The sequence below is a fragment of the Larus michahellis genome, chromosome 3 (genome assembly GCF_964199755.1).
Source record: "Larus michahellis chromosome 3, bLarMic1.1, whole genome shotgun sequence".
Taxonomy (NCBI): Eukaryota; Metazoa; Chordata; class Aves; order Charadriiformes; family Laridae; genus Larus; species Larus michahellis.
The window spans coordinates 57,699,753-57,834,296 of NC_133898.1; the positions used below are offsets into that span (position 1 = coordinate 57,699,753).

General features: G+C 43.6%; 4 protein-coding genes across 5 annotated transcripts; 1 reads left to right on the forward strand and 3 right to left on the reverse strand.

Annotated features, from left to right (window-relative positions):
* The first annotated feature begins 5,944 nt into the window (after positions 1-5,944).
* LOC141740066 (solute carrier family 22 member 2-like) lies at positions 5,945-20,214 on the forward strand. The gene is made up of 11 exons (XM_074578268.1): positions 5,945-6,355; positions 7,891-7,994; positions 11,292-11,446; positions 12,286-12,454; positions 13,285-13,399; positions 13,943-14,049; positions 14,750-14,964; positions 16,832-16,940; positions 17,636-17,748; positions 18,715-18,814; positions 20,148-20,214. The coding sequence occupies exons 1-11, from the start codon at positions 5,945-5,947 to the stop codon at positions 20,212-20,214; spliced, it is 1,665 nt and encodes a 554-aa protein (XP_074434369.1).
* Positions 20,215-24,760: 4,546 nt separating this feature from the next.
* LOC141740874 (solute carrier family 22 member 2-like) lies at positions 24,761-36,431 on the reverse strand. Its single transcript, XM_074580327.1, has 11 exons — positions 35,882-36,431; positions 33,618-33,721; positions 32,347-32,501; positions 29,999-30,167; positions 28,874-28,988; positions 28,662-28,768; positions 28,349-28,563; positions 27,795-27,903; positions 26,610-26,722; positions 25,420-25,519; positions 24,761-24,911 (listed from the first exon to the last, which is right to left on the reverse strand). The coding sequence occupies exons 1-11, from the start codon at positions 36,290-36,292 to the stop codon at positions 24,845-24,847; spliced, it is 1,665 nt and encodes a 554-aa protein (XP_074436428.1). The 5' UTR covers positions 36,293-36,431; the 3' UTR covers positions 24,761-24,844.
* Positions 36,432-38,820: 2,389 nt separating this feature from the next.
* IGF2R (insulin like growth factor 2 receptor) lies at positions 38,821-99,864 on the reverse strand. Of its 2 annotated transcripts, XM_074580325.1 has the most exons (48): positions 99,549-99,864; positions 91,394-91,527; positions 85,217-85,341; positions 83,062-83,160; positions 82,535-82,664; positions 81,367-81,487; positions 79,631-79,745; positions 77,939-78,101; positions 77,615-77,795; positions 76,226-76,329; positions 75,644-75,808; positions 75,217-75,357; positions 74,709-74,855; positions 73,733-73,864; positions 73,176-73,323; positions 71,818-71,995; positions 71,120-71,235; positions 70,551-70,713; positions 68,925-69,104; positions 67,874-67,975; positions 67,068-67,169; positions 66,242-66,416; positions 64,705-64,872; positions 63,509-63,652; positions 62,460-62,638; positions 61,131-61,218; positions 59,522-59,728; positions 59,030-59,160; positions 58,229-58,326; positions 57,234-57,370; positions 56,413-56,603; positions 55,625-55,751; positions 55,128-55,250; positions 53,895-54,157; positions 53,163-53,375; positions 52,112-52,261; positions 50,856-51,017; positions 50,125-50,332; positions 49,581-49,727; positions 48,885-49,119; positions 47,785-47,921; positions 46,635-46,749; positions 45,561-45,707; positions 43,539-43,723; positions 42,853-43,039; positions 41,590-41,754; positions 40,922-40,991; positions 38,821-40,498 (listed from the first exon to the last, which is right to left on the reverse strand). In XM_074580325.1, the coding sequence occupies exons 1-48, from the start codon at positions 99,680-99,682 to the stop codon at positions 40,097-40,099; spliced, it is 7,434 nt and encodes a 2,477-aa protein (XP_074436426.1). In that variant the 5' UTR covers positions 99,683-99,864; the 3' UTR covers positions 38,821-40,096. The 2 variants fall into 2 exon arrangements, with proteins under 2 accessions (XP_074436426.1, XP_074436427.1); XM_074580326.1 differs by lacking the exons at positions 38,821-40,498; positions 40,922-40,991; positions 41,590-41,754; ... (2 more) ...; positions 45,561-45,707; positions 46,635-46,749 and adding an exon at positions 47,332-47,514.
* A 14,865-nt stretch (positions 99,865-114,729) lies between these two features.
* Positions 114,730-115,719, reverse strand: MAS1 (MAS1 proto-oncogene, G protein-coupled receptor). The gene has a single exon (XM_074578269.1). The coding sequence runs from the start codon at positions 115,717-115,719 to the stop codon at positions 114,730-114,732; it is 990 nt and encodes a 329-aa protein (XP_074434370.1).
* Between the last annotated feature and the right edge of the window lie 18,825 nt (positions 115,720-134,544).

Below are 134,544 nucleotides of genomic sequence, written 5' to 3' on the forward strand. Positions count from 1 at the left end.
AGCTGCGATACCCTGTCTCAGCACAGCAGTAAGTATGTGGTTAATATGTGCAATCCATAAGCAATCACATCTCCAAGACCTTACTGCAAAATTAAATGCTTGCAATTAACCATGTATTAAAGTCTTGCTGAACAGGGCCAGTTCTCAGCCTTTGTAGAAACGTCAGTGTCTTTTGGCTGTCCTTGCAAAATCACAGGCTTCCTTATAGCACAGGCTTCCTTGAAGCACAGGCTGTGCTTCACCTGCAGCCTACTTAACTCGCCTCTTCCATCTTATTGAAGATACTGACCTGCTCCCACTCATGCAGGGCTGACAGTGAGAGAGAAAGGGAGAGGACGAGTCAATGTGTTTAAACCACCCCAGAAGTGACTATGTCCAGGCTAAGAACAGTGAAATAGATACTGCCTCAGCCCTGGCCAGGTAACTATGGGTGCAGTTACCCAGTATGTTGTCTCTGACAGCAAAACCTACCTTCACCACCAGCAGAAACATATGTTATGCTGCAGCCTCAGTCCCCAGGTTCACTCCATCCTCAGTTGTTTATCAAGTCCCTTGTGTAGGATATAGCCTTGTAATACCTGTACTGTTTGCACTGATCATCTCATGTCGAGTCCTGCTACCCTTAGAACAGGTGTCAGCAGTTCACCTATGTAAATCTAGGACTGCAAGTCTTGGGGATGGGGCTTGCTCTTTCCAGCTATACATGACCACTCACCAGGAAGCTGAAGCCCTGGGACCCACGTGCTTCCCAGTCACATCGGTGGCTGTGAGGGCAGGCTGGGTTGAGGCACGAGGATAACTGTGGATGGCCTGTCCTGTACCGCCCCAGAGCTGGAAAGGCTGGTCTGGCCAGGTCCAGTCTCAGTTCTGCTGATGGATGTAGTCCCCCCCTCCAGGCAGCTCTGGGAGGAGTTTTGTGAACTGGATGGGTGGGTGGGCTCTGGAAAAAGCTCTGATCAGCATTTAACAAAACCTGTGTTTTTCCTGAAGTGCCTAACACAAGCTCCAGGCTCTGTGCCAGTGGTTCCAGGGCTGTCTGGACTCCTTTGCTCCCCTTGGTAACCTGTTATCGCTGCCCCCTTTGATAAGAGCGGCTGTGCAAACCCCACGCACATTGCGGGGTGACCTTGCCGTCTCCTTGGGAAGTCAGAGCAACGCAGCAGGACCATGGGGACCATGGCACAGGTTCTCAACAAGCCAAGCTGCTCCAGGGCCAATTCCCTTTCCCCATGCAGCTCCAGCATCCCTCACCCCAGCCTAAGCAGCTCCTCACGCAGCGCTCAGGCAGCTCAAGGACCCAAATACTGGTGGCACAGTGGCTCAGCAGCACTCCCACCCTTGGCAAAAGCCATGCCACCTCACGACTGCAAAAGTGAAACATTCAGAGAACAAACTCCAGCAACACGTCATGTTCCATGCCACAGCAAAAGCCGAGGAGTAAGGGTTGTGCACCAAACTGTCGTTGTCATCGAGGGAGATATTTGTAGGTTGCACAATACTAAGTGGTAATTAGAGTTCAATGAGGAAATGAGCTCAAGCTGTGGCTTTCGGATCTAGACGCAAATAATCAAAAGCTGGAGGCTTTTTGCCAAACATAGTGTGATTAACATTTAAGAAAAATGTGTTAGTAGTATGTGAGCCAACCATAAAGTACACTTTGTTTCTCTCAGTTATAAAATACGTTCTCATGGTGCAAACAAATACCAAGTGCAAACACATGTTGTTTGAAATAACTTGAGCAGCCTAAAACCAAGGTGTGTAGGCTCCCTCTATAGTCAGCTCTTAGATCTCTAGCTCTCAGAGCTGTCCCATGACAGAAAATACTAGCGTATCACAGACTCTTTGGCTGTCCAAGTTCACTTAAACACTTTTTGGCAGGCATCTTTATTTCCAGCACGATTCATGCGTGGTCAGGTGTTGCCTGGCCACCCACAGTCAGCCCCACTGTGTGCTCAGCACTTTATGCTCTGGTTAATTTGTCAGAAATGTCCCCACGTGTCAACATCTTGTTCAGATTAGCTGTGTACTATGTGGTGCTCCAACCATTATTAACAGCTCTGGGTGCACAGATCTGCTATTTACCAGCACTGTAAGCTCCTGCTATACATCTGGATATATTTCTGGAGATACCTGTCCTTCTCTATTGACTGGACAGGCCTGGACAACAGACGTGGACAACTAGCTCGGTCTAGATGCTCAGCTTTTACATGGCTGACATCATTAGTTCAGGTGAAGCCCTACCAAAAGCTACAAGACAGCTGATCTCCCTGTCACTACAAGGAGGGCATCCTGCTCCTTCCCTCTCCTTTCCAGATTCACTCTCCCAGCATCTCCCAGTCACGTGGTCCTCTCCCTCCTCTTGTGCTGGTGCTTCCTTGTCCCTTCACTAAGCCCCTACGACTGACTACCGCAGGATAAATCTACCTAGACAATTGCTAGGATCAGCCTATGCCTACTTAGTGAGTTGACTTTATTCATGGAGTATAGGACCAAAAGCTGCCAGAATGGGCTGTAGGAAAGGAGATGGAGAGTGGGACCTTCACACCAAGAAACTGGACTGGCTCACCCTGTCTCATGCACCCTAATGCACAGGCAGTGAACCCCAGTGGGAGCATGACTTACTGTCTGGATGTTTCCAGTGATTATCCACTGCATTCCTCTGAACGTAGTATGTCCTGCTCAGGTCCATGGTAACACATTATTATGGCAGAGAGCATTGTGCCCAAAGCTGCCAGTTAAACATCTGTACCCTTGTTGTACTCACAGGAAACAGAGCTGTGATAAGGTCCATACACATAGGTAAGCACCTAGCCAAAATAATTACTGAATGGTGTGCATGAAAGAATGGCTCATTAGAAGGAATTCAATGCAGAAATGTTTACTCATGCAGGAAGGCTTGTAGGAGAACATCTCAGGAAGCACCTGAATAGAAATGTCTGTTTGAGGCACCTCTAGTAAATCATTTTAGCCTAAACTCTCAAAGACATGAAAACCAGTATTTCTGAAGAGCTAGCCCATTCGGTTTCCTTGCCTCAGTTTCTTGGTCTTCAGAAGTGATTTAATTAGAAGAGGCTTCCAGATCTTTGAATCAGGGCTATTGGTTGACCACAAAGAGTTATATATACTATGCATTGTTTTTATGCATGGATTAGACCTGTCTTGTATCTGTAACTTTTTTTCAGCAGTGTTTTAGGCTTCGCTTTGTTCACGTTTCAGCCAACCCTGTGAGCATACATCTAAAGCTCAGCAAGGTCAGAGTACAGGAATGCTTACTCCAGCTTTTGGAAGGCTGACATATTTTAAAGCAAGCGTGGTAATGCTTCACTACTGTAAACTGAAGGGATTATTGATTATATGTAGTAAACCTGTCACAGTTGACGCTGTTTCACAAACTCGCCACTGCAGGTCAACATGGGTCTTCTGTCAGAGGCAGAGATGCCCTCTGCTAACGGAGGTGCTTTGGCTTTGTTTACTTTTGTCCTTACACGTGATACACTGATTGATGTCCTGCTGCATCTGTGCGAATAAATCAAACAGGCAGGACCATTTTTTATTGCTGGAGACATGGGGCATGGCATGACTTATGTCTGTATACACCATTCCCAGTCATAGTGATCTTTCCCCTTTTGCCTACCAGAAACAACCTGTCTGGTGTCACCACCCCAAACCTGCCTGGGCATTGTGAGGACTGTGCTAACGGGAATTGGGCAAAACAGTAGTAGGGAGGGCGGTAAAGATTAAGTAGGCTGGATATGGGACAGTGCTTGAGCCCGTACACAGTCCTGTTCAGTTTCTCAGTATGGATGTCACCCTGGCAAGTTGTCACACTGCCTCCCTTCACATGTGCTCAGATCCACCAGCAGCACCGCACACGTGCTTACTCCCTGCTCTGTCCCCAGTGAAATGGAAAGAGACCCTGCTACAACACATCTTAAAGAGATCACACGAACACACTCAGGTGTGTCCAGGTGACAAAAGTCACCTGCCCTTATGTTGGGTGGGATGGACTGCTCAGTTCCCCAAAGACTGGTGTCGCCATACACAGGAGGGAGTCACGCAATATCTGAAGCTACTCAGTGGTCACTCCCACTGTAGGACAATACTTTGCTTACTGGCAATACAAGAAAATACTCAAGTGTCACTGCATGTTTTCCAAGAGAAAGGGCATCAATCTGCCTCAAAAGCAGAGATACAAACGTCTGTCAGCGTAACTGGCGTATCAACACAATACTTGCATCAGTCTTCCTTCTCGCTCTCCCTAGCATGAAACTACAAAATGCAGAGTCAGGAAAGGGAGTAAAGCAGATTTCCAAGATGCTTTATGCACTTCTTGTTGCATGTAATTTGGGTTTGGCTGACCTAGGTTTTAGCTGTTAACAAATGCATGAAATATGTGCACTGCTGAGCAGTCTGTGTGCAGGTGGGTGCAAGGTTTAAAATCTGCTGGTGCAGTGAGCTCCCAGAGCATTAACGGGGGGAATAGCCCGTTCCCTCCCTCTGATGTAAACCAGACCTGAACAGAGATAGGTAAACAGTGTAGTTGTAAACGGTCAAAGGTCTGGTCTTTTCTTGGCTGTGAAAGATGTTTATTGCAAAGTAGCAGTCCCATTTGTGATTCATGACAGTTCCTAGGTATGCGCAGTTGTAACTCAACAGGCCTTGTTAATAACAGCCCTTTAAAATACTACCTTACTTATCACCTCCATTTTCCTCCAAGGTTCATTGTTTAGTTTTGTGCTTCATAAAACTCAGAAAGGTCACTGAGTGCTCCTCAGGGGGAAATTAACTAAGTGACAGCAGCCTGCTCAGGGACTCTTCAGAAGCACTAAACAAGCTACAAAGTCGTTACAGCCTGGCTCAGAGAGAGGGGTAATAAAACTGATCTATCTGCAGAAAACTTGCAGGCAGAATTCTTGGCCCGTATATGTCTTTTGTGCAAACCCACACTTTTGATGTTCAGCTGTACTGAACTTCTTCCAGTCTTCCGTCATTTCTTGCATTGACACAGGCTAATTGTTCACAGAGCAGACAAACGGGCAACTTGAAAGGACCTTGCGCGACAGTGGCTATGGGAACAGGACATAAATCATCCCCCTCAGTAAAAGAGGCTGAGGGTGTCTCTGTTGCTTAGGCACACATCTACACATTAGCATTGTCTAATAAATTCACATGAAATAGCTGTAAATTGTTCGTGAGACGGGGCTGTGGTTTACGGCAGCCTCTGCCCACCGCCTCCCCAGGGTGCAGGGCAGGAGGCAGAGGGCAGGGTGGGCACGGGAGGGATGGTGATGGGTCTCGGGGCCACTCTCAGCTCCTCAGGTGCAGGGCAGCCATGTGTGAACCCCTTCGAGTTCGGTCTGGGCACCTCGAGTGCCAACTCATACTGCAGTGGCTGGTCTGCTTCCTATTTGGGGCAAAGCACTATTCTTTAGCTATTAGATGCCTGAAAGAAATCTGCCCTGTTGTGTCTTCTTCTACACCCCCAAAGCAGCATGCAAGTGGTCATCTACATCCAGTGTAATTTGGAGTATAAAGTTCTTCAGTTGTACATATATGAGGGAGAGGGCAACATTGCTTTCATAATATTTATGGCCTCTGAAAATACTGGACAAAGGAACTATCACCTACCCCATGCTGTGCACTGGCAGAATCTCGGTGACAGACTGAAAGGGCCATAATCTCAGACATCAGCTCTTGTATTTCAAACCTGTCATATACTAACCAAAATAACAACAGAAGTGGAAACAAGAGAGCCAAAGTTTGTTTAGAAATGGCATTTGAGAAAAAAAGGTTGCGATGCATGGCTTGACAATTGACAAAGTTAATTAATTATTTGTTTGTGAGTTTTAAGCAAACACTTTGGCTGTTATTTAAGCATTCAGTGAAGGGCAAAGCCCTGCAAAGCCTCCAAGTTAGATATTTTAATGAGTTGCAACATACAAAGATGCCATCCCTGGATGACATTTTAGAGCAGATTGGAGAATTTGATTTCTTTCAGAAACAAACACTCTTTGTCTTATGCCTGCTTTCTGCCACCTTCGTTCCCATTTACGTGGGGATTTTTTTCCTGGGATTCACCCCTGAGCACCATTGCCTCAGCCCCGGGGTGGCTGAGCTGAGCCAGCGGTGCGGCTGGAGCCCGGAGGAGCGGCTGAATCACACGGTTCCTGAGTGGAGTGGCCATGGGGCCAGTTTCGGCAGCCGCTGCAGGAGGTACGAGGTGGACTGGAACGCCACGGGCATCAGCTGCACCGACCCCCTCGGCAGCCTGGTGGGCAACCAGAGCGCCGTCCCCCTCGGTCCCTGCCGGGACGGCTGGGTCTACAACTTCCCAGGGACCTCTCTCGTGACGGAGGTAAGATACAGTTTGTCCAGCAAAATCACTCTTGCCTGCACACCTTGAAGCTAGAAGATGTTGGATTGGTAAAGTTTGCTTTTGGTGCACAGCCTGAGCCCGACTGCTGGTAAATACTGAATATCAGGACTTGCTAGGGACCTAGAGCAAAGATTTACATGGATAAGTAATGGGAAATGGTTGCTTTCCCTGGGAGGAAAACATTGCAAGCTTGTCACAAATCAGACAACGGCTATTCTCATAATTCAGTATTTCAGTCCCCGACCTGAGGGTAGCACCCCAAAACCCAAACTGAGGAATTGCTCATTTGGGTGATAATCCAAACATACTCACGTACAATGAACAAGAAGAAAAAGATGGAGCTAAATTTGTCAGATAATGAATTAGCAACAGCACTGGTCTTTTCTTCCAATTTACACGATCTAAACCAGATAGTTTAGAAAGTGAAAAACTGTGCAAACCAGTACTAACAGTCTAAAAGCCATGTAGTGACGCGAAACATAGGAAGGACCTCAAGAGAGATCTCTTATACTTCTCCTCCAGTCCCAACTCTGTATTAAGTATACCTAAACCAGGCCTAGCAGATGTTTCTGTAACCCGTTCTTAAAAAAATGCAATGCTTGTTACTTCACAGCTTCCTTGGGCAGGGCATTCGTATTCCCTTGCTTCACTATCGTCACCATTACAAAGCAACTCCACCTCACTTTCCCTTGGGACAGATGGGTTGGGGCGGAGAAGAGCACTCCCAGCCGAACTCTGCATCAGTCAAGCCAGGGAAACCGATCTCAGCTGCTTGGTATGGCCCCAGCAAACTTGTCCGGGTTAGAAAGAGATTAAATAAGCAGCCAAAGACATTAATGCTTCTCTCTGGACTGAAGTCTAGTTACACCTGAATGAATGTTTCCAGCTATAGTGACGTTAACACCAGTTTGCCCTCCTCCCCTCGCTGGGTGTGGGTTGGTGACCTGTTAATTGTAAATCACAGGCAAGTTACAGAGTACCCGGTCACTGCAGAGAGAAGTCAACCAAATCCTGGGTGTTTTGCCAGCGCTAAGGAGGAGCGGGACAGCCATCTCTTGGCTCCTCCCCGGCAGAGCTCACGGCAGCCCCGCCACCTCTTGCACCTCACACTGCTTTCACGCAGTGAGATAAGGCATGGTTAGAGACAGGCCTTGGCATCTGGGAAAGAAGCGATGCTCCAAGCACCCTCCAAATTTCAAGCAGATGGGTGGGGAGGAGAGGATGAGATTTTTCTGAACTTTCTAATTTGTTTGTTCAAAGTTCCTCTCCCTTTCTCACTCTCCTTGTGTGCCATTGTGCAATTGTTTTCCAGGGTGTAACTTTTACGCAAAGTTTGGGAAAGTCTGGACAAGATGCATTGCAGATGTCAGTTTAAGAGATTTTCTTTGAGAGGGTTTCTTTTCTGGAGCCTGTTTTGTAGTGGCATGTCATTGTTTTCTTTCCGTTATCCCTCCTCAAAAAGCTATGGTTTGTGTTGAATGTTTCTGCTCATCTAACTGTGGTTGCCCTTGCAGTTTAACTTGGTGTGTGAGGACTCCTGGAAGCTGGACCTCTTCCAGTCCTGTGTGAATGCTGGGTTTTTTATTGGCTCCATGAGCATTGGCTACATAGCAGACAGGTAGGTAGTACGTAGACAGGTGTGAGATGAACTCTTTCCTCTGGTTATCTGCTCTCTGCATGTCACTGAACAACATTCATGATTCAAAGAGGAAATTAATGCACTTAAACCTTGATCCAAAAGGCCCATGTAGATGGTGGTTCCTAGGCCCTGGCTTTCAAAGGCTGTTGTGATCCAAGAATCCACTGAAATGCCATGGTGTTGCTCCACTGTTACAGCCTCTCAGCGGCTCCATGGGGAATCTGCCCATTCACAAGTGAAGAGATTTTGTTTTCTTTCACAGTGGCAAATGGTATCGTGAACCCAGAGTTTGAGATAAAATTATAACTCATGTACCAAGAGCTATTTGCCCATCTTCATGATGAATTTGTTTCACATTAATTTTAACAGCATCCAGATGGCCATAAATCAGTTTCAAAATAGAAATGGTTTTCTCAGAAACAGAAATAGAAGTAGTTGCTCCTTCTTAAATTTTCTTTGATTCCCTTTTTGTCAGCTGGCTCTGTATGTAGCCGGATCTAGATCTTATTATCTGTCACCTCCTCTTTTCCACCACAACGTCATTGTGCCATAGATCTGCCCACTGAGGGTTTTTTTTAGAGTAGACTCTAAACAAATTTAATGCTTTGTAGCTAACCTTCCTGCGGGTGTTTACCAAATTTTTCAGTAAAATGGTAAGAGAGGCTAAGACTGGAATTTGAAGAGGTGAAGGTAACATGGCGTAAACAATTCTTCTGTATAGTCAGTCTGTCTTGGAGAAATTTTTTTTTCCTTGCATTCTCAGAACATACAAGAGTGCTGACGGGCAACAGCCTTTTCCTCCCATGCTTATTAGAATCACCTCTGTTGGACAGATGTTGTCCAACTCTGTTCCCTTCTGTTCACTTTCCCCCTCCTCCACGGGGGAAGCTTTACGGGAAGGGGCACAGCCATCCCCCATCGTACTTCTGCAGTGCCACAAAATAAGGATGGGACTGTGTTTGTCTCACTGGTACCCGCTCCCATGTTTCGTTGCAGGCAAACACATCTTTGGTTAGGTTGTGTGCACCACCTTTGTGGGGAAAGTGGCTACCACAATCCCAGCTAACCCCAACCTGTCCCTCCACATGGATAAACATGCTTGTGAAGAAGCTCATCTGTGGACAGATTGGACAGACCACTTTCCACTCCTCAGCTAACCATTATCTTACTGTCAGTGAACGAGACCGTGTTGGAAGCTTTCTGCTCAAAGGGATTTGTCATCAGAAGATAGTGATTTTTAAAGTAATTCTTTCTGGCCACATCTTGTGTGCAGCTACACCTTTGGCAGAAAGCTCTCTCAGGTGAAAGACATCAAATGGCTACAGCAGTAGCAAAGATCCCACATCCACTCTTCAGTCCTGGGCTGGAGTCCCTTCTCTGGTTTGAAGGACAAAGGTTGACACACTTATGCCAATTTTTGCTTTTCTTCATGTGCATCTTGAAAGATCTTGGTTTCTTTTTTGCATCAGAAACTTATGTCAACCCCTCATCCTCTCTTTACCTTAAACCCAAATTCTTGTTTTCTGGCCAGTCTTCTAGGGAATTTGAAAGTATTCCGTCCTTTTTCCCAGAACTGGCACTCGGATGATGATGCACAGCTCATGGGAGCAAAGGAAGGGATGTTTATCAGCTGCTGATCCAGGCAGGACAGGACATGAAACAGCAGTGAGCAGATCCCATGACCATCAGAGGCACCACTCTTCAGATCACCTTTTCAGGAGGGAGATGGATTAAACAATAATGTTCACTAGCAAAGGCATTTCTTGGCAGCAAATGGCTGTGCAAGCCAACAGAAACTGGAGCTCCCAAACCCACAGAAAATTACCTCTGACATGCTGTCTCTCCATGACAAAATACTGAAGGATCTTTTTACCGAGGCTTATTATCAAGCAAAAGTATGAAAAGACATGAGGGAGTAGGCTACCATTGCTGCTAAGATAATGCACACGCCCATCATAACTTAGAGGGGTTTTCTTCTGCTCTGCTCGCTGCCATCCTGCCCCAGTTCACCGTGGTCCTAAAGCACTGCAAGTACCCAAGAGCAAAACAAAATCCCCTTGCCCATAGAGAGCTGTGCTTAAGGCAAAAATAATCCCCAAAGCCTCAAAATTACTATAGGAAATGGGGGAAAAACCCATTAATTTTGTCTTTCCTGGATTTGAGATACCATCATCCTCTTCCTGTCAGACAGCCTGCGTGCAGCTGGAGTGCTGGTTTTCCCCTGCATGAGATTGCTGCGACCTGCTGTATTACGCGGGACAATTCCTGCAAACGTTTCAAGTGCTTCAGGGGAAGTTTCATAAGCTCTTTGCAAATGTGCTTCTCTCTGAGGGATTAGACCTACTCATTTACTTGATCGGTCTCTGGGCACCCACACAGGTGCTGACTTTGGCATTCGAGAGTCATGGGTGTCTTGGAAATGGCACTCCTGCTGCCCGAGACAGCTCCTGAGGTCAGTGCTAACACGTAGGTCTTGCACCTCTGCCATTCAGAGATGGGGCACTGGGAAAGGGCCTTCGCAGAAGAGGGCTCCTCTCATGGTCTGATGAGGGTCTCTTGGGCTGGACTCTTAGGTGAGTCAAAAACGTCTGTATGTGAGGTTCATGACAGGAGGAAAGTTTGAGCAATGGGATCTGCTGATGATATTGTGGAGAACAGAAGACATTTATTTTGGCTGGCATTTATTATCATGCTATTTTTGTTAGTGGACATTGACTAATTTAATGGGGTTTATAAATCATACTTCTAACTGAATATATATCTCTGTCAGCTAGAAAACAAATGCCTTTCCAGTGTTCCATTAAGCTTGTTTCTTTTGGAAACAATCTACTTCTGACTATCAGTGAGTCACAGTGATAGAGGGAATGACAAATAACAGGGATGTACAAATCCCTCTTCAGGAAGAGCTCAATAATCAGTCGAGGTTGATGAGAAAATAGCTAAAGGTCACAGTTATCAAACAAGATCCCCATTAAAAATCTATTGCAGCGTTGAAAGATGGGCTGAAGAGCCACATCAGAGCATTTCTTGAACTGACTAGCTAAGTGATTAACCAGAAGTGAGCAGCGACCTGAAAACACAGGTCAAGGGAGTCCCCTGAGCTCCCATTGAGATGAAAAATGTTGCCAAGGGAAGAGCAGATGCAGACTCCTACTCAAAACAAACAGAGAAGAGGGGGATAGCGACCATCTCCAGCCTCTTCAAACCCTTTGGTTTGCCACCCTACCCTCTCGGCAGCTGAGCCTCTCACATCTCTTTTCTTCTTTCCCTCTGCAGGTTTGGCCGCAAACTCTGCCTCCTGGTCACAGTCTTCATCAATGCCGTCTCGGGGGTTCTCATGGCCTTTGCGCCGAGCTACACCTGGACAGTGATCTTCCGCCTGATTCAGGGGCTGGTCAGCAAGGGGGGCTGGCTGACAGGCTACGTCCTCAGTTACGGCAGCTTGCAACTACACTTTCTGGGCAGGAACCCCCTGTTTAGCAGCAGGCCTGACCCCCGCTGGTGCCATCCAATTTTCAAGGAACCGTGTGTAACAAGAGCGGTGACACTGCTATTTACTGCCAAACTGCACCTCTTTGATTAAATGCAAAGAGGTTTCTGATTATGTTATGTCTATGACCCAAGCTTGCACCAGCTCATAGACATAAATGGAATAATTAGGAGGCAGCTCTGAAAACTAGGGAGCATTCGTACATGGAGAGGCACACACCAAAATGGAGGACAAGGTCTAGAGACAAGAACTAATTGAAAACACTGCAAAGATGTATGATGCTTTTCTGGGAAAGGCAGCAAGTGGTGCTGTGAGAGATAACACTTGTGTTTCACAGCCCTGGTGCCAAAACGGGTTGTGCTGTGCTATTTCACATGCTTGGCGGGAAGGGAGGCTCTGTTCCCAAGCCGTACTGGAGGAGGGAGATGGAGGCAAGCAAAGTGCCAGCTGTCTATTTTATTCTCCCTTTTAGTTCTTAGCTAGAAGGAGTGGGAGGAAGAAAGCAACCTTTCCCCCATGTTGATGGGTGAGAGTCTGACACCCTGGCAGGCAGGGGTGAAATCCCAGCTGACCAGCAGAGGAGGAAAGGTCAGGACTTGCCCTGTGATTTACACCAGGGACCCAGACCTGCTCTGCTTTCCCATTCAAACCCACGCCCATGCAACACGACACAAGAGCACAGCTAAGCACAAGGGCTCCACAAGGCTTTAGCTGGCAGGAGTTACATTCTCCCAGCTCTCCAAACCAATTTATTTTTGCATGTACAACTTGTTTTTGCAGTTGCAGAATTCGTTGGCTCAAAATACCGGAGGTCAGTGGGCATCGTTTACCAGCTTGCCTTCACCGTGGGACTCCTCGTCCTCACCGCCCTGGCTTACGCGCTTACACACTGGAGGTGGCTCCAGCTGGCGGTCACGCTGCCCAATTTCTTCTTCCTGCTCTACTATTGGTAAGTGTCCACTTTTACAACTCCCAGCGACACCGAGCCACACCGATAAAAACAGGGAACTGTACCAGAGAGCTGAAGCATCTCTGTAGGGATCGGCCAGAGCGCTACACGAAGGATTTTCAAGATGATATCGGACGAGATCTGGCATTTTTCTGTCATTTCTCTGCCCAAGGGTTTAGTCTGAATCACCTAAGAGCAAGAGGCTACCTGCAACATGTTGTAATGCTTCTGTGTTTGGAGTCCTTGCCACCCATCACAAAATAGTAAGTCAATATTTCTTGAACAGTACTTGAGCTACTGTGAGAAGTGAGTTTTTCTACTCTTTGATTAAAATTGCTTTTTTTTTTTTAATGCAATCAACAGACATCTGTTGACTATTTGTAAAAAAATTGAGTGAAAATGCTCCTTAGAAAATTCCATAACCAAATCAGGGAACAGATTTGGGATGGTTTTTTTGTTTGGTCTTTTTTTGAAAGGTTATTTTTAACATGGAAGAGCTTAAGGATCAGGTTTACAGCAGTTCTTTTTTATATTAGCAATTCTGAAATGTGTCGAGAGAATTTATCTCATACTAATCTTTCCAAACTATAATAAACTGGTTTTAGCCTTAAAAAAAATAAATTAAAATCAGACTACATTGTTATTCAAGCGCAGTACGACTCAGAGCATAATCACTGACAGCCACAGCTACCACGGCATTCAATACCGCCTGTGGATATCCGACACACTGTAGGATCCTAGCCTGAAAAACTCTGTTCCATTCTCACATTCTGTTTACCAGGAAAGTGCATTTTCCTTCCCCATAGCTGTCATGCTTATATGTGTTGCAGGTGTCTGCCCGAGTCTCCCAGGTGGCTAATAGCTCAAAAGCAAAATGACAAAGCTATGGAAGTTATTAAGCGCATTGCCAAGGGAAATAAGAAGAAGCTACCTCTCTCTTTCCAGGTGACTGCACTGCATTTGCTGAGTGTGTGCAAACCTCGCGGCAAATAATGTTATGAATTTAGGATTGTTATGGGTTTAGAGTAGGGAGCAGCCTGGTGATCAAAAGCACTGTGGTTCCCTAAAGCAAAGGCATATTCTTCTCTCTGACTGCCTAGGACCCTTGCAGAGCATTTTTGGCTTGCAAAAGTAACCAGTAGACAAGAAAAATTCTTCTTTTAAGTAGTATCAATTAAGAGTAAACTCGCCAAACCTCATGACTGAAAATTCCAGAACATCCGTACTTATTATTATGTTTTTAAATGCTGCTTCATGTTATGGAACAGCCTCATACACGTGGCTGTACAAACATAAAGACTGTCTATATAAATTTTCATGTTTCCTTTCCCTAAAACACTGGAGAAGTTAATTTGCCCTCAGTTACTTAACTGGCAAATGAAAACCCTCATCCTCCCATTAATCCAGAGGAAGAGATTCATTGCAACGCTCACCACCCTCTCCCCTGCCCTCTGTAATCTCTTGTCCTTCTGTCACTTGTTCTCCCAGAATCTCAACTCTGAAGATGAAGAGGGAGAAAAGCTGAAACCTTCATTTCTAGACCTGGTCAGGACACCTCAGATCAGAAAACACACGTTCATTTTGATGTACAGTTGGTAAGGGGAGGCTCTTGCAGCCCAAATCATAGAATCATAGAATCGTAGAATCATAGAATCGTAGAATCATAGAATCATAGGGTTGGAAGGGACCTCTGGAGATCATCTAGTCCAACCCCCCTGCCAGACCAGGGTCACCCAGAGCAGGTTGCACAGGAACACATCCAGGCGGGTTTTGAATGTCTCCAGAGTTGGAGACTCCACCACCTCTCTGGGCAGCCTGTTCCAGTGCTCTGCCACCCTCACAGGAAAGAAGTTCCTCCTCATGTTCAGGTAGAACTTCCTATGCTCAAGTTTGTGCCCATTTCCTCTTGTCCTGTCCCCGGGCACCACTGAAAAGAGCCTGGCCCCATCCTCCTGACACCCACCCTTTAAGTATTTATAAGTGTTGATAAGGTCCCCCCTCAGCCGTCTTTTTTCCAGACTGAAGAAACCCAAATCCCTCAGCCTTTCTTCCTAAGAGAGGTGTTCCAGTCCCCTAATCATCTTGGTAGCTCTCTGCTGCACCCTCTCCAGCAGTTCCCTGTCCCTCTTGAACCGGGGAGCCCAGAACTGGACACAGTAGGTGTGTCATTCAGTGCCCTAAATCGTCGTCATTGGTTGAAGCCTGTTTTGCTCCTGACCAGCTGCAAGTCTCAGTTCTTTGCAAGAACTCTCTCCCAAAGGGTTTGGCTTCATTTGCACCCTGTTCTCTGCCCAGGTTCACAAGCTCCGTCCTCTACCAGGGGCTCATCATGCACATGGGAATAGCTGCTGGGAACATGTATCTGGATTTCCTCTATTCTGCTCTCTTCGAGTTCCCAGCTGCCTTCATCCTCATGCTAACACTGGACCGCATTGGCCGTCGCTACCCCTGGGCTGTGGCAAATGTGCTGACAGGTGGTGCTTGCCTCGTCACGGCGTTAGTTCCAGACAGTGAGTCATGTGAACCTCCTCCGTCAATGAATTCTCTCCCTGTCTCTTGATTATTGCCCTGGAAAAATGGAAAACAATCCTTGCTAACCTGGCCCATGTCAGTATTGCGATCCAATGAAGACCAATACCATAAAAGCTGGTGTATGTCCCCGCATCAGCATTTACACCAGCTCATTAAGAGGTTGAAGAAACGGGGTGAATTAAAAATGGCATCAAATCAGATGGCAATTCTGTAGGTGCTAGATCATGAAGCATGCCATGTTAAGTCCACAGTTTTTGTCTGGCCTAAAATTTGGATTTGAGTGCTCAATTCACAGTTTTCATCCAAAAATCCCCATGTTTTCTGCTTCTAAAAAGGAAATGTGTGGGCACATGCACACACTTAAACACCATCTGGGTACAGTAAGTGCTTTCTGCCGTCTACAGTGCTGCTGCCATGAATGTAGGATGTTGAGCAACCACAGTGGCAGGCACTTGGCTTTTATTTAGCTAAGAATTTGCTCCAAGGCCATAGTCTCAAAGCAATATGTCCCTTAGGGGCCACAGAATGAAACATCTTTCCTTTTTCTTTATGGAATACAACTAGACTGAAACCACAGATGTAACAGTGCCAAACAGCTATCAGTTCACGGGGGGACAAGGACAAAATTATAAAATGTTACGGAAAAAAACCCAAAGTGTCCAGACAATGGAAACTCAATTTAACAAGCGCCTGGGGAGTGCAGGGACGATGCAAGGCACCGCCGGGCTTTGCTGGGGGAGCGCAGGGCTGGGAGTCCCGTGGCCCCGCAGCCGCTGCCCGTGCCAGGGTGCGGGGAGTAGCCGTACCAGGGTGAGTGCCTCACACCGGGGACAGACGCGGCCGGCGAAGACGCTGCTGCTGCCAACCCGGCTCAGCCCATGCTTTAAACACCCACCAGCAGAAACCACAGCCCTCCTGGCTCGTCTGTGTTGCCACCACCAGCCCCGAGCTGAGCCACCTTCAGAGCCCATAGCCCAACGCCCAACCCTCCAGAAAAGGGTTGTTTCGCACCCAGGCCAGCTCTGCAGGGGCGACAGGGTGGGCAGAGCCCCAGCAGGGATGGCCCCGGACTCCCGTCGCTGCAGTTGCTACAAGCCATGTGCCGCAGTGGCTGGTGTCTCAGCTCTGGAAAGGCAGCTATGAGTCAGTAAAATACTGTCCGGGGCTTGATGCATCCCTCAGCTGGCTACACGAGGGAGAAACTCAATGCTCCAAGTGTGCTCATAGCTGAAACATCTGAAGCCACGATCCAAGGTCAGTTTGGGATCTAAAAGTCCACGTGGCACACAGAGGTGTCCTGGACTGATTCTACGTGCAGGGCTGGGATATTCGTTTATTTGCAGCAACCGTCTGTAGCTCCAGGTGTGAAAGCAATCGTGGAGCACACACTGAGAGACAGGGAGGCAACACAAGCTTGTCCCAGTCTGAAAGCCATCAGAGGCCTCTGTGCAAAAGCATGGAGTACCTTGCTGACAAGCAGATTTCAACACCAAACAACCCAGCTGCCCTCTGATTAGTTTTATTGCAAGCAAGAAATTATGTCTTGCATAAGCTTCTTGTTAATGCACTGGATAACCCAAACAAACTAGTTTGTATCATTGATTTCTCCTCTCCGTGACAGCAACGTAGCAAATTCTTGTCTTGGCTATTTGCTTGAATCGCAAGACAAGTGCATTATGAATTCTAATTGAGGGAAACGGAACACCAACATGGGTTGTCCTCTTGACTTTTCTTGACAGCAAATACACTGTTTCCTTAAATTAAATCTTTAATGCTGTTTTATGTCAAGAGCAGAAAAAAACGTAGTTTTCTATTCCAACCTTAATGCATGCAATGTCTTTCCAGCTCTTTATTGGCTTAAAATGACTGCAGCTTGCTTGGGCAGGATGGGAATTACCATGTGCTACGAAATTATTTGTGTGGTAAATCCTGAGCTGTATCCAACATTTCTCAGGTGAGCTCACCATCTTCTGTTGGTTGGTAACAGCCCTGGGTGTTTCTCTGGGAGAGACCGCGAGAGGCCGACTCACGGCTGTGGATGCATTTGGGGAGCCTGTGGCTCATGCATTGCCGTGGAGAAGGACCTTGCATGTGTAAAATACACCTTGCAAAGGTGAAGGAGAGCTGCCAGGTGGTGCAGAGGAAACCCACCACCTTCCCTGGCCAAAGCCCCTTCCCCCAGAACTGAGGCAGCAGGTTTCTGAGGGAATGTGTAATAAACCTTCCCAGATGCCTTCCAGTGAACGAGAAGCCAATTGGTCATTAACATCTCTCCTCCAATATAGCGCTAGTCTTAAGGTCTTGCTTTGTATAACTTTCTTCCTCCTCACCCATTTCATCCTGTAGTATTTCTCTGTGGAATTCTCTGTGGAATGCTCTGCCTTGTGCTCTCTTTTGATTATGTTCACGACAGTGCGGGCCGGGCCTTTCTAAGCCCCGGGGTGTTATCTGTCTTGTCCTCTCCGAAGCTCATGGCTCATCCCTCCTTCCATCAGCTGCCGATCCCCTGGACAGGGTGCTGCCCGTCTCATCCCAGCAGCAGGGGTGGGAGAACCCTTGTGGATCCTGCCAGGGCGCTGCGGTGCAGAGCTGGACGGTGCAGAGCTGGTGACACACGTGTGTGCACATGTGCGTGCGTGTACTTTGCAGGAACCTGGGAGTCCTCGTCTGCTCGTCCATGTGCGACCTCGGTGGGATCATAACACCCTTCCTTGTGTACAGACTAGCCGAGCTCTGGCATGAGCTGCCCCTGGTCGTCTTTGGTAAGAGAGCTGACAGATGGATCAGTTGGCCACAGCCTAGATGAATGACTTTGATGATCTATTTCCCACATTTAAAAATGTAGACAGTTGCACATATGCATGTGTACACATGTAAGATACAGCTTGGAAAGTCTGTTTCAGCTGGGTGTTTGCAAGTCATAGCAAAGTCACCCCTTAGCCCCTTCTGCAGTGGAGGGGACCCCATGCTTTTCGGACAGCTCTTTCAAGCTCTGACTTCTTCCTGCTGAGCCCTTCCCAAGCGAGGAACATCTTTGGGTTCTGCCCCTCTCATCTGCAGGGTGGTTATGGGATCTGAGGTCGGAGCAGGATGGCCTCTTGTCTCCCTACACAAAAGTCACACTCCACCTCTTGCTGGCACCTCAGGGGGCCCATTCTTTCTAGGATCCCATGGCAATTTAGGATGGCAAAGCAGCATATCAGCCCTAATGTTAAGGCTGCTATCCTAAAAAAAGGGCTGCCTTGAGTGTCTGCTACTGCGCATATTCAAATCCGTGTGCCTGCATGCACCATCTGCCCTGACTATGGTCATAGAAGGGTCTAAAACTAATCAGAAGGTGAAACTGGCCAGGTGGGCTGGTAGCAACCCTTTGTGAATGTCCTAATCTACCTAAAAAAGGTAGTGTCATCCCAATCTCATGCCAGCTGGAGAACCAAAGCCAAAACCTGTTTCCTTTGCATTCTGTGCACAAAGCAAGGGAGCCAGACCATGTCTGGGTCTATGACCCAGGACAGCTTTCCAGGTCTCACGTGCACCTCAGAAACATCAGCAATTACTCTGAAAAATGAGAATCACATAGATAAAAAGCCAAGTGTTATTATAACTTTGAAGAGTCCTTATTTAATCGTTGGGGCAGCTGTGTCTCAATGAGAATTAATTAGTGACTTGAAATTAAATTTGGGCATGACCATTGCGTTGCCTTTTTGATGCTTCTTCTACGTTTGCAGCTGTGGTTATTTTAATTGATGGTGGCTTGGTTTTGCTCCTGCCTGAGATGAAGGGAAAGACTCTGCCTGAGACCATTGAAGATGCTGAAAATCTGCACAGGTATGGCATTAAGGATCCTCCCATAGAGCAGAGCAACTCTCCTTTACATCTGCAAAACCTGATAAAAAAAATAAAAATTGTACATCTTGCAGGATCTGTTGGGTTTTGTTGCAGACATATAAATACAGTGGATGGCTGGTGACTAACTCATCCACGGTAGCAATATGGGGCTCCTCCTGTATGATCTGACCAGAATCTACTAACACCTTATGCAGGAACCAGACAGTAAGGGAAGGTGTGGAGGGCGGTTTTGCAGGCCATCTGAAAAGCATCAGTCCGGGCTTTAGTCGTTCCTTACGCAGTGTATACAGCTGTTCTGACTTGAGAAGTGTCTGTCAGCATGGGGAAATGCATCCTCCCTGCCAAGGCCAGCCACTGCCAGCATTTTGAGCAGATGAGCACCTTAGCATGGCAGCAGGAGCTTTCAGCAACTCGTTCAGCCATCCTACCTGCCCAGGGAAGGTGAGACAGAGGGGCAAAGGCACAGCTCCTTGGGGAAAGGTGAGCAGGCTGATGGCATGGAAACCCTTCTCAAGCTGTTCACACCATCCTCCTGAGAACTTAGCAGTCCCATCGAAGCATCTGTGGCTGCCAGCTGCACCCTCCATGTGCCCAGGGGTGCTCACCACCCTTGTCTCGCCTCCCACAGGCAGCTGTGCTGAGGGGACCATTGATGCCCCCAGAGATGCTTACATTCAATGCGTACAAAGCCAGCTGAGATCTGGCTTTAAATTTGGGGAGCAATGCAGGGAACATCCTGTGTTTTCAGTGCTTTGTCCTCCTGGCATGGCTTGCAACTGCTGGAGCAGCTCCCAGGGTGAGGGTAGAGCTCCACAGTCACTGAAGGAGCCGCACAGATTTACTGAAGCTGATGCAGAGCCGAAAGATACTTGGCCTGGTAAAAAATTGGGTGTGGGAGGAAAAGGACTCAGCCTGGCCAGAAAGGGATGGCAACATAGCACAGGGTAGAGCATGGAGAGATTGCCTCTAAGAAAAGTTAGGAAGTCCGTACATGCAACTACACCCCTAGACATTACTTTAGAAACCACCTAGAATAACAGTTTTTACAGTAGGAAATGCCAGAGTTAAAGTTACTCATGTTACCATGACAGGACTTCCAGACAGCAGGGCAGCTGCAAAAAGGCCACAGAAAGTCTCCAATTTACTCCTTATTCTGCTGCTCTTCAAAATAATATAACTTCATTTGAAAAATTACCAGTAACAAGACATCCGTTAAACCTAGTTTTCAATGAACGTAAGCATATGGATTATTTGGTGGATCATGCTGCTAGCCACCAGTACATCATCTGCCTTTTCCCCTTTCCTTCCACAGGCAACAGAGAAGCAAAGAAAAAATGATTTATCTCCACGTTCTGGCTTCTGAAGCTGCCCCTAAGTAAGAATTATACAATCGTTTAGATTAGAAAAGACCTTTAAGATCATCGACTCGAATGGTTAACCTAGCACTACCATGTCCCTAACTGCCACATCTACACGTCTTTCAAATACCTTCAGGGATGGTGACTCAACCACTTCCCTGGGCAGCCTGTTCCAATGCTTAATAACTCTTTCAGTGTAAAAATTTTTCCACTCTAAACCTCCACTGGTGCAACGTGAGGCCCTTTCCTCTTGTCCTATCGCCTGTTACTTGGGAGAAGAGACCGACCCCCACCTCTCACCACCCTCCTTTCAGGTCGTTGTAGAGAGCGATAAGGTCTCCCCTCAGCCTCCTTTTCTCCAGGCTGAACCCCAGCTCCCTCAGACGCTCCTAGTAAGATTTGTGCTCTAGACCCTTCACCAGCTTTGTTACCCTTCTTCGGACATGCTCCAGCACCTCAAGGATCCGTTTTACCCCAGATCTACCTTTGTTGGGGCAGGGAGGCAGAAGGGGGCCAGCAGAGCAGCCATAGCGAGCCCAGCTCGGGGGTGGACATGCAGGGGACAAGCCAGGCCAACGTGTTGACCTTTTCCCCACTGCATTCTCCCAGCTGCCAGCAGTCTGTGGCTTGGGGACTTCCCAAGCTAGACATCATCTGCCTGCGTTTCTGCTTCACTCCCTTGTGGACTACCCTTCCACAAATTTTTCTATTTGCCTACTGAACACGTTCATGCTTCTGGCATCCCAGGGTATCTGGCAGCAGGAACTCGTACCGCATGACTGAGAAGTTCGTGAAGGAACACTTTATTCTGCTTGTTATAAAACTAAAAATCTTTTTGGGCTGCTCATTCACAGCTCATTTCTGTAGTGAGCAGGAGTGCACTCGTGAGCCCAACTCACCTCCTCCAGGTTACACCTGATTCTGCATGAAAGCAGGCATGTAGACAGTACCTGATTTACCGTCACTATTTCCCTTACACCCCTTAAAATCTTGGTACTGTCAGTCGGTCTGTGGCTCCTGATGCCCAGCAGGTCAGCTTTGTGAGACAGCTCCTGCTGCCCAGCAGTGAGTACTGCCACTGCAGAGCCTGCTTCAAGAGCCCGGGGCATCCAGCAGCCCCTCTTCCCTCCCAGTTTACTCCTCTTCCAGAGAAATAAATACTAAAATAAGTACTTCTAAACCCAGACTGGCTTTTAAGCTTTGGCATCCCAGAATTTGGCCGGATGTTAGGCAAGCTGGAAAACAAAAAGGAAGGTGAAGAGGAGTTGGAGGCAGCGCAGCCTCATGACATGGGGGGCTGCGTGCAACTACATCATCATTAAGGATCGGTGACAGGGTGGGGGGAGAAAGACACATCACGGAAACCCACCAGGAGTGGCGTCAACAATAACAGGACACAGTGCCCTGTGCAATAAAGCAAATTCATGTTTGTGTTTATGCATGGTTGTCTTCCCAATGCCATGAGTTTGGGTTTTTACATGGCGAAACTCCAAAACAGCTATAGGAGACAAAGACTGAGGCAGGGAAGCCAAAAAAAGGATATGGCTTTCTAAGTAGACCTCCATCAATAACATGCAGGAAAATCGTGGATCTAGTGCTTTTGGAGGTTTAAGGGTCCTCTCCACAGCCCTTGAGAAGCATTTAAAAGGTGATTCACACCTTATTTCTCAACTCGTGTATATTCTCTGGATTTGGGTTTGTTTCCTGACCAGTCCCAGTTCTGGGAAAAGGCCCAAATTCTTCATATTTTAAAACACTTACAGAATGTAGGAGGACACAGTGCCATACAGTAGGGATGGGGTTGGAGCAAGTTGCAAATAAAATCTAGCACATGCATTGTTTTGATCACACAATAAAGAGGGGAGATGGAAAACACACAAGCTTTATACTGGCTGTAGGATATGATTTTCTGCCAATTCATGAACACATGGACACAAGAACACCTTGACAAAACCATGTTAAGACTGCAGCTTGCAGACAATAAGCCTTAATGAGTCTCTGATACTCCACAGAGCCTGTGGCCACATTTGATGGGATAAAATTAGCACTGGAGTCTCCAAATAGCCATTTTGTTGGTGTGGTGGTGTTTAGATGTTGGTGTTGACAGCAATAACAGAGGACATGTCCTTACAAAGTGCTGCCCTGGACCACACCTGCAATCAAGACCATCAGATGGTATGGGGGAGAACACCAGAAACTTTGTAAAAAGTAAAGAGCAATTCTTCCCAAAATCCATTTAGTGAAGGTTGGTGGGTACCCTGAAACACGGAGTTTTTGTGTTTTCTTTTAACAAAGCCCTTTTACTGTGGTTTTAAGTAGTCAGGCAGGGGACAAGGTCTTCTTGAAAGGGCGGTCTCACTTCCACGGACCTGGACACAGCCATGTCAAGGCACTCCCTGGGTTGCCTGAGCCAGCCAAGGGCTGGGCCCTGAAGGGCTCCTTCCCAAGTTCCAGGGATAGCCCTACCACTGAGCTGGTTACACTCCAGCAGCCCCAGGACCAGACAAGCTTCAGCTGCTATTAATGGGAAGAGAAGCTGGAAAACCAGTGTTTTATTTAAGGCAGGATGTGAGACAGCTTGTCTCATAAGCCTGGAGGAGATCTACTCCTACCACACTCCCACCACACAAAAGCTCTCTGCACTTTGAGAGCAGCCAAGTGCAGCTGGACCAGATTTGACCTGTTTCATTGACTTCCCAAATCCAGGAAGCAACACACGAGTTTACAAGGTCTCCAGCAAGGAAATCAATGAAGCACATTTTCCCTTGTGCTCATGAAGGTGCCACCAGAAGCAAATGCTGATATAACTTGTAGGAAACTGTGAAGCAAAGGCACAGAGCCTGCCACATCTGCAGCTCCTGCTGTGGCGGTTGCAGCGCTTATGGAAAAGAATGCCAGTGTGATGGGTAAGGGTTTTGAGAGTCAGCTTTTGTAGTTACTCATTTATTCATCCCTGTAGTTGCTGTGCTTGACTTCTTGCCTCCTCCCCCTTTTTCTTTCTGCACAGAGTTTTCAACAGGTTTTAAATCGATGAACTATAATAAAGGCAGCTGTTCTGCCAGATTTATTTTGTTGCAGAGCAGAGACATCTCTGCAATCACAGCAGGACACCAGCTCCACAGGACACATAATTACATCCCCCATGTCCTTCTCTTGCCCATAATCTCTCCTTACCTTTTCAGAGCAACCTCATCATTGGCCCCACTTTGCTGGACAACATGCTCCTTGCCTTTGAGGCCCTCACAGCAACACTGGACACTAACTGGAGCTCAGGCCAGTTGAAAGCAAGGGCACGATCACCCTCCTGCCGCACTGAGAAGCGATCCTGGGGGAACAGCACACTGCTTGCGAGAGTCCAGCAACACTTTGCTCAGCTGGAAGCTCTGTCCCTGCAGATGATTGTTAAATGTCAGCAGTACCTTGCGCCCCGCACAACATCCTTATTGAAAACCAGCGTTCCCCAACAGCGCTAGGGACCAACATGACAGAAACAGCGAAGGGCAGCCACAGTACCACTGTGCTTGTTTTCTTTTGCAACCACAAGACTGTCACAGCTGCTAAGTGGAAAGGACTAGGAAAATTGTGAAAGGTGCTGGGTATTTCTTGGCAGACCCAGCATTGCCCCAGTGCTCCACAGGGCACAGGACCCCCTGGACAAATCCCATCTCAGAGTCCTGCAGGTCCCTAAGCTTGAGCCCAGCTCACTGCAAAGGGGTGCCTCCGCAGGGCTGGCCCTCCAAACACGAGAGATACAGCTCTGTCCTGGCCCCAGCCCCATCCTAAGCCTCCAGTGGTGCAGGACCGGTGGGCTCTCAGTCCCCTGGCAGCTGTAATGCTTTTCACACCCTGACTGGAGTCTCAAAATAATGGGTTTTTTAATAAAATTCTGCATGTCTGTGCATGCACACGTTTATAATGCTATGGAGGCTTAGGAAAACAGTTTTGTACAAAAAAAAAAAAACAAACACAAGAGATGCAGATTATGCTCGATGAAGATGATATTAAGACAAGAAAACTTAGTGGTTACACATTGAAAACTGAGCAAAGCTATTACTTCATGAAGAACTATGAGTCTTTCTCCCATGCACTCCTTTTCATACTGTGGAGTTGCCACATGCCCAAATTTGTGAGTTTGAGGAAAGCTAATAAAATCCCCAATGAAGGTTACTGTACAGGCACTTGGACTCACATGAACACCATAACACATGAAGACTAGCAAAACAAAAAATCTGTGCAAATATGTTGTAAGTTGTACCAAGACTGTATGAGGTTTGTAGTCATCTCGACTCCATAACAGAAGTAAATATCTGTTTTATTATGCTGTCCCTTCAAAACACCACAGTCAGACTTCATAGAGGCTTATAAAGTTTTGTTGGGATGGACTTACCATCCTCAAGTTAAGATCTGCCCTCATGTTGAGGTCCACACAGCTGGTATGAAGAGTTTCCAGCTCTGAAACGTATTTATATTATAGTGTACAGAGAGGGAAGCAGCTATGCAATTAATAGGGACAATCCAACATTGTAAATAAAGGTTACGCAGCCAAAAAAAAAAAAAAAAAAAGAAGCAAGACAGAAGAAAGTATTTATTCCAATTTGCCTTTCCATGCTAGTGCCTTAAAGCAGGCTACGCAGAGAGAGTTATGCCTTCTTCAGTCATGCGCTGCTTCTGATGTTTGGACATGGAGATAAATCTTTTTGGCCTTTGGAGCACTTTGCCTGCAAGAATAACAAGACATGAGCAGCAAACCAGGAATGAAGGTGTTCAGTGAGCAGCTAACGACAAGTTCTTCACTTGCCCTGCCTCTTCCCAGAGAAAATGAGCAGCTAATCCTCAAATCCTCTAGATTTGCTCTGGCTCCTCAGTAGATACTGGTGCTTCACTCACCACATGAACAGCTGCTATCAAGAATGCCCTCTTCTGTTCCACAAGATCAGTTAGGTTTTTTAAGCACAAATAACATTTATAATAGTGTTGCAGCAGACTTGAGAGACTAGTGCAGCTATTCACAGGCCAGTAAAGGCCTATGCTGCTTGTTTTCAGATGCCTAGGTAGACAACTGGTAAAAAGAAAAACTCTCCAGCTAGAGTCTGGGAATTAACTAGCAAATCCTTGGAAGGGTAAGAGGCAGACAAGTAACCGCTGGTCTTCCCCCCAGGGAGCTCTGGGCAGGGATTTTACACAATTTCAAGTGAAAGCTGCTAAGAGTTCATCATCCTGACTCACCCGTGAAAGTTTTCAACATCTTCAACAGTCTCAGGCAAAACTCTTCCTTTAGTTTCAGGTAGAAGCAACACCAATCCCCCCGCAATCAAGCCAAGAACAGCTTCAAATCGAACAGATGCACAAAGACCTTGTTAGCATATACCAATTTCCAGCATATACACCACTTTCTACTGCCTGGCACAAAAGGACTCATAAATGGCATTTTATTTTGTTCTTCATACAAGATGTGCACGTTAAGGCTCTATATGCAAAACCAGCATGCCACCTCTGGAGGACGTGGCAGCCATGTGGAGACAGCAATGAGCCAAGCTCAGTTATGAGTTATGCACTGAACTACAACATCTCAGGCTGGACAGACAACTGTAAAAGGGAAAGAACCCTCTCCCTTTCTAGTCTGAGCATATGCCAGGAAACGGATTCAATTTTTCTGCCATGTACCTACCAAGATTTAGAAAATACTTACACAATGTGATTAACTTCTCCACTGATATTTTCTTTTACCCACTTTGCATGTGTTTGGTGTCCGTATTTTAAATCTACCAAGCACCCTTCTAAACACGATGTCTGTTAAAAGCTGCATATTGCCATTCAAGACATTTTTCTATAAATAGTGCGCTGATCTAAAGATTCAGAAAAGTTTTGCAGGCCATGACCTGAGAATTCAGGTCACTAGCCAGCAAACTCTCATCTTGCATTTTTTTACCAAACCCTTTCCATATAGCTGGAGAACAGCCATTTAACAGACTGTCAGAAAAGTTGAAGTGTAACAGCCACACTAGTACTCCATTAAACAGGCAATTACGTGAAACTCTAGGTTTTGGCTCCTGGACTGAGACAATATACCTCACAGAAAGAGCAGTAATTGATCAGATTGGAATTCATGAAAATATTAGTCTCATCAAAACTTTAGAACGCTTCTTAGCTCTTTCTTTGCCATCTGTTGAACTTGTGTTCACCTCTAGCTTCCTTTAAAGTGCAAGGAACAACAATAAGGGCAAAGGAGACATGAATGCATAAACAAGCTCCAGGCTGTTATAAACTGAAGACTATGGCCTTTGTAGAGCAGAAGAGGCTTCTGCTGCATTTGAGGCAACTCAAATTGAGCCTCAGTTGCTTTTCCCTCCTTTTGAAACTTGGGCCCTGCCGCTGCACCCCAGGAGCAGCCAGCGAGGAGGTAAGGTGGCACTTACTGAAGACTATCAGCGGCAGATCGTGCCAGACTTCCACTAGTCTGTAGACGATGAACGGGACGATGACTCCTCCAACATCACACAAGGAGGAGCAGACCATCACGCCGAGGTTCCTGGTTCAACAGCAAAGAAATCACGTTAGCGTCACAGCACTGCAGACGGAAGGGCACGGATCACAGTTCTGACCCTTGCACAGGGCATGCAGCTCAGCAGACCACAAAATGGCAAAGCAATTTGCTAAGCCCTAGTTTTCCACTGGTGGGCACATCTAGGAGTCATTTAGACCTAAGTATCACAAGAATAAAAAGCTTAGCAAATAGGAACAGAAGGGTATATCTGTGTTTTCACAGTTGTAACCAAATTGCCAAGGTTAAAGATAGAAGAGAATCGGGCCCAAAGCGTCTGACGGGAGTCTCCGGCTACAGTAAAAATGTAAAACCATTAGCTTCAGTTCATCTTAGGTGATCTAGTGCAAAGTGTGGCAAACGATTCTTCTGTTTGCTAGACACCATTAGTAAAATTTTAAACTCCACTGTACTCATTACGAATAGAGAAATAAGATTAATAGAGTCTCGTGATTTCATCATAAAATCAGTGTGTCCCCAATGAAGAAAGGAGGAGTAAGATTCATCTTGTCAGTGCAAACATCTTCTCTGAAGGCAACAGCATTCAGTCATGGGGTAGAAAGGAAATTTTGAAGAAGAATTAACTCCCAAGCTTCACATTTCTGCAGCACACATCTACTTCTGAGCTATTCACCCTGCAGCACGCTTAGAAATAGGGGGGAAAAAAATCCAGTCCTCAGGTGAAGGGCTTGAGTTAACATGCATTCTCCATAGCAGACTCCACTCTGGACAGATCCATTTAAATGTTATTTTGATTCAAACAAGATACAAACCCAAGCACTATGTGGGACTTCAGAACCCTCATCCACCGCCGTTGTCTCCACTTTTCCCTTTATTTCAGTCTCATGAGTTTTCATCTGCCTTAAAGCACATCTGTTGTCTTCATGACTCTACTTTTTAAAAGCATTTTACCTATGCTCCACCTACTTTATGTTCAGCAGTACCCGTGTAGTTCTGAAGCATTTGAGGGTAACTTATTTTAGCATAAAGTGTAACATACACATTGGCCTCAACTATTTGCTTCCAGGCCAAATGCCAATGGGGAGAAGGATGCACCTACCTGATGTATGTTGGATACAGCTCAGTGTTTACAAAGCAAACCATTTCAAAAGCCATTGTGATTCCCATTCTCCCGATGCAAGCAGCAATCACTTTTAGCCAATGTATGTCTGCAAAGAAAATGCATTCGACGCGTTTAAAAATATCCCAGTGATTCGGCACGAGTCAGTTAATACACCACTGTTATTTCAGGGTCGACCTCTGATCCCATGTCACTTGATGTTTTTAATGGGCCTTCTTTCACCTGTGTGAATGAGGGAATGGGAACAGCCAGCACCACATGAGCTGTGGCACAGGGACCTTCCCAAAGCAGCACAGGGGACCCAGGTGCTTTGAGATTTATTATTAGCAGTGCTACAAATCAACCTCATTTCACTTCTGCAGTGGGAGCACTACCAAGAGTCAGGGAGGCAGCACCCAATGGCAGGCATGGGTTTGTGGACCTTGGGAAAAGGGAAGGAGAGGTGGGTGCTGTTCCCAGGGGGCAATGCTGGAGTGGGAAGCCACCACATGGCCTCATGGAAGCCACCACATGGCCACAGGCAGGTGACTCACCCTCTGGGATCAGGGCTGTGACAAGACAGGCGGCCCCAGCCACCAGGTTTGACGCAGCCCAGGGGTAGCGCCGCCCAACACGGTCAATGGTGACGATGATGATGAAGGCAGCTGGGAACTCAACAAGGGCAGAATAGAGGAAATCCAGATACATGTTCCCAGCAGCTACTCCCATGTGCATGATGAGCCCCTGGTAGAGGACGGAGCTTGTGAACCTGGGCAGAGAAGAGCATCCCGGCTTCATTAGTTGGAGGACCGAGGTCTGTGTCCTGCAGGAGCCTTTTTAACCAGCTCTCCAACATTATCTTCTTACCAGTTGTACATCAAAATTAATGTGTTTTTTCTCATCTGTGGTGTCCTGACAAGGTCGATGAGCGAAGGACTCTGCTTTCCAACATCTTCCTCTTCAAATTTAATATCCTGTGGAAGAGCCAGTACAAAGTACAGTAAGTTTCTACTGGGAGGAACTGATGGAAGGAACTATCACAATGCTTGCTTACATGCATAAGCAAACCCTGAGCTCACCTCAAAATGGGAAGGCATCTTTTTCCGATTTTTTTTAGCCATATCACTGACAATTCTCATAGCTTTGTCATTTTTGCCTTGAGAGATCAACCACCTGGGAGACTCTGGGAGGCACCTACAATGCAAGTGGATGCTATTATATACCAAAACATAAAGCTCATATAGTCCTTCCATGTATGGAGACTGTCACGAGAGGGCTTTGGTTGAATAGAGGCAGGTGAGATTTTTCTTTGTTTGGTTGGGTTTTTTTTTATGTCTCCCCTCTTTTCCCCCCCTCAGGAAAAGTAGGGTATCCCGCTGCTGAAATGGGAAGAGAAGCAGTTGTGTAAATGGCTTTACTCAGAGATGAGTTTCCTAAAGATAAATCAATCAGGGAAGGGCTTTGAGTGAGAGTAGTGCTATCATGTTATTCAGCCTGTTCACCACAAACTGGCTCCACTTAGGCAGTCATTTTCCAGTTGTGCCATCACAGGTTAAGAAGTAGGAAACAAGCTAGAACTGGCTTGCCAATTCACAAATACAGAAAAAGGGAGACAATGAATGTCTTTCATTATTCCGAACCTCTGAACCCATCCAGACAATTTCTCAAATCAAAGCACTCAAACTGAAAAATATCAATCAAAGAGAGAGGAAAGAATCCAAAATAAAGATGAACCCACATGGCCTTCTTTGGTTGCACCACAAAAAGCTGTGACTTTTTTTTTTTTTTCCTTAAAAAAAACCCCAAACATGTAAACAACCTGTTACAGTTATGTTAGCATTCAACAGCCTCTCAATAACCATCTTTTCAGTGTAGGATCCACTAAGTTATGTCAAGGTATTTCTTTTCCTTTATGAAATGCTTAATGAAGATAATAATATGATATTAAACTATCCTCCCCAGTATTTTTCAAAATGGTCTGTCTTTTAAACATGTCAGGTGGGGTGCGCAGGTTAAGATGCAATGAAATCTCAGTTGCTGAGGGGGCCTATTGCCCTCTGCTTTTTTGCTGTGTGCCTCCTCTTTGCATTAAGAGGCGCGCACAGCCGGAAAGCAGTGCCAAATCTCCCTCCATATCAGGCCCTGTGAGGCAGAAGCAGCTGGGTTTTGGGTTGTGGGCAGAGGTACAATGAAAGCCCATTTACCAGTAGTAGAGGAGGAAGAAGCAGCTCGGCAGGGTGACGGTGAGCTGCAGCCACCGCCAGTGAGGGATGGCGTAAGCGATGGCATCGAAGACCAGGAGCCCAACGGAGAAGGCTGTCTGGTAGAGGATGCCCACCGTCCTCCGGTACTTCGGACCGACGACTTCCGTCACTGCAAGCCAGCAGAGAGACAGGTGAATGACAGCTCAGCCATGACCACCCAGCGCAGCAGTAACTTGCTGTGCAGGGAGGCTGGAAGACCAATGCCATGTTAATGACCTGAAGAAACTGTCTTGGTAATACTGGGCTTCCTGGCATAAAGCCTCCAGACAAAAATCCCCCGGTGCTAGCAGAGGAAGGTTTGCTTTTCTGTCACCCAGACTCTCAGCAGAGAAAACACTGCTCCTGCTCTTACACTGGCCTAAGGCATCCAGTAGTGTCCTCTGTCACGGGAGCATCCAAGTAAATCAAACATTCCTCAACACGCACAGATGGATTTTGTTGTAAAAATCTAACACCAACCTACCTGAAGTCTCCAACCCAATACCAAAGCATCATATTTTGTTTTTTAAGTGCGGCCTTTCAGCCTGCATCTCACTCCAAGTATACAGGAAATGCTGGTACCACGGGATGGCGTACAGCTTCCCGGTCAGGACGGCTTCACAACTCACCTGCGCTTTGCAACTGCACATCACAGGATAGCCCCACAGGTTAAGTCTTGTTGATACAAAGCTAAAAGTAACTATTCCAGCAGGCAAGCACAAACACGCTCAAAATTTTCATCCGGTTGTGTGTTTTCAAGAAAATAAACCGTTTAAAAAAAAAAAAAACAGAAAGCAATTATTTAGCAATTGAAGGAAGTGCTGTGTTGTGGAGCCATGGATTAGCTAATACTGCTGGGCCAAATGATGCACAGAGACAAAGACATCTCCCCAGGCTCAGTAGGACTTAGCCAAAAGCCGCTGAATGTCCGAGAAGCATCCCAGGAGAGTGTGACAACAAGGTTGCTCTGTCCTTGTACCCTTCCCTGGGCATTCAGTATTGGCCACCCTCAGGGAGAGGATACAAGTTTGAAGGGGCTTTGGGGCTGATTCTGGGTGACTTCTCTCTCATGAGAGAGTTTCAAGGAGAATACAGAAGCAACAAGTTGTAGCTGAGGGAAAACATCAGGATAGGGCAAGTCGTTGTCCTGACAGGGATTTTATGCTCTAAAATGGCATGAAGTTCCCCAGAAGAGGTGATGAAAATTTCATTTATGCATGAAAAATATTTAAGAGGCCAAGCAGGCATCTAGAATATGCACAGGAAGGAACAATCATGTCTTGGCAGAAGATGGTCTGGACTGTGGGCTAGATGTTTTTATTTTATTTATATCAGACATCTGGATAACTACATTAGCAAGATGTCCCCACTAAGAGACTTAATAGAAGTTTAGGGTCTTGACATTTACCTTTTTTCCACTATCACAGTGAAGCAGATCACTCAGAGCTATTTGGTAGAGCCACCTGACATCCTAATCCAGATAAGGGTCTATTGGGCAGCATTCAAAATATTTAATTTCCTTCTTTGGTGATTGCTTGGTGTTAGGTATTTTTGGCAAGAGCTTAACTCCACACCAGAGAAGTTCCAGGCAGCTCTACCACGCACCAGAAAGCGGTCCTGAGCTGGCCCCAACCCTGCTGCCCCGTAGCCGTGCTTCACCACCAGACCCCATCGGTGCAAAGCGCTGGGAGAGGCATCAGCCCAGCCCGGCTCCTCGCACCGCTCTGCAATCCCCCACGTTGGCTACCACTCAGACAAGTGCACAGATACCCAAACAGCTTGTCTTTTCCTCAGCAAGTACATGCTGTTCTTCAGTTATTTTTAGGCTGTAAAGCCTCTATTTGCCCTTTAATACTCTTTGTGTCATAAAAATACCTCCAATGCTTCCCACCCTCTGCCTGCTTCTTTAATGGCCTCCTCTGTCATCACCCCGTCTGTGACCGGGCTGGAGCGGCTGCGGTCTGCCCCAGGGCTATCACCTTCCCCAGCCAGTGCCCAAGGGGAGGGAGAGGGGCCCCGGCGCCCAGATCTGCAAAGGGGAGCTGCACTATAGGGGAAAGCCTATCTTGAGGTAACAGCCCTAATATACCATCGCTTGCTTGAGCTTTGAAGGCTACTGTTGCTTCTCCCTAATGACAGTGCTTGAAAAAAATCCTGAGAAGTCAAAGAGGGAGAAAACTCCTTGATAAAACACCATGGGAGGCATTTTTTAAATAGCTTTTGTTCGAGGTTTTTGGGTTTGGGTTTTTTTTACCCTCCCCTTCATCTTCTGCAGCCAGTCTTGCTCCTGGGAAAAGGTCTGAACTCACCCAGGATGTAGCCCGCGGTCCAGCAGCCCTTGCTGACCAGCCCTTGCAAGAACCGGAGGATGACTATCCACAGGTAAGTGGGCACGAAGACCAGAAGGATTCCACAGATAACGTTTGCAAGAATTGTATTTAAGAGGCAAAATTTACGACCAAACCTGGATTGGGAGATAATAACGTGTAAAGCAAAACACTAGTCATGAAAACACAGGTGGTGTAAACTAGTAAGAGCTTTGTGCATCTTTAAAAAAAAAAAAAGTAATACAACTTTGATACACAAGGGATAGATACATACTGACTTTTATTCTTAGCCCATTACTCACTTATCTGCTTTTCTATGCCCTGAAAAATTACTGTGCCAATTCCTCTGCAATTCCCAAAGGCTTTCAGGAAAAAGAAAAGTTTCCCAAGTTGAAGAACAATAGTCCTGTATTTACTCATACTTGGATTGGGACTGTTATGCCTGAATTTCAGAACAGGCAGCTTAGTAATTTATTTATTTATGATGGGGGTGAAAAATAAGTATGGGTTAGTATTATGATTCTGATCTGTCTGTGTGCACCAGATTTATATACCACAACCTTAATCTCTAAAAACCTAGTATGTATGGATCTTTTCACAAGTGGGCTGCATTTCGCAGCTGGAGGAACTCAGAGCCTGCTGTACTAACAGCCCTAGGCAGGAGGGGAACAAGGCTGGGGCCAGGGGGGAAAAGGACTTCAAATACTGCCATTTGTTTCTTTTTAACCCCAGCCGCCTGGGCTAGGGCGGCTGTCTCTGAACAGGGAACTGAAGATGCCACGACACAGGGATTTCTGCTTTTTCACAGTGCCTGCTGCCGTACCTATCTGGCAACCTCTGCGTCTACTGTTTCAAAGCTTCTCCAAAGGAGGCAAGATGTTTTCAAGCTGCAGCCACACAGAGTGTGACAGATCAAGTGGGAGCTCCAAACCAGCGTGTCCCAGCTCCAGTTAACACCCCGGGGCTCTGGTGTGGCACGGCAGGGAGTTTGAGGTGTACATACACAGACCGAAAATAGTCCTCGTGGGCTCTGCCGGACTCGCAGCAGGAGATTTGTGCAAACCACCAGGTACGGCCTAAGAGAAAGAGTACTGGCCCATGTCAGCCACGAGGCTGAACCTCGAGGTGATTGACCTTATTTTGAGGAGAGCAGAGATGTTAGCAGTTGCACAACCTTCCTCTGCCTTTATCTAAGCTTAGCTGCTGAACACCGATAAGGGAGGTCAGAGGTAGTACTGTCAGCCCACACGTACCTGTCTGCTATGTAGCCAATGTTTATGGAGCCAATGAAAAACCCAGCATTCACAGCAGACTGAAAGAGATCCAGCTTCCAGGAGTCCTCACACACCAGGTTAAACTAAAGGAGCAACCACAGTTAGATGCAAGAGAGTGAAATGAGGAGCTGGCTCACATCCACAAGTTTCCTTCACTTCAGTTAAAGATTTAAATTTGTTTCTGGGTCAATGACCATTTTATCAGCACCCAGAAACCTTACTGACTTAATTAAGCCTCCAACATTAAAAACAGGATCAAGCCCTTGAGCAGTTTTCTGGTACTTCCCATTCATGTCTCATTTCTTGTTACTGGAAAGAACATAAATGAGTTATTACCTGTCAAGATCGGGACCCTAATTTGTGTTAGGCCTTGTTGATCAAATCCCCATGGACCAAATGACTTTTTTTACAGCTAATGGTGAACATACCCTTGCATGTCACAGTAGTCCCTGCAGACCACTCGGGACTAAGGATGATGCCTTCACTAAAGGTACCCCAGATGCTTGCAGAAGCTTCCCGTGGAGCACCGGCTCCCCGAAGGAGGGTGGGAGGCGGTATCTGCATCTGCCCCTGAGCCCACAGCGTTTTCTCTCTGCTCTGGCCTTTTGCTCAACTAAGTTGTCCTACAGCCTAATGTGTCTGGCGATCAGGTATTTTGTATCCAGGGCCAGGCTTTATACCACATGGCTACACACATATATTTGCCATCTGGCCTTAGTTCCCTTATCTTACTTACGTAGATGTACGTAAGAGCCACTGGAGAATAAGTTATTTCAAAAAGCTGTCCTAACACGACTGAGAATCCCTTCTGGTAAACTGGATTTATTTAAAGCTATGCATCTTTAATCAACATAAAACCAGATACTCTTCCTGATGTTCTGTGGGGCTTCCCATGAGGTTATTCTTCCATTCTTCATTCCTTCGAGCAAAGTAACATGCTTCACTCTGTGCTATTCTTTCCCTTGCTTAGCTGCCAGAGCAAGGGACAACACAACAGAGCCCGAGAGCTTTCACAGACACAGTTCACATCCAGAAGAAAAACCCGTTGCTAAAACGCACACCAAGGCACGTGATGTTTCTGGACATCCTGTGAGGGAAACCGCCCATGGGCCTGGCCTTGCACCCCCTCCGGAAGAAAAGGGAAGGTTACTGGTGTGAGAGCGTGACTGCACAAATCCACACAGACTCTGCAAGTTTTCTGCTTCCCACAGTCTCAAGAGATCATTCATGGCAGGGGCACCTGGAGCACAGCATCTGCTCGAGCCTTTTGCAGCGAGATGTGCCTGCTGCGCTGCTGCTTTGTAGGAGTCCTGGGTCACCCTCCGTTTGAGGCGTCTCACTTCCTCGCCTAAATCTCACACGGGCCATACTTTGCTGGAAGAAGTACACTAACAATACAGCACCCAAAAAATCTAGCTCCAACCTCTTCGAAAACTGTAAGAGCTGAAGTTGCTAGAGCACAGAATTTACCTGCTCCTGTGTTTGTGTTAGATATATGGGAGAAAGAATTCTGATTTCCACCATCTCTAAAAACTTGGTGGAACTCTCTATGACAAAATCAAGTTTGTCATCCCAGATACTGATTTGCTTTTAAAGGGCCTGAAACCCCGAAGTACCTTGAGTAGCTTAAATACCATTTTCAGTTTATTCACACATCTCCTGAGAACACAAACCAGCTGTCAGATTTGCTGCAATTTATTTCCAAATTAAGGAATAAATGAATTAAGGAATCAATGACCCATAGTCATTCCATTGCATTTGAAACAAACTTTAAAGGAGTTTCTTCATAAAAAAAAAAAAGGGGGAGACGGAACCAAGAGGGTCACAGCTGGGCACGGATCCCAGAAAGATGGGGGTGTGTGTGCAGGGTGCCTGCTCGGGGCTGGGCTGGTTTTGTTTGCAGTGCTGCGAGGGGCTGCTCCAACCCCCCCCCCGTCCCAGCACTGTTTGCACACCTCCACCAATCGCACCTCTCCCACGACGGGAGTTTCATTCAGAATTGGACTTTATCTGCCTAGGGGTTTATTTGCCGAAATACGCTTTGCTCCCCCAGCTGGAGATATAAGCCTCCCGAGCAGCCAGGGCAGCGCTCCACAGCAAGGACAGCTCGCAGCAAGAGGATCCCCTCCTCCAGGTAAGCGGGCGTCATTTCAACACAGCCTAGGTTACGTCAACCCTCTCCCACCTCCCTCAGCTGGTCTGTAATGCAGGGGGTAAGGGAAGGGGGGGGTATTTGTTTTTACCTCCGTCACGAGAGAAGTCCCTGGGGAGTCATAGACCCAGCCGTCCCGGCAGGGACCGAGGGGGACAGCACTCCGGTTGCCCACCAGGCTGCTGAGGGGGTCGGTGCAGCTGATGCCCGTGGTGTTCCAGTCCACCTCGTACCTCCTGCAGCGGCTGATGAAACTGGCCCCATGGCCACTCCACTCAGGAACCGTGTGATTCAGCCGCTCCTCCGGGCTCCAGCCGCACCGCTGGCTCAGCTCAGCCACCCCGGGGCTGAGGCAGCGATGCTCGGGGGTGAACCCGAAGAAGACGACACCCACGTACACCGGGGTGAAGGCAGCAGAAAGCAAACACAGGACAAAGAAGGTTTGCTTCTGGAACCTGTCAAATTCTCCAACGTTCTCCAAAATGTCATCTAGGGTTGGCATTTTGGCATCAAAACCACCCCAAAAAACCTCATCTAGGTCTTCTCTGCAGCACTGATATATTTAGTTGGCAGCAAAGCTATTTAAGTAACAAAGACATTTGACCAAAAGTCAAGACTAACTCCATAAATTATTAAACTACATGTTGCAAGCTTTATTTTTTAAGGTTTCGTTTGAAATCAGACCTTAATTCACCCAGGGAGAATTTACATTTAACCCCTAATCAGAGCACATATTTTCCTTTTCTCCAGAAAAGTCACTAACGGCCACAGCACTTCAGGTTGCAGGGGTTTTTTTTGTTAGCCAAACGAGCTCCTCAAAGAAGAGGCATTTTAAGGAGTAGTGTAGATGGAAAATTCTACCAGCGTGCAAACAAGTGAAAAGTTTAGTGTAGCAGTTGCTGGGCACCACACATGAACAAGTCTTATCAACCAGGTTCTATAAAGAACAGGTGAAATTGCATTCTCTACATGGAGCCATGTAATGGTAAAGGAACAGTTTTCCCACAAACTCCAGTATCGTGTATGTCTCACCCCTGCAGCCACCCTCACTCTCCATTTCCAAGGAAAACTCCTCCCACCCACATCGGGGCACAAAATTTTCACTTGACCATAATCTTTGCAGTGATACAAAAAGATAGAAAGCATTCACTAAGGAATTACGCACTGGGAAGAGCTTTGGGAAACCACAATATAAAATACTTATGGCCAAAACAGCTATTTCTTACTACAGAACTGTAAGACCTGTAAGACTTCAGGTAGAATTCATCGTTGGGCACCCCCAAAAAATCCAGTTATATCAGGCTCCAATGATACTTCATGCTGTCTACGGATAGACACTTGCTACTCCAACACCTTTTGCTGACAACAAAACATCAGAAAGAAAAGCATACGCGAAGGTAACATTTTGAAGATACAAAAAAAGCAAAAAGTGGTCTGGAAAAAGTGACTTGCACGGTTTAGGCAACCAGGCAAAAAAACTAAAGACCTCCTCTCAATGCATTGCAAAAAATAAACCAGCTTTGAAGGCCATTCTGGCCCAGGAACAGAAACTGAACCAGTTCTTCACCTGATCTTGCTGCCCATCAGCCCTCAGAGGAACAGTGGCCTAACCAGTTATGAAAGCTGCTTTGTAGAGCATCACTCTAAGACCATTCACTGCATCACACAGACATGCCCCCTCCTCTCCTACCTCCTCTTCTCAGGCAGGAACAGCTGAAGCAAGGTAACAAGAACTCTCCTCCTGTGTTACCCCAAGCCCAGCACACCACCATCCCACGCCTGCAGCAGCTCCACATGGAGCTGGGGGAGGACACACAAGTGCACAGCAGCTGCCATGCTCACAGCCTGTCCCTGCAGCCTCCCTCACCAGGAGGACATCATGCAGTCATCTGAGGTCAAGGAAACCAAAAACTGAAGCCTGGGTAAAGTTTAAAACCATTAGGCCTAAAAAACTTCACGTTGCTTTGTTCCTAGCAGTTTTGTTTAACTGTTTGGTAACAGTGTGCGTAAGTTCCACATGAACTCAAAAAGTTAGATCCAGCCTGGGCCTGTTTTCCTGATTTCCCACCACGCTCTCTGCGGTCCAGGCAGGGGTTGGGTGGCACTGTGCCATGCAGGTGGGTGTCTTAAGCGTCACACTTCCCAGGGAGTCATGCTGTTACCTGTCAGGGTTTCTGCTCCTGGCCCAGCCATTTTTACACACACATCTGGTCCCCACCATTCGCAGAACACTTCCCTCCCTATGGTTAGGCAGAGCATTCTACTGGAAAAATAGTCGGGTGAAGCAAGTCACGCACCCAGCTCTGAACAAGGTAAGATTCAGTCAGCCTACCGACAAATGCCTAGAAAAAACGTGGGCAATAGTTCCAAGACTATTGGAACACACTGAAGTCACGCACCGCTGTCAGCTGCATATTAGAAATAAATCATTGATACTGCAGAAATAAATCATTGACATTGCTCAGATAAGCACCTCCCGGCAGAGTATCTTTGTTCTACCTAAGCCTCGTTATGCACAGTCACAATGAAGAGAGCGTGTGGTGTTACACCTGAACACGCGGGAAGTCATTTCATGCAGCGGTTTGTGGATCAAACAATTCCAAGACGCCAGCCTTGAAGACCTGGGGACAGGAAGCAGCATTCTCCAATATCCACTGAGAGAGCTGGTGCAATGGTTAACCAGCAGTATTAAAAACACACTGTCAAGCCTCTCATTCCCCCAAATTAACCTAATGCTAAATATGAAAAATACTGCTTTTGTTTTAAGTATGAAAAGGAGAAGATACAGCTTTAACCAAACTAATTTACAGCTTCACTGGTAGCAATACAAGAGAAAGAAAACCCAAGTCTGATAAAAGAAAGAATACGCCACTGGGGCTTTACCTATATATTTCAGGTCTTTGTCATCAAACATCAGTTCTTGTTTTGAGTGATGCAATTAAGACGTTAGCTATCACAGCAAAAAAGGGTACCACCAGGCTGATGAGCAGCATTGCAGACTAGTGTAAGAAAGATTCCAGACTTGAGATGTGGGATTTGGAATATCCACTTCATATCTTTTATTGAAATTGCTGAATAGTTTATATTACACTATTTTGATTCAAAATGGAGTTTTTATAAAAAGAAACCATTGTTGAAACTGAGTAAGCCAGCCAAAAGGAACAATGAAAAGTTTCAAAAAATTCTGACCAATGCATGTACTTGTACGATGCTTTGAAACCCTACCATTGCCCATAATTTAATTTAGGAAACACCCGGAGAAGAGCAAGACTGCTAGAGGAAATTTGACTTGTATTCATTGCCAGCAACATTTCAAATCAATGACCATGGCCAGGACCACAGCGTAAGAGCTAGAACTTACGCTACCAGAAAACAACGGCCCAAACTTTTTTTCCTTGTAATTAATACCAGAGAGGGGTACTGTGCCGATTGGAGCTCCTCTAATGGTTGGGCTTTTCTTGGCGGTGACAAACTGGGCAGTGCAGATGTATTACAGGAATTCTGCCTTTATATCCTTGAAAATTCTGGTTCTCTGTGCAGTCAGCCTAGTCCAGCCATAATCGGGGGGGGGGGGGGAAGAAATCTTTGGGTGCTTGTCAGCTGCTTAGGCAAATACTGATGAAGTCAGTCATAGACCAGTACCAAAAAAATATCATGCAAAGAACAGCAACCATTTCAGGCTAAAGCTATACAGTTGTACCTTTCAGTCAATACCTCTGAATCAATGATCTGTTTAAATTAGAACGAATATTCAAATTTACAGGATAAATTAGACCAGTTCCAAAATTTACATCAAATCATCCCAACACACAAAAGTTATATTTTTTCCTTGTCTTACGATGGGTGAACCCATAGAATAATACCCTGCCGGCAGGAAGAACACGTTGCTATTAAGCAAACCTGAGTAGTGAGGATCAATAAATACAAGGAGATAAAATGTTAGTAGTCTGATAACTTGAGTCTCAGGAGCCAGGGGCTTCATTAAGCCTTAATCCTTTCCTTTCAAAGGTTTTTTTTTTTTTTAAGCAGGCATTTCACATCTATGCTGAGGCTTAAAAAAAAAAAAAGTGTCCTGGCTAGAGAGAGTCAACATAACTCAGCCAACTGGATGTTAGAAATCCAGCCTTACTGAACAGATCATTGTAAACAACCAAGAAATCTTTCTCTTCTTCCCTTTTCAATGGTTTCTTGTTAAAGGCAAAATTCAGAAAAACCTTTCAGGCTGAAGTCCTCATATTTGGTTGGAAGTGTTGTCCCGTTATATATAATCTCTCTATATATATTTGATTAGGCACAAGAGGGGTTATTAAACATTCAACAAGTCCTCATCACTATCATCGTGAAATGATACTGTATTTGTAGAGTTCTGTGCCTGCTGTTGGCCTGGCTTGGCTTTTGTTTTCCTTTCTTTTCCCCCATTCAGCAAATAAGCTTTGTCATCACTTCCAAGACTGGGTGGCTTCTTTTGTGGGTGCTTGCTCTTGTCTAGTCCTCTTCCTGTCTGAATCTTTACATCTGGAATGGTTAACACTTCATCCTCACTGTCCAGGTCATCCACGTGGAGAGAGGTAAAGGCTTCAGACGTAACAGACTTGGTAGTAATGTGACCGTTCTCCTGCCCTCCTTTTGCTGTCCTTTGATTTGGTGCTGCCACTTCCTCCATAAGCCACTCTGTTTCATTCTCATTAGCTTCTTCTTCACTGTTTATCTGCAAGAAAAAAATAAATATGCAAGAGAAGACTGCATATACTGCCACATGCTGATCTCCCCCAATTGTCAGACCTCACACCACACACACGGCCTTGGCTTTAACTTAGTCATCAGACAGTGATACCGTAGTAGTATGCTGTTACGATTGCTTTTCACTGTGTCTGAAACAGACTTCTTTCTCTTCCTGTACAGGTATGTGTTATTTGGCTTTTTATGGACATTTCCTTAACTCTATCTTCCTTTCACATTTCACTATAAAAATGTAGATATCTCAGCTATGTGGCTTTCCTGAAGCCAAATGGTATGGTTTCCATATACTGACAGAAATAGGAATTAAGGGGATTTATTTATTCATTAGTGAAAGCTTTATATTAAGAAAATTCAAGAAGAAACAAAGCCTTCGATTTTGCCACTGTATTACCTTTGTGTATTTGTAGGCAACACCGGATGTTCTTCTGCAGCAGTTCGTTATCTTGTTTATTACGATTTCCCTAGAGAAGAGGAAGAATGTTGCATTGTGGAGACTGGTATCCCCCTTATTAGCTCTCACTTCACTGGATTTTTACCATCAACATAAATCATTTCACCAAACAAGCTGCAAGCTATCGCAGAGTGACACTTGACCCTGAACCACTAAAAAAATTCAGTCTATGATGATCTTCCCCCTTAACACACAGCTTCAGAGTGACTGCTCTGAAACACCTCTGGCCTTCACGTCTAAGGGAAAAAAAAAAAAAACCCAAACTTGTCTGGAAAGCAGAGAATCAGCTGGATTCGCACTTGTTCCCCACCACTGTTGCATGGTTCCGGTTTAACACCATAAAAGGAGAGGTATTTGTCACATCGTTTTATCCTCCTTAATTAGCAGCTGTTCACAATAGAGACTAGCCCAATTCAATTGTGTAGTCCAGCCCTCTTTACATGGGCCTTCAGACAGCAATGCGGAATTCATAAAAAAACCCAGCGGTTTAGCAGTTGATGTTGCCAACCGAAAAACAGAACTGAAATCTCTGAAGTTCACTACTTCTCTTTCACTGAGGAAACCAAGTTCTACCAAAGAAACTTCTAAACCCCTCAATCATTTCTTACCTCCTCTCTTTTTTGTAGAACAGCAAGATTATTAGGCATGCAGTGAGAACAACCAGGAGGACGCTCAGCACAGCACCAACAGCCTGACTTCTCCTTGAAAGGCCTTTATGTACTTGGGCCTCCTGATCAGTCTGATGCTCGTGGCTTCCTGGATCAATGGTTGATCTAGTAACATAAGTTGGGGAGAAAAGGATGAGTAAGATTTTTTTGACGAGTTGCACCAAACTGGATTAGAAACAGGGGATTCAAAGAAATTAAACACGCCACACCATCCTCTCAGTCTTACCCAAAAGCTATAAAGAACTGAATTCAGGGGATTTTGTTCTAAGTAAAAATCACTGAAAAAAAAAAAAATGTATGTACTGTGCCTACATACTGGTATGCTTTCCAAGAGTGCATAAAACTGATTACAGTCAAGACTGAAGTGCACAATTAAACACTCTAGAGCTTACACAGAAGCAGCTATCCACACAAAGCTGCTATTTTGGAACCAAATGTGCACCTGAACAAGCTGCAAAAGTGATAGCAATTATTTACCTTCCAGCTTACTATGGAACTACACAGACCTCAATAACTAATTGCCTGTTTAAACCGGAATAAGCAGTTTTCCTGTGTTTTCAAGCTAGCAGCCAGAAAGTGAACAGTACTGGTAGTTGTCACACCATTCTTCGCAGTGAGGCTGCCAGCATGTCAAGAATGCCAGTAAGTACCTAGATCCAGTCACTGCTTTTAACACTGTCACCTCATTACTCCTCTTTGGATCTGTAGATAAGCTGATCATAATTAATTGCAGAAATACCTCATTATTCCTCTAAGATCTATAATGATTTGCACTCCAGCCTAAAGGAGTAGGCAGATAGAGGGGAAGGCAGTCTTTGCCATGGCTTTAAAAAGTTTTCCAGACAGTAAGGCAAGGAGGACAAAAAAACCTTACCCAAATATTGGTTACTTCTCTCAGTAGCATGAAACATCATGTTCCAGTAGCTACAGTAGGTTTTACTCAGAATAATAATATTAATTCCACCATGACTTTCCATTTCCCATGTAAACAAGCAGCCTTAGGTGCAAATCAACTTGGCACGCTTTTATTTAGTGGTCATGTGCCAGACATCACATACACGAACACCAATTCCATCTACCCGTGAGTCTACTGCTATTTTAGCTTTTCATTTTTTCCACAATCACTGTGATGAGCAAATACAAAAAAGGCTTTAGCTGAGAAGTGCCGATAAAAGCTGCTTTCAGAAACGGTTAACTACTCACGTTAACGGACACACAGCAGCTGTGTACCAGGTAAATAAATACTGGCAATCTGCTGTCTCATGAAGGAATTCAGGGATGCCTTCCTTTGCTTGCAGATTGCAGTGGAAGGAAATGGTTGAAGACACAAACTTTGATTTATCTTTACCGCATCTGGAGTCTGATGAAAATGTGACATCCAAGTCATCATCTACAACGAGAAGAAAATCTTATAGTTTACTACTTCCTTGAGAACACTCTGTTCACTAGGCCCTGGAAAGTTAGGTATTTGTTTTGCAGTAACAGCTTTGCGGGTGAGCTTATACTTTCACATAGCTGATCCTATCTGTTGCTATGGAACCATGGGCTAAGCTCTTCGCAAGAAAAAGTAGCTACGTAAAGGAGATGACTGCTTATGCAGCACAAGCGCAGTGGAAAACAGAAGACCAAGTCTTCTATCTTGCGTTTTTTTTACAAAGTCTTTCAACAAGTCTCAAGCCCAAACCCTATTAAGGCCACACTCACCACTGAGCTTACACAATAAGAAGGAAAAAAAAAAAAAAACAAACACCAACCTAAATTCTGCTAGACAGACTCTGGATACCTTCACAGAAATGGATTAGTACAGATGTTGTGAAACAAGAACCATTTTCTGCTGAAGCAATTCACACAGAGTATCAAGCAATTCTGGCTAGTGAGCAAGTACTTACCGTTAACATAGTATTTAGCTTTCCTGGCGGAACCAACTCTCCGAAAGCGATGTTCATTAGTTTTAACCTGGCAGATATTTGCTCCAGAGCATTCTGGGAAACTTGAGTTTCTTATACCAGAAAGTTGAATTTCATATACGTATTTATCGCTGTTTGTCCGTATGTCACCAGAAGCCGTGTACAACCTGAGGAAACAGAGGGCAGGTCTATCCTTAAGTCTAAAGTCACAGATTTAGGTTATTCCCCAGACATAAGACAGGCAACAGTGGTAGCTGCTACCACCGTTTGATTCTAGAGCAAGTTGGAATGACTGATTCAGCAGCCGGTAAAGATGCAGGACTGAGGCTTCCTCCCTGAACATTACAAATGAGGATTATATTTAGCATAAATATAATCTTTCTAAGAAAGCACAAAAAGCAAAACTTTTCTAGTTATATTGCCCTCAATGGGTGTATGAGCATGTAAATACCTCCAAAGGAGTAAGATAAACTGGAGACAAAAGCATGATCCAGCAGCTCATACACAAGCTAGCCTACTGACCATAAGAACCGCACGGTGTGCTCTATAGCTACGATAAATAGCATAGCTTAGCTGTCTTCTCCAGAAGGGTAACTAGTTCTATGCGTGTTACCCGAGTACTATTTACAATTGCATCCTTTCATCCTGCTGGTCAGAGTGAGAATGCTCTGAGGTTCATAGCTATTTGTTCTAGGCACCTGCTCAAAGGCTGAGCTTGCTCAAATATGACCTGCCTTTAATCTCAACATTACACCAAGTTTTATTTTTGCCCTGACTTCCTCCCCTGTTTCATCCAGGCCTGTTTGATTTTTATTTTTTCTCTATACTTGTAACGCTATCAGCACGTTTGTACAGCAGGTTTATTCACAATGCTCTGCTCAGTTACTCCAATCCTGCACACTAATGGTTTGTGCCCTGCAAGGAGAGCTTGTTCTTCCCATAACACTTGTACGGGCAGACTTCCTTCCGTAACACTAGCACTGACATTTTGTAAGAGATTCTGGACCAGAGTTATGTGCAACGTTGTAGTACAGTCAGCGTAACTGCTGGTCTTCCCCTCCCCTCTCCCACGTTCAGTCATGCTTGACCATTCCTCCAGAGCTGTCCTTCCTCACTTTTAAGGCTTCTGAAGCATGGTTTCCTAATTCCCTATGGATCATTTGAGTGGGAGAAAAGGTGCTATGTAAAAAGCCAAGCAGTAGCCTAGGTGAAAACCATCAAGTTCTCTGGCACTGAACTAATGTCTACACACTATGGAAGAGAGCAATAACCCACAGTAAAGAGACCTAACATCAAGGTGAGTATGTGCAGGCTTTAGACTAGTCTTGAGTACATCTGGACATGCTCAAAGCTATAAGCCCAGCTGTGAGCGACACTATTAATCAGGCCTTTAAGTCAGTCATTGGTACGAGGCGAATTCAGTGCTGTTTCCACTTGACAGCTAAGAACCATTAAGGCAACATAGAATATTCAGATAACAGAATAATCAGTCTGGAGAAGAGAAGGCTCCGGGGAGACCTTATAGCAGCCTTCCAGTACCTAAAGGGGGCCTACAGGAGAGATGGGGAGGGACTCTTTATCAGGGAGTGTGGTGTTAGGACGAGGAGTAATGGTTTTAAACTGAAAGAGGGGAGATTTAGATTAGATATTAGCAAGAAATTCTTTACTATGGGAGTGGTGAAACACTGGCACAGGTTGCCCAGGGAAGCTGTGGATGCCCCATCCCTGGAAGTGTTCAAGGCCAGGCTGGATGGGGCTTTGAGCAGCCTGGTCTAATGGGAGGTGTCCCTGCCCATGGCAGGGGGGTTGGAACTAGATGATCTTTAAGGTCCCTTCCAACCCAAACCATTCTATGATTCTGTGATAACAGACACACCAAGCTGTCTTTTCTCGCAGTACAGTTCTAGAGGACTAAAGTGGTATGGTTTGGGAGGGGGTTTTGTTTGGCTGTTGTGGGGACTTTTTTTGGTTGGTGGTTGGGTTTTTTTTTTTGGTTTTACTTACTTGTAATAAACATCTCCTAAAGAGAAGTTCTTCCCAGTTGCAGGATTAATAACTGTTCCGTTCACCACCTCCACCTCCTGCTGCTTCACAGCACAAGCTGCACGTGTGTCCCAAGTGATGTAGTAAGCACAGTTTTCTTCATCAATCCTACCAAATAACAGACAACTCATGATTCCAGGGAAGAGCAATAAATGCTTACTATCTTGAGAAAGGGAAGATGTACAGCTGCTAACCCACGTGTAGGAATGTCCTGCCTAAGCATTATGCCAAGAGTAAGCTAAAACAGTCAAGTAGCACTCAAAAAAAAAGCTACTTGAAGAGTTGCATTGTATTTTTTCTGCAGTTCCAAGACCTAAAAAGACCTGGCTGCACTTCGGCTTCCTACTTCAAAAGTTCCAGAAGTTACCCCGTGTACCAGAGGGTTTTATCAAAATATTTCGGCTAACAAACATGTCAGGCTGCTCTTGGCAGGTTTAATGTGCTGCATGTTATTTAACTAGGACAAGGAGCATAAGCTAGTCAGATTTTGCTGCCTAGTTCTTTGATTCATACAGAGCATCTTGCTCAGTTTTCCAACTCTACAGACAATATACAGTTAACCAAAACCAGACTGAGCAAAAGGCCATCAACCTTTCTTAGTATTTGTGATCTTGCATCTATACCTCACTTTGGACAGCGTACTAGTTAAATAATCTCTATTGAGGCAACAATAACCCATGTTTTATTAGCTCAATCACTTATCTGCAGTAAACAGATGTTGAGCAAAGTTAAGAGTGGTTATACTACAACTGACATTGAAAACCACAGCATCCCTGCCATTGTTCAATCTAATTTTAAAGTACGATGCCTAAATTTTTTGCCCAGAAATTTTAAGATAAATACAGAATACAATTGTTTATGGAAGTGAACAGGTGCAGAAACTGCAGAAGACCCATGTCTTACGAGTACAGACCAAGGATTATTTTAGAGACTGTCCAAAAGAACGGACAGTCACTGTCCTGAGACTTAGAGTTCACTAGAGACGTACAAAGGAATAAACCATGAAGATCAGTGGTATGTTAATTTGTTACTCACCTCTGCAGCATGGGCATGCCAACTGTTTTTGCACACTTCAGTTCTATAATTGTCGTTACTTTTTTGTTTTTCCTACATTCCTGCCCACTGGAATAACTAATGTACACTGTATCACCTACAAGAGAAGAACGGTGACACTCAGGGTTTTTGTAAGCAGCTGTCAGAAATGCCCTTTGCTCATTCTCCAGATTTCATTACTTTAGACTAACTTCTAGGATTTTTTTGTCCCCTGCATAGACCATATACCAATTACAGTACTTGATTAATTTGAGGCCTTCACCTTGATGATAATTTAAAAATCACTCTTCAAACACCTTTGTATTTACATCGTATTGTGTGTTCAGGTCACCAGTATGTTCATAAAAATGTTTGCATTTAACACATCATTTTTTAAACATAAGAGTAGATGAAGATACCCATTTATAAACAAACTCAGGCAATAAACACATGCAATATATCCCATAGTTTTTGTAGCTGGATGGAAAATTTCCCCCAATTTCACAAACTCAACAGCAATTTTAAAAAAATATTCTTTAAACTAAAAGCTTGAGTAGGGTTGAGAATTTTTTTTTATTCCTTAAGAGTGAAGCCAATTAGTCACCTTTCACATGCTGCTTTAATTGAAGAAGTTAATGCACATAGAACAAGTCATCCAAAACAGGATGAACAAAAATAATTCCCCCTCCCACACTTACAGAATCACAAGAGTGGTTGAGGTTGGAAGGGACCTCTAGAGGTCATCTGGTCCAAACCCCTTACTCAAGCAAGGCCACTGGGATCCAGCTGCCCAGGACCGTGTCCAGATGGCATTTGAATATCTTCAAGGTAGGAGACTCGACAACCTCCCTGGGCAACCTGTGCCAGTGGTCTGGCACACTCACTGTAAAAAAGCGTTTCTTGATGTTCAGGTGAACGATTCACTTCTTACAGCTTTAATGACAACACTGTTTATTTGCTTCAGTGTTTTCTCATGGCTTGAACACCACTTTTTAAGTTTGAGGAATAGTTTTACTGTTTTGGTTTTTAAAACAGAAGATTCACTGGTGGAGATATTTCAAAATAAAGGCTTCACCATAATTTAAGAACCACTATAGCTAGCTTGCAAGATTTAACTATCTCTAGCTCTCTACAGGAACAAAAATAACTCTACCTGTCACATTCAGCTTCTGAGTATGAACAAGTCCAAGAACTTGAACGTCTCCATTGTTGCTTTTCCTGCAAATACTGGCTCTTTCAGGGCAGCCTGTGGGTCCCTCATGTACCCTCTGACAGAGATTCACATAGTACCTACAGAGAACGTGGTAGACAAGACTTCTTTAAAATTAATGTAGGCTAAACTGAAAGAATGACATATAAACTTTAGAATCCTCATAGGAACCTAGACAGGTTGAAAGAAATTAGCTGACAGAATAAAGCATGTACTAAGGTTTAGCAGATTACTTCTAACTATCATTTTCAAATAAATGACTCTGTGAGAAAAGCTTGATCGTTTACCAGATTAGTTCACAATTTTGACCAAACTTGAAATTGGAACTGAATCAAGAAATGCCCAAAAGTTTTTCCAGCTATAAAGGTACTGTGCTAAATACAGCGTATCTTTGGAGCTATACCAGTTAAGTTTTATTAGACCAGAGGAGCTAGTATCAAGGCAGTGAATGAAAAAAGTTTTGTCACTCCCCAGCTTATCGTAAGTTTAGAGTTAGATGCTCTCATCGTTGCCAACTCATTTCTATTTGCTAACTGGAGGAGGGGAGGCTGGAGAGGTTGATGACTTCCTGCCATTCATATTTTCCTCTAAGTTTCAACTTAGAGGAATTTGGGGGAAAAAAGCCCTACTTAGACTTCAGACAAAAAGTTACACACTTGATTCAAAAGACAGCAACTAAGTCATTAAGATTTTTGTTCAACGTGATTAAGAATCAAAAAAATTGCATTTAAACTACAAAATGACTTTAAGATAACGGTTTAAATAGAAAGGCTTAAAAAGCTTTCAGATTAGACTTATTCATCCTTTAAAATGGTTACCAATACAGCGAAGGGGTAATGAAGACAGTAATTATTCATCCTCTTCAGATAAAATGGGTTCCTTTCTGTTTTTTTGTCTATATGGAGTATTAAGCATCGAGTTTTAAGACACTGTCTGCGATTTAAACAGACCCTGACCAGGGACCAAACAGAAGTACTATGCTACATTACAACTTCAACTGTATTGATTAGCAAGCTGCTCCCTGGGAGTTTCTCACTACTCACGAATTCCCATTGTGGAAAAAGATCCATGATCCCGTCAGGGAAGAGAGTATTCTCAAATCATATGTTCTGTGTTTTTGGACAAACTTGCACTCCATCTTCTTGGGAGGACATACAGCCTGAGTCTTCCATTCAAACGTCACAGCGCAGCCAAGTGTCTCACTCAGAAGGTGTGGTCTCCCAGCACCAACATTTTCATCACATGTGAAGATAATGGTAGATTCCCTTCTTGCAGTTGCTATAAGGGGAAGGTCGGGCAACAAAAGGGAAAAAAAATACTTTGCAAGAGGCATTCAAGCACGTATGGATTTTAGTGTAGCAATTCTGTGGTAGCAACAAAAATTTTTAATCAGGTATTGTTTCAAATAGAGAGGCACAAATGCTTTTCCTAGCAATTTTTTTCCCTAGGTTAGCTTTCATGCTTTTTTAGAAAGTAGCGTTCCTTCCAAAACGACTGATCTCCAGAGTCCTCTCTTATGACTTGAATACTCATGATCTAAAGGCATGAACTTTTTACTTCAAAACTATTCTGCTTAGTCACTTGAACAAAGTCAGGTTTGTCCCATAGATTCCTTGTCTTGCCCACTCCTATTCCTTCACTTCCACTGTACTGCACCAGAGATCTTTTGCCCGGCCTGATAATAGCTAACTCCCTGTGTTAGCTCAGGTCCTTGTACATGAAGTGTAGGAAGTTCTTACCGTTACCGCAAAATCCCCACTTTCCATCTCCCTGGAAGTTTTCAGTTGTAGCACACCACAGCCTATTCTTTCCTTCTGTAATACATTCCTCATAGGTCTTCCCTTTGTACTTGAAGGGGAACACACAAAGCTCTCCCTTTTCAGTCACTGAGAAGGAAAGGTATATCCTCTTAATAACATGCAGTGGAATAGCAGGCAAATCCATATTCAGAACCGTATCCAAAGCCTGTACTTCAATACTAAAGTAAAGTTACAGGCAGACAACAGAAATACTGAAACATTGAGTCTAAACCCAATTAGAAAACTAGGATGTAGTGTACAGTTAGCTATGATCATCTGCACAGAAGAGTTGCACTCCCTTCTAGGGGATACATCTTGATGTTGCAGATTAGTATAGTGCATGTGATTTAATGGAACTACATGTTTCTATTAATGTATGCAAAAATCCATGTTGCTTCCCACCTATCACAACAAAACCTTGTATTTTAAGGGTAAAAAGAGCTGACAAGTTGTTACACGAGGAATAGGTCTGCTTCAATCTCACCTGGAGGGCACCGATCACCTCCTGTATACTGCAAGATGACAGTTTCATCCTGATGGCTATAGTCCATTTTCATTTCCTTTATGTTTCCAAAAGATGACACACCACTTTCAGATGTCAAACACACTGCCCCATCTTTGCATTTTCCTTGGGGCACATCTCCTGCCTTACTGCATACACCAATATGGTAACTGTTGGATCCAGAAAGTACCTGTAGGGACATCCAGAAGCATCACAAACAAAGCTGCCTCAGAGCCTCCAGTTAATACTCACAAAGAACCACCCAAGCGCTTCAAAAACCAAGTGTCATGCAGTACTTGCATAATGCAGGAGGAAAATAAGATAACTAAATTTTGCAAGTCTGGTCTTCTTTAATATGGCAAAACTGCAGATAAAGTAGGACCAAGGATATGGTCTGTTCAACAGAGTTGTCTTCATGTTCAAGATTCAGGCACAGGTGAAGATTTCTCCTTTCTTTCTCCATCAGTATATCCATTAATTTCCCTCTCCAAAACATTAAAAACCTGATGTTATTCCCCTCTAATATTATTACCTCTGACAGAGGCCAAACAAATATCAATGCTGACCACAGCTGCAGCACATGCTTCAATCTCCTCCCACACCCCAGGATGCTTAAAAGAAAACCCTGCTTCAGTCTTAAAATATTCATAGCAATGAGCAATTAAAAAATAAATTAAAAAAAAAAAATCAATGACACCACCAAAAGGCATTACCTTAAATGGTCTTCCAGAAAGATTGGTTAGGTTAAAAGTATAATGTAGCTGTTCATCAGTCACAGAGCAGCCTAAAGTTTTCACTTTATCAGGACACACAACCGGAGTTTCCCACTCAAACACATAACTGCAGTCAAGTTTCCTTATCATCTTTGGCTTGCCCTGTTACCAAAGAACACAGCAAGATACATTAGGTTTAATTTTTTGAGAGTTTGTTGTTATTTCTGCTTTTTTCCTTCCCTCCAACAATTAGCCTCAGTTACTACTGAGGCTAGATTTTACTGACTGCAGGACAAACACTGTGCCTTCATATTACAACCAGTACCAAAAAAGTTATAAGTGAGGTACATTCTACCTAGCCCCAGGAAAACATTCAAAACAGTAACTGAAGTAAGTACACAAGCTTTCTTATTAATTAGAGATTTTGACGTTCAGCTTAGTTGCAAGCAGCAACAAAATTGTGAAAGAGCTGCGTTTCTCTATGGTAGCGAAAGTTAAGTTCACTGAGTCAAGGTTTAGAAAGAATGCTATTTCTTTTGTCATAATTTAAATAAAAATATAAGTATGGCCTGTGTATTATTCAGAGCTGCCTGGAGTTTCAGCTCATGCCCCATGTGGATGGACAATGGTTCCTCTGAGTATCTTCAACAAGCTCTAGTTTGTCAAACATCATACTTCAGTGCTTCTCTACAGTTTGCTACAGCATTCAAAAAAGTCAAGCGTTAAGATTCACACCAGCATGCAACCTCAATTTAGTGTTCAGGTGTCAACACAAATAAAAACCTAAGTATCTAAATGCAAATTTTTAAAGCTGTGAATGAGTATTGAAAGGGTTACAACCTATGGGAAACATTTCAGAGTAATGGCTTTCCAAACAGTTACACCGATTCTCATGTTAGCTTGTGGTACAAGCACAAGCTTTTGGACCTAGACAACTTGCAATACAGCATTAAGCTTAACGCCAGCAATAAGTTATCGCTACATTACTTCAGTGGAATCTGATCCTTGAAATCATCAGAACCTGCTACTCTCAGGTCTAAAGTTTGTGCAGTCTATGAAGTTTTGCCTGGTTAAGAATATAAGTACTAAGTATTTGTAGCCTTGACTACTTAAATATTTAGTATATTCCTTGTTGAAACAAGTCCATCCTTACATGCTAGAAACAAATCCTTGATTTAGTTTTAAACAAAGCTAACACTGTTTACTACACTTCACATTGCACTCCAATATCAACATAAGTTTAATAGATGTCTTACCAGACTAGTTCCTTGGCTGCAGTGAAACACAATAAGAGAAGTATAGTTCAATTTGTTGTTTATCTGACAAGGAGTAGTACTGTTGTAAGTGATGTAAACTTCATTTACTGCCTCGTTTAACTTGGGAGGTTCAGTAACACGACCAATATCCTACACAAGCAAAAACATGTATTAAGAGACACAGGGGACACACCTAAATTTCAGATCACCCCAGAGATTCAGATCAATTCAGATTCATCTGCTTGGTTTACATGGGAGCACAACTACTGCAATTTTGAAAACTGCATTCTATACTCGAGAACAGTTTTTACATTTCAATCCTAACAAAACACAAGTTGAGCGGCTCAAAACACTCTTTGATGAAGCTTGACAAAAGCCAGGGAGGTTCTGCATCTTACAGGTAGATTCGTCTTTAAGTCATTGGGCCATCACTTAAAAATAGTGTAGCACTACCAATAGAGTACAGTCGTAGATCAACGTGGAAGTTCATGGAAAACAAACTCAAATTTTTATGTGCATCTTCTACTGCTCCCAAACAAGACCTCAAAAGGTAAGAACCACCAATTCTCAAGGTAATAACAGTGAAGTTAACCAATATTCTGTCACAGGATTGCTATTCATGCAGCTGTCAAGTCCTGACATGAAAGTACTAAATGCATTTTGGAGCATGCTTGGACATATTCTGCTTCATATTGCAACAGGCTATCATGGGATCAAGCATGCCATTTATGTGCCACAGAACGGTGGACTAAGAGGCATTCCGCTCCCCAGTCTCTGTATTTGGCACATAGCACTACATGAAAAAAATCTCTGTAGTAATTTTTCATGTTTGTCACAGTATGGAATCTTCTGACACCCAAAAAAGGTGGGGTTCAGGACAGGAAACTACTTCTCCATAGGAAAAAGCAATGAAAGGGAATTTTGCAGGGTAGATTTTGATTTTGTATTCCATTTCTTTAACCCATTGTTCAAATCAGGTTTCTAGGCAGCGATACCATTTTAAACTAGGCAGGGAAACGCACATTTCAGTGATTCCAGGCATAGTACTTACTATTGGTGATTCACTAACAGGAACCATGCAAACAGCTGCTCCAGGTGGGCAATTGACATCTTTAATAGGATTGAGGGGTTCACAAATGTTGATATAGAAGTCTGGAGAAACATCTGTTGTATCTTCATCCACAAATGCCTCATAATACCCAGTGCGATGGATCAGGGGAGACAGGTCAATAATGGAACTGCCATTCAATACTGAGCACGTCACCTATAAGAAAGAGCATTTTATTGCTCTTTTCCCTTTATTACTTGCTTTGATTTACTGACAAACACACTGTCCTTCATCAGGTCAGAAATGCAGCTGCACTTAAGAGTTTCAGATTTGATTTAAGTAAGGCAGCGTTTGTCACTGTTTTTGTCTACAGATAATAAGCACCTACAAGCTGCATACGAAAACCATCTTAACCATCAATTCCCAAGAAGATGCCCTATGGCTTCCATTTGATCTGTACAGAAAAGCAGCTAAGTAGGTTCCACAGAGGAGTTATTCTGAAGCGTTGAAGTTTTAACTTGGCTCACCATGCAAACCAGAAATTTGCCAAGTATTGTTCACCTCTGCTGAAAAAGTTAGTAAGAAAAGTATTTGAGAATTTCTACACAAACTTGGGTTCTGTACTATAGAAAGACACCTTTCCCCCAAGATATTTAACACATACACTGCTATTATGCCTAGCCCCCTTCCCTGAAATTTAGACCTACAAGTGTTTTCTGTAGAAGTAATTCTTACCTCTTCCTCACAAGCCAAGGAAGTATGCCAAGAGAAGTAACTAGTGCATGTCTGCTCGTCAAAAGACAGAAAAACAGGCCGGCTGTCATCTCCAACATCAGACTTGCATACAAAGCTAAAATAGCTTTTATGCTTCAGTTCAGGGTCTGCAGGGCAAGGATCTCCATCTTCATAGACAAGCTTTAACACTTGATCTTCATAAGTTAAAGTTTTACTCAGTTTTCCAGCGTTAATTGGTTTTGGACCACCAGTGATGCAGACAGCTGAAGTAAAAAAAGAAAAATTAACAAAACCATACAAGTCTGATGTAACTGCCCTTCAAAATTGCACAGCAGGAAACTTAAGATTTTAGTCTCACTTTAATCTTCCTACAAAAGATAGGCTTTTTCACACCATCCAGAGTTGCCATTAAACTGAGCTGAACTGCACCAACACAAAGACAGAACATACTGCATTTACATGCAATTACGCAATCAGAGAGCACTGTGTTTGGTTACCACTTTCCTGAAAACTGAGAGATTAAAACAAATTGTCAGACAGATTGTATGTAATTTTATTAAGATACCTCTTAAAAACCAAATCAATCCAGTATATTCTTCTAACTACACAAAAACAATTTTTAATTCACCAGCAATACTCCAGTTTTAGCATTTACAATGCTTAAATACTGTCTCATATTCAGTTTGACAGAAGAGCTAGCAATTCAACCTGCTACTAAGCATCTTAAAATACAAGTGAACTGATGTTTCAGAAGCATCCAAAACAGAACAGAAAGCTAGAACAGGGACTGGCAAGGGTTTGAAGTCCAGACACAGGGCTCAGTGCAGATGCATTACAGCAACACATCACTACAGAGCAATTGTTGTGCTCAGATCATTCTAGCTAGAACCTTGTGACTTCCTTTTGATAACAGACAAGAGGTGCAGTAGAAGCATCTGCACTCCTGCCCTCACATCCAAAAGAACACCCACCCATTTGGACCTAAAGGGATTGGACTGCAAGTGAGCCCATGTAAGTTTAGGAATGGGGTTTGATAGGAATACATCGCTTCATTTCCTAAACCAGTTTTACGATCTTTTCCTAGCCAATTCAGCCACACAGCTGTTCTGCTCATTCCTCCCACATTTGCAGTAAGCCCCGCCCCTCAGATTTTACCGTAAACTTGAGCATAAGTATATCCTTTGGGTACTCTATGGTCAACGATTACAGTATCAGAGAGGATAAGATGCTTACCAGCTCCACTAGCACACGAACTTTTAGCTTCAGCGCAAACATTCAACTCAATTTTTCTGTTGTGTGAATCACTGATGGTATAGCCAGACTCGCGCTTTAGCGACGTCAAATCAAAGAGGTGGCCTGTAGGCAGATGGGGGAATAATTTAATCTTTTCAGATTTAAAAATCAAGACTTTTTTGTATTAAAAGCTTTCAGTAATTTAACATAGTAGGAAGGTCAACCAGCCTCTGCTTGCCTGCTAGCTTAGAGAGGCAAACAGTTACTAACTCATATTAATAGAGGTAAAACTAGTTTCAGAACTAGAGACTATTTATGTTCCAAGGGACATTGCAGTACCTTACAAGGTATTTCTACCCACCAATAAGCTTATTAGTCACTATCCAGAGGATAAATCATACTGCCCTTTTCTAATGGAGTCCCTCAAGAACACAAACACAGTAGCACTGCTTCCAGCAGCCTCTTCCACATACAAAATCCTGAGGCCTCCTCCTTACCTGTTGCAGGATTGGTTACCCGGCAGTCATTTTGCACATTGCTTTTAAGAGGACACGCAGCAGCGGTGAACCATAAGAAGGTATATTCACAATCTTCAATGGCCGTTATAAGTTCTGGCTTCGATTCCTAAACATGAGACAGTGGGGAGAGTAACACCTCTACAGAGTGATACAGTAAGACTTCACCCCATGGCGTTATCCCTGAAGCCTGTAGCTCAGCTCAATTCAAATGCCAGTCCTAGGACTTAACAGACCAGCATGGTCCAATGAATTAACCCAAGGACAGAGTATTTAACTGTGACTATTTCAGATACACAACAGTGCAGAATCATTATCAGGAGCAATAAATTTGACAAGAGGAGAACTAAAGGCCGGGCAACAGAAAATCCAAATGGTGAGGGTAAGACATCTCACCAAATAGAAGATTACTTAATGGCAAGGCATACAGATGGGCAAGAGTTAAGAACTACACCCAAGCCAACAGCATTATTTACTACTTGAAACAGTTCCCAACCTGCAATACATTCATCTTCAAGACACAAACAAACAATTTGAAGCTATTACAGATGACAAAAATCAATGTTATCAGATTGTACAAGAAGTTCTCTTAAAAACTGCTCAGCATCTAAAGTTCAAGTACTTATAAGCCCGTCTGTTTACAGGACTGGCTCCCATCAAACTACAGACAATTAGGGAATGGATAAGAACTACCCATCATTCTCCATACACGTACAGTGGTATGAACAACTCATGAAAACATAAAACCCCGCCAGAAGTCGTACACTTACAATTTTGCTTTCATCACACTTGAGGCGCAGTATCGTTGTTTTCTTGCGAATTTTATCTGGACACTGCTCCCCATTAATATATTTCAGAAGAGAAATACCATTTTCCCACCGGGGACCATCAGCCACTTCCCCAAGACTGGTACATTTTGCACCCTCCATGAGGGAGGCAGCAGCATCAGAAGGACAGGAACCTATAAAAATGAACAAAAACCGTGTTATTACTCCAAATGCTATCAAGGCTTACTTGCCTGGAATAAAGCTACACTACTCTACTTTCAGGTATATTATGGCTGATCTATCTCCAAACCACTGTCCAAACTATACTCATTGGGGTGGGTTTTTTTCCTGCAAAATCACAAGTAGCAGCAACTGCCTCACTTCACTCAAGGTCATGCAGAAAGTAGTGGCAGCTACTACTGGGGAAGCAGACTCCTACACAGAGTGAAAGGCTAGTCTGCTACCTGGTCTTCCACTGCACAAAATGTGGATTCAGTCGGAACATACCACAGAGAAAATTCTGAAGTTAACACATTGTCCCAAAAGATTTTTATTTTTTTTTTTAATCTTGAAGAGCTATAGTAGACTTTGGACGAGGATGGAAAAGCTAGAGTGCTGAAGTCATCAAGAGAAGAGAAAAGCTACTAGTGAATCTCAGCTGCCAAGCAGGTGGAAATCAGGCCCACAATCTACCCTTCCCTCCGGTGCTGAAATTACACCATTGTCTCCACGTAATTTGCTTTGCGATGTTTTGACTCTGCAGTACTGTCCTACCACTTGCCTCCTCTAACTACAGCAAGAATCAATTTTTATTTTGCTCTTACGTGCAGCACCATATGGTACTAAGGGCTTGCAGACATTAATATAGTATTTCTGTGCAGAAGCAGATAGAGCAATTGCCTCCCAATTCTCTCTATGTCGTGTCAGAGATGAGAAGTCATAGAAGTTTCCTTCGTTATCCCTGTAAGAAAGACAAAGGATTCAAATTAAGAGGCATTAAAAAAAAAAATCAAGTAATTGTAAATTCCAATTCTTAAGTTACTACAACAACTCTGAACCTAATAACTCTATAAGCAGATTATCATGCTGGTAAGGAACTCTGCACGAGACTCATTGCTCCCTACAAACCTCAAATTAAGTACAGTGATATATCACTGCACCAGCCACCCCCACAGTAACTGTCTAGGTGCACAAAGCCCTCAGCCAATGCAAGAATAATTCTGACTTTCCATTGAAGCATGTAGGCTTTCAGCGCATGGCAAGCACAAATGCACAGTCAGTTTCAGTGGATTGGTTTACCTTAGGGTAGAAACTTATCATGATGACAGATGTTAAGACTCTGGGCCAATTATTAGCCACATTTGACCCCACTTATCAAGTCTTAATGAGCTAATATTTGGTTGTGACAGAAATACATGACATTTTTCCTGGAGCTTTGTTTTGTGGAAGTTCCAAACAGACAGCAGTTATATTCTTGTTTAAATTAGCTATAGTTAAATAATAACTAGACACTTGTAACAACCTAACACACTCAGAGTTCAATCAGTAACTGCATATCCAACAATTCACCTCAATACTACGCTCATTCCCCAGAAGAAGCTCAAAGAAAGTATTTTTCTTTGGGGAAGTTAGTTTTAAGAAGCACAATTTGCAAGAGTTACTTAAAATACATTGCATTGGCATTGAATGCCACAGTAGCTGATTACTGAAAAAGCCAAAACACAACAGCTAAAATGGCAGTATTGCGCCAAGTTGCAATAAGGCTGTATTTGTTTCTGTCATCATACAGCTCCATTTTAAGTTTGTGGAAACAACTTACCTGTAGGAGCACTCAGTGGATTTAACAGGTGGGCAAGCATACTGAGTATGCCATTCAAACATGTAGGTGCAATCTGGAGTTTCCTTCAAAAATACAGGCTGAAAGAACAAAATATAAAAAGAAAATTACTTTCTCATTTAGAAACACTGAAACTATCAAAATGTTTCAGTTTTGCTTCAAGAAGATCCAGAAACTTGGATTTACATATTATCTTAGAGCCACACTATGCCTCTGACAAGCTGAAAGCGTGGCTTCTCCCAGACCTGAGTTTATCCACATGAACACTTTTGATAAAAGGGCAGCCATTAGGAGCTTCTGCCTCCTCCACAAAATAAGGGGAAGAGCAAAAGTAACTCTAGGCACCATTGTTTAAGAACAGGAAGGAAAGCAAAGTACAGAGAGAGATACTAAAAGTAAGTAACCAGCTTATTTTGGTCTGGCCATGTAATACCCGCTTTCCTGCAGATTCACCCTCCTACCTTTTATTTCTTACAAAGAAATGGCTGTTATTTCTGGAAGAAAAGCTTCAAGACCTTTGCTAATGGCAGGCATCCCTTAAAGGAACAACAAGCCCTGACTTCCCTTGGGCATGAAAAAGGTACCTCCTATAAACAGAAAATCCAAAATATTCCTCATTTTTTATTACCTCACAGGACCTTTCAATCTCCTGCCTAATCTGTAAGCAATTAGGCAGTCCCTGAAGGAAGTTAGTTCATGTTCTTCACCTTACCCTTCCACACATTAAGAAGAGGGCAACTCTGGAAGACAGTACATACAGGAAGGATACGTTTTGAAACTAACCTCAGATGTAGTCTTGTCACAATAGAATAATATGGCAGTTGATCGTTCGTATATTTTATGACATTTTTCTCCACTTGTGTAATTGATCATTATTAAACCATTTTTGAAAGTCAGTTTTTCTGTAAGCAAGCCTAGAAGCAAAGAGTTGAGAAAAGTAAACAGCTAATCCAGTAAATACACGACTGCAGTAATGCCTCTGGGAACAGGGTTGCATGGACAGCAATAACATGCATGATAAAGTACTGACAGGAGGACCTCAACCTTCCCCTAAAACTTGTGACCTAGTTATTGAATGAGTACTACTCCAGTACAGTAGGGCTGAGCTCATTCCTAAATTGTGTGTCAGGATAACGATGTACATGACATTTTATTTGCAAGTGAAGCAAGAGTGGTAGGGCGCTTTATCTCAGAAGACGTACAAGATCAGCAAGAACCCCTCTTGCCCTGGTTAATCTTTCCATTCTTTAAGTTCCTTCCAATCAAGTGTTATACCTGCTACTTTTCTGAAAGTATTGTCCATCTTCTTTACTTGACACGATGACACAGCGTGAGCCTCTGGTTTGCAAGGTTCTGTTATTTCTCCACAAACTCTGAAGTAGTAGTCATACTCATCTGTACTCACTTTTATGTCTTTATTGGAAAGTGGCTTCAGGTTATAAACATGACCATACCTTGGATCTTTCACCTGGCAATCCTCTCCTTTAAAGAAAAGTTAAGAATTTAAAATACAATTTTATATTTATGAGCCATGCCAAATACACTCAGGACAAGTAAGGTTTACTGGCACAAATACCGACACAAATATGAGTAGTGGCACTTCAGGGCAGTCACACTGAAGAACCACTTTAGTCCAGCTGAGCAGCTCTTTTTGGGAAGTCACTGATATCTAGAACTATGAGACTAAGCTACCAATGGAACATTTCTTTTGTAACCACCACTAAAGCAAGATGTAAAAGTCACACTGTAGGTCAAAAACTACCTCAACGTGGCCTCACAGTTTCTTCCTTCAGCCATGCTGAACGTTAAGTACAGAACCAAAGACACTAAGTCCAGGACTTGTTTAATTATCTGGAAAGAACAGCGAGGTCACAAGGCCGAAGCAAAAGTTGTCCTAGATGTCAGTTTTGCATCTTCTTTTAACAGCTATAAGTTTGCAGAGTTAAGAAATAACTGATCATAGGAAACATTAGCCACAGCTTACAGGTCTACCAAGACGTATACAGAAAAGGTCCTGGAAAATTCTAGTTTCATGAGTCTAATCAGCTGATATACATCACTAACTTAGCTGCTGATCAAGTTCTCTGTTTTAAAGTGACCCTTTACTCAATATTCTGAAGCTTTCACGAAAACATTAGATTGTATGACATGATTATTATATTCCCCTCAATCATCCACCAAGTTAGTACCAAGCTAAAGACAAGACCATCAGTTTCTCTCCCTTCAAAACCACAACTCTTGTGACCAGTGGCCTGCACAGTAATTGTGTGCTACGGAGTAGTAACTTGTAAACATTACTCCTGTGCCACATGAGACCACTGGCAGTTTCAATAACATCTAGGAGTGTTGCAACAGAACCTTTACAGGAAATCGGAATGTTTTACGGCATTGTCTGTAAGTTACAAAACAAAGCCTGCAAGGGCAGAGTAGATACCTGCACATTCAACTTCCCATCCAAGATGCAATCAAGTACCAGAACTAGAACCTATGATTCCTTCCTGCACATCCCGGAGTCAACTGTAAACTCAGATACTCCCCCGCTGGTCTCTCCCCAACTGTCTAACAAGGACAAATTTACAGGATAGCTTCCAGTCTTCAGTGAGACGACAGGGAATGACTTGCCAGGCACAGGATCAACTGCGTTCTCATGAAACCCGATGCTTTAAGATTTACAAGACACTACTGTGATTTGTCAGAGACAGCACTATTACTTTATCTTTTTTCCCTAGATGGGGAAGTACAGTTGCCTGTCATTCCAAATTATACTTTTAATGTTACCTTTTACAGAGAGATTCACGTGGCAAGAAACAAACATAGCTTCACTAAGTATTTACTTCTTGTACAGATTTGTTTGATATTTTAAAGCTCAAATAACTACACTTACCTTCTGCTTTGTGAACAGGACATGCTGCCAACGTTTTCCAAACAAACACGAACTCACAATCATCCTTTTGCTCAAACACCGGCGATCCCTACAGAAAAGAGCCATATGAAGGAGGCTTACTAAGAATTACATTGCAAGTCTCAAAACATACGCGCAGAATCCTTTTTTATTGCAGTTGCACAGTATATCATAGAATCATAGGGCTGGAAGGGACCTCTGGAGATCATCTAGTCCAAGCGCCCTGCCAGAGCAGGGTCACCCAGAGCAGGTTGCACAGGAACGCGTCCAGGCGGGTTTTGAATGTCTCCAGAGTTGGAGACTCCACCACCTCTCTGGGCAGCCTGTTCCAGTGCTCTGCCACCCTCACAGGAAAGAAGTTCCTCCTCATGTTCAGGTAGAACTTCCTATGCTCAAGTTTGTGCCCATTTCCTCTTGTCCTGTCCCCGGGCACCACTGAAAAGAGCCTGGCCCCATCCTCCTGACACCCACCCTTTAAGTATTTATAAGTGTTGATAAGGTCCCCCCTCAGCCGTCTTTTTTCCAGACTGAAGAGACCCAAATCCCTCAGCCTTTCTTCATAAGAGAGGTGTTCCAGTCCCCTAATCATCTTGGTAGCTCTCTGCTGCACCCTCTCCAGCAGTTCCCTGTCCCTCTTGAACCGGGGAGCCCAGAACTGGACACAGTAGGTGTGTCATTCAGTGCCCTAAATCGTCGTCATTGATTGAAGCCTGTTTTGCTCCTGACCAGCTGCAAGTCTCAGTTCTTTGCAAGAACTCTCTCCCAAAGGGTTTGGCTTCATTTGCACCCTGTTCTCTGCCCAGGTTCACAAGCTCCGTCCTCTACCAGGGGCTCATCATGCACATGGGAATAGCTGCTGGGAACATGTATCTGGATTTCCTCTATTCTGCTCTCTTCGAGTTCCCAGCTGCCTTCATCCTCATGCTAACACTGGACCGCATTGGCCGTCGCTACCCCTGGGCTGTGGACTCCAGCACCTCTCTGGGCAGCCTGTGCCAGTGCTCTTGCCACCCTCAAAGTAAAGGGGGTACATATTAAAGGGGAAAATACCTATTACCAAATTTCAGTACTCATTTTCAGCAAAGAGCTGCTTTTGGTGACTCACAGAATTCCATGACAGAGTTCAACTGTTGTGTTCTACACAACTCCAGGAAAGCAGTTGTGAGAACAAGCAAGGGAAAAGCCTGTATACAAGATACTGCTTTTCAGAATGAGCCTCTCCACTCCAAAAGGAATAAACACTGTCTGTTTTGTTATAGTAAGTCCAAGCTCTAAAAATCTTCATTAATAGCAATTAGCATAGAAAATTACCATTGTCTGATCGCACTGGAAGATTATACGTGTAGAATAACGTTGCTTATCTTTGCATGTGTCCCCATTCAAGTAAATAATGCTTAATGACCCATCAGTAGCAGCCTGTGGGTTTATCTGAATGACTCCAAGGTTCTCACTTCTGTCAGTGTATTTCACACAAGATCCTATGGCACCACCTACAGGAGAAAGAAAAAGCTTGTATTTTAGTTCAAAGCTTTGACAATTAGAGTTAACTTTATTGTAAAATGACATAATGGAGTAGCTTTAAGGGAGCTTTGAGTGTTAAATCAGACTGTCTCAAACTCCTGAAGCAAAACACAACAGAAGTGTTTTCATAAACAGAGTTAGAGATATCGTGTGCCTAAAGCCTTTGAGGGGTAGAACAAATTACTGTCCTGCATTCACTGAAATCTTTAAAACTGCACTAACTTACCTGCTCCTACAGACTGATAGAAGACTACAGCAACAGGTTAAATAAATCAAACTGGCTAGAAGTGCAGTAAGACATAGTATAAGCTTCTCATTCTGGCCTCATTCAGTTTAGAGGCTTCAACAACATTTAACTTTCCTTTCTTCTTTAAAAATAAAATTAAAAAAAAAAAAAAAAAATAATCGAGGATACTGGCAAATACTACCCCCAATGCATTTTTCCTAAATGCATTCCCACACATCTTAATACAAGAGTCCTGGTGAGCGTTAAGACTGCTCTCAGTTTGAGAAAGTCTGTTTACTCTACCCTTGACATACCTCACCCAGGTTTATGCAAGTTCAGTGACTTAATGGGCAGGATTCAAGAAATCATAGAATGATGTAGGTTGGAAGGGACCTCAAAGATCATCTAGTTCCAACCCCCTGCCATGGGCAGGGACACCTCCCACCAGACCACATTACTCAAAGCCACATCCAAATTGGCCCTGAACACTTCCAGGGATGGGGCATCCACAACTTCCCTGGGCAATTCTACTAAAACAACTAGGGATGTCATTCTGCGTATATGGTTTTGCATCAGAAATCACAAGTTAAGAAATGCTTCCCACTTGGCCTACCAGGGCATCCAGGCACATAGGGCAAAGGCTTGCAGACATTCAAGAAAAATGTTCTCTTCTTTGCATCCTTTGAAGTGTCTATAGCAACCCATGGTTCACCCTCTTTGCTCAAGTCACTTAAGTCATACTCATTGCCAGCAGCATCTGAAAGAGATGCGATACATACAGTAATCTAAAAGATGACTTATTAGATACTTGCAGCAGTATTGGGTTTGAAATGATACAATTTCCACTGATGAATACACATCATTCAAAGTAATTTTCAGAATCACATTAGATATCCATTGAGACAAGGTACTGTTCCCATAAAAAAAATGTCACTACACCAAGCATAGAACAGAGTTCCTGTCAGTTTCAGCTGGGAAAGTTAATTTTGTTTCTAGTGATTGTTGTGAAAGGAATGTCAATAATACATATTATTTTAATTGTTGCTAGGCGATGTTTATACTTTTCAAGGACTCCTTTCAGCTTCCCATAGAAGCTGAGGAGCATAGAGAGAACAATAAAATGGCAATGGAATATTCCGTATCATAGACGTCATGCTCAGCATATAAACGTTGGCCTGGCCAGGGGGGCTGGAATCCACGATCATTGCTCAGGAAGGTACCAGTTCACCAGGTGGTTAGAGTGACTTGTGTCATTATGATTATAGTTGTTATTTTCCTTTTCTGTTGTTCTATTAAACTGTCTTTATCTCAACCCAAGAGGAGTTTTTCCCCCCCCTTTTCTCTTTCCTCTCCTTTTCTCCCTCTTCTCCCTGCCCTTCGCAGGGGAAGGGGGAGAACTGCACAAGTGGCTGTGAGGTCCTAGCTGCCAGCTGGGGTTAAACCACGACAGTTCCCTTAGCAGTTACTTCCCACAAGTAACTATTCCACTATTCACAGGTGCATTTTTCCAGAGGACAATACCAAATTACCCATTTTCTTCAAAGTTCGGCTGAAGCAGCACCCAGCCATGATAAGGATTAAAGGTTTTCAAAGTAATTATCGGTCTCTTGCATATACTGCTAGTGTTCCACATTCGCCTGCTTCAAACAACCTACCTCCTCTCCCACTCTACAACTCCTATGAATACTTCAAGTCTTACAAATGTCTTCACGACAGGTATTCTTAAAGCCCTCCTCTGCAGAAGTTTGCTGTTCAGTTAATCCTTCCAACTTTTGTTGGACGGAGCCCACCCAAATTCCAGGTACTTACCTGTAACCTGGCAGTCTACAGGAGCAGGAGCACAGGCCAGAGCTGTGTGAAACTCAAAAAAAGTATCATGGATGTTCAGCACACTGTTTATCTCTTCACGCACAAACTTAAGCTCTCCAGGATATGAATCATTACAAATGAAAGTCACCGTGAATGTGTCTGATGTTCCTGTAAAACAAACACTTATCTGCTGCTGGTTCACTTGGGAATATTTGAATTTGAGTTCAAGCTAAGACTTGACTTGAAAATTTTCAAACAGTTTCTTATTGCTAACTGCTTCAAGGAAAACACTACCTTATTGTTTATGGGTTTTTTTAACTATAAATACACAAGGCCTTCTTTAAAGACCTGTGCTAAATTGCCTAGCTGCCACAACTGTGTCTCCAAATGGGAGACCAGAATGCCTTGACACATTTCAAGAGCATAATTACCTTCACTGAACTGTGCTTCCTAGGTCTTTGACATGATATATTTGACATGAAGAAACAGAAAACCTATAAAACATCAAGTCAGTTGTACCAGCAACCTCTAAATTACATCACACAACAAAATTTTGGGTTTGGGGGTTTTGTTTGTAAGAAGTTCAGCATAATCAGTGTAGAACAAGTAATACTCATGCTACTTAAGCAGCATATGTTAAGTTCTGTTGAGTCCTCCCTTCCATAGCCTATGAGAAGTGTCAGAATTATGTGGAGGAAGTAGTATTCGTCATCAATGTATCCTAGTATTATCAAAATGGTGGAAACTCTCAAAGCAAAACACACAAGAGCTCAATCACTTGTTGCCTGTTGCATATTAGGTATGAAAACATCATATCTGTGAAAATAAGAGATATCAACATAGCAATTTGTACAGAGGACAAACATTCAGGAGCATGTGAGGCTCCTGAATCCAAAATCCTGTTTTCCTAAAAATCTTTTGTTGCTAAGGTGTCATATGCCTTTCTATGAAAACTCAAGTTTCAGTACTGTTGGAGAGCATGTAAAATCAAAAGCTAGATATACATTTTTCATTAGTCTTACCTATGAAACAAGCTTGAATTCATTAAGTGTACATGAGGTACTAGAACTCTTATTCAAGAAATTCCATTTAAGAGAGTATAAGCTTACCAAAAAATGGCCACTCAGATATGAAACAACTTTAGAGAGTATTATTCATGAAACTGAAGTTTAAAGCAATGTCTCCGCTTGGAAAAAGAGTCAGAGTTCATTTTGCTTGTTTTCCCAATTTGACTGACCATTTCTCCATGCAAGGGGCAATATTTTTCATCTACTCAACAAGGAAAAAAAATCCTGTACTGTATTTGGTCTGTTTCCAGGAGTTTTGAAGTGCACATAGATTACTGGAAAACTGAGCCATTACCATTCTGCATGATTTGATTTGTTCCTAAAATTTTCATATGAACTAGCTTGTTTAAGTGACCGCCAAGCCCAGACGGTTTTAGTGCATGAACAAAGGGAGGAATGAAGACCATTCACAGAAAGTTTGTACAAAAATCAGCATCCATCTCCCACTGCATATTTAGTTCCTAACTCACCCGATTGCAGATGAAGAGGACCTCTGTAGGTAAGAGTTAGAAACCCTTCACCAGACAGATACAGGGTTTTGTCCAATTCCACCAGCCTCACCGATGTCAGATTTTCTGCTTCACATCCAGCAGCTGTTTTGCCATTGATTTTACCACAATCTGGCATGGGTCCACAAATGTTTAGCTAGAAGTTTTGAAAACATGGGTATATACAGTATTAATTGGATCCGAAGAGTCAGGTCTGCATAGCCATTTCTACACCAAAAAAAACTCACCTGTCCAGAACTATTTCAAACAGCATGAAATGTCTGTCGTTTCTAGACTGCAAGACAACTGACTATAGTACAGCAACAATATCCCCAATGCTCAGTTTAGAGGGTCCCCAAATTATCCCCACTAGAAGTACAGAATGTGGTTTAGCAAGATTATTCTTAGATTAAAACACTATAGTAGTACCTGTGGGCAATGTATAAGACTGATATATGCAGATCACATTAAGAATACCAATATGGACATATTAAATCCCTTTCTAGGCTTCCACTTTCCATTTCTTCAGCACCAGCAGATAAACTGGTATTATGCAAGAGTCCATAAGTGGAAAACCATGCATAGCCTCAAAAGCGTGGCTACCTTTAGCTGAGAACCAGAAGCTCAATGCTTTTAAGACCATCCGAGATAACTTGAGTAATCTTCCATTCCTCCTCTCAGTCACAGTACTTTCCTGCCAGCTCAAATTTCATAAGAGGACCAAGTCAAAGCTCCACTTGCTCACTAAGCAAAACTGGAAAACGCAACAACAGCATTCATAACCAGATTGTACAGTCAGAATCCTTACCAAGAACTTCTTCCCAATGCCAGTAGCCATATAGCCTTTTCCAGAAGCTAATGGCTGCAGATTGAACAGAAAGCCAGTGTTTGGATCTCGCACAGAGCAGGACTGGAAAAAAAAATTACAATGGCATTATTTTCTCCTTCTGTTTTTCCTCTGTTTAAGTTTCACCTCTAACTTGTTTAAAGAGCCAAAGTAGTGATTTACACATATTCCTAGCCTGCGTACCAATCAGCAACTTAATTTGGACAACCACAATACAGCTCTGGCAGTAGCAACACTTCATTCAATTCTTTTGCACAGTTGTCCATTGACATCAGCCACATACAAATACATCAAAGGGCAATTTAACAGACAACATCTATCAGGTTAGCTAAGAGCAAGGAAGTTTTAACTGAGGGTTGTTTTCACACTGATGTGTTTATGTTGAGACCTGTAAAGTAGAGGCAACTGAGTAGCTCAGCGTGAAAAAAAAAAAAAGCTTCATTTGATGATCTGTATACAAAGACAACGTGTATCCTTACATATAAACTCAGTTTTACTAGCAACCTTGTAAGAGAATGAAACATTCAGTGCCACAGCAAGTAAGTTGTTCTCACGAGAAAGCACTTGAATACTTTGGTCAGAAGTTACACATTTCAGGAACACTTAAAGAAAAAAGTAATAAAACATCCTAAGACTATCATGATCAACTTCAGACTTCACTGTAGCTAGTTTTCTCCGAGAGTCATTTAAACACAGCAACCAGGAATGCTAGAAAAAAAAAAATAGTATGTTGAGACTATGAATACAATTATGTCCCCCCTTCTCACCTGAGAATCATCTTTTGTTTCCTTGATTGGACAAGCAGCCTCAGTTTCCCATAAGAATGTGGCCACACATTCCTGAATAGCTATAAACCGTGGGCTACTACTCTGGAAACAGATTGCAGAAAGAAGACCAGAATAAGCATAACAGCCAACACCACCTCATGTTTGAGATTCCACTTTATGAGGAACTGTCAGGTTCTTCTAAAAGACTTTGCTACAAATGCACACAATTACCAACCCGCTTCCCTCTCTCCTATTTATTTTGAAGGTCACCACTGAAAACTTTGTCTAGCTAAACACTTCACATGTCATTAAGCTTTAGAAAAGAACTGAATCTGACATCCAATATTCAGATATTCCACTATAAAAAAAAAAATCAAGCAACATAAAAATCTGTTAGCTGAGGTAACAGGGTATCAGGAGTATTCATTATACACACTTCATTTCAGTGTTTTCAGGCAAAAGCAAAGCAGTTCATAACTGCTCCAAGTCACAGATTTTCACCATACCTCTCAGGCTGATGATCATGGGATTGAGGGGAGTGAGAGCTGCAGATTCACAAGCCAGTAAGAACAAGTCCAAACATACTTCAGTCTAACGAACCCCTCAGTCTAAACTTCAGTATGTCGAGTTGTACCAGCAAAAGTTTTACAGATTTAAGAACTCCTCTAGAAGCAACAATCTACAGAGGATGTAGATCCTAAGTCTGAAGATACACTTTACAATATTCTTCCTCTTAAGAGGGTCTGCAATGCTTGCATTCGCAACTCCTCATTCTCAAATCCAGGTGTATTTTTCATGCTAATTAGACTACTCTGAAACATCATTGTCCACTGAGGCTGTTAGTTTTTAACTAGTTCTTACTTATGATAAAATACTCAGTCCGAGATAAATGCTTCTCTAGCATCTAAGTTAGCTTTGTTTTTTATCTCCAAGTCCTCAAGAAGTCTCCCCCTTGTCATGAATCTGCTATACGCAACACATCTTCATGTAGCTTCACATTACACAATAGAAAACCTACAACGATGAAGCCACGTTTGTCATTTGTCCTTACAAGAGTGCCCTTGGAACAGATGAAGTGGATGGTGGTGGTATAAGTAGTCTTCCTTCCATCAGCATCAATGCACACAGAGCCATTTCCATAGGTTAGAAAAATGTGTCCAGGTCTTTCAACTACTAGTTCTTTGCTGGCAACACCAAGATTACTAATAGAGGTAACTTCAGAGTAGGAAACCTAGAAATGAAGAAAAGCGTGTCAGCAATTCTAAACTCAAGTGCAGAGTTATAGATACAGTCAAAAAGAAGAAAATACCTAGCACAATAATCTTTTATACAGAAGGTTACCTTGAGAGTTCTGAAGATCACAAAGGCGTAGAGATCCCCCTACATTTTTCCCCTTTCTGTACTTAAGTTTCATGTATTTAAAAGACAAGCTCCCCAAAAGCAGACGTCATTTTTTTTTGTTGTTTTTATTTTTAGTACAATAAGGTGCTTGTAGTGCCTCACAACAGCCGTCCTCATCTCACCAGTTACACAGCTTAGGAACTCAGGGAAGCCTATGCCTCATGCACAGTACATAGGGTTTAATTTTTACAACTCTTTAAAACACAGTATGGGGAAGCCTCCAGGCATTCTTAGAATTAACCTTAGGATCTGCCATGCTTAGCAAAGCCTAAAAAGCACTAGCAGAAACTGAGCATTAGAACAACAGTAGGTGCTACTACCGAGGTCCAAATTAATCTTCACTTCTGGAATGTAACTATCTTCTATTTTAAGAAACTATTTTAAGTAGTGACAGCAACAAATGGAAGAACACACCTCCAAAGCAGCTCTGTCCACAAAAACAAAAAAGCTCTGCCTTAGTTTTTTGGTGGTGTTGGTTTTTTGGGGTTTTTTTGTTTTTTTGTTTTAACAACTCTGCATTTAGGTTGACCCAATGTGCTCACTTTTTACTTCAGTGTCTTCAGCAATGAAGTAATGAAGCCCTAATGTGTCTCCACATGTAAAGTAAATAGCCTTACACAACAAAAACTAATGCAAGCACAGGGGACTAGTAATATTTAGCTCAAGTGCCATGATGGTGATGTACACATTCAGTCACTCAGACATCCTCTTCAATATGGAAGGAAGGGGTTCTCTCCATTTTACAGAGGGAATTAGGACAGGTTGGTGAGCCTCTAGTTCAGCTTTCCCTACAGCTTTGAGTAGCACTGAGGTCAGGCCTTGGGCAAAAGTGTCCATCCAGCCTGCCAGCACAAACAGTCCCATGATATGTTGTTACACTTCAGGGAAATGCAGAGGTAGAAGCTCATAACAAACCACATTTTCCGCCTTCCCCGGCTTTGCAACTTCTGTCTTGTCTACTCCTCAAAGACAGCTCAGAGAGGGGTGGCAAAGACTCTTTAAACACATTTCTTCCATAGTTCAATCTAAAACAAACCAGAAGCAAGACAGAATATCCAGGAGAACAACCTGTTCTAAAGCAATGCTAGCAATCCCTGTGACTGCAGCCATTTACACAGAAGAGATGCAGTTTGTCTGCCTCTGAAACACAGGACAAAGAATCATGCATGTCTAGGGCAATACCGGTACACTTGTAAAAATTAAAGCTTTGGTCTTTGAGAAGGTGGACAGGAGGTCTACCATTCTGTACCCCAGCTGGGATGGAAAAGCTACTCACATGATCATGCCGATATTCCATCTGACAGACAGATGCTCGCCGGTCACATCCTGGGACAGCAATCAGTGGTCGACAGACATTTATGTAGTACTTCTTGCGTTCACCTGGACTTGAATTATCCATGGCATACCAGTTTTCACCTCTCTTCTCAGATTTTGCTAAGCTGAGCAGGAAGAGAAAGTTCAACACTAAAAACACACATTCTTCATAGATTTTCTCTAGCTTTCTCTGTCAGTCTCAAGAAACAGAACAACCGTAAGGCATTTCAGAATAACTTTTTCCCCTGATTTTTAAGTGCTGCAATTAAAAGGAATACTTCAAGGAAGTTGACAAAGTAGTAAGTTTTTGTTAAGAAAAACCATCCCAAGAAGTCTTACATCTTAGGAGGCACGTCAGTATACTAGAGGGAAATACTGTCTTCATTTCAAGATACGTGCAGTTAAGATTGTCACAACAGATGAAATTCCTAGTGCTGCTCACACAGGAAACCAACTTCACCCAGTGCTAAGCTATCAGCCAGAACACTAAACTAGAATAGCCAAGTTCTGTCGTACACATTACTTTCCTACCTTGACAAGTCATATTGGTCCATGGTGTTGGGATCAGTCACAACACATTCCAGTGGCATTTCAGGACAAGCATATTCAGTGTACCACCTGAAGTTGTAGGTATAGTTATCTTCTATCTAAAAAAGAGCAGTATAGGCCAGTGAGGCTTTCCACACAGAATACCTGGTGACTCACAGCTACTCCTTCATACATTAAGCTTGTTATTTCCCCCTGATTTTGTGATATACCTTCTCAGACTGATTTGTATAGGTCTCTTTTGTTGTAGATCCTGTCATTTGCTATGTCACCAAAAATAGTCTTTCCAAAAATAACAGAACCAGAGCAACTAGAGCAATGTAACTGCTGTCTGCTGTGTTACAGGACACACTACCACTTGTTACTTCTCAGCCAGATGTTGGGGTTTTTTTTCATCTAGAAATAAAAGATGATCAAAAGCACTAGTAATTACACAGCCCAGAGACTAGAGAAGAGTGAAGTAAGAACCTGGATCCAGGTGAACAGCTTACTGTTCAGTGGTGAAGACGAGCTTTGTGGCTGCAACAAGAGGCAGATATACTAAGAGAAAACTATTTCTCTTAATCTGCTTTATAGACAATGGGTATTTCCATCCATGAATCTGTGCTTGCGCTGGCCTAGCAGCAATTATTGTCAGGATTTAGGGATGGAGATCCTTCCCTTCTTCATATAGAACTTCTTACCTGATATTCAGGCTGACCTATTCCAGCCTGACGGTCACATAAGAAAGTTATAAGGGTAGATCGCTGTGTTTTCTTCTCATCATTGTATGCTGTACCGTTTTTGTAGGTCAACTGAATGAGACCATCATAATATGAAAGTTTGGTACTGGGCAGTCCAAGACTCCAAACCTGATCCTTACTAGAAAAGAAAAAGTGGGCTTTGATACTGAACAGAATGCAAAATTGATTCTCTATTTAAGAGAAGTCTTATAAACTTACCTCTGTGCTTACTAATTCTAAGAGATACCATAATAAGACAAAAGAATTAAGTAAGGTTGACTAGATATAAGTGAGCTAGGATGAACAGAATACTGCCACAAGGAAACTTAAAACATGAACAGGTGTCCTCCTTTAGAAAGGAAAGGAAGTTGTACCTTGCTTAGAGATCTGGAAAACTTTAACTTTCCCTTCTCCAGAGGAGTGACAAAAACATCAAGTTCCCATTCTCCAGGGTAGAATTCAAACTGCAGACACCCTAATGCTGGACTCAAACCGGTTCTATGCAAGTACACGTGGACAGTGAAGACTTAGCACTGCACACCAGCAACTCATCTTACTCAGTGGAGAAAATTGCCTTTACGTGCTCTTAGCTTGGGACGAGCTTTAGTTCAGGGGACTTTCTTTACTCTGACTTAATGCTAGCCTGACCACCTTCCCCTGAAGAGTGTTTTTAGTGTCTGCAGTAAACTGTCTTTGGCTGGAGTGTAACTCAGAGCCAATTCAAGTACAGCTCCATGTGTTTGCACTGTAGCACATCTCTGGCAACAGGCTGATCTGGAACCTGAAGTGTATGGATACTGTCTCAGACATAGCTTGTAGAAGATAACAGAATAACAGGCAGACACTGGGACTGCGCCTGTGCAGCACTTTTAGCAAAGGAAATGCAGTGCAACCCCCAAGCTTTGGGTTCCACTTCTGCATAAGGCAGCCACTAGTCATCCCAAGCATAGCAGCGCTTCTTTAGGCCAGCTCTTGGAATCCAGCTGACCCTGAATCCAAATTGAGAGTTAGCTTAATACAGCTGCAGCAGTTAACCTACAATTTACAGTCCCTATGGGAAACATAAGGGGGAGCAACAGACACACCCATTCAATCTCAAAAGTTAGTTTAAGCAAGATTACTTTGCTGTGTGCACTTTGCTTCAAACAGCTGGCAGCATAATTAGCGCTCTACCAAATAATATTTTACATGCAAATTACCTGAATCTATTGCAGGCAATATAGTAATTATTTTACATGCAAATTGTTCACTGTTACACACAGACAAGACATCATGCAACAAGAGATCATCTACTACAGGCAACAGAACTAGTCACTCACCTTTGTGTTACTTGGCATGCTGCTGATTTTGTGTGACATAACTCATCCGGCACACTGCCACAGATGTTTATGTAAAACAAGTATTCAGCAGTATTAACTACATAGTACCCATTTGTCTTTGCCAGAGGTGATAAATCAAAAGAGAAACCTAATAGGGAAGGAATAAACTTTATCAGTTTAACTTTTTCCTGCCATCTCTCACAGGTTTTGATTCTACCAGTCATACAGCTATTTCATTTCCCCCTGAATAAACCTCCTTCCATGTAATTACTGTTCCACAAACAATCTGGACATACTAAATGCATGTTTTCTTTGTACAGAGATATTTACTGCAGTAAAATGCACATTACACCTATTTTCCTCCACACACACTAGGGGAATATTAAGGTTGTGCTGTTCTGATCTTCCATACACATATGCTTAAAACCACTGTGCTCAAACGTGCATGCTTAGACTTAGGCTGAACTTGCTTTGTTCTTGTGCATCAAAAAGACTCAGTGTTGTGACACACGTTCTGTCCCTCATGACCTTTCAATTTGTTGAACATAAATACATACCTGCCTGAGGATCAGAGACTTGACAGTTATCTCCTTCAGTTTTAGACATGACACACGCAGCAGCAGTATACCAATCGAATGCATATGAACATTCACCCTCGGACATCAAGATTGGAGCACTTTCTAGATCACCTGGTATCAACAAGAGCATTATGTTACACATACAGACAGTCAGGCTGCCAAAAGGAACTATGAATTTAAGCCTAAGAACACACATCCCTCCCCAACAGACAATCAGGATTAACTGTTAAAGTACCTCTCCTCTGAAAATGACGACTAAATAGAACCAAACATTCCTTACACAAATTCTTTGCATCCTCCTCCCCAGACCAGAGGTGAAGATGCACTGCTCAGTCTGCTTCTGAGTATTATCACTCTTCCAAGAAACAAAAATGTTTGCTCTGATACACAGAACTGGTGTTTTGCTACAAAGCAACAACTTTATTAGGAAGTAGTGCATAACCTGATCCTAACAGCCAGTGCGCTTGGAGGATTCAGCTTCCTTAAGTCCAGGCAGAGGAATACGGGTTTTGCATTTCCCTGGGAGATGGTTAAACTAGTGGGCTACTATACAGAGATAAACAATGTTAACAACTTCTGCAAATGCTTCTGCTTTTCATGAACTGCAAGCAGTCTTTCCTATCAAGAAAATCTAGGGATAGAAAGTGCTTTGTATAGCTTCCAGGTATTTGTGGAGCTTTAAACACTTAAACATACTTTCATGGTGTTTGGGAGAATCTTAGTACAAGAGACTTACTCAAGGGTCTTTAAAGACTGCTTGTATAAAAGGTGAACAGAACTAGATACCTGCAATTACATGGCTGTCATCCTAGTAAATAAACCACAATGTTTCATCTTTTGCATAGAAGGAAATAAAAGACAAAGGCACATCCTAACATTTAGCACTCATGCCTGGGCATATTAAATGACCTACAGTTTTCAACTGGATCAGAGAACAGGGTGTGGACATTCTCACCTGGTCTGCACATTAGAGTGATGACAGTTTTGATTTTTTTGTTACCACCACAGCTGTCTCCATTGGAATAGGTAAGTTGAATATTTTCTCCAACCTTTTTAGGAGGAGATACAAATCTTCCAAGATTCTTACTCTTGTTTTCTTTATCTGTAAAGACAGTAAACACATCACTTTTGTTTCCCTGGAAAGAAGTGAAGTTTACCCTATTAAGAGAATATTAACTAGCCAAATGAAAAGTCTTAAGAAAGCATATGTTTAGGAGTTTGGTTTTAACCTCATCAAAACCATGCTACAAAGCTGGAGGAGAGTAATACCATTCTTTTGTTAGAAAAGGCTACTTGCATCATTTCTTCTTGGGTCTTTGGGAGCACAAGAGAAATGTGCTCCTAACTTTTTTTTCCCTCCAACAACTGAAGGCACTCAGGGCAGCCAATTCCATTTGCAGAAGTGCCAAGCCTTCACAGAGCCTTTTAAAAAAAAAAAAAAAGAAACAACCAAAAAGACTCACCTACAGAGCAAATAGCAGCATCATCTGGGCAGCTGGAAGCTCCTCCTCTCTTCAGCACTTTATGGCAGACATTGATGTAATAATGCTTCCTCCCTACCTCCAAAAAGCTGCTGTCCACAGCTTCCCAGTTCTGGGCGAGCTCTGAAATACAGAGGGTCGTTAAGGACAAGTCAACCGGCTTAATTGTTCTAGCCTCTCCATGCCAAAATACATTCTATCACAAAAAAGGACTCACATTTAAAACCACTTAGGATGACAGCAACCAAGGCAGTTATGGATATGGCTACTTTCATAAGGCACTCACTCCTTTTGGGATGAGGGAAGTGAATGCCCGTACCCCAGAAATTCAAGCTGATTTATGTTCAGCTAAAGAATTGCATGTCAACTCAGAACAAAAGTAATTGAAAGCTAGTTTTCATTGCCATACCTGAACTGCGGATCAGAGGTGACAAGTCATAGTGTTTTTTCTTATCAGCAACTCTGCAAAGAAGATCTTCTTTCTCTTTAACACATGCATATTTTGTATCCCAAGTAAAAAAATATGTGCAGTCCACTTCACCAGTAAACACCGGAGTTCCTCTACCATCATTGCCTTAACATTGAAGATGGATAAACAGATATTAGGTTTCCAGAGGGGGAAGGGGAGAAAAGCAAGGAGAGTTGAGGACTAGCAATAAGCAAGATTTGCTGCACACGACTTGTGTTTGTGCTTTGGGTTGGGGTTTTTTTTTGTTTGGGCCCTGGGTTTTTTTTTTGTTTGGGGTTTGTTTGTTTTTTTTTTTTTCCTGCTGTCTGAGATACAAGGCTCTTTTACACCTCAATATTTTTGATCAACAGTGCAAATTTAGAATAGTAGTGCTACTACATAGCACAAAACAATCCTGCCAACCATAGAAATTAGTGCTTACTCTAACAATATTTATTCCTTCGCATTCCTTCGACTGTAAGGTCTACTAGCAAGCACAGAAGTCAAACCCTGAGCAGAATCATCACAGCTTGTTAAACTCACCTGCTGTTTCATTGCACTCAAAGTTTATGACAGTCATTCTCTGAAAGCCGGAACTACACGCATCCCCATTCGGATAAATTAAAGTGAGATCCCCATCAGAATACCTGAGTAAAAAGTCAGGTTTAGATAGAAACATGGGATCAGACACAGTCAGGCAGGGTTCTTCACATAACAGAAGCCACACTCTTGTTTATTTAGTAATTGTCTCCCTCAAAGGCAAAACAAATGCTTATTCAACATTAATACTGGCATTTCTACTGCAACAAAGGCTTGCAGCCACTGATTTTTCTGGTTACTTTTCGCGAACTTTTATAAAGTTTAAAGAATGCTCTAAAGCTATTCGAGCTTTGAATAGAACAGAGTATCTGTGCTTTCACTTCGAATAATTATTTCAATTGGAAGGGACCTACAACAATCACCTAATCCAACTGCCTGACCAATTCAGGGCTGATCAAAAGTTAAAGCATGTTATCAAGGGCAGTGTCCAAATGCCTCTTAAACACTGAGAGGCTTGCGGCATCAACCACTTCCCTAGGAAGCCTGTTCCAGTGTTTGACTCCCCTGTTGGTAGAGAAATGCTTCCTAATGTCCAGTCTAAACTTCCCCCAGCACAGCTTTGAACCACTCCCACACGTCCTATCACTGGATATCAGGGAGAAGGGCTCAGCACCTCCCTCTCTACTTCCCGTCCTCAGGAAGCTGTGGAGAGCAATGAGGTTGCCCCTCAGCCTCATTTTCTCCGAAGGTGGAATATCTGTTCCCATTAGTTTATTGCATGGCTGTTTTTGCAGGTGGAAGAAGTCATACTTCCTGAAAGATTGCTCCAACAAATCTTTCACATGCTTATAGACAGAATGGAAGACCACATCTAGGTGAATAATTTCTGCTTCGCAAACTCATGCAAACTATTGTCCTAGTATGCCACTTGGGTATCCTGAAGGTTTTTAAAAATTAAAAAAAAAAAATAAAAAAATCACAAAATCATGGGTTTCAGTAGTCTTGGTTATGATTAATGCATGCTGCTGCAAAGGAAGCAGAGATGCCCTCTTGTTGAGGACAGCTTCTAAAACATCCAATCCTGATGACACTTCACATGTAAAACTCAAGGTGGGAAAGAGGTGACAAGGTGAAAGAGCTCAATCTGCAATTATGACAACAAAGTCGATGAAAGTTTCTTCCCTGTCTAGGCAATGGCCTCTACCAACCGCATCTGCTCCTTCATTCACTAACACTATCCTGGTATACTGTTAATGTTTTTCTATACAAAACCGCGCAAACACACTTGCACTTTTTATCAAATATTGCTTACGTGACAAACAAGGGCATCAAATTAGGAAACAAAGATCAGTCACTCAGAGAAGTTAACAGGGCTGCAGAGCCTTTACACACCTTAGGGTTTGGTTCTGAAATCTTCCTGCCACTTTTTGCTGGTTATTTGAAGATTTTACTTGGCAAGATGAAGTGTATCCTGTACTGTCCTTGCAGTTACCTGCAGTGGTTTTCCCACATACGTTCAAGTAATAATAATACTCCTCTTTGTCATCTTTGGCAAAATATGGTGTGACATAATCTGAATAAGAAAAAGCAAAGTGTTCTAAAACAGAGCAGAACAGCAAAAAACCCAAGTATCTATAGAGGACATTTTTCCTGACTCCAAACATGGAACTGGAAAACTGGCTAGTTACACCACAGGAGAAAAAACAGTGAGCTTACCTGGAAGTTGAGTAAGTGGTTTTAAATCAATGGAGATATCATGTTGCTCATTAGTCAGAAGACAGCTCCTACTCTCCAGGTAATCCCTGTGACAGGCATACTCAGTAACCCACTCAATTTCATACCGGCAATTTGTTTTTGCCGTGAGTTTGGGACCTGCACTCTGATAAAGAAGTGAACAGAATTTAAGTTACAACTACAGAGACTTATTTGAAATATAATCTTTAAAGCAACAGTATCGCATTTGTTTAGGGTCAGTAGTGACTAACTTCACCTGTAAATTGCTTAACAGCTACAAACGTTGCCTCTGGCCTCTCAGAAACAGGTGTTGAGAAGAAACTAAAACAGCACTTAGTAATGATGTGACAAACTAGAAGTCTAAACAGAGGTAAAATATCAGGCATTAGCAGAAGGTCAGCAGCAGTAACAGAACACTAAAAGGCACTTTTCCTTAAGATGTTGGCAAAAACAGAGATACATGAGCCCGAATTGCTAAGCACTCCTTGGATTGTGTTTGCCTCAGAGGAGTCCTCAAAGAAGGGAGCAGAGATCAAGTGTTCTCCAAAGGCAAAGCAGCCTCTTAGACACTGGTGTTTTAGCAACTTTGATTCTCTCAGTCCAAATCAAGACTGAAAGACATCTGAGAATTCCTTAGCCAACACTTCCACTGGGTGCATTTTATGCAGTGAAATATTTTTGCACTCTAGGAGAAGGGGTAGCCTTGTTTTTCCTCGCTTTAAAGTGAAATATTTAGAAGCTCACCTTGTTTCATAAATCTGTATTTCTGCCACCCACTAAAACAGGCAGATATACAGGTAAAGTATCAGGTAAGTTAAAGGCATAAGTAACATTAGCAATAGTATTCATACTATGTGTGTGCACAGCTGTAGTGAGGTTTTACAAAGTGACAGTAGAGAAAGGCCTATGGTTTGTTTCTGTAGTGATGAGGATAAAGCATGGTATCTATCTAGGTCAGACAAGAGACAAGACATTAATCCAAAAGTTAGCCAGACAAGAATTCCTCCTTCACTAACCTGCAACAAAAAGCATCACGCTATGAAATGGCAGAGCATTAGCAACAGCCGCTCTGGCCCAATTTAAGGAGTGTGAGTGGCTGGCATCACGTCAAACTGATCATCATACTACACTGAAGCTAGGCTAAGACTATGTCCTGCAAAAACTGAGCTCCTTAACACTACAGATTTTACTTTAAGGTAACAGAAGTTCATAAGCATGCTTAGTAAGCGATAGTCTTTTGGCATGCAGTCACACTTGATAGCAATTTCCCCCCCAGCCCGCGGAAGGCCAGGTTAATAAAGAAACAAGTTACTGACAATAGTTGTAAGCACGCCAGCCTGACTGATGATGGGAGAGTGCTCATCAGCAAGCAGAGCCAAGAATTGACAGTGCACTAACTCTGCCCTATTCTCAGAGGAAAGTTTTGAACCCAGAAGAGGACAAACAAATTCACCAAAACAAGAAAGAATACATCCCAGGAAAATTTTATTTAAGTTCCTGTTTCTCTCTTATACTCTTCAAAAAGTCTTCTAGAATTTATTTAGATTCCTACATGCTTCACAAGCTGCAAACCAGGAGGATTTCTGTTCCCTTCAGTCTTCAATAAAAATGAAACACAATGCACACAAAAGTTAAAGACCAACTGTTTAACATAAACCAAAACAGCAAAGTTACCTCTTCTCCCCTCTTTGATGGGCACACAAAAGTTATCGTCACTGCTGGGTTATGGCCTAGGCAGAAATCTGGCTTTTCTTCATCACTGTATATTCTCTCATAACTCAATACCAGCCTAGAAACAGAAAATGGCAAGCCAAAAATACAATTAAGATGCTATGCACCGTACAGAAGAAGGAATTTTTGAAAGAGCATCCGCCCTTTGCTAGATACCCAGGCAGGATATACCAAAGTAGATCTGCTCCTGAAAGATATTTTTATGGAGGTCTTCATTCCTTTAATCTTACAGTTAACCAAAATAAAGATTAAGATAGTCCTAGCAAAATTGCTTAATACAGCATCCATTTGCACCTCAGTTGAGACTCTGCTCAATGCCTTGTAACCCATATCGTAGCAGAAACTTGGCTGACAGCCACAAGAACGTTCTAGCTTTGCTCTCAAACTGCTAGAGAACAGATGTGATAGACGCTCTTGCAACTTTTGGAAGTAATAACTACTCATGTTCTACCACATTCCTATACTTTACTACCTCCATATGTATAATCTCTTTCCATTCTGCCCCCAGAAGTTAAAGCCAGATGAACTTCTTATCAAGTTGTCAGAAGCAAGGTACCTGGGACAGAAAACACAAGGCAGGAGCAGGAGAATGAAACATGGTAACTATCTGACAGGGAGAGACAAATGGCAAGATGACTTGGATGAGAAAACAAGGAGACCAGCACAACTCCCCAACTAAGCATCACTGTTCTATACAATCTAACAGGAAGAAAACAACAGCTCACAGAGGGGTGACAGCCTGGCTTCAGGTTAGCCACACCTCTAACTGGCCTGGACAGATACACAATCACCTTACTCTCTTCCCAGGCCACCCTAGTCTGATTGAGCACATACAATGAATTTTCCTCAAGCAATGAAGAGCTCTTCAATCCTAGCAGGGATAAGATAAAGCTTTCCTTTTATAGAGTATTAGTTGCACTTTAATATGAGAACAAGCTTGTGCTTCCTCAGATGTAAGCTTCTGCCTTGGTACAGAACACCAAGGGTTTTGGGGGTTTCGTTTGGTGGGGTTTTTGCCCTTTTTTTTTGTTTTCGTTTGGGTTTTGTGTTTTGTTTTTGTTTGTGGGGTGTTTTTTTTTTAATTATTATTATTATTATTTCGAGCTATACTTCCAGCATCAAAGGCAGCAAACAGAGGCAGCATCAAGGAAACAGTTTCTCCTAGTCCCACCTCTGCCATCACCAGGAACAATAAGCCTTGCATTGCTTATCTATTTCTTCTATTAAGAACTTATTAACGCAAAGGGACAGAAGGGCAACATCCATCAACTTGTAAAGTACTCCTGGGCAGTAAAGTGAGCCAAATACAGCACATAAACACAGAGAGAGCCAAGTGCATTTACCCTGTGGGCCCTCAGACAGTAGGCAGATGGGGTCAAAGAGACCCCATCTGGGACTGCAGAGAGCAGTGATCATCCCTCACTTCTGAGATTTTTTTCAATTCTGTAAAAAGGAGTCTCTCACAATGAAGAGGAAAATTTGATCTGTTATGGCAGTACAACAGGATGCTTTAAAGACTCTGCCCTGCCAGTATTTGAAGAAATTTTTTATGCCAATGCTTCAAAATTGAAGCAGTATTGATGTTAAGCTTTAGAAGATTCATCTGTTACCAAGACTGCTTTTTCCAACCCAGATGACCGAGAAGCGTTCACAGAAGGACCAACACAAAAATTACATACCTGTCTTTGTCATGAAGTTTCAGCTGTTCCTGCGGATGGCCAACATCATATGCCTGACCGTCATGTAGCAAGCAAGCAGCACTGCCAGCTGGGCAGTTTCTGGTCTCTCCACTTGAGCTTCCTGTTATAGAATACAGAAAATAGACTATAGGACTCAGTTTCTAAGCCCTTCTCTACCTAAAGTATCTTGCAGTTTTATCCGTGGGCTCACTTACCATTCATTGATTTACCCTTTTCTAAAGATACCTTTGAAATGGTTACATTAAAATGCCAAATGGCAAGACAAAACCTGAAGTGCTCGTGATACAGGGGCAAATTCATGCTGCCCTGTTTTTAGGGAACAAATTCATCTTTCCTGACAAAGTAGCTGCAGCTAGTTTCCAGTTGCTAGTACAACACAACACCAAGGTGATACCAAGTAACAGGTAACCTCTCCCCACAAGGAAGGGTTTTTTACCCTTCTTTGTTTCTTACAAACTAACTTATTCAAAGCTGACAGCAAAAAGTTTGAGCCTAACAAGATCTTTCAAAGAACAGACCTGCTGTTAAAACTAGAAGTATTAAACCCTTAACAAGTGCACAAAATACATATTTAACTGTAGAGTAAAAAACACAGTGGGAGCATACAGCTAAACGAGCCTTTGCAGCAAGTTTCAAATGAGCTATTTTGCTGGTTTAATTCCTTACATATATAGCTCCCAACTGACATGAAAGTGCTAGCTATGCACCATTACTTACCCAAGCACCTAAACACTATTTCAGGTGCATCTCAGGACATTCACCTGGAACTAAGCAACAGCCTGAACTGGAGCACAGAGTAATAATTTGGAGCACATGAAGTGCCACGAACCATCTCGGTCCTATTTGGCAGCAAACAGAAGCAGCTACAAGACAAGACAAGCTCTTCCACTCAGTCCAGTTTAAGTCAACTTTTCTAGCAGTACTTGCCCATCCAGAAGGGGTATATCTCTGAACACCTCAACAGTTGAAGAGTAAAACTTGGCTTCACAGAAAGCAGCCTTCAAGTCATCAAAAGTAGCTTAGAACAATAATACAAGTACTAAAATACTGATCTTTGGTCATAGGACAACCTCAACTGAGGCACTGGAAAAGAACCACGCAACTAGAAATTTATACACCAACAGGTGACACAAGCAAGAGTTCACACCTAAGTCCCTGCAGATGTTTATGAACAAAGAATCATCATCAGAATCATCCACCAAGTAGTGTCCTGAAACTTGGATGAGAGGATTCAAGTCATGTTTCTTCAAGTCTTCATCAAACACATAGCAAGGGACCTAGAACAACAACAAAAAATTACATGCAATCCACGCTACATAAGTAGGGAGGAGTTATGAACAGTCATATATAAAGCCAAGTTAACATGTGGAAAAGGTTTTTACTTCTGGAAGCTCAAATGCTTAAAGCTAGACATGCTGACTAAAATGAGGCTAAAAGTTAGACTGTTCTGCTCTAGCTTTTAGAAGAGTTTTACTATAAACTACCATAAAGATGACAAAAAACACTGAAGAGTTATTTATCATTCTCAGCTCCACCCACTTCCAACAGATGGTTTATATGCCTATGTTAGGTCTATGGAGGTTGTTAGGATTCATTTAGGGTGGGGGCAGGTGGTTAGAGTAAAATTGCCAGATGTGTGAAGAGTAACTTCTGCAGAGATAGTACACAGATTACCTCTTTCACAGGTTTAAACAAGTCTTTCTTGCAAGCCACAAAGGTTCTCCACTCAAAATAGTGAACACATTCTGTTGCTGTTACAAATTCAGGGGTACCCTATTTAAAGAAGAAAAAAAGTAGTTGTTTGAAAAACCAGACTTCAGCTTTATTTTTTATTTTTTAGACAGCAAGAATTTAATTCAAGAGATTAAGAAAAACAGAATACAGCATGCCACAGAGCAAGGGCACAGAGTGTCTTAATAGCACTTGTTAATAGCAAGTTTGGTATTTAACAGCTTTGTTGGTAAACTCAGGAAGACACAGGGTGCCAAATTCTTCTCAGTCTGCACACAGACCAATTCGCTAATTAACATGTGCCAGTCCTAATATGCAGGGATTGTACTACATCTTTTAGAAGCACTCACTGTGCCAATTGATACTGGCAGAAGCACCAGTCACATCTAGTTACTACAAAGGAAAACACCAATAGAAATGTGTATAAATAGATGAAGAGCAAGGCAACACATGGTTTACCAGTTCCCTGTTTTTTTTATCCTACAAAGAATACTGATTATCAATCTCTTCTGCGACAAAAGTATACCTCTGATCTTAGCTACTTATTTTTATAGGGTCATGTTAATACACACTTGTATCTATTTCAAGATGGTGGATCTACCGCGGTTCAGGGATGGATGCTCAACTGAATGTCTCTCCTTCAAGAAGGACAACAGAATGTCTCTCCTTCAAGAAGGACAACAGAATGTCTCTCCTTCAAGAAGGACAACAGAATGTCTCTCCTTCAAGAAGGACAACAGAATGTCTCTCCTTCAAGAAGGACAACAGAATGTCTCTCCTTCAAGAAGGACAACAGAATGTCTCTCCTTCAAGAAGGACAACAGAATGTCTCTCCTTCAAGAAGGACAACAGAATGTCTCTCCTTCAAGAAGGACAACAGAATGTCTCTCCTTCAAGAAGGACAACAGAATGTCTCTCCTTCAAGAAGGACAACAGAATGTCTCTCCTTCAAGAAGGACAACAGAATGTCTCTCCTTCAAGAAGGACAACAGAATGTCTCTCCTTCAAGAAGGACAACAATCAGATTCTTCCATTCTCCCATTCACCTCAGCTAGAAGCACTTCAGCATATTTAAACTGATTCCCTCCCTGTTTAACCCTGCCATAAAAGCATTGGAAACAAGTTGTTCCAGACATTACTACAAAATCCTTTTACTAGGTCACATGAAGAATAGGTGTTAGAACTACACTAACCAGAAGGTTGGAGCTCATTATGATCTGGTGTTATAGCTGGAGTTGAGCAATAATTTTTAATTTACTTTAAGGAGTCATCTGCTGAAACAGAACAAGAAGCACTCTAATCTCTGCTGCACTGGCAATTTGTTTGAATTGGCCAGGTTTCCAAGACGGGGTGTGCAACAGTATCATCAGTGCCAACAGCAGCACTAGTAAGTACTTCTCTCCGATACACAAATACGTAAACTGATCACAGTCTGTAGAGAACACTAAGCTGTGGTATCAGTTAGGTGTCTGGAAGGTATTAACTCCAAAAGCATGTGGAGGTGAACTGCATACACACAGGCTCCCTAGGAGCTTTTGGGGGATCTCTATTCACACTCTAAGCAGATTCCCACAAACAACTACTGCTCCAGAAGCCCAGCTGGACACAAGCACAGTTAGTTCAACTATGTGCAGAGAAAGCCTAAGGCTTACTGTTGTCAGCTACGCTGACCCATAACAGAGGTCAGTCATCTTCTTCAATGCTGTTCTATTAAACAGCCATGCTAGGTCCACAGCTTGGGCACCGCCAGCATTTAAACAATAGCTCTCATTGTTACAGCACCCTGTGCCCTGTTGACTCATTCTTCCATATTGCACTATTAAAATACTATAGTGCAACCCCTCTAAAAACATTAAAGACACAGAAGAGCCTGTGATCAGAGCTAAGCTGTGGATCTGCAATTATTTCCTACCGGGACTGAATTTTGAAAGCCACAGTAGATAACGACCTTAATTTGGTAGTAAAACATAACTATCTCTTCCTTAAGCTATGAAGCTCAGTAATTAGTACATCCACAAGTACAGCAAGTCTCCTTAAAAAACAAGTTAGAAGTACTTGTCATTTCCATTGAAGATAAGAACACGTGATTCAGACTTACCAGTGTTTTCCCACACAGGAAATTAATGTTGCTTTGAATTTGGTGCTGACTGCCTTGCTGCAAGCAGTTATGTGTAGTGTTGAGTTCCAGAATGGTTTTAGAAACACTTTGCAAGCCTAAGTCACCTAGGGTTTAAAAAAAAAAAAAGGGGGGGGAGAAAACGGGTGTTATCATAATACAGCACCTCCACAGAAGCTCAGACAGGCTCTAATTTCAAGCACTGAAAAGTACATGACGCATCAGTCCACTTGAAGACGATCTTTGAACAGAATAAGCTGAAGAACTTCCTTGCAGTTCTTGCAATTTGGAAGACTAGAGCCAAGTTAAGAAACTGTTTGTTATCTCTAATCACACTTCTACTTTCTCAAAGGTTTTTAGCAAAAATTTTGAATGTTAAGAAGCTCAACAGCAGGTGCCACCACAAACTAGTCACTGCCTTAGGAATAAGGGACTCCATCAGAAAACCATTACCAACTAGTTCCAAGTACCACAATTCACTCCTTCCTCCCACCAGCTTCTACTTATCAGCTTTTTAGCCTTTAAGCCATTTATACAAATAGCATCAGCACAACATGAGAGAAAGTCTATCACAGAATGATTTGGGTTAGAAGGGATCTTCAAAGGTCACCTAGTCGAACCCCCCTGCCACAGGCAGGGACACCTTCCTCTAGACCAGGTTGCTCAGGGACCCGTCCAACCTGACCTTGAACGTTTTCACGAATGGGCCACCTAACCACCTCTCTGGGCAACCTGGGCCAGGGTTTCACCACCCTCATTGTAAAAAAAAAAAAAAAAAAAAAAAGAAAAAAATTCTTCCTCATATCTAGTCTGAGTCTAACCTCCTTTAGTTTAAAACCATTATCTGTTGTCCTATCACAACAAGCCCTACTAAAAAGTTTGTCCCCATCTTCCTTATACGTCCCCTTTAAGTACTAAAAAGCTGCAATAAAGTCTCCCTGGAGCTTTCTCTTCTCCAGACTGAACAACCCCAACTCTCTGAGCCTGTCCTCACAGGAGAGGTGCTCCAGCCCTCTCATTTTTGTTGCCCTCCTCCGGATCCCCTCCTACAGGTCCGTGTCTTTCTTGTACTGGGGGCCCCAGAGCTGGACGCAGTACTCCAGGTGGGGTCTCACCAGAGCGGAGCAGAGGGGCAGAATCATCTCTCTCGACCTGCTGGCCATGCTGCTTTTGATGCAGCCGAGGATATGGCTGGCCTTCTGGGCTGCACATGCACATTGCTGTCTCTACTTACATCTTAATCTTAAGCCTACTTAAGGAAGAACCCACTGGTGCCTGGGAACAGCGACTGTACTGGCATTGCCTGCAGACAAACCCAACACAGATCCCTTGCCTCAGTGCATGTCCCCTTGCAGCTCCCACCCCCTTTAGCACAGCTTGCACGAAGGCTGGGCTCAGTGGTACATCACTGGGCATCCCTCTCCTCCACAGCACCTGACACGAAGGTGAAAGGTGGAGCACATTTCAGGTCATGATAAGTACCAGCTCAGGCCACTGAAGTGCTCCTGCTCAAACCTATTTTGGCTCGCATTAAGCGCCAAGCCCTTTTAGATCTAGCATGCCAACTCCACCCCATCCATTTTTGATAGGTAGATTTTAATTCTGCAAAGAGTTTGGGTTGAACTATAGAGAATACTACAAAATGTGAGCATTCACTGACATCTCCCTTTCCATTTTTGTTGATGTCCACACCAGGGAGAAAGCAAGTCAAAACCATAATTATTGTAGACATTAGCTTTGCACCTAGGCCAGATGTTGTTTCATCTCAAAAACACATTTGCTGGAACTTTGCCGAGCCTCTTATCTCCTCACTCAAGGCAAGCAAAACTACACTAGACCCAACTAATATAGTACTGAGAGCAAAAGAAGCAGAAGTAAGTGAAGTGGGCAGGAAGAGGGTACAAGAACCTCAAAAATTTTTTGCAGAAATATCATTTTAGACCCCCATACTCCAGGCTGTTACCAGCTGTCCGTGGTTCTCCTAGTGATGGGCATTATTTGGCAGCTTTCCAGAAAGTTCCCCAGCACTATTTTTCAGTCCAGTCCTACAAAGGAACTGGGAAGAGATCCATTTGTGACTGCTTCTGATGATCATAGGTTGGCATTGAACTGTAGCAGAGAGAAACCAACCATAGCCACCAGACTTGACAGTAAAGCTGAAACGGTGGCAGTCAGAACAGAAACTTCATGCTAACCCACACGGCATCCCCTCAGTAGCTCAGGGCTCTTCTACTCAATGCTGCACATGCTCACGCTAACTGTGTTACAGGAAGGCACATTAAGATGCTCATACCTAAGCAGCCATTCACAGCACTCCCAGGGTGTGACTCACCAGGGAGATGAGTATTACAGACCGTTCAATAACCCTCCACCTTCTCAAGGGAAGGTAAGAGTGGAGATGTGCCAGCCCAAAAGAATGGCAGCGCAGACTAAACAAGTAGATGCACACATGTGCACAGGCAACCTGCAACAGTGGAGCACGTTACCATCACTGCGGTTCAGTGCCACCTTCCAGGGACCACCTTCCATGCCTTTTATATTTCCTGGCACTCTTGTTATCAAAAGGCTATCTAAAGGTTTTAAGACTTCCAGCACTGGTGCTGACAAAGGTGCCATATAGCCCTTTTAAACCTAAGAGTTACATGCTACTTTGAGAGCAAGATTTCTACTTATCACAGCATTGCTTAGAAGATGCTGGCAAAGTGTTCTCTTTTCTTCCCTAGATTAGTAGAAGGAAGTGAACGCAACTTTCTAGTCAAAAGAGCGGTGTATAGTAACAATATGCCCACATAATTAAAAACTTTCTGGTTATAAATGTACAGTTTTAAACCCCAACGTAGCAGAGAACTTATGGCAGCACCATCTGAGAACTTATCTCAATGCTCTGTAAGCATTAGTTTTCTCCCAGCTCTGAGAACACACGACATTGTGCCAAAGGCCATGTGAGCCAACTCAAATTTCCTCAGTTAAAGTGACATTCAAGAAAAATCAAGTTAAGCCAGTACCTCTTGTTTACTACAGGTCAATACGCACGCTCTCCTCCCTCCCCTGCATGCTTAAAACTAGTTTGGGAACTTGCTAAAACTTTTAGCAAGAATCTCTTCACCAGCACGTGACTCCTCCCGTCCCTGCTTACAGAGCAAGCAGTCTCATGAACCATCCCCTCACACCATCAGCTTCCCGTGACCTTCCTTCCAGAGCACCAGTTCTGCAACCAACTTTTCCATAACATCAAGCTCTCTCTTCAGTGATCACTCACATAGCTTCATGACTTTAGAGATGCATTCCTTCCGCAAAGTAACACACTAAAATCAGCTAGTACAGCTCACAAAAATTAGCAGTGGATACTTCATATTACACAGTTGTGCTAAATCAGTACCAAAGACACTGTCCACAACATCTTTTACTCAACTCCGTCATCTCTCCAGCTGTTTGGAAGGAGAAAGGCAATCATGGAGGACATCCAATGGGTCGTCCAGAAGAAGGGGGCCTTTAGGTAGCAGCTATCATTTTATGTTGTTCTTCTACTGCAGCTGGACAAAGCACATGTTTCACCACTACAGTTAACAAACAGCTACGGTAATATTTCTGCTTTTAATTTTAGTAGTAGTTCAGTCACATGGCAGACGAGTCACTAGGTGTCACACTAAGTTAAATAAGTACCACATCATTTCCATCCTCACTGATGTTCAAGAACTAAGCATTTGCCTACACCTTGAAAACTTCTAAGGTTAATCAATGAAGCTTTGTGTAGGAGAGGCCTTTGGGGTCTCAGCATTGAACAGTCACAGTGCATACGGCCTTAACCCCCCATCAAAGCTGGGATCAACAAACAGAACCAGCTCTATAGCTGTTACCTCTCGCAGAGCTGATATTTAAAAGCAAAACTATAAGTTGCAGTGAAAGCTTCTTTCTGTAAGAATGAGGAAGAGATCTAATTAAGCCCATATTTGAATAAAGTTTTATCACCTGGCAAATTGCTCTTCTTCCCCCAAATCAAAGCCTGCACTCAGCTTTTTCATACCAGTAATCTCATATCAACTGAATTGCTTGAAGACAGGTATGCAGCTTAGCTTTCAAGTAACTGGAACCTACGCTGGGAGTCTGTACCTGCCTACAAGGGGATTAAGGAGATTCCTCTTTTCTCATTAAGAGTAATTATTCTTTTGGGGTTTTTTTTGGACAAACAAGAGGCTTGATAATCCATTAGCATGATCTCAACTCAGTGGGATGGTGCTGAAGCTCCAACACAACTAGAGGCAGTACAGTGACGCATGGCAGGTGTCACTAATAAGCCTCAGACTTACCAAGAACAAGACTTAGACAGTTTGACCAATAAAACAAAGCAAAATTCAGTGTCGACTTTAACTGCACTGCCTTGATTTCTTAATTTATTGCAGGGTGGCTAAAAACATATCTTACTTGAACAGGATTTGTGGCTTAATCCTCAAGAGTCAATTCAAACAGCCTCTGCAAGACCAAGTTATGATTGCTGTCAAATCCTCTTCCACCCAGTAGTAGTCAGGTAGTAAGATACACAAGGTTTGCATACAGCAGAATATTCGATACTGCTCATGGTCATCACCCAGCTCTGTTATCCCTTCCTCTTTCCACAAGAAGCGTGGAACAAAACCTACAGAAGCCTCCAGGTCTCACACTTCCCTGGGGACAACAGGCTTCCTCAATCTGTCATGTTCCAGTCTCACTCAAAAAAAAACATTTTAAAACAGATGCCCAGATGCGTGATCCACAGACAACTGAAGACTCAACCACATGAGTTGAGACCCACATCAGCAGGAAACAAAATTCTTGCTATACCTTTTAGGAATGAAACACATTAACAATGTCAAGTGGTCTACTGAGATATTGTGCTCCTAAGAGTAGAAGACGCCTCTATACGCAGTTGCAGTTTGAACTCAGGTGCATCTAACCACACATCCCAGAAAACTCTGGAGCTTGGAACTACTGAACTACATTTTTAAAATAACACAACACGCAGAACTGAGATATACTTTTATTCATGCACCCAATGATTTTATAAGCCTGCATTGCAACACTAGTAGTATGTTTGAAAAGCACCGATTGACCACAGCCTGAAACCAAAGTATGTCTACAGTTAATGGAGAGGGGTGGGGAGAATGGAGGTTAACTAGCTGCTGTTGCATCTGCATACAGGCAAGAATCACCTTCCTTCTCACCATCTTCCAGCAGTTCAAGCTCAAACACTTTTGCTGAAGACTTATAGCTTCTCATAAACACTGTCTCTTATGGAAAGCAAAATTGGCAAGCATGTTAGGTTCAGACTTCAGATCTGCAGGACAAGAGACAGTTTGAAGAGATACTACCCTTCAGAAAGTTATTGCTTTATTTTATTAGAAGTAACAGTCAACTACCAGAAAACCTCTTCATCAGTATTCATATATTGTTGTTTCACTAGCTAAAGCACAGAAGCAACCTTGGAAGTGACAAGCATCCATGAAAATACGCACACAAATACTGTTCAGAGCACAATTTGCTTCTGATTGATGAAGCCATGTGCAAGCACGCTTATAGGAATATGCCAGTTTCATATTTAGATCAGTATGCAGAAGTCCACCACTACTCAGAATACCACGGACATCTGTGAACTACCGAAGCAGACACCAGATTTGACAAGTGTAACTGAAAACAGAGGACTACATGTACTTGACTTCCTTTCTGCGTGTAACAGGAAGGTTAACAAGACTCCAAGATGACATTACAGAGAGTAACCTGACTCTGAACAGAGCAATACAACAAAGGCTAGGGTGTAGCATAGTTTAGAGCTACAACTCAAGCTTTATCCTGTGTTCAGTATCAAGCTTCAAACCAGGCTGTGTACAGTGCACACCTTGCCACAGTTAGATGCACTTACTGCTACTTGAGATAGCCTTCCACAGTTTCACACTAGAGTAGTTAACTAGACCATAAGATAAGTTTCACTGTCCTGTGAAGTGATTACCTGCAATCGGATCATATTTTCCCAAGCCTCCACAGTAAGTGTACAACCGAATAAGGTTTTACACTGTTCTGAGAAGACAAAAAAAAACTTTGCTAGCATGTCAAAGTTTGCGGTAGTTAGAAGACCATCCATTAACATGACTCTGAACTACTTATGAGGAAGGGTGGTTGTTTACTTACCTACAGACACATAGGTCTTCTTATTGATGTCATATGCACAGACTGCACTTGATCTTCCACACTCTTCAACACCAAAACAGAAGTTTATTTTATAAAGCACGTGTTTGTCTGTATCAATTGCTTCCCATGTGTAACTGAAAAGAAAAAAAAAAGCCCATCAATCAGTATGAATACTGTCTGCACTGCCATCCTCTAGGCACCAGTCCCTGAAATAACCAAGTTATAAAGCTAACAGCACCCCTAACTGGAGTTTCATACTTGTGGTCTATATCTGTAAATGCCAGAAATAATTGTTACTGTGTCAGGGACAAGAACAAAACAGATATAACCACTTGAGGAACATATATCAGGTCCATTTTCCCCTTTCATGAACAGCCAACCACCCATTCTTCCCCCTCAACTGTCTGTGAAGGTCACCCTGAATAGGTATATCACAGGTGGTGAACCTGTTTCCTTGACAGTCTGATAAACTTCTCGAATGTCTTTGGCAGAGTGCACACTACTGCATTTTATCAATACCCAGTAACAGTGGCAGAAGAACTAAGTCTGAGCGTTAAGTCTAGAACAGCCAGCCACATCCTGCCTGCCAGCAGCCAAGCGGAGCCACCTACTTTCGGCGTCAAAATTGGGGTTGAGATTCTCACAGCATTCAGACTGAAAGATGCCAATAATGTTTATTAGGGCCTAGCTGCACCTTTATGCACTTTAATAGCTATATATAGATCTCTATAAATATATATATATATATGTATCTCAACATTGAAAGGACAGTTTCTGAAGGGTGATGTCAGAAGCTGGAAAGCAAGCAGAGCTATCCACGAGAGACTCCGTGAAAGATCACACTAGCTAGCTACAGCAGTATCAGAAAGTCAGCTGTCTAAATACTGATAAAGGAACACGAAGCTCTGGCTAAATACAACGGGGAAAAAATGAGAGTAACAGGAAAAAAATTAAATGCAGTGTAGTTCAGAGGTAGAGCAAGGATTTGTTTGCCTCACAGCAAGGCGGCACGACTGCAGCGAGATGTGGTCAGCCACATGACACAGCACCAACCAGTTTCGAGGCAGGCCCAGGTCAGCTAGTTTGGAGCCAGGAGCTCTTTCGACAGCCTGGCGTACTAGCACGGTGCTCTGGCCAAGCTCTGTTCAAAAGGCACAGCTCAGTAAACATTTCATAGAATCTGCCGTCAGCTTGGCTCAGCTACACCTTTTCTGGCGCTGGCAGCAGCCTGTATCCTCTGGAAGGTATTGATTTCTGCAGCATAAGAGATTCTTCAGCTTCCCTTCTATCCCAAGTGGAAACTTCAGTAGGATTTAATACAGAGTCATCACATCAGAAAACTGAGGACCACACAGTGACTTATTAGGTATTCCCATTACTTTCAACTCACACAGGGTTTAATGAGTCTATCTGACCCATAGAAGCTTTTGTCTTCATCTACAGACGAGTACCAAACCCAGCGAGGGAGCTCAACTCCCCTCACTCAGCTAGCAGGAAATCAGAAGTTGACCAGAAGCTTCACCCATAAGGTTTGTTTGCCTTCATCTCTAGCCCATAGGTGTTGCACCACTTGACATTATCACACCCCAGATCCCCCCCAGGAGGGGAACACATTCTTTTTCTGCTTCCAAAGCCCAATCCCTGGGTGAGGAAAGGGCAACAGCAGTTCAGCTACTCTACTCTAGATTTTGAATCCTCCAGGAACTCCTCTCAAATCCAGTGCATCCCATCTCTAATCAAAGAGCCAGCAGTAAAATGCCACATACTTTTCCCATTTAATTACTGACTACAGAGTTCTTGGCTTCCCTGTACTACAACTGCCTTATTAATTTCAGTCTGCTAATGGCTGGAAGAAGTTAGGGACAACTACAAGAAAGTCCTCTCTGTGAGCTGAAACAAAACAAAACAAAAAAAACTTTATATCCTAATTATATTGGGATATAAAGGCTCAAATATAATAACATAAGGCTCAAAAAGCAACTTACTAGGTACTGAGTCATACCTAAAAGACCAATAAAATTACTTTTTAATCAGATTCAAGGACTGTGTCTCAATCCTAGACAAATACTTGCCATTATTCTTTCCTCATAAGGAGGCAGAGCTGACATTTTACAGTCACACTGATTAGTGCTCTGAGCCAGTTTCTTGCATTTCTGAAGTGGATAAAGACAAACCCAATGAGGGATGATGATGAGAACTGAGCTACAGTACAGAATAACTAAAGTTAAGGAATGGAAGAAAGCTTGACAACACACAATCACACACACACAAATTTAGAAGAACCTGACTCTACCTTCAAGGGCTCTAAAAACAGCAGTAGACTAAGACTAAATAAAGCCTTTTTGACCTCCAGGAGAAAATGCATTTCAGTCAAAATACAATTTCTTCATAATGAAGTCCTAGAAAGTTAGCATTTCACTGAAAAATTCCCAAGGGTTACAGTACTCTTTTTTTGACTGGTTTTGGAAGACAACAAAAAGGTAATATACAATACTGAGGTATGAAGTTCTTGATCAAGCTAGAGTGTTTTTTAGTATATTTTTAGTTTTTTCAGTTTGGGTGGGGTTTTTTTGTTTTAGAGATCTTGCAAATTAAAATCTGTTTGTGAACTGAACGAGGATGCAAGTTCTTTACACAACAGAATTATCGCTCTATGAGATATTAAGGGGTTTGCTTTCCTAGTTCCATGTTATGAAACAGAGGAAATCAACATCTTCAAGTCATTTCACCCACATGCCAGAAGCAAAAAAGAAACAAGATGAGCAGCTAACAGAACAGAAGCAAAGCAGTCACTGCAGCCAGCCCTTCCCTCTGCCCCTTCACTGGCCCCTGAACAGGGAAGGCTCAGGAATCCTTCAAAACAGTCCACAGAAAGGAAATAACAAATCCCATGTTTAATTGTGTTCCAAACCACAAATTCAGTGCCACACAAAAATTAAAATATAATGCAGTTCTGTAGTAGTATTACTTTCAAGGAAGTTCAAGGGACTTTTTTTTTTTTAAACAGGTGGGAGGAGCAGGGCAGGATTTATTCCTTGGGAGTAACAGCAGGCTGGATGCAGTCTCGGCAGCTGTTCTCAGAGATGCAAAACGCGCTTTCACAGTAAAAGCAAGAATTACTTCTCTCACAAGTAAGACTCCTGGCATTAAGTCATTGCCTGGGAATAGTTTCAAGTTGCATGTGCTCCACTTTCCAACAAGATACAAGCTGACCTCTCCACTGCATCCTGTAATGGAAACAATTTGTTGGCAATCACGCTGCCCATCCTGACCACAACTGAGCCACGCAGTCCAGCTTCCTCCAGCACTCACCTCCACCTGCGGTGATGCCTCACGTAATTACCCCTTTGGCTGGGGCCAGCCAAAGTTATCTTGTTTGAAGGGCTTAAGCTGTCCCGGATTCACTGTGGTTGAGCTAGTTTAGGGAGCTGTTATACCAACAGCTCTAAAAAGCAACAGCCTCAGTCACAGGGTGGGGTGCGATGTACCCTCTATCCAAGGGGCTCGGTACTGCTGCTGCCTCGCCGATGGCACCATTCAAGAGCCATTTCTGGTGTAGTCCAAGATCTGGGCTCAAACATGGCATCTGCCTCGATTAAAACTGTCCAACACTTATTTTTGCTGAAATCACAACATGACTCCTGCTTCCAGGTTAACCCAACCGCAGATTATCCCAGAGTCAGAGGCCTGAAATTTGCACTCACACCAACAACCCTCCCCCCGGCCCCGTCCAGGGCAGGCTCTCCTGCACTCCCCTCTCCTCTGTGCTGCTGGCCCCAGCGCCTAACACACACCAGACCCAGGGACTGCCCTCTCTTGAAATTAAGGCAGCAAAAACAAGAATGTGTGTGGAGAGGTGACTGAGCCCAGCCAGTTCCAAGGCAGGGAGGATCCCCTGCTGGAGGCAGCACCAGCCCAGGCCACTGTCGAAAGCAGTTGCACAAGCAAGGTCCAAACGAGTTACTGGCAATAACCTTGCCTGCAGGTCAGCCTTTCCAGCTACCTAGCTTTGTTTTTAAGACACTGAAACAACAGCATGAAAAAGAAAATTAAGCTACTTTTTTGGTTTAAGATCAAAAAGAGCGCTCTGCGTTTTTTTGACAAAGCAAAGCAGTAACTCGTGGAAAAAATAACATGAGAAAGGGAAAAGCAAGTCTAGTTTACCTTGCGAACCAGTAGCTCAGGCGCTGGAGTCAGATAAGGTGCAGATGGCTAACGGCTGTCACAGCACACGCGTCCCCACACCAGAGCCACTTTCAGGTCTGAGCGCTACCAAACCACTTCAAATGCAACACAGCGCCAGAAAGACTACTGCTACCATTCTCACAACCACGCTCGAGTTTCTGGTTCCCAAACCCTGGCCTAAAGGATGATTGCTAGGAAGAAGAGAACACCCTGCTCCCACCAGCTATAAAGTACAGTTACGAGGAAACATGTGTTTGCTCTCTGGTGAATGCTCTGAAGTGGCCCATTTTGCCGGAGGGGCAGTTGCACAGATGACCTGGCACAGAGACAACAAAGGAACCTACAACCACAGAGCTGGAAGGCTGATCCATACATGATTATGCATTCTCATAATTTTGTCCCCAGCAGCTCCTTAGGTATGAAAGCATGGCAGAGAAGAAACTAATACCTGAAGCTCTTTACGAGCCCGTTCAACCAGCACGATCACAGGTAGACAAGCTCAGGAACAATTTCCAGGATGACCATTTCAAATTTGAAGCTAGCAGCTCAGATCCACTACTTGCCACAGAAATCACTGTTAGATGTGGCTAACATTTTAGCACACGTATGTATGGTCAAGAAACATCTACGTCAAAGCAAGTCCTCCTTACAGAAAATCAAAGCTTGAATAGCACAAGGTACAGAGCTATCGCTATGCTTCAAGAGCTTTTTAAAGCATCCCTATTCATGCTGAGCTCTGCTCTAGCTTAGCTTTCACCTTTTCCAACCATCATGCACAGTGCATGTCTTCAGGCAAGTTTTCTTGCATATGCGTCATATGCAACAGCGTTACAGTTACACCACAAGCTGATCAGCTTTCCCCATCCAGAAGACATTTGGTCTTTCATGCTATACTCTAAACCCCGTCTATTACATCACGTTATAGAACATGGAAAAAAAGGCACAGCAATTTGAAGTTCAAGTACGCAAGAGCTATAGGAAGCTCATGTGCTGAGAAATCACATTTAAGCCATTACAATGGCAGCTCCCCAGGCACATGAAGCAACCATGCACATACGCAAATAAGTCCAGTAATGACTTATTTATGACATCTCCCACTTAAATAAGTTAAAGTACTTAATAGAGCTGAGCAAGTTCACCTAAAGGTCACCTCTCTATACTCAGCACACCCTTCTTCACCAAGGCTAAGCTGAACGCTACACCCAGGGTCTCCATCAGCACACAAGAACACAGTTGTGGTTTCACGACAAAGGCTGAAAAGACAGCATTTGAATGAACAAAGCTATACATACAGACAACTGTAGGAGTTGTGTTATTTAAAACTACAACATTAAATGTAAAGTAGACAACCCCAAAACTGGAAATTCTGCATAACAGCAATCCTGTGATATACAAGAGTTTGAGGACTTTTCCTTCCACTCAAGAGTCCAAAAGTTATAGAAGTTACGCAGCAACTCCTATGCTTGCACAGAAGACAAAAACAGTACCTGTCATCAAACCGTCTCTCATGGAGGGTAGATTATCAGGCAAAACAGCGGGCAGAGGCGGCAGCTTGTACTTGCTGCTCTGCCATCACACTCAAAACATTTCCTGCAACTTTTTTAGAGGGGAAGGAAAGTTTTATAGTAACTTCCCCGATGTTACATGGAAGCTGAACCCAAACTGTCAAGCTTTCTTTTGTTTTTAAAGTAGATGGATTTAAAAAAATAGCCCACAAAATCAACTGTAACTCCAAAATTTGTTAATCCTGTGTTGTCACACGAAAAATGTAAGGGGAAGAAGGAAAAACAGGGAAAGAGACCAAACTAGCTAGCAACTTTTATATCCAACCAGTTCCCTGTATTCTTTCCCAGGTGCTCATACTGCAGCAATCCTGGAGAGACTTCTACACAGAAAATAAAAAGCGAATTCCAATTGCAAGTCACATGACAGCAGTCAGCTGTCAGAGCACACAAGAAGGAAGGAGAAAGCATGACGAAACCAGTCACCACAAGCCACGACATTTAACAAAGTTTCAGAGAAGCAAAGCTTTTTTTCTTTCCCCCAGACCATCCAAGCATACTAGCAGTAAGGCTACACAAAACAAGCAATGAAAACCACTACCTCAAGTTCGCCTCATGCTGCAGTTCTTGCACAAACCAGTTTTGACACTTCTCCTCCCTGCAAGACAGCAGTCCTCACTCTTATTTAAAAGACAGTCAGTGCCTCTTCTAACCCCCAACATTTTTCTTCCTTGGCCACTTTTTGACATTCACACGCCAGACAGAGACTAGCCCTATTAGGCCACACAAAAGTCAGGACACCATTTTCTTAACAGTTGTAAAATAATCAAAACCTTGTCTTAAGGGAGTGCAAAAATAGGTTGGTCATGGACTTGTCCTGCACACCCATGTTGTATCTTTTGGCTGAGACATCAGCCAGCAGTGTAGGTGTTTGCTTCACCTAACTGCATCATCCCTCACTTGGTAGCTTTTCTGCAACTGTGCCTGAGACGACACTTCACCACCAATCTCCATGAGGTCTTCCCAACATGTCAGACTGAAAGTTCTTGGTTTTTCCTTTACCCATGCTAGATTACGAGGCATAAGTCCTTCGAAGCAGTTTTTCCCACCATAGCACAACAGCAAGCACACGTTTTTGAAGCAGTCTATCTTACAAGGAAAACTGCCAATCGTGCTATCTATTCACAATTTATTTTTCACTTGCTAGTAACAAAAGAAAACTACCTTAAGTTTTTTTGCATCCAAAAAGAAACTGCATGTCTCAATGGCACTCCCAAATATTCCTCTACTCACAGGCATGCAACAAAACTAAGACAGACGCTGACAGGACTTAATGCTATTCTAAAAATAGGAACAGCTTGAAAATCAAGCCTTTTGGGGTACAATTTTTTTTAAAAATCATTAGAATAAGGGGAGTTAAATTCCCTGCAGAAGCCATACAATAGATTGTCATTTCTGTCTCAACCCTACAGTTAGAGTGGTCATCTGACAAAAACATTTTCTGCCACTCTCATGGGTTAATCTTGCAAGCAAACCCACTTTTCCCCTTTTTCATCATTTAATATTCTCATACCCCACACCCCACCAAGAGGGGAGCCCATTCCCTCCGGTGACCCAACCTGTGCCCTCAGTGCCACATTCATTGTGTTACACTGGTGCCTGCCCAGTGCCACCAATCAAGATGAAGCATTCCTACAAGTACCACAGCATACTCTGGCTAAATACCATAGAAATGAAGACTAGCATAATATCGTTGCCAGACTAAATTCATGGCTGAATTCAGAGTAGGAACATGCCAAAACATGAAGAACGGCGCCATTTCCACACAGCAGTTCTCATTTCTCAAAGCTTTCTTAACTCCCCTGCAAGTAACTTAATGGAATCTGGTGATACCCTTAGTAAAAAGGTGACTGTCAAGTGATGTCCCTTCCAAACCACTTCTGTTTTTTTCACACTGGAACGGGTGCAGTGACATAAACCACCACTCCTGGTCACAGGCGGCTTGAAGAGAGCAAGTCTCCCCATCTTCTCACCTGCGGGTTTCCCGTATCCGCAGGGAGCCACGGGCGATGCGGTCCTACGGGGGGCTGCCCCACGCCGCCAGCCCTCAGCCCCCCCTCCGAGGAGACCCAGGCAGCTTCACCGGCCTCCCACGGTGCTGCGGCGCGCTCGCCACAGACCCAGCTTGCTGTGCTACCTTGGGAACACCCGCACGCCCAGCGCTCCCCGGCACGACCCTCTACTGAACGGGCCACAAAAAAGCCCTGCCCGGGCCGCCCCAGGGAGGGGGCCCGCCCGCTCACAGGCGGCCCCGCGGAGGGCAGGAGCGAGCAGGAGCACCCAGAGACACACACACGCCCCGCCTCGCCCCGCACTTCGCCGACTACAGCCTTTCCCCACGGGAGGGCAGGCCCTCTCCGGCCGCCGCGCCCACCGCCCCGTCCCGCCGGCCGCCCCCCGCTGCCCACCTGCACAGATCCCGGTAGGCGTCGCTCAGGCCGGCGGCGGCGGCCCCGCTACCTCCCCCCGGCCGCAGGGGGAGCGACAGGAGGAGAAGGAGCGGGGCGAGCGCAGCGGCGGCGCGGAGGGCGGTGGGTGCCATGGGCGCGGGCCGGGCTGGGCCGGGCAGCGGCGGCGGCTGCCCCGGGACGTCAGGCGGCGCCGGCGACCAGCGGGCACGTCATGTGACCTCCCCGCCCTCCCACTCACCACCCGGTCATGTGACCGCCGTCATATGCGGGCGCCGTGCTCACATGACGCGCGCCCCTTCCCCCGCCGACCAGTGGGCGGGGCCTCCCGCTTCCCCCCCTCAACACACACCCCCCCCCGCCCTCACCGCATTCCCGACCCCGCACGTGCTGGGCGCGCCCACTGACCGCGTGTCACCGCCCCGCGAGGGGGGGCGCGCGCGGGGTGGGGGAGGCCGTTAGGAGGCCGCAGCGGTGTGACGCCGCCCGGCCTGTCAGTGTCAGCCTCAGTCAGTCAGTCAGAGTCAATACCAGCCAGAGTCGGCGTCAGTCAGTCAGTGTTACTGTCAGTCAGTCAGTCAGTCAGTCAGGACAGGGGCGTCACGGCCGCCAGCGCCCACCGCGGGCCCTGCCGCCCCAGGCCGTGCGGCCTACCTGCCACGCGCTCACCCGGGGAACAGCCGACCCAGGGTACCTCCCTTCCCCGGGTGTGGAGTGAGGGTGCGCGGGGCAGAGCTGGTCCCTGCCGCAGCTGCCCTCGTCCCTCTCCTGGAGCACCGGCCGCCGGAGGGACAGGCTGCCTGTCCCGCTGTGTGCTGTCTGGAGGGAGACTCAAAGCCTCGTGCCGCGCCAGCTGCTGGATGGATTTTAGGTGGGGTCAGCTGTGCGGAGGCTCACCCTGTGAAGTGCACTGTGGGTGGAATGGTGTTTGAGTCGGAGACGCACCATTTGGAAAAAGTTAAGTGGAGTTTTAAGTAAGTTGCTCAAAGTCTTGGGAGAGACCAGAGAACCAAACCCATTAGAAATGAAGACTGAGGAGGCCATGACAGCGAGTGGTTGTATTGCTGCAAGAATTGTTACTACAGCAGGGAGGCTGGCATGGTGTGGAAATGATCCTCCATTTCAAATGGCGGGCAGGGGGGGAGGCTTGCACAAGGCAGCAGCCGCATCAGAAGGAAGTGGAAAAGATACTGGCCTACCACCTCTGCCTCTTAGGCTACTGAGAAGAGACAGTTAGCCCAGAGCTTGTACAACAGATTATGTACAGGATTTAGAAAATTTTAACTGAGGTGCTTAAAATTCAAAAGAGGGACTTAACTTTTAATTCTTATGAAACTGCAGTTAAGAAGAAAAGCACCTTTAAGAGTAGGAAGAGGCATAAAGGTGGGGAGAGTGAAAGAAAAATAAAAATTACACTCATTAAACAGACAGCTGTCCTATTTGTGTGAAGAAATTCTGTCCAGTAATTATGAATGCTTTCCATAAGTCATTTGCACAGAGAGATGCAAAAGGCCTACAACTGAAATAGCGTCTATTTGCCTTGCCCCATTCCCTGGCATCCAAAGGAATAAGACAGTGCGTAAGATCTGCCTCTGTTGGAGTTTAATCTGATTCCAGGCTGCCGTGGTCTACTCCTTTCCTCCTCCTTTCTCTTGGTTACATATTCTGCTTCCCTCCTTTCCAGTAACATTAGTTCTTCTGCAGCAGGGCAGTCAGCTGGCTAAAGATGCTGATCTGCCTGAAAACTCACATACTATTGTGATTGTTCTGGGTACGTTTTCAGCGGTATCAGTTGCCTGACGTACATGGGTCACTGCATATCTGCACAAACGCCACCACCAGCTGAACAAGGGGGAGAGGACGGCTTAGCTGGTGCTGCAGGGGGAGGAGGCCCCAGGTAACATCCGCTTTTGCTGCTGTGAAATATCACCTGAGCAGAGAAGCCAGAAGTGACAGCTCAAGTCTAGAAGGGCAAAGGAGGAGAAGGAAGGCAAAGTAGAAATGGGACCACAATGGTTGGTCTGTTTAGATGTGGTGGCAACTTAGGTTTTAGAGTTATCATCACAGCAATGACCTAATAGCAATGTCCTCAGCTGATGAAGAGAGGAAGACCTTCAGTCTTTGTGCTGGAAAGAGTTGTGACATGAAACAATAATCCATCTATCTTTGCTCAGAACCTGAGGGGAAAAAAAATAATGAAAAGGACTGGGTAAGTGCTGCTGTCCGTGTCAGTTTTCTATTACTATATGATGGATTATTGCTAACTTTTGGTCTTTTAGCCTTCATTGGATTCCTTAAAGCTCCAAATCTGATTATCCAGGAATCCCAGTTGTCTGCTTTAAGACTCTAACCTGTATAGTTTAAAGACAAGCTTGATGGCATGAACTCGCAGGCTCAAAAGAAGACAAAAGCAGTAGACAAAAGGAATATCAAGTCTTTTACTTCTGTGGTTATGTTTCTTAAACTTTGCTGCTCTGATGGCAGTACAGGAATCACTCACTCTAGACAAAGCAGTGCAAATACGTAAGACTTCTGTCTCTGCTTACCAAGTTGAATTAAAAATTTATTGACCAGGAAATTCTCTGCAGAGAGCAGTGCAGGCAGACATACTGTAGCTTCTGGTCTGATTAGCTACCTGACTTTCTGCAAATAGAGCTTTGTCCCTGAAATGTTCTTTGTGTACATTTAAGCATGTGAGTGACTCCACAGAAGACAATGTGACTGCTCACCTTGCTAACAGTAAGAAAGATCTGCAGTGTCAGGGCCTTGCAGTGTATAACCAGTTACTTTCAGTTATCTGATAAGAGCTAATTTGAAGTTGTTTATTGACAAAAGAATAAAGAAGTTTATACGAGTTATATTCTTCGTTCTGCATACTGCTTTGTATGCATAGGCCCCTATGTTTGCACAAGGCTCAGAGACTTCAGAGCAGTTTCTTTGCATACAGAAAAAAAGTATGTGAACATTTACCTAACATGAAGGAAAGAAATTGAAACATCAGAAAAACGATCCTAGTTAGAAAGGAAAAAACCAGAAATTCTGCTTTCATCTGCAGTACTAATACATACGCATCAACCTAACAATGAATCAAAATTGCAACACAGCAAGGATAGCTACGGAGATGGATAAATACTGAAATATGCATTGTAAATACAAATAGCTTTAAAATAAAATTATAAAGTAAAAGTTTACAGATTCCAATCCTGTGCAAAGCATGCAGATTCCAGTCCGGTGACTGTTTCCATTTCCTATATATTTCCCTTTAACTTTTATTATCTGGGGGATCCAGTGGTTCTCAAGATCCATGGAATTTCTCCCATGTTTAAAGCGAAGTACATGTATACAAATTGGCGAGAGCTATGTGTTAGTCATTTTTGCATCCTAAACTATGTTTTGCAAATAGGCAGGAATGTTTCATTTGAGTATCATTTATAAATAATAATTTTAATATTTACTACCCTTGTTTAATGATACTGGCATCTCAGCTAACCGGATACCATGGGACAGCATTAAAATATTTTGAAACATAATCTCGTAATCGTACCTTTTACTCGGGAGAGGCTCAGCACGATGACAGCTGTGTATGTTGCAGTAAATCCTAGTATACCTGAAACTCATGCTGAAACTTCAGAGTTATGGATGGTTTTCAGTAGGTAGGGTGTCATGAACAGGTGATGAATACATAGGTCCTCTAGCATTCTTCTTTGCAGCTTTCCAGGTGTCAAATGTCGCATAATTTCATGTTCTTCTGATTCACACTCTTACTTCATGTGGCCGGTGTCAGCTGTGCAGTACAGGCTGGCTGAGAGGCAGCTTGCTTCTACTCTCGTCTCAGTTCCCTTTAACATTCATATCTGATGTCTGTCTTCTCAATAAATAGGAACAAAAAGTGTTTCAGGATCCAGAGCTGTTTTCACATTTGATTGTGGGAAATTCTCTTTCCAGCGAGGTTTTGACATTTTATTTCTAGCTGTCTGTCAGCTACATTATAGTAAATTAATTATTTTTATACTTTGTGAAAACTTCATGAGGCTCTTCGGTGGAGCTGTGCTGTTCTTCAGAAAGCAAGGGGCACCGCTCACTGGGTGGTTCTCTTTCCCTTTTTCTTGCTTGCTACACCTAAACTTTAGTCTTCCTAACCTTACACCCATTGCCATTATTTCTGAATGTTCCTTGTTCTTTTTGCTGCTCGTTCAGTCTTTCACTATTACTCTCATTCTTTCTACTCCTTTTCCTTCTTTTTGTGTTCCGTTTCTACTCTTCCCTGTTTCTTTCTTTCTAGCATTTTTCAAACTTGACAAGAGTTGCCTCCTGATTTGTTATGATGAGTTATCCTGCTTTATAGCAACTTAAAATAAGACTGTTGAGGTAAACAGTGCCCGATGACCTTGTTTCGCAGACTTAGGTTTAGGCTTCCCAATGCAGTTAGAGAGATAATTAATGACATTTCCTAATCTAGCTGATATTGTTCAATGAAACTGTAAAAAAATATCAACTTTGTCTAAACACGTTGACTTTATTTGAAATCTTTGTCTTGTTGGGAAGGTCCTTACATGCTGTACTAAGTGTATGCACTGAAAAGGGCACTGTTGTGTACTGTGGCTTGGAAGATTAGAAGACGGCGCTAGTCAAGGCTGTTCTTGAGTCATTGCCTGAGCAAGTCTATAGCAGCTTTTCTGTATTCCTCCATCTCTTTTCACATCTTTGGTCTAGCTTTCAAGGAATATGACTCTTGGCTATTTATGCTTGGGTCAGAACTCAATATTTTATAATGATGAAAGATCTGATTCACCAGCTAGGCCCTAGGTTACTTGGTGGGCTTGCACCAGAGCAAACCAATGGTACTTTCATTGGTAGCCAATGAAATTTCACTAGCTCAAGTTTTTTATGAGAGAGAAATATGATTTGATTTCTCTGCTATTCCTGTTTCACTTGAAGCACCTGCTAGAAATTTATCACAAGCTTTTTAACCTCAAAGCACCTTACCAAGGCAGTAAATGTAGAGTGAAGGACTCTTCGGTGTTTTAAACCTTGTTACCCAGTCCTGGGTGCTTTTACTTCAGACTCGCTCTTCACACTTTGGTCTATTCTTCTCCCAGGAGCTTTTGTCTCTGTGGTCTCTTGTTGACAGCCATCTTTGAGCTAGCCACCATCCTTTGGTTCTGTGACCCATGCCGATACCAGAGGGGCACACAGCGTGAACCTGCTCTTGCTGACCTCGGTGTGTTCCCAGAGAGCTTTCTGTCAGACAAGCAGATGTAAGCGCTGCGGTAGCAAACAGAGCCCTAACTTGCAAGGCAGGCTTTGGAAATGAAAATGTCCCAAAATGTATTTGTTATTTCAGAATTATCTGTCCCCCTCCTGACTTACATTTGTCAGTAGTTTCCGAGGCTGTTACCTGTTGTCATTAACCACATACTCCAAAAATACCACCATCTCTTTCCAAATATGATAATCTGTCATGTTTTACTCTCCAGTAACTTGATTTTTCCAATCACTTTTTAACTTATGGAGATGAACTGTTTCTCTTTCTTGCATCTGTGACCTCATCTGTAATATGATTATCTCAGTGCAAGTTGCAGCTCAGCACAGAAGGATGTGATGATGGGGAAAGGTAGCCTCCTGTTCACTCACCTACAGTAGCTAAAAACAGTTGTGGCTCCTGTGCTGTAAGAAATGCAAGCGAGTACAAGATATGTAAAGACCACTTGCCATGGCAAAAGCCTCCAGGTATCTCTTGTGGAGCTGAAGTGAATAAATGGAACTCCTTGCATCTGGAAGACTTACTGCTCCACCATGTTGCATGTTTATTCTGAGACAATAAGCAACTTTTTTGTTTCTAAATCAGGAGTTATTTCACCTAATTCATTAGTACTATGTATGGCAATAAGTTGTCATCTGTTCCATCTTGATTGTCACAAGGTAGCTGATAAATTTCTGGTTTGCTTTATTTTTCCTGGCTTTGTGTAGTGTGACTTCTTTCCTTTGTGACTGAAGGATGCTAAAAGGAAAATGCCATCTTCAGCATCACATTTAAAAGTTAGCAAACTTCATACACAGCAGAGAAATGACCAAATCAGTTTTGTTTAAAGCATCAAGGCTCAACCTACATTTTCTTTCTTCATATTCCTCTCAGGGGAAAGAAGCTATGCAAGACATTTCTTGCATTACGTGCTATTTGTGGAGGACTAAAATATGTGGCATAATTTATTCAGTCGATTCTTCTACCACTCTGTCTTGCTAGAATATATTTATATATTCTGTCCATGTGTACACATTTGTTTTCATAGCCACATTCATAAATATGTTTAGGCTTATATTAAATGTCTGCTAGACATGCATTTTATTTCCATTACATTTGCCTGTAAAACATTTTAAGATATCTGAAGTAGAAGAATAAGAAATAAGGCTACATAAAAACTCATTTGGAAGAAAAGTGACAATCTATTTCTTTAATAATAGATGCCACATTTCCCTGTATGTTTTATATTCACAAGTTGCTGAAGGAGATAGGGTAGAGAAAAATAAATATCAATAGCAGTGTATGTATGAAGGCCCAGTTAAGCTATTACAGGATTAATGCCAAATAATAAGACTGTATAAATGATTCAATTAAAGATTCACATTAGATTATAATAATAGATTGCACATGTAGATCACAGCACAAGAAAGAGATTTCCAAACTGCATTGTTTTGAATCTGTAATATCCCTACCTGAGTCAATGGAAGTAATCCAGATTTTCCTTACCTTGTATCAGTCAGAACCGGAGTTAAATTAACAGAACACATGTGAATGTGCTGAGAAATATGCATCAGATGGACATGGAATGACAACGCCTTGAAGAGTTTTCTGCACTTTTTCATGTACTGACATGAAATTTAAAGATATGATAAATGTTATCATGGGCAATGAAATCTTAGAGTTCACCCTTACTGAAATGAATAAAAACTGTGGTGGAAAATTTACTAGTGATAAATAATGATATTTCCAGAGAGTTATTTCCTTAGCAGCTGAAATAAAGTAATATTAGGGAATACCACGTACGTTCTCTCCCAAAATAGGGTGGAAAGTTTGTGCCACACAAGAGAGAAAATCGTTTTCTCTGTGTATTATTTGCCTTAACTTTCATCTTCACACGCGCTCGAGCCTTAGAGCATGTGCTTTGAAAAAGATATTGGAGGACCTGCTGCTTTCTGACATGCTAGCACTAATTTGTCTTTGAAGCCTTCAGTAAAACTACTTGGAGGAATTTTCTGCATCTTTTCTTCTTGCTGCTCCACACAAAGCAATTATGAAGAGACTGACACTGTGTTTGATGATGGGCAGCGGTACTGAAAGCTTGTCCAGTCCGTCTGAAGTGTTTTGTTATCCTAATGCTACAGGAGGTATGTGGTCTCATGAGCATGGCAAGAGAGGAATGTGATGGTTGCAGTCACTGAGGAGACAGGGTAGGAGGCATCCGATCTCTGCAGAAGTTTACAAGTCTGATGCTAAAGATCAAACTGGAGGGAAGTGTGTGTGGAGTACACAGTAGGAAATTCAGGATGCATAGAAAGATGAGAGAGGCATGGCATAGATTTCACTGTGACTGCCCAAGGACTTAAAATAGCTGTGCTGTAGGCTTAAAGTCTTCTGCTGTAGGGATTAAACAAGAGAGAACCCGCAGCATGGCACACGCAGTGGCTGAATGATGCTTTAGGAGGTGACATCAAATCTGAACATGGAAAAGTACAGATAAAAATTTCTCAATGCTGAAGGCTGCAAAGAAACAGAGGCCACTGTTGTGCTCAAAAGGATATATGCTAACAGACAAATGAACGAAAAAAGAGCAGATAATAAAGAGTATAGTTAATGAATAGGGCTATATTTACAGAGGACCTCAGCCATGCTAAGGTTAGCAATAGAGACATCGTTCATTCCTCCAACACTGGTCTGACTGGCCCAGCCTGTCCCCTGGCTAGGGGCAGGTCTCTTCCAGGCCCAGCCCAGGGAAAAAAAAATATCAAAATTAGCCAAAACAAAAATTGCTGGTTGTATATATTTATTTTCACCAAGATAATTACACTTTGCTGTAGTAGGTAATTGAGTATCTTCAGTGAGCTTAGAGTGCATTCATCTGAAAATATTCACTGTAATAAAGAGAACTTTTTTCCTATAAATAATATGACAAAGTTGTATCTGAAACACATATGTCACTGAGTCAAAAAATAAATCCCGATAGACCAACGACAACATAGAACATAAAGCACCCTCCTCCAATCCATTTAAGCAAATGTTTTTTTCTTCTGAGATAGTAACACCAGGGTGTTCACTCCGTCTTCTGCTCATAGCTGTTAAAAGTTTTACATCTCTTTGTAGACTCTTTATACATAAAAATACTTGCTTCTGTAAATATTTTAATTTATTCTTTACCTCAACAATCTGTTATCTTTTACCATTAAAATTAATATTTATTTGCTATAATGTCCAATTGTCAAGGCCCATATTTGTCATAAAGTAAATTCTTAATGGGATAAATAAATACTTAAAGTTACTCCTATTCCAGAAACACTTTGTGTCCAGCTATAAAAAAAACACCCAACAAAATTAGTTGCTTAGTGTCACTTCTTTCTTAGTGGTGTTAGAATGATAGAATGCAAGTAAGAATTCAGGTCTCCTACCCTTGAGGACAATCCTTCAGGTTGACCATGAAATAATAAGGTACAAACTATAGAGGAAAGATAAGTAGACAGTGTTAGTGGTGGAATAATTACATCAAATTGGAGAAAGTTTAGGATAAAATTCACAATAACAAATTAACATGTTAGTCTAGTCTAGATTTCAAACCTATGAACTAAAATTCCAGTTGGAATAAGAAAAATACATTTTTTCTATTTTCTGTATCACTCACTGCCCAGCCAAGGCGCTGCGGGAGATCAAAGATGCTGTGAAGGCAGAGCGCGGGGCAGTAATGCGAGGCGGGGGCTACCCCCTGGTAAAGTGACTGTCATGTCAGAGCGTGCGGCCAAGGTAACTGTTTCAGGTAGTCAATGACCCTCCATGCAGCAGCTGGTGCAGGGGCCCACGAGAAGAAAAGCATCCCCTGACTTGACTAAGTAGCACGTAGGACCTCGTTCAAAATGCCACCATCAAAACGTTGCTGGGGCAGTAGCTACTATAATACATCCAGATCCTTGCAGGAGCAACCAAATTGTGTACAATTGCACTCAATGTCAAGAAGGGAGCTCCTTAAAAGTGAGGAGATGTTTTTTAAAAAAGGAAGCTGAGGGGGAAAGAGCTGTTAACAGAGATCTGTTAAATCACAAGTGGCACAGAAAGGCTGGTCGGAGCAGATTGTTCATGTTTTTTCCAATGCAAGAACTAGGGGAATTAAAAGATCTAGGAAGTCACAACTCAAAACAACGTAAAGGAGGATATTTTTCAGGAAACATTTACGCAAGCTGTGAAACAGAGTGTTGAAGACACAAAAAACTTGTATGGCCTCCAGTGCAGGTCAGATGTATTTGTTGAAGAGAAATCCACTGGAAGTTACCAAATACAAAGATTTCTAGACCTGGAAGTCTCTGAGCTGAAAACTGTTGAAGGCTTGGAGAGGACAAGAAGGAAGTGTGATATGTGTTTGCCCTGTTTCTTCTGTCTGTGACCACTGCTGGAGGTAGGATTTGGGGCCAGGTCACATCCGCTCTTTTCCTACCCTCCATATTTCCAAAACAACTAGACAACTAAAGCAAGGATTCTAGAAATATTTACTATACCAGCAGCAGGTCCAGTCTGTGCCTTTAATGATGCAGGAGTCCACTTAGGGGAAAAAAAAAAAAAGTTGTAATCATATAAGTAAAAATGGAATTATTATGTGCACGGCAGAAGTATTAGAATCATGGAAGCTGCCTCATCTCAGTAGCTCTTCTCTGAAATCAGAATTTTGCACCTACAGTACTTTTCTTTGAATGTGGATCGTGGTGCTTCATCTTTTAGGCTTGTAGGAGGCAACTGGAAAAGCAAAATAATTCCACATGGACATCACATAAGTGCTTGGGCAACCAAATGGAAACCAAACTGTCCTTCCTGTTGCATAGGTAGCTAGGAGCTCTGAGTAGTGGATTTTAATAAATGATTTCTGCATGGAGTTAAGAAGAGAAGCAGCAAAGCACATACACGGTAGGCAGCTTATTATGGTAGAACACAGAAGCTGACACTGATTTTCTGCTTTCCCTTGGCCTAGGTGCAATCTGAGAATACCCTCTGCTGGCCAGTACCATCACAGCAGTATCAGTAGGCCATGAGAGCCACTGCTTGAACTAAAGGAGTAACTGGGAGCCGCAGGCAACAGCTGTCCTTTCTGCTGGAAACCAGACAGTGCTGGGGAAGGAGAGGTGGGCACTCAGCTGGGTCTGACCCTGGTACCAACTGGGGGTACGGAAGGGATGCACACCAGGACTGGAGTACACAGTTCAGGTCTACCATAACAGGCTAAGGGCTGTGGGTAGGGTCTTGCAGGTCAAGAAAGCAGTGCAGGGAAAGAAATGCAGAATGTAGAGGATGAAAGTCAGCTAAGGATTCAAACGGTCTCTCTGGGCATCATTTCATCAAGCATCTATGATATGGGAAACTCAAGGAGTCACATGCGATCCCTTGTACTGAGCGTCTCTGCTCACAAAACCCAGTGTGTGGATCACCCTCCCCCTGAGACTGGCAGAGCGGGAGGACTTGGGAAGGAGACTCTCCCAGGTGCATACAGAGCCAAGAATCACAGGCTCCCGGAGGATGAAATTACCTGGGACCTTGCTGGAGATCTACCTAGGAATTTTTGGAGGATCTTGCAACTGAACTGTCCCTCCTGCCCTCCCCCCAGAAAGTGACTTGAGGCATTATACCAGGAAATGCTGTGCATTTGTAGATTGTGCTCATGCTAGGAAACAGAGCAAGGGGAGGTTTTGTTCTATGTCAACAACTAGTACAACTGGGAAGTAGTTCAGCTTCCCTTAGAGGATTTCCCAGGCTAAGCTCCAGGCTAAAAGTAAACTGGGCAGTATGTTCTTCCTTACACTGCAGCCCTTGCTGTTACAAGGATCATTCACAAAGTCTGTGAGTTACAGAGGAAAGCTGCTGCATAAAATTGCATCATTTTGGACCTGAACCCATACAGCAACCTTCCCCCTGTCATCGTCTCCACCCAGGGGGGAGCTACGACAGCAAAAAAACTCTGTGCAATGCCGAGGGAGGTGACTTCCCTCTCTGCATTTCTGACCATATGTTTATATCCCACAACATTTACTAGTATCATGGAATCATAAAATGGTTGGAGCTGGAAAGGACCTTAAAGATCATCTAGTTCCAACGCCCCTGCCATGGGCAGGGACACCTCCCACTAGACCAGGCTGCTCAAAGCCTTGTCCAGCCTGGCCTTGAACACTTCCAGGGATGGGGCATCTACAGCTTCTCCAGGCAACCTGTTCCAGTGTCTCCCCACCCTCACAGTAAAGAATATCTTCATAATATCTAATCCAAATCTCCCCTCTTTCAGTTTAAAACTGTTAGTCCTCGTCCTATTGCTCCACTCCCTGATAAAGAGTCCCTCCCCATCTCTCCTGTAGGCCCCCTTTAGGTACTGGAAGGCTGCTATAAGGTCTCCTTGGAGCCCTCTCTTCTCCAGGTTGAACAACCCCAACTCTCTCAGCCTGTCCTCACAGGAGAGGTCCTCCAGCCCTCTCATCATCTTCGTGGCCCTCCTCTGGACTTGCTCCAACAGGTCCATGTCTTTCTTGTACTGGGGGCCCCAGAGCTGAATGCAGTACCACTTCCCTCAGCCTGCTGGCCACGCTGCTTTTGATGCAGGCCAGCATGCAGTTGGCTTTCTGGGCTGTGAGCACATGTTGCCAGCTCATGTTGAGCTTCTCATAAGCCAACACCCCCGAGTCCTTCTCCTCAGGGCTGCCCTCGATCCATTCACCGCCCAGCCTGTATTTGTGCTTGGGATTGCCCCGACCCACGTGCAGGACCTTGCACTTGGCCGTGTTGAATTTCAAGTGAAACAAAAGTGCGGTAAAGAGAGTTTTAATAAAGTAAGCACTATACTAGGCATTTCTTCCATGAACAATTCCTTGTCTTGACTGCAGAGCAAAATTGAGTCCTTATTGCCCTGGACTACAAGAGATAACCAAGAGTTAGCTGCTGTTCTGAAGTATTTATAGCGTAAATGTCAAGGCACAACACTGGAAACAAAATAATATAATCCTCATTTTATAGGCAGGAAAGGGAGGGACAGAAAAATTAGATGACAAGACTGCATTAAATCAGAATCCACATCTCTAAACTCCATGGCTAGTACTTTACCCACAAGACAATCTTTCCTGTTGTGCAGCACTGCAAAGTGCTTATTAACACCACCTGATCCGCACAGGGTTATTTCACCCTCTGCCACAAATGCAAATCCTTTTAAAATGTAAGCTGGTAGAGAATCACATTCTTGTTGTGCAACAAATGGAAGTGTCACATTTTCCCTGTCTTTTTTTAAATCACGGAATAATGTCCTTATTAGTTCCCCTTTGTACTGCAGCCTGTCTGCACAGAGAAGAGTCATCAGGCGCTGTGATAAAAAAGAACATCCCTCAGATATTTTTATCTGTGGACTGGGAAATATTAATAATTTTTCAACTGCTAGCTGTTCATTCTTATTCACCCTTCTGGATATTCATCTCACGTCGAATGTTAATTTTGTCTGTCTGTGACCTGATCTATGGACAGTTGTCCAAATTCTGAAACATTGAAGGCATGGCCAGACACAGGTGAAAAGTGGTAGGAAGCTAAAAGTCGTAGAACACCTATTCAGCTCATGAGCATCCAAATTTCCCTACTGCATATTATTGCTTCATCAGATCTACTGCCCTGGCTGCATGCATAGTGATCCTTAACCCAACCCTGTCAAAATAATCTGGGTATGTTTAAGCACTGTAAATGATATGCCTTGTCTCACCTGAATCACTTTGAGAGAACTAGGTTGCATGCATGGTTACTGCAACTTTCCCCTTCTCTCAGGTTCTCCGTGTGACTATTGTAAGGGGTCTTGAGATGAGGGTAGAGGATGGCTTTAGAGAAGAGTTGGGGGGTTTTCTGGGCTAGATCTACCCTAGTATTCACATTTATGGCATTAATCAGTGTTGACAAATTTCCTGACAGTCCCCCAGCCCCCAGCAGGTGCATGCACACACACACCACGTGTATGTGGACATCACACACACTCATTCCCCCTGACCCTCCCAGCGTGTCCACAGATCCACTTGCTGTATCCTGCGCTCACCATCGGCAACGGGGAGCTGATCTGCTGATTTGTCGTTCCAGCAGTACAATAGATCACTGCACTAAGAGAAGCAGACTACACTCATCCACCTGAATCAATAGAGGTGACTAGCCTGGGACTACGTTTCAGATACAAAAACTGGGACAAGTAGAGGGGCTGTCATAAATACAGGTTTCAATGGAGTGAGGGAATTAGGAAGATATAAGACTAACTGCTTACTTTTCCTGAGTCTTCTCTGCAGGGACACGCTGTAACCCTTTAATGTAAGGAGAAAGGCGCACATGCGTAAAAGGAATATTTATCCTTCTGAGACCTCTTCTCTATGTGAATTCCCATCCAATCCTTGGTCTTAACCTACCATCTTCCTTATTCCAGGACTGGCAATCTTTCAACAAAGGAGGGGTAGGTTGTATTTTTCTTTCCCCAGTTAGCTATTAAGTGTGCCAATGGAAACTTGGCGATGGGAAACTGACGATGCTGCTTCTGCCTGTGGCAGGAGGTCTCAGTTCCTGCTGAATTTGAAGGTCCATCGGGGCCAGAAGCAAATGCATCTCCCAGACATCTCTTTGAAAGTGCCCAGACCCACCACGTTCTGTGTCTGTGTGATAAACCTGACCTAACCCTATCCCCTCCTTGCTGTTGTCTTACTCTGTGCTCTGCAGCTTGTCTGTAGTTGGGCAAGTGGCCCTGGGAATTAAACTCCACAAAATACCAGCCCCAGTATCCTGGCCTTCAACAGAAAGAGGCAGTCAGCTGGAACACTGTGGCTGGGGTGTAGCCCCAGTTGTGCATTGTGTGGGGCACCTTTCTTTTTTTCTATTTATCAAAAACTGATTGTTATAAAACAGAGAGACCACACAGGGAATATACATTCTCCAGAGAACAGCTAAATACTAAGCAAGTGGCTGGGACAGCAAGCATTGGGACTGACTTCTTCATAGACTCCTTGAATAACTAAACCTACGGGAACACTGACATTTTGGGGATAAGCCAGCCACACCCTTCATAATTAGGGCAAAAGCGCTCTGTGAGTTGACAACATCCCTATGTTGCTAGCTACTCCTGTGTGTCAGGTACTGAATTAATCTAAAGAGCCAGAGGAATGTTGATGTCAATGGAAATTATGCAACATATACTTTGAAAACAGATTCTGAAATAGCCCCTTAACCACAGAGGAACTAGACCATTTAATATATACTTAAATGTCTTGCTAGACCAAAGCTACACAGTATGTTTGTGAGTATGCTTTGAGCAGCCTGGTCTAGTGGGAGGTGTCCCTGCCCATGGCAGGGGGTTTGAAACTAGATGATCTTTAAGGTCCCTTCCAACCCAAACCATTCTATGATTTTATGATTCTATGTATGGGGTCTTACTCTCATACATGCATTTCTTCCTCTGTTTCCCCCAGGGAGCAGCTCTTTTGCGCACTTAAATAAGCTGGAAACAGTTGAAACTAAATCCCAGTATGTAACGTGAATCCTGCATTTAGTGGGTTTGACTTTCAAAAATGCAAATACACACAGGCCCTGATGACTTCAATAGCATTTATGGGTGCTCAGTGCTTGTATAAATGTCACACTATTTATAACATATTTCTGTGTCCTTTTTTTATATTCTCTGTTGGCCTGTCTCTTTTCCACTGTGGTATCTTTGACTGACATAGTCACATCAGGATGTAGCATGTGTTTGAATAATTAAGAAAATACAAATAACAGTTATCTTTATTCTAGTCCATATTTTTCCATTGCTCAACCACCAAAGATAACAGTACCATTTCACCACTGCTTTTTACATTCTATGGAAGAAAAATACTTTTAGTTTTGCAGTGGTTTATTAAATCTTCCAAGTCCAATTATTTGCCCCTAGAGTTTCCCCCCTAAGCTTTAGAAAATTGTTTCAGCTATATCCAAACTCATGCCAACTTCCTGGCTTCTTGGCCGCAACCCGTCAGCGAGTGCTCTACTAAGAACCACTTTCAGGCTCTCCTTGAACCTCTTATTCTTGCTGCTTCCTACGAAGAAGTAAACAAGGGGGTTGATGCTACTGTTAACGGTGGAGAGAACAACGGTGACGTGGTTCTGCTGGCTGAGCAAAGACGACCAGTGGTGGTAATTCAGAAGATACAGCAGCCTCATAGGCATGGCAAAGATGAGGAAGACAATGACTGTGGCCACAATGATGATGTAGAGCTTTGACGAATGAGGTCTCAGGGAGTTACGATGAATCCTGATAACCAAGATCAGGCTGGACAGAATCATTAGAGGAATGAAGATCATGAAAGTCAGGATCCATGTGAAGATGAGCAGTGCTTGGCAGTGGTTCCCATCGTCAAATTGTTCCTTCGTTGAATCATCTTTGCATGTTAAGTATTCGGCTACTGTCATCAGAAAAGACAGAGTCCACAGAATTGCACACACAATTGCCGATTGGTGCTGTGACCGGCGGCATCGGTACCAGATGGGGTAAACAATAGACAGACACCTCTCAATACTGATGGCTGTCAGGAGATAGAGACCAGTATTATATCCGAGAAGGAAGACAATAGACAGTGTGGTGGTTATATAATAGTAAAAACCATATGCGAATCCAAAACCAGCAATGTACTCAATTGACAGAATAAATGTACAAAGCAGTAAGGAGATGTCAGCAATGGACAGGTGTGTGATGTACGCAGTGAATGGATTTCTTTTGATCTGGAAGCAGAGGCACCAGAGGACAATTCCATTTTCACAAAAACCCAGGAAGGAGATGATCATAATTACCCAAAGTGGGGTCAATATCTCCCAGACCCTTTCCTGTGTAGAAATGTTTCTGTGCATTGAGATGTTCTCTGTGCCTTCGCTGGGATGAAACGTTATGTTTGACTCATCCATGGGGAAAGCTCAAGTTTGGATAGCACAGCTCTTCCTTCTGTAAATATGTATAAAAATATACTGTGAGCATTGTGTGCTCCTCCCCTCCCCGTTTTCTTTCTGTTTTGTGGACCCTCAATTTCTGGTCATATCTGAAAGCCTTAGGAAAAGGAAAACCAGTTTTAATATACTGATGCTGTCTGAAACCCAGTTGGAACTACTCTTGGCAATGTTAAAGATTGCTAAGTTCATCATGCTAGCAGAAATCCTGAGCTTTCGTCCCTATGGGGTTCAGCTTACGAGTGCTAAACCACAGCTGAAGAGATACCCTCCTCAAAGAGCTCTTGGACAAGCAATGTCTCCATCACATTGCAAAGTTTCATGATATAGTGGTCACAGATAGCATTGGTGGTTCTTGTTAGAGCCCTAGATTGTTCCCAGACAGGTCTTTTCAGCTCCCATTGAAGCTAATTACATTAATTTTAAGTTAAACATTGTATTTCAAGTGAATTTGGTTCATAAGTTTTTCGTTTAAAAAAAAAAATGGTACTAGTGTCACTTTTCCAGGAAGGGCTTTAATTAAATAAGTAAAAATAATATGTAGCTAATCAGCATTGTATTACCTCCAAGTACAGAGGTGGAGGGAAGGTGAAATGCCACTGTTTTGAGACAGTAATTTTTTACCAGATTTAAGTGTCATCTATCGTAGCATAACATAATTTAACCATGTTTACACACTCAAAACATTTATCACAACTGCACATATCCTTCAAACATTACAAATCCAACCCATCACAAGAAGAAGTAGTTGTTCAGGTTCCCTACCATTGTTATAATGGTTTTAACTGTTGCTTTGCTGAGTTATAGAAAAAGCTCTCCATTTGTATGTCTCCTTTTTTCTCATAACAGCAGATTTTCATAGGAATATTTCATGCCACCTTCCCTGTTATCTTCCTGGCTGCCTCTGTGATGATACAGTCATGTTCAGGACCCTTGCTGATTTACTGATGTTAACAGGAACTAACTGTTGGCAATAAGCTTGGCCAGCTGACTTGGTTCATCCATATAAGCAGTCTTGTTTATTAACATACCATAATGAGAATTTACCCATATGCTCAAGCAGTTAAGAACATCAAATCAAGATAAAGAAGCTTTACTAGGGCAACTTTTGCAATGATTATTTAAACAGGGCCATTTACCCCAGTCATAATTTTTCTCTCATGAGCTCTGGCTTTGCTGGGTTCAAAACAGCTTCTTAGGACAGGATATCACCTTGTAAAAAAGACCATTCAGTAAACAACCAGGGAAGCCTCAGGGCTTGCTGACATTTAAATGTGCACAAAAACATTAATGATGATCCCACCTGCATATTGACCATGCCACCTTCTGAGACGCAGTCGGAGGGTGCAAACAACATAGCTGGAAATGTGGTACAGAAGTGAGTGTGAATGCAACAAGTAAATGCAGTGACCAGAATGAGTGGCAAGCCTCCCAAAAGCAGTGTTCTGCAAAAACTGCAGAGGGAAGGTGCTCAAACACTGTGCTGCTGGAAGTGTAGTAAAGCTTCACAGGAAAAAAGGAGAGGAGAAGCTATCTGCTTCAAGACTTAAAACAAATAGGAAAGGAAAAAAAGAATGAAAAGACTCAAGTATGAAATAAAGACTCAAAGTATGAAAAGACTTCAGAAAGGTCTTGATTTGTATGTGTGTATAAATTGAGTATTTCTCTCTGGAGAGCAAAACAAAGAGGAAAAAGTTCTGGACTTACTAAGGTCATTCCCACGTGAGAGCATTCAGAGATGAGAACGGAAAGAATCCTCTCCTTCCAGATACATCCATGGTCTGTTCAGATTTCACTGAAGCTGAAGATCTTCCCTGAAGAAGCTGCAGGTTACCTTCACCAACCATTTGCCTTTGGTAAGAGGGGGAGCAAATAGTGACTCTGACCATGACGCCCTCAAAAAGAAGTGTGCAGTTCTCCCATTGCTCCTAATGTCTGAGGCATGCCAAGCAAAGGGCCCCAGGCTCATCATCTGAGGCTGTGCTTCAAATGGCATCACTCAGGAACTGGCAAGTCATCTAGCTGAAAGTCTGGGAGTTAACTCTTGTGGGAACTGAATGGCAGCATATGGAAAGTTGTCCTGAGCTGCTACAATACCAAGAGACATAGTTTAAACAAACAAAGGCAAAGTGAGTAGGAAATCTATTTGGGGATGATAAGATCTGAAGGAAAAATCTCAATGTAGAACTGTACCACTAAATGCCATCTAAAATAATACAAGCTGATTCATAAATTTGTCTTATATTTTTTAATATGAGAAAAGAGGAAAGCAAGAAGGAAGGACAGGGAGAATGAAAGAGAAGAAAGAAAGAGAAAAAAAGAGAAAAAAGAAGGTGAGGAAAAGAGAAAAGGAAGGGAGGAAAGGAAGGAAAGGAAGGAAGGAAAACTAATTCACAGAATTAAGAAAATAGACAGAAAGAAAGAAAACATAGAGGAAAGGAAGTAGCCACATCATTGTGTTAGTCTCGTACATCCATTCCTCTTGGTAAAAACCATATCTTGAGATTATTCTACCAAAAAAACCCCAGCCATGTAAAGCAAAAGTCTGTTCTTGAGATTTAAACAGTCTCCCCTGAAAAGTTCAAACAGGCCTAGGAGCAGATAAACTCTTTGAAAAGTCCCCTGAGGATGTCCCCTGCTTTTGCCCCAAGTATTAGGTTGTTTTTATATTCAGATATTAGCAGAACAAACATTCTTAGCCAAAAAAGGAGAGAGTTTGCTTGGTCTTCTCCTTTAGATGTTTCACTAAAACTACCAAATCCCCAACGGGAGAAACTACTAACTGATGTGAGAAATAAATGACCCCAAAGGGAGGGTCAGAATAAACTTAGGAAAGAAACAGAGTGAAATAAAAACAACTTCTAATTGCTTTTTGTTGGCTTAAGCTGTAATCCACCTTACGTTCAACAGCTATGGGACCAAAAGTTTTGAGCTACCTCTGAAAAAGGGAAAACCTGTTCCTTTCCCATAAAGTGAGATATGCATATGAGTAATGAGAAGGGTCATTGCAGGAACACATTAACGTTTCAAGATTGACCAGGTACCTGGGTTCATAGCCCACTCAGTCTGCCGTTCAAATGCAATCCAAAATTGGGGATGCCCTGGCCTCTGTGTCTCCACGGAGTGGGTGGTTTCTGGCACCTCTTTCACATGTACACAGCACCTCCTTCATCACGAGTCCCTGGGGCACCATCAGTCACCATCTACATGGCCAGGGCAGCAGTATGAAACCTGGTCTTGAGAGGAATAGGTCACAAGCACAGCTTATCCTTGGTGACTTCAGGAGTAACAGGGAAGTTGAACAGCACAGGGGGACCCCGCACCTGCTCACTGCTGGAGTGTTTATATCAGATGCTGCCAAGAGATGGAGTGGCTATTTCTGAATCATTTTAACTATTCAGATATTGAACAAGGGGACTACAGTAGCAAAGCGTGGAACGCCGACAGATCTCGGGACTAGAAATTAGTATCAACAATGTCCTGGTTTCAGGTAAAACAGAACCGACTTCCTGTTCGGTAATTTTACTTCTTAGCTAGGCCTCTTCTAACTCTGAAATTAACAGCATATTGTGCAGGAAACTGTTCGTTCTCAGTGATAACACCAGTGTTTATAGTTAAAGACGAGGAAGGGTACGCAGAGAGGCTCTTGCTTATACTTATTGCTATAACAACCAAGATCAGCTATTTTCGTTATTTGCCCCGTTGGAGGGAAGTGGAAAAGTGTAGAGGGGTCCCACCTGCAGGGAGGAGCGGACAGGACAGGTGGCCCAAAACTGACCAACAGGGATATTCCATCCCATCTGCCCCACGCTCAGTATAAAAGCCGAGGGATCAAAGGGTCAGTGCCCTTTCTTCAATGGCCGACGTCTGAGGACAACCGTGTCTGTTCATCTGCCTTTGATCCCGATCCATGTGTTCCTGACTCAGCTCTGGAATCTAGTTCTGGGACTTCCCCAGTGCGTGCCTGTGACATTATCCTGGGAGTTTGATATGGTTTTGTATATACTGTATCAATTTTCATTATTTCCTTTTTAGTTTATTATTAATATTTCATTAAAATAGTTTAGTTCCTTCTAAACTTGTAAATCTCTTTATCTCTCCTCCTCCTCTCCTTGGAGCAAGAGGTGGGGGAAGAGCGTCTGTCATCTTGTCATTGGACAATTCATCCATAAACCATGACAAACCACCACAATAAAGACATGATGGACGACATAGATATTCTGTTGATTTTAATCTAAACTGAATATACAGCAAGATGTGACATGAATGATAATGTCTTCTATACTCCTGCACTAACCTGGTGGGGCAGAGAAGCCTTGCAGTGGATATAAATTGAATATACAAACACTTCCAAATATCCTGTATGTACGAAGCCAGCAGTGTTACTTTTTTATCATTTTGCTTTAAGCCTTTGAATAATTTCAAGTAGAAGGCAACCTGAAAAGAACTCACAATTCATTTGTTAAAAAAAACTCAACAACCTAGGATTTATAAACCAAATTAGAGGGGTTTATGTGGTTGATACAGGTGCCAGTATATAAAAGAGCTTCTGTGTACTTGGGAATCAGATCTCCTAATTACATACTTACACGAGCCATGACAAAAACCCCTAAGGGATGAGCTTTGGCAGCACTTACAGACAGTACAATTTTTCCTGATGGTCATTCAGTCATTACCACTTTACAGCTGAAATTCATTCCATAATTAGTCAGCTCAAACAAAGGTTAGGAGTTGGACTTAGGTTTCAGAGGAGTGTGGACTGAGGAGCTGAGCTCGAACAACGAAGAGAAGGGGACATTGGAAAGCTGAGGGGTTGTAAGATGACCAAAACCGAAACAGAGAGCTCTGGAGTGCCATGGAGAGCAAACAGAGGACTATGGGGCACACTGGGGACAAATGCATGCATCATAAGTGCCTTAAGATCCGTTAAGGCTTACAGATACTAGAAGAGCCAGAATGACTTATGGTTACTCCTCAGTGGGTGGTATGAGAATATCATTGAAGTAGGAGTTAGGTAAACTTTAGCATTAAGGTTACCCTGACCCAAGACCCACTACAAAACTTGCTACACATCTTTTATCCTACTTGTATCAGCCATCAGCCTAGCGTATGCCCACTTCCCTAAAAGGTGGTAATTGGTGGATTGTGTTATATAGGCAACAGGCATGAGAGCTGGATTTATTGTTGGCTTCTGCAATGCAAGGTGAAAGTACATATCACCAGCTAGTTTTGAGGCCAGCAGGGATCGTTTCTTCATAGTTAAAAGTCAGGTCATGGTAGAAGTTAAGATTCAAGAAAACAGAAGATAAAGACTAAGAAGAATATGCTCAGAATCAAAGTTAGGATGAAGACTCCTTGGTGGCTGCTCAGTTGTTACAAGGCCAGTTGTAAAGTCCTGACAATCGGGATTGTGTTATTATGACAACAGTATGGAATAGCAGGCTCCAAAAGCGTGGATTACTGATTAATCCTGAAATCCTACTGGGAGATTTTGACAACTGAAATCGGTGGGGGTGAATTAGTCATATTTTTCTCTGGGTGGTTAAAACCTGCTGCATGCTGTGTATGAAAGTGGATTTTGGGCCTGTGGCAGAGGGCCTGAGAACTAGGTGTACTCTGAGAACCTGTAAAGAACCTTATCTGAGGTAAGAATAGGGCGGCTAGTGAGAGACAGGCAGTTTGTGGTTACTGTTGGGACTACACAGGACCCTAAAACAGTTTGGTAAAGCTATTTTCAGATTACTTTTCTATTCTTTGTTGGAGATGGTTTCGGATGATTCATGCATTTTAGGTTCTGCTCTGAGAAGGCTGATGAGCAAAGGGTAGTTAATAGCAGATCAAAAGCTAGGGGTGGATGGACCCAAAAATGGTATGCAGGGCCCTGGAAATCACTGGCAGTAAAGTGAGGTGCCTGTCCCATTACCACGTTTCCCAGACTGGTGGCAGGTTAGAGGAATTGTTGACATGTAACTTCACGGAGTGACTGTCACGTGAGCATGGGAGGATTTTGGAGATGTTCCTGCTCCTGACTTGAGCCGCACCTTCTTCTTCCCGACGTGCACGGCTCCAGCGACATGCCAGGGCTCGGCACTGATGGATGATGCCATGCGGCAGGAGGAGCAGAGCTCCAGCTCCGCAGTGTCGGGGTGAAGTGTGTGCTGCCCGGGCACGCTTCTGCCAGTGGTGGAGGGGTGGGGAGGACAACTCCCAGCTGGCCCCACTTGTGCAACCCCACATCCAGCGGGGAAATTGGCCAGTCTGGGTACAGAAACTGCGCAGATGCATTCATATGATACCAGGTGGCTGCATTTACCTGCCTGGGTACAGCACAGGTGATGTTCTGGGTCTGGGCTCATACCTCTGTGTGATGTAACAGTGCTGGTGAGGAAGCAGCCATAGAGAAGCTGCAAGGAGTTTCCCAAATCAGAGAGGGGCAGGGAGTGGGGGGAGAGTACCAGGAAGTGAGGAGCTTTTAGTGATGCTGTGACCTTGGGAAAAACTAATACAAAAAACCAAGGTTTCCTATTGCCCATCTTTCTGTGATTTTGTGGGAGAAAAGGAAAAAATATAAAATTTTAAAAGTTATAAAAAATGAATGGAAAAGGTATACTTGGTTAAGGAAAAGAATACATATCTTTACTAAAACCCACAAGTCTTCACCTCTCAAAGAATCTCAGAAACATATTTCTGTATCTATTGGTTTAGAAGTAGTGTGTTCCTGCTCTCTGCCTGCCTCCCACGAAGTCATGGAGAGGGGGTACCTGGGCCTTAACAAAGTACAGAGCAGCTATCTTCTTTCTTCACAAACCAGCCTCACTTCTTTCTGTGCTCTGATCCGCTCTTGGTTAGGCTTCACCTGTCTGAGTCTTTGGTCATTACCAATCAGTCCCCTGAAAAGCCTCATCAGTATTTTGTTCCCTATCTATCTGTCCCCTTCGTGAGAAATCGCCATGAGTCCTTCTCAAAACCTTGCTTATTCAAACAGCTTCTATCTTCAGCCACGCTGAATGTGACGAGGTCTTCTCTGTCCTTGGGTTTTAGAGGCTCTTCAACTGCCTGTAGACCTACCCTTTAGTCCCAACATGCATTAGCAGGTGGCAGCTCTTACCTTGAGGACAGCAGAGTCTGTCCCCAGTGGAAACCTACCCTTGCTAAAATCATTCTGAGTCTTATTTCCCTCGTGGACGAGTTACCGATGGCACAAATGCTAGCACCAAACCCAGCATCATCACACGTCAGAAGAGAAAATACACTGCAACTGCCTGCTGGCAGCCCCACTGCCTACCAGGATTAGGGGTACCACTGCTATGTAGTTTAAGACAATACATGAAACAGTATTTTCATACAGTATTTTCAGACAATAGAGGAAACCGTTGGGGAGAGACTAGGATAAGAATGGAAGTAATAACTTGGCATGTATGATTAACTAGTGTAGGCAGTTTAGACAATTTTAGCTTTAGTTGTGGATTAGTTAGATTTAGCTTTAGTTACAGGATTAGAAAATATGAGACGCATGATAGAGATGAGTCAGAGCTTTCCATGATAAAAGGTTGCAAGAAAAGGTTTGAGTGCCAAGTAGCCAGTAAACTTAGCTTTTACTTTGTTTAAGTTGAGACAAGATGGTGTGATTACATCCAGTTACCTCACATAGACTAAGACATTTTTTATTACTGATAACGAAAGAAGGGTCGGTACCATGGTGCTGTATCCTTCAACCTGTGTTGTTTCTGGAGGTTCACATCAACAGATGTCCAGATCCTTCTTGAAACAGAGTTGCTGGTCAGACTAAGTTATGGGAAGTGCCTGCCCTAGTGAGAAAGACTGAAATTCCTGGAGGTATTTAAAAGGCATGTAGATGTGGTGCTGAGGGACATGGTTTAGTGGTAACTTGGCAGTGCTAGGTTAACGGTTGGACTTGATGATCTTAAAGGTCTCTTCCAATCATAACGATTCTGTGATTCTATTAAATAATCCTTGCTCCTGATTGTACTAATCTGACTGTCTTGTTTCTTTTACCCCTTTTTTAATTTTTACTCTGTATCACATACTCATCCTCTCCATGCATTTCCAAACTATCACAGAAGTTAGCCGTTATTCTTTATTTGCTCTCTGCACTGCAGGAATAAGTGGCTAAATAAAATCCTTGATGCCTGTTACTGAGACATTTAGTCTCTTTGGTTGGGTTTGCTAAATGCTTATGATTTTTCAGCTGAAGTCTGGTGGTCCAGAAGATCAAAGCACAGTAAGAAAGCTATGCCTGTTTGAACCTTATAAATGCCAATAAGAACAGGGAGTCCGCGCCCGCTCTTGCTAATGAGGACTCTCTTGCTGCCAAGGACTCTTGCCAACAAGAACTCTCTCTCGCACCATGGTGCCCGCGGTCCCTGCTTGTGTGCCTCTGCCCGGGTGTTGCTTCAGAGATTCCCCGGTCTGCGAGGTATCGAGATTAAATTTGTTCTTTGCCTTTCATCTGCGGTGTGTGGTTGTTCCTGCGTCCTGCCTGCATCGGCTCACACGCATGTCATCCGATGGCATGCTTGCAAATGTAATTACTGTGTGTGGATGTAATTAGATAATACGCAGTAAAGAAGAGCTTTGTAGTGACATGACTGAAAGAGCTGTGTATTGCTATATGATGCTGGGATTTAATAAAGGAATTTCCATCTGAACTGTGAAAGTGGTCTAAAGTTCCATGGATTAATTCAGTATTTTAAATCAAAATTCCATTGTGGATATCACATTGTGGTTCTGCAGGGAAACCGTAGCCCAGTTCTCTCATGTCTCATTTCTCCTTTATTGGATTGAACCTCCCACAGCGCACCATGGAATAGGACTTTGTAATGCAGTCCTCTTTTCTCTTGCAGTCCAACTGGGAGCCTGACTGACAGAGACAAACATCATCAAATGGACCAGGGCATCAAAACATCCTTTTGGAATGGAAATACTTCTTTATACTTTAGGATTTTTCCCATATGTTGAATTTTTAAAATGAAGAACCTCAAGTAGCCAAACATTTTCCTTTGAGTAAAGTTTTTCTATTATTTGTAAACCACTCCTAATACTAATCTCTTTTCAAAGACAAAATATAGACTCAGAGATAATTTGTATTTTTCAAGGTGATCCAGCTTGAACACAAGTGCAAAACAAGCTCATGCAGTAGGTTTACTGCATAAAGCCAGAAGGTCACTGAATGAAAACACTGAACTGTCTGTCTCTTCTGTCAAGCGCATATACCTGGAATGGATCCAGAATCCTAAAATATCAAAGCCATTATATTTTCTGCAAAAGGATATTTTTAAAGGATAGCAAGAGAACAAAACAATGATTCTGAAAGCAGAAATCGTGAGGCCTGTATTTACTCTGTCTCAGACTCCTCATCCTCATCAAAATTTCTCCTCTGCGCAATGGGAGTAACATGGGAGCACTGGGAGGATAACTTCAAATCTGTGAGATGATTAGCTAGTATAGTAATATAAATATTAAAAAACCAAGGAATTCACCTACTACTTCAACCTCACTAAGACAATAAAAACGGAGTTTGATACTATTACAGTAAAAACAAGTGGTCTTGGCTTTTTTTATTTTTCCACTTTTCCCAACATTCTCCTTTACACCTGCGACAGAAATGGGACAGGATGCTCCACTGTGGTAAGTCATCACAAAGCCATGGAAATCAGTGTCAGTAAACCAGGTAACAGTTCAGCCCCTGCACATGAAGTAAGGCTGCTCCAGAGGACTCCAGGGTCAGGATTTCTGTCTCCCACAGTGACGTGGTGGTACCTCTTGCCAAAGCTTCAGCGTGAACATCTATATTGGCTGTGTCATCGATTTGCTTTGAGAAACACTATTGAATTGTCCTCTTCTACTCATAGGCTGGTTTGGTAACAGCATTGGCTCTGCAGAGTTGAGATAACACAAAATGAGTTAACTAGTGAATAACAACCAACTGAATTGCAGCTGGAGATAAAGAAACTGAAGTTCTGCATTTTTTTAGGAATTCCACTTCTTCCTGCATCAGAATGTCAGGTTCTTTCTTCCTCTGAGCTGGAGAAGTTAAAGACACCTCCGCATTCTCCTTCCCCTTAACAGGGACTTCCAGCAACCAAAGTGTGTTCAGATTCACTTGAAGTCTAAGTCTTTTGTTAATAAAAAATATTTTCCTCAGAATTTTGATGCTCCAGGGACTATTGCTGCCTCTGTTTCTTGCTGAACACATTTCCTAGAACTATGTTTTTTCTTCCTTGTCATGGTTTCCCTTTATCTTTTGATGTCAAGGACACACAATCTTTCTTGCCCTGTGAGCAGCACACCAGCAGTTCTGTGTGGCTCTTGGCCGTGCAATACGTGCCCTGGCCACAGCGGAGCCAGCCACAGGGTGGGCTTCAGGACGTGTCCCAGGTGGGCAGCTGTGTCTGCTTGTGCACCCACGGTGGGATGGAGTGCGGCTGAGCTGGCTGTGCAGAGGAGAGCCAGGGTAGTACAGAAACATTCAGGCTACCACCAATCCCCTAGCCAACACAGTCCCAGTAGAAACCATGGGATATAGCCCTGGCAAGGAAGCACTTAACTGCACTTTAACTGCTCAAGAAGCACTTAGGTTAAAAAGCTAGATGGTTGGCAGCTCTGTATGATCTGTCCTGTTTCTCTGCCTCACTGTCCTATATTTTTTTCTCCCAATTCCTGGCCTAATCTAATACCTTGTGGTTTACATGCACCCACATTCCCACTGGTGGGAATATACATTCTCATTTAGGAGCAGAGTTTACATGCATGACTCAAGGCACACTTAATACCCATAGCAGATTGAGTTTTCTCCACCTACATCGTCATGTGGACTGTTCTGCTTTGGTACAAAGAGATTAGACTCTGATCTGAGATACGTTCTCAGCAAAGCTATTTCCTTAGCGCTCCTCCAAATAGGGATTGATGGAAGAAGATAATGAGGTGTCAGTCACAGAGCTAGACAGTGCCTCCTCGTTAGGCTGAATGTACCAATACTCCAGGTGACTGTATAGTATAGAATATGCATAATATTTATACACATATCTTGCCAAAATTAAACTTACTACTCTCCTGGGTGAAGAAAGGCTTAGCTTCTGGCGTTGTTTTTGAGGGGACAGGGGTAGGCGAAGGAAGAATCAGTAAGAGACTAGAATATAGTTGATGGTGTAGAAATCGTATCAGTCAGAAGAAAAAAAGCAGGTAAAAGGATTAGTAAAATAACTAGATGGACTCTATCTCTTTCTTTCACTGGTAAGTTTTGGAGACATTGTGATGGCTGAAGGCCAAAACCAGAGCTGTCTTTTGACACCACGTAGAGATCGAGTGCCATCCTTCAGAGCTGCCAGGTGACTCCGAGGACAGCGTCCTGAAACAGGCTCTGGATGGGTGATTGGCTGCCCCCCTCCTTTTCAAATAAATGATATATTGGAATTAAGAGGGGAGGAGCAGAGCTGGAAAGGCACGGAGCAAGGAAATGGTCTCAAAGCGGTCAGCTGCCAGCAGGTCACCACCCTTCTGGGCCACCAGTGCCCCATTGGCCCTGCAGACAAGGCGCAGACAAGGCACAGACATCCAGCGCCAGCACCGAGCCGCCGTGGCATCCTTGGTGTGCGCTGCCTGCCATGCCTGCTACCGCCATGGCTTGCCTTGGTGCCGGGGACCGTGCAGATGAATGAATTTCTAAAGCTGGTGCTAAAGGGTCTACCAGCAGTCGTACCCCTGCACAGTGATGATGAGGGAGACCATGGCACTCACCTTCTTCTGCCTCCATCACTGGCGATGAGCTGTGTGTGAAGGGGAGCTCCAGGAGAGCCATGGAGACAGTGGCCGGTTCCCCCGAGAGCCACATGCAGCCCCATGTCAGGACAACGAGGCAGTGGGGTTCATCCCTCACGTGGCAGACGAGTCACTGGAGTCCGTGTCTCTGGGATCATGACTGTCAGTGTGATGACTGCGCTGTGACACAGGAGGCGATGTGGGAGGATGCTGGCCAGGACCTGTAAACACGGATTTTTTGTTCCTATCACCTGTGATAGTCTCCATGTGCATCTACTGATCCTGTTGTGGCAGAGTTAAACTACAGCACAGAATTTGTGAGCCCAACAACAGGGAATGAGCCCCAGGCTATAGGGTGCTTCCTGATCCCAGCTAACTTGTTTTACAGGGGTTTCTTCCATCTTCTCAGCTACTTAAGCACGCTGGTATGTGTACCTGAGGATGGGATCAGGGTGGAGCCTCTGCATACAAAGGGTTTGTATGGTATACAAACCACTAACTCCTCTGAAAGGCAAGCTCAGTTCAGCATGGGATGAGTGCATGGCTTAAATCACATCACCTAAATTCAAGCCTGTGTTCAGGCACTTTATTCAATCAAGACTTCAATGCTTCAGTCTTCACATTTTCATCAGCTGGGAAGAAACAGCTGAGGGGGTGGCACTGTCTGTCCCATAATTGAAAATGCAAATCTTTTCTTGTGATGATCATTAAGCTGTAGGTGCGGGTTTCCTGAAGGCATGTCATGCCAGGCAAAACAAGGCCAGGCTTTTCAAGCATTCATCCCCTTGTGTCAGTGGTGAAACAGACTTCCCCGGTGGAAACGTGTGATTGAGTAAGCCAAATTATACCTTCTGGCTTCCAAGAACAGGCCTTTATGTTAATGCAACAGGAGATACGTTCTCTGCCCCTATTCACAGCCAAGAGCACTCCCTGACTGCAGTAACCGGCATGATCTTCCAGAGTGGCAATACTCACATTTCTGTTTGTTCCTCACATATCTCCCTGTATCACAAGCTTATCAGCCCCTTGTATCGTTCTCGGACATGGCTGTTGTAGCACCACAAGGCGAATTACGTGTCTGTGCTTTGAAAAAGCCTTTCTTTCCATACGAGATCTTGCGTAAGAGTCAAAATCCTTCTGGAATAGGCACAGGTGGCCCCTCCCTTCAAGGGTCATTTCTTTCTCATATGCCAAAGCCAAGCTGTTTCTCTGAGATGAGGATTTGGAAATGCTTCTGAGGAAAGGAGGGGAAGCATTTCCTTTTTGAGCCTCTGCCCTGGTCTCTTCTACTCTTGGATAACTGCACAGTCTGATGGATGTAGAAGCCAGAGATGTCCTCCTGGGGCTAGGCGAAGGCATGGGCTGCCAAATCGCCTGTTTGACAGCTGATTTGAAAACAAACAAACCTTAAAATAGTATTTCTGCCATTGCATTGGCTTCAAACTTTCAGCCCTGCATTGAATTGGACAAAGCAAAAGGAGCAGAATAAGCAGCACTAAAATGACTGTTGTGACTCTTTTATCCTCCATATTACTCCAATATCCACAGATATTTTTTTAATTTCTTCTCTTCTTCCTTTATGCCTGTTTCTTCACTGCTTTTTTTTTGCTCTGCCCTTTCTCTCATCACCTACATGCCCTGCAGCTCCCCCTTGAGATGCTAACTTCCTTCTTGTGACCACTTGAAGTGCCAGACAAGGCTTGCTAGATTGGGAAAATGAAAAGAGAATGATGGAAAGGAAAAAAAATCTAAGGAAAAAAGCCATGTGACTTTTTCCTTTACTTCAGTGCAGACAGAGCCACCAAAACACAAGTAAAACCGGTACGTTCTGTTTTACCTCAAACCAGGACATGGGATTCCCCTCACCACGAGCATGGTGGCCGCCACTGAACATGTGCAATTCTTCACATGCACAACTACCCTTTTTCCCAAGAAATTAGCACACTGGCATTATTCAACTGGTAGCATGTATCTTAAACATTTTAATTACCGCGGCAGCTCCCATTGAAACCTCCAGCAAAGCTCACCCCTTGGCTTGACTGGGAACAGGACCCAGCCTGAAACTTGCTTGAATCTTGACTTATGGTTTTGTTCTGAAAAACTCAGGAAAACTGCCTGTGAAGCACATTTTTTTCCTGCAGTTAGGAAATGAGATGGTTACTGGGTTTTTTTGCCTCCAGTTAGGAAATGACATGGTTAATTTCAGGCATTATCTAAAAGTGTCAGAGTGCCTTGACCAGGCTGACAAGATCATATCACCTCTAGCATGATGGTGCATCTAGACTGGAAACAGATCTGGTCATCAGAGGACTGCAGTTTCTGGACAAGCTGGGAGAAGAACAGGCAGAAAATCCTGAAAACTTTTAGGAAGCAGTCTGATCAGCTTAAATGTGGAATTATATATATAAATATATGTGTGTGTGTGCGTATAACAAGAATACGTATAACAAGAAGCCCCAATAACAAGAAATGGGGCTTTGGAAAGTAAGAGCTCATTTCTAGTCCTGCGTTCCCACTTACTTCAGCACATTAATGATCTCACTTCAGTTTAGTGCAAAAAAAAAAAATATCAGTATATTCTCCTTTGCATCAGTTCCTCTTTTGGGAATTCAGGATTCAAGTGCTGTGTCTGCAGCAATGGCACTCATAAAGTCTGCTTATTTAGCTTTAATCTAGTTCATGGGTATGCCTGGGACTTTCCATTCCTGTACAACCAGTGGAGCCTTCAGCATCCCATTTGTTTCATTTTGCAAGTCTTGCAAGCAAGAGAGTTGTCTGAGGAAGAAGAGGGACATCTCCTGCGATTCCCTGGAGACCAGAGCAGCCTTAAACAACTGCAAAAGGAAGTGTAAGCCCTTGTGCCTGTACTTCTTTCTTCAGGGGAGCTGAAAAAGCATGTGAGGATCGCATTCTGCCCCAGCAAGGATGGTACGGGGATGGTAGGTGTGGATGCTGTAAGCATAAAACAAAAGAATTAGCAAATGCCTTCTGGCCTGCTTTGCTTACAAAAGAAAAAAAGTAATTTGAATTGTAATACTCGTTGGTGTATTGTTTTAAATCAATGCCATCTAGTACTCAAATTTTTCTGAGTCTTTTTAATTAATGCAGTATACAAAGAAGAATTTAAACAGCTTAAAGGAGTTTTGCCATTTCATTCAAAACTCAGAGATCAAATGCACCAGAATAAAAATTTCATCCCAAACTTACAATCTTTTTTTTTCCTTTCAGTTTTCATAGACTTATTTTTAAAGAGCGATGGTAGGGTTTTATTCTTATTTATATACTTTTAAAATGCCCCTGGGCATTCCCTGCTAGCTCTCTAAAAGCAGACTGATAAGGCGATGCTTTGCCTTTGTTGACAGGAGATAACCCAGGACACACTGGGGAAGGTCACAGTGACAGAGCTGAGTACCCAGGCCTTCCTCACAACAGAGGTATTGAGGCTGTGTCTCAAGGCCAGGAGACACAGCCTCAGGGAGCACAAGCCTGTGACACAAATAACCTCTCCCCCTTTCTGTCGGATATAGAGAACGATCGAAATCAGCACAGCAGAGCTGAAGGGATCAGCGTTGCACTCCTGGTTAGATCCTTGGAGACAAATTACAACGAAGTTCATGACTCGTGAAAAATGTAGGCCGTAGTCCCACAAAGCATTGAATATTATCAGCCGTTATTACCATAAATGGGGTAAAAGACGCTTGGTACTTTGTACTTCATACTTTTTTTCCAAGCCTACATAAATATGAGCAGACTACACTAGATAGCAAAAGGTGTAAGATCAAATGATACCGTGAGTTATGTATATCATAGAATCCTAGAATTTTTTTTTTGTCGGAGGGGACCTTAAAGATCGCCTAGTTCCAACCCCCTGCCATGGGCAGGGACACCTCCCACTAGACCAGGCTGCTCAAAGCCCCATCCAGCCTGGCCTTGAACACCTCCAGGGATGGGGCATCCACAACTTCCCTGGGCAACCTGTGCCAGTGCCTCACCACCCTCACAGTAAAGAGTTTCTTCATAACATCTAATGTAAATCTCCCCTCTTTCAGTTTAAAACTGTTACCCCTCGTGATAAAGAGTCCCTCCCCATCTCTCCTGTAGGCCCCCTTCAGGTACTGGAAGGCTGCTATAAGGTCTCCCTGGAGCCTTCTCTTCTCCAGGCTGAACAACCCCAAATCTCTCAGCCTGTCTTCATAGAAGAGGTGCTCCAGCCCTCTCATCATCTTTGTGTCCCTCCTCTGGATCCCCTCCCACAGGTCCGTGTCTTTCTTGTACTGGGGGCTCCAGAGCTGGACACAGTACTCCAGGTGGGGTCTCACCAGAGCGGAGCAGAGGGGCAGAATCACCTCCCTCGACCTGCTGTCCATGCTGCTTTTGATGCAGCCCAGGATGCAGTTGGGTTTCTGGGCTGTGAGCACACATGGTACCGGGCATTGTTTTCTCCACTGGGGACAATGCCGGTCCCTTCCCTTTGACCGCTGCCGGTGGAGCATGGTGCCTGAGGGTCCTGTCCCCACGCAGCACCGGTGCCCCTCTCCTTCAGCCTGAGCACCTCTCGTTCCACGCACGTGCTCATCTTTGGAGCCCAACCTGCCTGCTCAGTGGGACGGGGGGGCTCACCAAATGAAGGACACACAAGCTCCGGGAGCAGCAATGCAATAATCATCTTCACTTCTGTCATTAATTACCAGGGTGTTGTCAGACCTGTGGTGTGACAAAACCAAAACATTTTCCAGTTGGAAAAGAAAGTCAGTTTTTGAAATATTAAAGTGGACTCTCTATTTTTGGGGGGGGGTTGTTGTTTTTTTTTTTCAAAAATTGTCCCATTTTTTTATGGTGAAAACTGTTTGTATGTGAATTTGGGATTTCTTAAAAAAAAGCAACTAAATCCTCAAAACTTCAACAAGACAGAACATTTCACATCTCAAAATAATTTGAGCAACACAGGATTAATTTCTCTTTCAGTAATTTTACTTTTCAGTAAAGTCTCTTCTAATGCCTGGGAAACTGCACTTTTAGAAGACTCTAGTGTCTGAATTTGTGAAAATATTTACTTTATAGCCAGCTATGGTGTGTGGGTTTCAAGGTCTCGGTGTTTTCAAGTTTAGCCAGGTGCAGGGATGAGGAGGAGCGAGACCTGGGCACTTGACCCAAGCTGGCCAACAGGATTATTTCATATCATGAATGTCACATTCAATACGAATTAGAAAGTTTGCTGAGGAGTTTCTCTCTCTTCCTTGATGGTTGTGACCCTGAGAACTTCTTGCCCCGGTGCCAGACCCCTGAGCCCTTCCCTTCCTCCTGGAGCCGGGGCGCTCGCAGTGCCTGACATTGGCTGCCCACTGCTGGGAGTGCAGAGCTCCTGCTGATAGAATTGGCTGAGAATAATCCTTGTATATTTTATATTGGTATCGGGATCAATATTGCTTCTTTAGTGTTATTAATGTTAATTACCTAGTCTTATTCTATTAAGTCCGTTTACATTTCAAGCCTCAGGTTTCCTTGTTTTTTCCCAGTTCCCCTTCCTGGGAGGGGAGGGGTCATTGAGTGAGGGAATAATTGTTTAAATGACAGTAGATTGTTGTGGGTTCCTCAAACCATGACACATGGGTCCAGGCTGGCTCTGGCACCCGTGGAGAGCTGGGTGCAGAGTGGGGCAACTGTGGCTGTATTTGGCTGGCCCGGGACTCCTGCTTGGGGATGAGACCTGAGAACACAGAGCACCAGCCCAGAGCACCATCTCCATGCTGGAAAAAGAGTTGGGGTAGGGGGAAATCCATACTTACAAAGGAAGCTGCATTCATTTTTATACTTCAGACCTGGAGGAGGAGAGTAGCAGGAAAGAAACACTGACCCTTGACACAGGTTGGCAGCTCCTCACGTCGGCTGCTCTTGCAGCCCTCTTGCCCATCTCTGGTGGGCTGGGTGGGCTTCATTGCTGATGTGGCAGATAAGAGAGTGAACATGCAAAACCCTGAGAGAAGTGGTAACCTTCAGCAAGGAAGAAGCGATGTGCAGGTGAAGGTGGCAAAATCTCCAGCCTTGGGCTGAAGCCTGGTTTCACCCTGCAGGTCAGCAGTAGCAAACCCCTTCACATCACCTCCAGCTCCCAGTCACCTGTTCTTGACTGTCCTCTCCAAATCCAACTTCTCCCAGCCCCTCTCCCCTGCTGAGGAGAGGCAAAGCCCATCTCTCCCACCCTTGCTGACCCTGGGACCTGATGGGGGCCAACAACTGGGAAGAAAGGGTAGGACCAGGGCCCTCTTGTACTCTTGCGTTTGCCAGTGGTGAGGCTGCTAATCCTGGCATGTGTGCCAGGAGTTCATGACCGCTCCTGTAGCACAAATACTCATAAAAATAGCCAACAGGCGAGTACATCCTCCTTGGGAACCGCCTGCAGCACGGGGACAGAGCAGTGCCTTGCACAGCAGCATCCCTGCCTTCTGCTCGGTGCGGTGTCCCTCAGCACAGTGACCCCACCACAGGCCAGCGGCCACCAACAGGGACAATTTGTTCCTCCATGTGCTTCCTCCAGCAGCAGCACCACTTGAAGCATGTAGGTAAAGGAGGCTGAGCTCAGTAGGGACAGAGTGTGGAACGGGAGGTGCTGCCCAGACCATACAAGTATTTGGGAGTCAAAGATGGCGACAGGTGCCCTATGGGATTAGGAAGAGCTCCGGTTGCGTTGCTGTCCCACGTCGCCATGCTCTTCTCTTGTGCTAAGTTATGGTACACGTAGGATGTTCATCAATGCAAGCTGTGGAGCGAGAGCATTGCTCTTCCACAGGGACACCCTGACTGACCAGCCAGCCCCAGCCCATGCCCTGGAGGCTGCCCAGCTGCCGGAGCTGCAGGAGGGCAGGGGAGGCCCAGGAGCCCAGCCTGTCTCCTGTGGCAGCGGTTCCCATGACCCAGCGGCCCTGTGGAACAATTACATCAAGCTGCTTCAGTCCCGCATCCCAGGGGAGGGGGCACGTTTTGAGCACTACAGGCAGCTGTGGGAGCCTG

Bases quoted from the DNA above. Each gene is read 5' to 3' on its own strand.
- MAS1 (XM_074578269.1), bottom strand. From the start codon at position 115,719: ATGGATGAGTCAAACATAACGTTTCATCCCAGCGAAGGCACAGAGAAC.
- LOC141740874 (XM_074580327.1), bottom strand. From the start codon at position 36,292: ATGCCAACCCTAGATGACATTTTGGAGAACGTTGGAGAATTTGACAGG. The intron at 28,769-28,873 runs GTGAGCTCAGGG...GCTCTTCCACAG, and splicing joins AGATGCCTTCCCATTTTGAG to GATATTAAATTTGAAGAGGA. The intron at 28,564-28,661 runs GTAAGAAGATAA...TTCTCTGCCCAG, and splicing joins TTAATTTTGATGTACAACTG to GTTCACAAGCTCCGTCCTCT.
- LOC141740066 (XM_074578268.1), top strand. From the start codon at position 5,945: ATGCCATCCCTGGATGACATTTTAGAGCAGATTGGAGAATTTGATTTC. The intron at 7,995-11,291 runs GTAGGTAGTACG...TTCCCTCTGCAG, and splicing joins ATTGGCTACATAGCAGACAG to GTTTGGCCGCAAACTCTGCC. The intron at 17,749-18,714 runs GTAAGAGAGCTG...CTACGTTTGCAG, and splicing joins GCTGCCCCTGGTCGTCTTTG to CTGTGGTTATTTTAATTGAT.
- IGF2R (XM_074580325.1), bottom strand. From the start codon at position 99,682: ATGGCACCCACCGCCCTCCGCGCCGCCGCTGCGCTCGCCCCGCTCCTT. The intron at 73,865-74,708 runs GTGAGAATGTCC...TGTTGATACCAG, and splicing joins CACTCTAATGTGCAGACCAG to GTGATCTAGAAAGTGCTCCA. The intron at 49,728-50,124 runs GTGAGATTGAAG...TTTCCTTCTCAG, and splicing joins AGGTGATCGGTGCCCTCCAG to TGACTGAAAAGGGAGAGCTT.